The 144,179-nt window shown below is 45.8% G+C and overlaps 1 protein-coding gene across 1 annotated transcript; it reads right to left on the bottom strand.

Annotated features, from left to right (window-relative positions):
• Window positions 1–28,479: 28,479 nt before the first annotated feature.
• LOC145351586 (cytolytic toxin-alpha-like) lies at window positions 28,480–92,688 on the bottom strand. Its single transcript, XM_080201177.1, is given in 6 exon segments — window positions 28,480–29,467; window positions 29,469–30,667; window positions 39,015–39,131; window positions 49,617–49,682; window positions 53,460–53,516; window positions 92,256–92,688. Coding segments are annotated over 3 exon segments (2,187 nt in total). The 5' UTR covers window positions 39,115–39,131; window positions 49,617–49,682; window positions 53,460–53,516; window positions 92,256–92,688; the 3' UTR covers window positions 28,480–28,579.
• Window positions 92,689–144,179: the final 51,491 nt, after the last annotated feature.

The following is a 144,179-nucleotide window of genomic DNA, read 5'->3' as shown; positions in this document are numbered from 1 at the left end:
CTTGCTTGTGAGGCAAATCATTCATGTTGACACCTTTAAATATCGATCCCCCACTCTCTGTCTGTCTGTCTGTCTCTCCCTCTCTCTCACTGTCCCTCTCTCTCAGTAACTTCACTGCAGTGTTAATGTCAGCCTGACTTCTGACACTTAATAAACTTTAAAAACTCCCTCTCTGCCTCTCTCAGTTCAGGCACAGGTTGAGTGTTCGAGTGAGAGCGGGGGAGAGGTGAGTATTGAAGCCGGTGCAGGCAGCTGCCAACAAAGCTTTGAAGAAATGGCAGGCAGTGTTTGTAAAGATGCTGAGGGAATGGGAAAGTCAGTGTGTCAGCCAGATGGGGGAAGGGAGGCTTCCACTTGCGAGGGGAAAACATTAACCAGCTGCTGCTGCTGCGGTGTGGGCAATGGCAGTCCCCCTTTTATTGTACCCTCTGGACAAGCAGGGGCAAAACATGAACCAGTTGGACGTGGTGCCTGGAGCAGAAGGGAAAACATTAACCAGTTGGACTCTGGTCCCTGGAGTAGAAGGAAAAACATTAAACCAGTTGCACTGAGTCTCCAGAGAAGCAGGGTCAAAGCATTAACCAGTCGGGGAAAACATTAACCAGTGGGACTTGGGCCCTGGAGAAGCGAGGGGAAAACATTAACCAGTTGGACTTCGTCCCTGTAGAAGCAGAAGCAAAACATTAACCAGTCGGGGAAAACATTAACCAGGAAGCCAAAGCTGCTGGAGCATCGTGGAAGTCATTAACCAGTTGGACAGAGTCCCTGGAGAAGCGAGGGGAAAACATTAACCAGTTGGATCTGCTCCCTGGAGTAGAAGGGAAAACATTAAGCAGTCGCACTTAGTCTCCAGAGAAGCAGGGGCAAAGCATTAACCAGTCGGGGAAAACATTAACCAGTGGGACAGGCGCTGGCTGGAGTGGGCAAGACATTAACCAACCGTGGGGAAAGCAGTAACCAGTCAGACCTTGTCCCTGGAGAAGCCGGGGAAAGCTGAAACATTTGGACTTGGTGCCTGGAGCAGGAGGGAAAACATTAACCAGGCGGACAGAGTCCCTGGAGAAGTGAGGGGAAAATATGAACCAGTTGGGCACAGTCCCTGGAGAAGCAGGGGCACAACATTAACCAACTGTGGGGAAAACATTAACCAGTCGGGGAAAACATTTATCAACTGGGGAAAGCATTAACCAGTGGGACTTGGGCTCTGCCTGGATGGGCAAAACATTAAGCAACAGTGGGGAAAGTGTGAACCAACCATGGGGAAAACATTAAGCAGTCGGACATGGTCCCTGGAGGAGCTTGGGGAGAACATGAACCAGTCGGACAGAGCCCCTGGAGAAGCTTGGGGAAAACATCAACCATTTGGACACAGTCCCTGGAGAAGCAGGGATACAACATTAACCAACCGTGGGGAAAACATTAACCAGTGGGACTTAGGGTCTGGCTGGATGGGCAAAACATGAAACAACGGTGGGGAAAGCATGAACCAACCATGGGGAAATCACTAACCAGTGGGACTTGATCCCTGGAGAAGCAGGGGGAAAGCATTAACCAGTTGGGCTGGGTGCCTGGAGAAGCAGGGGGAAAACATTAACGAGTTGGCCTGGGTGCCTGGGGCAGAAGGGAAAGCATTAGCCAGTTGGGCTTGTCCCCTGGAGAACGAAGGGGAAAACATTAACCAGTTGGACATAGTCCCTGGAGAAGCAGGGGCAAAACATTAACCAACCGTGGGGAAAAATACCAAACGGGGAAAACATTAACCAGTGGGACGTAGGCTTTGGCTGGATGGGCAAAACATGAACCAACCGAGGGGAAAACATTAACCAACCGGGGAAAACATGAACCAGTTGGACTTGGTGCATGGAGAAGCGAGGAGAAAACATTAACCTGTCGGACCTGGTCCCTGGAGAACCGAGGGGAAAACATTAACCAGTTGGTCTTGGTCTCTGGAGAAGCAGGGGCAAAACATTAACCAACCAACGGCAAATCATTAACCATTCGGGGAAAACATTAAACTAACCGGGGAAAACATTAACCAGTAGTGGACAACATTAACAAGTTGGGGAAAACATGAACCAGTGGGACTTGGGCCCTGGAGAAGCAGGGGGAAAACATTAACCAACCATGAGCAAAAAATTAACCAGTCGGGGAAAACATTAACCAACCGGTGGAAACATTAACCAGTAGAACATAGAACATTACAGCGCAGAACAGGCCCTTCGGCCCACGATGTTGCGCCGACCAGTTAAAAAACAATGACCCTCTAACCTAAACCAATCCCTTTTCATCCATAAACCTATCCATGGATCTCTTAAACGCCCCCAAACTAGGCGCATTTACAACTGCAGCAGGCAGGGCATTCCAATCCCTCACCACCCTCTGGGTAAAGAACCTACCCCTGACATCCGTCCTATAACTACCCCCGCTTAATTTAAAGCTATGCCCCCTCGTGCTAGCTTTCTCCATCCGAGGAAAAAGGTTATCACTGTCCACCCTATCTAAACCTCTAATCATCTTATATGTTTCAATAAGGTCCCCTCTTAGCCACCTTCTTTCTAGCGAAAACAACCCCAAATCTCTCAGTCTCTCCTCATAGGACCTCCCCACCATACCAGGCAACATCCTGGTAAACCTCCTCTGCACCCTCTCCAAAGCCTCCACATCCTTCCTGTAATGTGGGGACAAGAACTGCACACAGTACTCCAAGTGCGGCCGCACCAGAGTTGTGTACAGTTGCATCATGACGCTGCGACTCCTAAATTCAATCCCCCTACCAATAAACGCCAAGACACCGTATGCCTTCTTAACAACCTTATCTACTTGATTCCCCACTTTCAGGGATCTATGTACACATATACCTAGATCCCTCTGTTCATCAACACTATTCAGAGTCCTCCCGTTAGCCCTATACTCGACACATCTGTTATTCCTACCAAAGTGAATTACCTCACACTTCTCCACGTTAAACTCCATCTGCCACCTCTCGGCCCAGCTCTGCAACCTGTCTAAGTCACCCTGCAAACTACGACACCCTTCCTTACAATCTACCACACCTCCGACTTTGGTGTCATCAGCAAATTTACTAATCCACCCAACTACACCCTCATCCAGATCATTAATAAAAATTACAAACAGCAGTGGCCCCAAAACAGATCCCTGAGGCACACCACTCGTAACTGAACTCCATGACGAATATTCACCATCAACCACCACCCTCTGTCTCCTATCTGCTAGCCAATTCCTGATCCAAGTACCTAGATTACCCTCAATCCCATACATCTGCATTTTCTGCAGAAGCCTACCATGGTGAACCTTATCAAACGCCTTACTAAAATCCATATATACCACGTCAACTGCCTTACCCCCATCCACCTCTTTGGTCACTTTCTCAAAAAACTCAATAAGGTTAGTAAGGCACGACCTACCCGCTACAAAACCATGCTGACTGTCTCCAATCAATTCATTACTCTCCAAATAACTATAAATACTATCCCTAATAATTTTTTCTAAAACCTTGCCCACAACAGAAGTAAGACTCACCGGTCTATAATTCCCGGGGAAGTCTCTGTTCCCCTTCTTAAACAATGGGACAACATTCGCTGTCCTCCAATCTTCTGGCACTATACCTGTGACCAACAACGACCTGAAGATCAGAGCCAGAGGCTCTGCAATCACCTCTCTTGCCTCCCAGAGAATCCTAGGGTAAATCCCGTCCGGACCAGAGGCCTTATCTATTTTCAAACCCTCAAGAATATCCAGCACATCCCCCTTATCAACTGCAATACTGTCTAGTTTACACCCCTGCAACCCAGTGTTCTCCTCAGCTACATTCATGTCCTCCTGCGTGAACACCGAAGAGAAATATTGGTTCAATGCCTCACCAATCTCTTCCGGTTCCACACACAACTTCCCTCTGCTGTCTGTAACTGGCCCTAATCTTGCCCTAACCAACCTTCTGCACTTAACATACCTATAGAACACCTTAGGATTCTCCTTAATCCTATCAGCCAAAGTCTTCTCATGTCCTCTTTTAGCCCTTCTTAGCTCACTCTTCAACTCCCTCCTAGCCAATCTAAAGTTTTCTAGTGCACTACCTGAGCCCTCAAGTCTCATCCGGACATGAGCCTCCTTTTTCTTTTTAACCAACGAACCAATTTTTTTAGTTCACCACGGTTCCCTAGCTCTACCAATTCCTCCTTGCCTGACAGGGACATACTTATCAAGGAATCGCAGTAGCTGCTCCTTGAAAAAACTTCACATTTCGGACGTTCCCAGTCCCTGTAGTTTCCTAGTCCGACCTATGCTTCCTAATTCTCTCCTAATAGCCTCATAATTACCCTTCCCCCAGCTATAACTACTGCCCCGAGGTTCATGCCTATCCCTTTCCATCACTAAGGTGAACGTAACCGAATTGTGGTCACTATCACCAAAATGCTCACCAACTTCCAAGCCTAACACCTGGTCTGGCTCATTTCCCAGCACCAAATCCAATATAGCCTCACCTCTAGTTGGCCTATCTACATACTGAGTCAAAAAACCTTCCTGCACGCTTTGTGTAAAAACTGACCCCTGTAATGAGCTAGAGCTATAGCTATTCCAATCAATATTAGTAAAGTTAAAGTCTCCTATAACAATTACCCTATTACTTTCACTCCTGTCCAGGATCGTCTCTGCAATCCTTTCCTCTACCTCTCTCAAACTTTTAGGAGGTCTATAAAAGACTCCCAACAGGGTGACCTCTCCTCTCCTATTTCTAATCTCAGCCCATACTACCTCAACAGACAAGTCCTCATCAAACTTCCTCTCTGACACTGTGATACAATCCTTGACTAATAATGCTACCCCTCCCCCCCCTCTACCTCCTTCTCTACTCCGACTGAAGCATTTGAACTCCGGAACCTGCAACAACCATTCCTGTCCCTGCTCTATCCATGTCTCTGAAATGGCCACAACATCAAAGTCCCAGGTACTGATCCACACTGCAAGTTCATCCACCTTATTGTGAATACTCCTCACATTAAAGTATACGCATTTCAAACCATGCTCTACTCCACCCCCACGATGCTGTGCTTTGCAGTCCTCATCTATGACCCCCTCAATTTCATCCCTGCTACTCAGGATCCCACCCCCACTCTGAATCAGTTTAAACCCCCCTGCATAGCCTTTGCAAATTTTCCCCCCAAGATATTGGTTCCCCTCTGATTCAGATGTAGACCATCACTCTTGTAGAGGTCCCACCTTCCCCAGAATGAGCCCCAATTGCTCAAGAACCTGAACCCCTCCCTCCTGCACCATCCCCTCAGCCACGAGTTCAAACTTTCCCTCTCTCTGTTCTTCTCTAAACTATCCCGAGGCACAGGCAAGAGTCCCGAGATAACCACTCTGTTTGATTTGGCCCTAAGTTTCCACCCCAACTCCATAAATTTCTGTTTAATATCCCCTTCCCTTATCCTCCCTATGTCAAGTGTCCCCACATGAACTATGACATGGGGCTGATTTCCCTCTCGCTTAAGAGTCCTGAACACCCACTCTGAAACATCCCGGACCCCAGCCCCTGGGAGGCAACACACCAGCCCTGAGTCCCTTCCATTCCTGTTGACTCTCCTATCCGTCCCTCTAACTATGGAGTCCCCAATCACCAGGCCCAATCTTTTACTTCCCCTACCCACCTGCACCTTCACAGCAGGCTCACCTCCAGAGACCTGCTCCCTTTGGCTATCTCCAGTTGATTCTTCCTCAACTGTAGCCTCCAGGACAGAAAACTTATTTTGGAGGGGAACAGCCCGAGGGGATTGTCTCCCCGATTGCTTCTTACCCCTCTTCCTAGCAGTTACCCAAGACTCATTTTTAGGAGTGACTATCTCTTTGTAACTCCTATCAATGTCCGCCTCAACCTCCCGAATTATCCGGAGTTCCTCCAATTCCAGCTCCAGCTCCTTAACACGATCCTCCAGAAGCTGCAAGTGTACACACTTCCTGCAGGTAAATTCAGCAGGAAGACTACTGGTGTCCCTCACCACATACATACCGCAGGAGGTGCAGCTTACTGCCTGAACCGCCATCTCTGAAACAATTTCCAGGAGGGGAGAAAAAAAACTTCCCACACACTTATTATTAGGTTAGAGGAGGGGGGAGGGTGGGATACTCTACCTGTGTAGAGGATCGGGTATCCTCCCTGTACCAATTTATAGGGTCAGAGGGACAAAAAAAAACTACAACTACCGGTAAGCCTCCTAATGACGACTTCCGGTTTCTAGCTAACTTAAAAAAAGAAAAAAAAAACACCGCTGCTTGCAACTTTAACTAGAAAGAAAAAGTTAAAATTTAAAAAAAATTTACCTTAATCGCGACCTCCACACACGCCCAAATCACTGCCTCTCCGTGCTGCTCCACAGGAACACTAGTTAATGTTTTCCCCAACTGGTTAATGCTTTGCCCCTGCTTCTCTGGAGACTAAGTGTAACTGGTTAATGTTTTCCCTTCTACTCCAGGGAGCAGATCCAACTGGTTAATGTTTTCCCCTCGCTTCTCCAGGGACTCTGTCCGACTGGTTAATGACTTCCATGATGCTGAAGCGGCTTTGGCTTCCTGGTTAATGTTTTCCCCGACTGGTTAATGTTTTGCCTCTACAGGAACCAAGTCCAACTGGTTAATGTTTTCCCCTTGGTTCTCCAAGGACTATTCCTGCCCGGTTAATGTTTTCCCCTCGGTTCTCCAGGGACTATTCCTGCCTGGTTAATGTTTTCCCCTCGCTTCTCCAGGGACTCTGTCCGACTGGTTAATGTTTTCCCCGACTGGTGAATGCTTTGCCCCTGTTTCTCTGGAGACTAAGTGCAACTGGTTTAATGTTTTCCCTTCTACTCCAGGGACCAGAGTCTAACTGGTTAATGTTTTCCCTTCTGCTCCAGGCACCACATCCAACTGGTTCATGTTTTGCCCCTGCTTGTCCAGAGGGTACAATAAAAGGGGGACTGCCATTGCCCACACCGCAGCAGCAGCAGCTGGTTAATGTTTTCCCCTGGCAAGTGGAAGCCTCCCTTCCCCCATCTGGCTGACACACTGACTTTCCCATTCCCTCAGCATCTTTACAAACACTGCCTGCCATTTCTTCAAAGCTTTGTTGACAGCTGCCTGCACCTGCTTCAACACTCACCTCTCCCTCGCTCTCACTCGAACACTCAACCTGTGCCTGAACTGAGACAGGCAGAGAGGGAGTTTTTAAAGTTTATTAAGTGTCCGAAGTCAGGCTGACATTAACACTGCAGTGAAGTTACTGAGAGAGAGGGACAGTGAGAGAGAGGGAGAGACAGACAGACAGACAGACAGAGTGGGGGATCGATATTTAAAGGTGTCAACTTGAATGGTCCGTACTCACAAGCAAGGCCTACATTCACACTGAATCAGCTTACTGGGACACAGAGATACAGAGGGAGAGGTGAAAGTTTTCCCCGACTGGTTAATGTTTTCTCCCCTGCGTCTCCAGGCTCCAAGTCCCACTGGTCAATGTTTTCCCCAGTTGGTTTATGTTTTCCCCACGGTTGGTTCATGTTTTGCCCATCCAGCCGGAGACTAAGCCCCCCTGGTAAATGTTTTCCCCCGTTGGTTAATGTTTTGCCCATGGTTGGTTAATGTGTTGCCCATCCAGCCAGAGCCCACGTCCCACTGGTTAATGTTTTGCCCGGTTGGTTAATGTTTTCCCTGGTTGGTTAATGTTTTGCCCACTTGGTTAATGTTTTGCCCCTGCTTCTACAGGGACTAAGTCCAACTGGTTAATGTTTTCCCCTCGGTTCTCCAGGGATTAGGTCCGACTGGTTATTATTTTCCCCTCACTTCTCCAGGGACCATCTCCAACTGGTTAATGTTTTCCCCTCAGTTCTCCAGGGACCAGGTCCGACCGGCTAATGTTTTCCCCTCGCTTCTCCAGGGACTATGCCCAACTGGTTCATGTTTTCCCCTTGCTTCTCCAGGGACAATGTTGAACTGGTTCATGTTTTCCCCAGCTGGTTAATGTTTTCCCCGGTTGGTTACAGTTTTCCCTGTTTGGTTAATGTTTTCCCCTACTGGTTAATGTTTTCCCCGACTGGTTAATGTTTTGCCCCTGCTTCTCCAGGGATTATGTGCAACTGGTTAATGTTTTCCCTTTGGTTCTCCAGGGACTATGTCCGACTGGTTAATGTTTTCCCCTCACCTCTCCAGGCTCCAAGTCCAACTGGTTAATGCTTTCCCCCTGCTTCTCCAGGGACCAAGTCCCACTGGTTAATGTTTTCCCCATGGTTGGTTCATGTTTTCCCCACGGTTGTTTCACGTTTTGCCCTTCCAGCCACAGACTAAGTCCGACTAGTTAATGTTTTCACCTACTGGTTAATGTTTTCCCCGACTGGTTAACGTTTTCACCGGTTAATGTTTTCCCTGGTTGGTTAATGTTTTCCCCGACTGGTTAATGTTTACCCCATGCTTGGTTCATGCTTTCCCCACCGTTGCTTAATGTTTAGCCCATCCAGGCAGAGCCCAAGTCCCACTGGTTAATGTTTTCCCGTTTGGTTAATGTTTTCCCCGCCTGGTTAATGTTTTCCCTTCTGCTCCAGGCACCAATTTGAAATGTTTCAGCTTTCCCCGGCTTCTCCAGGGACAAAGTCCGACTGGTTACTGCTTTCCCCGCGGTTGGTTAATGTTTTGTCCATCCAGCCAGTGCCTAAGTCCCGCTGGTTAATGTTTTCCCCGGTTGGTTAATGTTTTCCCCGGTTGGTTAATGTTGTGCCCCTGCTTCTCCAGGGAGTGTGACCAAGTGGTTCAGGTTTTCCCCTCGCTTCTTCAGGCACCCAGCCCGACTGGTTAATGTTTTCCCCCTGCTTCTCCAGGGACCAAGTCCCACTGGTTACTGTTTTCCCCACAGTTGGTTCATGCTTTCCCCCGGTTGGTTAATATTTTCCCCAGATGGTTAATGTTTTCCCCTGGTTGGTTAATGTTTTCCCCATGGTTTGTTAATGCTTTGCCCCTGCTTCTCCAGAGACTAAGTCCGACTGGTTAATGCTTTCCCCAAGCTTCTCCAGGCACCATGTCCCACTGGTTAATGTTTTCCCCCATATTCTCCAGGGCCCAAGTCCCACTGGTAAATGTTTTCCCCGTGGTTGGTTCATGCTTTCCCCCACGGTTGGTTAATGTTTTGCCCATCCAGCCAGAGCCTAAGACCCACTTGTTTATGTTTTCCCCGGTTGGTTAATGTTTTCCCTGGATGGTTAATGTTTTCCCTGGATGGTTAATGTTTCCCCCCCGGTTGGTTAATGTTGTGCCCCTGCTTCTCCAGGGACTATGTCCAACTGGATCATGTTTGCCCCTCACTTCTCCAGGCACCAAGTCCAAGTGGTTAATGTTTTCCCTTCTGCTCCAGGCACCCAGCCCAACTGGTTAATGTTTTCCCCCTGCGTCTCCAGGGACCATGTCCCACTGGTTAATGTTTTCCCCGGTTGGTTAATGTTTTGCCCACTCCAGCCAGAGACTAAGTCCCACTGGTGAATGTTTTGCCCCTGCTTCTCCAGGGACTGTGCCTGACTGGTCAATGTTGTCCCCTGGCTTCTCCTGGGACGATGTCCGACTGGTTAATGTTTTCCCCTCGCTTCTCCATGCCCCAAGTCCAACTGGTTAATGTTTTCTCTGCCTGGTTAATGTTTTGCCCCTGCTTCTCCGGAGACCACGTCCGACTGGTTAATGTTTTCCCCTCGCTTCTACAGGGACTCAGTACACCAGGTTCATGTCTTGCCCCTGCTTGTCCAGAGGGTACAATAAAAGGGGGACTGCCATTGCCCACACCGCAGCAGCAGCAGCTGGTTAATGTTTTCCCCTCGCAAGTGGAAGCCTCCCTTCCCCCATCTGGCTGACACACTGACTTTCCCATTCCCTCAGCATCTTTACAAACACTGCCTGCCATTTCTTCAAAGCTTTGTTGACAGCTGCCTGCACCGGCTTCAATACTCACCTCTCCCCCGCTCTCACTCGAACACTCAACCTGTGCCTGAACTGAGAGAGGCAGAGAGTGAGTTTTTAAAGTTTATTAAGTGTCCGAAGTCAGGCTGACATTAACACTGCAGTGAAGTTACTGAGAGAGAGGGACAGTGAGAGAGAGGGAGAGACTGACAGACAGACAGACAGAGAGAGGGGGGATCGATATTTAAAGGTGTTGACATGAATGATTCACCTCACAAGCAAGGCCTACATTCACACTGGATCAGTTTACTGGGACACAGAGATACAGAGGGAGAGGTGAAAGTTTTCCCCGACTGGTTAATGTTTTCCCCCGCTTCTCCAGGCACCAAGTCCCACTGGTTAATGTTTTCATAAGAACATAAGAAATAGGAGCAGGAGTAGGCCATCTAGCCCTTCGAGCCTGCCCCGCCATTCAATAAGATCATGGCTGATCTGTCGTGGCTCAGTTCCACATTCCCGCCCTCTCCCCATAACCCTTAATCCCCTCACTTATCAAAAACCCATCAACCCGCGTCTTAAAAATATTTAGCGAGGCAGCCTCCACCACTTCAACGGGCAGAGAATTCCAGAGATTCACAACCCTTTGAGTGAAGAAGTTCTTCCTCAACTCCGTTCTAAACCGTGCCCCCCTTTATCTTGAGGCTGTGCCCCCTAGTCCTACTGTCCTTTCTGAGCGGGAAGAGTCTCTCCACCTCTATCCTATCCATCCCATTCAACATCTTATACGTCTCAATGAGATCTCCCCTCATTCTACTGGTTCATGTGTTCCCCGGCTTCTCCAGGGACCAAGTCCCAATGGTTCCTGTTTTCCCCGACTGGTTCATGTTTTCCCCTACTGGTTAATGTTTTCCCCAGTTGGTTAATGTTTTCCCCGACTGATTAATGTTTTGCCCACGGTTGGTAAATGTTTTGCCCCTGCTTCTCCAGGCACCAAGCCCAACTGGTCAATGTTTTCCCCTCGGTTCTCCAGGGACCAGGTCCGACTGGTTAATGTTTTCCCCTCGCTTTTCCATGCACCAAGTCCAACTGGTTCATGTTTTCGCCGGTTGGTTAATGTTTTCCCCTCGGTTGGTTCATGTTTTGCCCATCCAGCTGGAGCCTACGTCCCACTGGTTAATGTTTTCCCCGGTTGGTTAATGTTTTCCCCGGTTAGTTAATGTTTTGCGCACGGTTGGTTAATGTTTTGCCCCTGTTTCTCCAGAGACCAAGTCTGACTGCTCAATGTTGTCCCCTGGCTTCTCCAGGGACGATGTCCGACTGGTTAATGTTTTCCCCTCGCTTCTCCATGCACCAAGTCCAACTGGTTAACGTTTTCTCCGACTGGTTAATGTTTTGCCCCTGCTTCTCCGGAGACCATGTCCGACTGGTTAATGTATTCCCCTCACTTCTACAGGGACTCAGTACACCTGGTTCATGTTTTGCCCCTGCTTGTCCAGAGGGTACAATAAAAGGGGGACTGCCATTGCCCACACCGCAGCAGCAGCAGCTGGTTAATGTTTTCCCCTCGCAAGTGGAAGCCTCCCTTCCCCCATCTGGCTGACACACTGACTTTCCCATTCCCTCAGCATCTTTACAAACACTGCCTGCCATTTCTTCAAAGCTTTGTTGACAGCTGCCTGCACCGGCTTCAATACTCACCTCTCCCCCGCTCTCACTCGAACACTCAACCTGTGCCTGAACTGAGAGACGCAGAGAGGGAGTTTTTAAAGTTTCTTAAGTGTCAGAAGTCAGGCTTACATTAACACTGCAGTGAAGTTACTGAGAGAGAGAGAGAGAGAGAGAGAGTGACAGTGAGAGAGCGAGAGACTGACAGACAGACAGGCAGAGAGAGGGGGGATCGATATTTAAAGTTGTCAACTTGAATGTTTCGTACTCACAAGCAAGGCCGACATTCACACTGAATCAGCTTAATGGGACACAGAGATACAGAGGGAGAGGTGAAAGTTTTCCCTGACTGGTTAATGATTTCCCCCCTGCTTCTCCAGCTCCAAGTCCCACTGGTTAATGGCTTCCCCGACTGGTTCATGTTTTCCCCACGGTTGGTTAAAGTTTTACATAAGAACGTAAGAACATAAGAAATAGGAGCAGGAGTAGGCCATCTAGCCCTTCGAGCCTGCCCCGCCATTCAATAAGATCATGGCTGATCTGTCGTGGCTCAGTTCCACATTCCCGCCCTCTCCCCATAACCCTTAATCCCCTCGCTTATCAAAAACCCATCAACCCGCGTCTTAAAAATATTTAGCGAGGCAGCCTCCTCCACTTCAACGGTCAGAGAATTCCAGAGATTCACAACCCTTTGAGTGAAGAAGTTCCTCCTCAACTCCGTTCTAAACCGCCCCCCCTTTATCTTGAGGCTGTGCCCCCTAGTCCTACTGTCCTTTCTGAGCGGGAAGAGTCTCTCCACCTCTATCCTATCCATCCCATTCATCATCTTATACGTCTCAATGAGATCTCCCCTCATTCTTCTAAACTCTAACGAGTACAAGCCTGGTTTAACAAAGAACAAAGAACAAAGAACAACCCAGCACGGGAAAGAGGCCCTTCGGCCCAACGAGCCCGCGCCGCCGCATCACCCTACACCTATTCTACCCTGCATGTCTACGAATGGGACCCTACTCAGTCAGATTCAGGGAAGAAATAGTGTCAATTTGGTGGAAACCGATTAGCCTAAGAGCACATCTTTGGGGTGTGGGAGGAAACCGGAGCGCCCGGAGGAAACCCACGCAACCACAGGGAGAATGCGCAAACTCCCACAGACACAGGCCCAAATCCATGTATCTGCACAGCTAGCAGTGCTCGTCACTGAGCTGTTGTGGCGCCCGTCTACTGGTCCAGGATCAAGCACACACACCGACACAAAGTACTAGGCCACTCCCGGAACCTCCAAGAGCAGCCCACGCACGACCCGCCGTGTGCATGCCCCTCGCTTGACACGAGGTGGACCTCCACCTGTGGAATAAAGACAAAAAATATTAATCATACAGCCTGCCCTTCCGGTGTCTCCCGAGGTTTAACCCTATTTAATAGCCCCTACCATATCCCTCCATTCTCGTTTCACTCATGTGCCTATCTAACTGCATCTTAAACGAGTCCAACGTTCCTGCCTCCACCACCCTACTCGGTAGCGCATTCCAGACCCCCACAACTCTCTGCGTAAAGAACCTTCCTCTTACCTCCAAATTATACCTCCCCCCCCTCACCCTTAAGTGATGACCTCTCGTGTTCGTACCCAGTCTAGGGAGCAGTCTCTCACTATTAACTCTATCTATTCCCTTCAGTATCTTATATACCTCTATCATGTCCCCTCTCAATCTCCGTCTTTCCAAGGAGAATAGCCCCAGTCTCTTCAATCTCTCCTCGTAACCCAGTCCCCCCATGCCAGGCAACATCCTGGTAAACCTCCTCTGCACCCTTTCCAGAGACTCCACGTCCTTCCGGTAATAAGGTGACCAGAACTGGACGCAGTACTCCAAATGCAGTCTAACCAACGTTCTGTACCACTGAAGCATTAGACGGCAGCTCCTATACTCTATACCCCTTCCTATAAAGGCTAGCATTCCATAAGCTTTCCTCACAACCTTCTCCACTTGTGTCGCAACCTTCATAGACTTGTGAACCTGCACTCCCAGGTCCCTCTGTATTTCTATACTCCTAATCGGTCTACCTTTTATCACGTAGCTCCTCTCTGCATTATTCCTTCCAAAATGCATCACCTCGCATTTGTCAAGATTAAATTCCATCTGCCACCTATCTGCCCAATGTACCAGCCTATTTATATTCTGCTGTATCACCTGACATTCCACCTCAGTATCCGCCAACCCTGCCATCTTGGTGTTATCCTCAAACTTGCTGATCACACCACGTACGCTCTCTTCCAAGTCGTTTATATATACTACAAAGAGGAGAGGTCCCAGTACTGAGCCCTGCGGCACACCACTGGTCACTGGCCTCCAGCCCGAAAAGGTCCCCTCAACAACTACCCTCTGTCTCCTATTGCCCAGCCAGTTCTCAATCCACCGAGCTACCGGTCCTTGTATCCCATGCGCCTTAACCTTTTCTACCAGCCTACCATGAGGGACTTTGTCAAACGCCTTACTGAAATCCATATCGATGACATCAACAGCTCTCCCATCGTCAACCGTTTTTGTCACCTCCTCAAAGAATTCTACCAGATTCGTAAGGCAAGACCTCCCTCTAACAAAGCCATGTTGCCTATCCCTAATCAGATCGCAACGCTCCAAATGCTCATACATCCTATCCCTAAGTACTTTTTCCATTAATTTCCCTACCACCGATGTCAAACTCACCGGTCTATAATTTCCAGGGTTATCCCGACTACCTTTTTTAAACAGCGGTACCATATTTGCTACCCTCCAGTCTTCTGGGACCTCACCTGTGTCCAGAAAAGAGACAAAGATTTGTGCCAGAGGCCCAGCAACTTCATCTTTCACCTCCCTAAGCAGCCTGGGATAAATACCATCAGGCCCCAGAGCTTTATCCGTCCTTACGCTACCTAAAAGCCCTAGCACTTCCTCCCTCTTAATAGATATTTCCTGCCACTGATCCACAGCTCCCTCCAGGACACCGCACGACACCGAACCCCTCTCCTTCGTGAATACCGACGCAAAGTATTCATTCAGGAGCTCCCCCATTCCCTCCGACTCAATACATAACTCCCCACTTTTGTCCCTAAGAGGACCAATTTTCCCTCTAACTACTCTCTTGCTCCTAATATAGGAATAAAATGCCTTTGGATTTTCCTTAATCCTATCAGCCAAAGCCATTTTATGCCCTCTCTTCGCCCTTCTAACTCCCCTTTTTAGCTCTCTCCTACTCTCTCTATATTCCTCCAGCGCACTCTCCGTACCCAGTTGTTTCGACCTAACATACGCATCCCTCTTCTTCCTCACCAAGTCTTCGATACTCCCTGTAATCCACGGGTCTCTAATCCTACCTTTCCCATCCTTCCGCTTAACCGGAACATGCCTCTCCTGCAACATTTTCAGTTTGCCCTTAAAAGCTTCCCACTTGCCGACCATGGACTTGCCAGCTAACGGTCCCTCCCAATCAGTGTCCTTCAGCTCCCTCCTAATCCGGCTATAGCTCGCCTTTCCCCAGTTCAGCACCCTCCCGTTCGGCCGGCACTCATCCCTTTCCATTTTTATCCTAAAGTAGACAGACTTGTGGTCACTGTTAGCCACATGTTCGCCTACCTCTACCTCAACCACCTGCCCCGGCTCATTACCCAACAGTAAATCCAGTATAGCCCCTTCCCTAGTCGGGCTAGTTACATACTGCTCTCGAGACCCTTCCAAAACACATTTTACAAACTCCTCTCCCTCCGTACCCCCAGCTCTAGGCCCCTTCCAATCCACTCCAGGAAGATTAAATTCACCCACTACAACCACCCTATTCTTCCTGCACCTATCCAAAATGCCCCTGCAAATGCCTTCCTCCACTGACCTCGGGCTGTTGGGTGGCCTATAGTATACCCCTAGCATCGTAATCTCTCCCTTTTTATTCCTCAACTCCACCCACAGCGACTCAATCCCTAACTCCTCCATATTGTCCTCCCTCTGCACTACTGTGATGTTTTCCTTTACTAACAGTGCCACCCCTCCACCTCTCTTTAACCCTCCTCTGTCACACCTATAACACTTATACTAGGAAGGTGTTTGTCTGGAGTAAGGGAAATACGAAGAAGTCAGGAAGTTACTTGGACAAATAAACTGGAAGGAGGCGTTCTTAGGGAAAAGTACCGAAGGAAGGTGGCGGATATTCAAGGAATGTTTGTCTGGAGCTCTGCATGACAACGTTCCGATGAGACAAGGGGGTTTTGGTAGGTCGCGGGAACCGTGGTGCACGAAGGCTGTGGTGAACCTAGTCAGGAGGAAAAGGAAGGTGTACAAAAGGTTCAGGGAGCTAGGAGATGTTAAGGATCTTGAGGAGTATAAGGATTGTAGAAAGGAGCTTAAAAGGGAAATTAGGAGAGCCAGAAGGGGTCATGAGAAGACCTTCGCGGGTAAGATTAAGGAGAATCCCAAGGCCTTCTATAAATATGTGAAAAGTAAAAGGATGAGAAGAGAAGGGATAGGACCTATAAAAGGTGAAGGGGGAAAGGTCTGTGTGGAACCAGAAGAAATGGCAGAGGTGCTTCATGAGTACTTTGCCTCAGTATTCACAGTGGAAACTGATCTGGGAGATTTTGCTATGGATTTGCAGCAGATGGAAAAGATTGAGTATGTGGATATTAAGGAGGAGGATGTGTTAGAACTTTTGAATACTATCAAGATAGATAAGTCGCCGGGACCAGATGGGATGAACCCCAGGATACTGTGGGAGGTGAGGGAAGTGATTGCAGAGCCCCTGGCGATGACCTTTGCGTCGTCAATGGAGACGGGAGAGGTTCCGGAGGATTGGAGGATTGCGGATGTGGTTCCTATTTTCAAGAAAGGGAACAGAGATAGCCCGGGAAATTACCGACCGGTGTGTCTGACCTCAGTGGTTGGTAAGCTAATGGAGAGGCTTCTGAGGGACAAGATTTACGAGCATTTGGAGAGGTTTAGCATGATCAGAAATAGTCAGCATGGTTTTGTCAAGGGCAGGTCGTGCCTTACGAGCCTAGTTGAGTTCTTCGAAAATGTGACTGAACACATTGACGAAGGAAGTGCAGTGGACGTGGTGTACATGGACTTCAGCAAGGCGTTTGATAAGGTCCCCCATGCAAGACTTCTTGAGAAGGTGAGAGGGCATGGGATCCAAGGGGCTTTGGCCTTGTGGATCCAGAACTGGCTTGCCTGCAGAAGGCAGAGAGTGGTTGTGGATGGGTCTTTTTCTGCATGGAGGTCAGTCACCAGTGGAGTGCCCCAGGGATCTGTTCTAGGACCCTTGCTGTTTGTCATTTTCATAAATGACCTAGATGAGGAAGTGGAGGGACGGGTTAGTAAGTTCGCCGATGACACGAAGGTCGGTGGTGTTGTGGATGGTCTGGAAGGATGTCAGAAGTTGCAGCAGGACATAAATACGATGCAGGACTGGGCGGAGAAGTGGCAGATGGACTTCAATGCGGATTAATGTGTAGTCGTTCATTTTGGCAGAACCAATGGGATGAACGAGTACACTATCAAGGGCAGGAGTCTTAGTAGTGTTGAAGAGCAGAAGGATCTTGGGGTCCGGGTCCACAGGACTCTTAAATCGGCCTCGCAGGTGGAGGATGTGGTCAAGAAGGCGTATGGTGTACTGGCCTTCATTAATCAAGGGATTGAGTTTAGGAATCGGGAGGTAATGCTGCAACTTTATAAGACCCTTGTCAGGCCTCACTTGGAGTATTGTGCGCAGTCCTGGTCGCCTCACTATAGGAAGGATGTAGAAGCTATTGAAAGGGTACAGAGGAGATCTACAAGGATGTTGCCTGGACTGGGAGGCATGCCTTATGAAGTTAGGTTGAGGGAGCTGGGACTCTTCTCCCTGGAGAGACGAAGGTTGAGAGGCGACCTGATAGAAGTTTATAAAATGTTGAGAGGAATAGATAGGGTGGATTCTCAGAGGCTATTTCCCTGGGTTGAAATGGTCGCTACGAGAGGACACAGATTTAAGGTGCGGGGAGGCAAGTACAGAAGTGATGTTAGGGGTAAGTTTTTCACTCAGAGGGTGGTGAGTGAATGGAATCGGCTGCCGTCAGTGGTGGTGGAGGCGAACTCGCTGGGGTCTTTTAAAAGACTTCTGGATGAGTATATGGGATTTAATGGGATTGGGGGTTATAGATAGGTCTATGGATTGGTAGGTGTTGATGTGATCAGCGCAACTCGTGGGCCGAAGGGCCTGTTTGTGCTGTAGTGTTCTATGTTCTATGTACTCCAGAAAAAGTTTTGAATTTATTTCAGAAATACTTCGCCCTCTTTCTGTATTACTATTCTCGGTGATATTAGATAACTGAAGTGTCACTGAATCTATAGTTGTTGAAACTCTACTACTTCTGTGCATCTGCATTACCTTATCTATTAGTGCTTGACCATTAGAATACATACAGCATAATATCTTCACTTTTAACATAGCCTCGAACAAATTTGCTGATATAAGGTTAATAATCCAAGAAATAAGTTTAGACGGCAAAGGGAATGGTTTTCAGGTTCATGTGGGAAAAATGGCCTCAGAATCTTTGGGCACTGATGTCACTATTTGGAAAAAGATGTGCGACATTTAAAAGTGATACAGCTTAATCAGAAATTAGGATATTTAATTTGAAGAAATGAACCACGGCAGTAAGAGGGACAAGTAGGCAAGGGCACATTGGAGATTTAAAGCTGTGCTGGTCAAGAACTATTTAATTTATCAATACATTGTGTGTAATAAATTTATATTTCTTTAAGCAACAAAAAGATTGTTAAAAGAAAACGTGAACCCATTACAGGCAAAACTGGAACATGTATGATTAGTAAAAAAGAAACGGTAAAGGAACTAAACAAATGGATTATGAGTCTTCTTGTGGAGAAAAATCGAAAAAAAAAACACTGAATATAGGATTGTAACGTGGCCACAATGGAAAGAATTCATTATTGGATTTAAAAAAGCACCCCAAGTGTCCCTTTGGACTTGCCATGTCCAAACATCTCACCACCCTTTTGTATATTTCCCCTTTATTGCTCATCATCCCAAAAGTACATCTTCTCTCACTTTTCACATTAAATTCCATTTTATAAGAACATAAGAAATAGGAGCAGGAGTAGGCCATCTAGCCCTTCGAGCCTGCCCCGCCATTCAATAAGATCATGGCTGATCTGTCGTGGCTCAGTTCCACTTTCCCGCCCTCTCCCCATCACCCTTAATCCCCTCTCTTATCAAGAACCCATCAACCCGCGTCTTAAAAATATTTAGCGAGGCAGCCTCCACCACTTCAACGGGCAGAGAATTCCAGAGATTCACCACCCTTTGAGTGAAGAAGTTCCTCCTCAACTCCGTTCTAAACCGCTCCCCCTTTATCTTGAGGCTGTGCCCCCTAGTCCTACTATCCTTTCTGAGCGGGAAGAGTCTCTCCACCTCTATCCTATCCATCCTATTCATCATCTTATACGTCTCAATGAGATCTCCCCTCATTCTTCTAAACTCTAACGAGTACAAGCCTAGTTTATTCAGCCTCTCCTCATAGCTCAACCCCCTCAACTCCGGTATCAGCCTAGTAAACCTCCTCTGCACTCCCTCCAAGGCCAAAATATCCTTGCGCAGGTGCGGCGCCCAAAACTGCACACAGTACTCCAGCTGCGGCCTCACCAACGCCCTATACAGCTGCAGCAAGACCTCCCTACTTTTATATTCAATCCCCCTCGCTATGAAGGCCAGCATCCCATTCGCCTTCCTGACCACCTGCTGCACCTGCAAGCTGGGTTTTTGCGACTCATGCTCAAGGACCCCGAGGTCCCTCTGCAGTTTTTCGCCACGTAAGTAATAGTCCTTCCTACCATTCTTTCTACCAAAGTGGACCACCTCACACTTGCCAACATTAAATTCCATTTGCCATTTCCTGGCCCATTCGCCCAGCCTATCTAGATCCTTCTGCAGACTCTCCACACCCTCCGCACAATTTGCCTTTCCCCCAATCTTGGTGTCATCAGCAAATTTCAACACCCTACACTCGGTTTTGTATTACTCTGTTGCACAAAATTGCTTAGTGGGCATCTGCTCAACATCAGTTGAGAATAATAGGTTGGAACTGTATCCTACACCCCAATGTTTGGGTAGTTCATATAATCGGTGACAGAACGGGCTCTAGCCCGTGAAACAGCAGAACGAACCTCCCTTCAGCCTGAACATCACTTTTAACCATTAAATTCTGAAACCACTGTTTCCTGACCTTTAAACAATTTGATATCCATCTTGTTACTGACCATTTTAACCACCATTTTTTTTCCCTCACAAGACTGTTGTGACAAATCGTGTTCAATGTCTTTTGGAATTTTATGCACACCTTACCCCAAAGAACCTTCCGTTATTTAATTTAAAAATATGCTCAAGCAATTTCGTTAACCTGATTGATCTTTAGAAAAGAAAAAAATCCCCGTTGGATGTCCATAATAAACTTGTATTTTACCAATTTTGTCTTGAGCATTTGCTTCCAAGAGATTCCAAATCGCGAGCTTTTCCTACTGTGTCCATAGATGCTAACGTTATTGTTTGAGCCTTCTCTGAACAAGGACAGTGCAATTATGATTCCCCCGTCATCTGTCACCACCCCTGAGTCAAAAGAGCAGGTTAAATTATGGTCCATTTTCACGACAATTTCGACATTTACTTCCATCTGTTGGATTAATCTCATCCAACAAATTGCATGTTAGAATTAAATGTCAGGTCAGTTTTTCACGTACCAAATTGTTGTGATCAAATATTCCATTCTGGTATTACTTCAGGTTTAACATTTGAGGCAGAACATATTTTATTGGCCGTAGCTTTCAGCCAATAATGTGTGGAAATCTGTTTTCTATAATGCTGCTGGGTAACACAATAAGGTTGAATATCATTCTTTATGCCATTCAGTTTCATAAAGTTTGAAAGTTTATTTATTAATCACACGTAAGACTTACATTAACACTAGAATGAAGTTGCTGTGAAATTTCCTAGTAGCACAGCCTTCTTCAGGTCAATGCACCTAACCATCACATCTTGCAGAATGTTGGAGGAAACCAGAGCACCTGGAGTGAACGCATGCATACATGGGGAGAACGTTCAAACAGACAGTGACCCAAGTCAGGAACCGAACCCGTGTCCCTGGTGCTGTGAAGCAGCAGTGCTACTATGCCACCCATGTAGCAGAGAAGTTGAAAATTCAAATCTATGCTACGGACTGGGCTAAAATAAATGCTAATGTTTCATCTGGAGCTGTAACTTGTACCTCCTTTATTATTGGCAAACTGCAGAATCAATGTGCAGGGAGAGTTCAACAACTTCTTCAGCTCCTCTCGGAATTGTCTCTGAGTCACTGCATAAATACACGTATTTGGACAGGAGCTCAAAAACTTCAACATTGTTCCAATTTCGGTGACGATATATTCAATATTTGAACGGTCACCCTGGTAAGAATTGATACTTACCAGTTTAGAAATTGCAAGGCCAATGACAGATGGCAACCACAAGAGCAGAAAGCTGCCCGACACAGTGAAGAGTAAGATGATGGTTTTCCTCCGCTTCTCTATCTCTGGATCAGACCCTTTCTCAGTTGTGTGATTCCCAAGTTTTTTTCGGGCTCTGCTGGCCACAATAATACGTCTGATCGTCAACGAATTGAAGAAGACAATTAAGGTAAAGGGAAGCCAAACAAGAGAAGATATGTGAAACCAGAAGAATGCAATGCTGAAAGGTGAAGATAAAAAATCCACACTTGGCTGACAACCCCACTGCACATTGTTAATCATTTGCTGATGCTCAAATCCAAAGAAATAAGGGATATCTTTTAAAAATATCAGAACAGAGAAAATTGTTATAACTACAACGACACTTCTCTTGGTGAAATGCTTGGCTTTGAACTTCCGGCTGCAGATAACCAGAAATCGATCAAATGTGAAGAAGACAGTAAACCAGACAGACAAATCAAGTGCGACGCCAGTCATGTAGAGCACAAACTTGCACACGGGAGTGAAGTGCAAAAATGAAAGTGTCAAATTATAACTGAATATATGATACATCATTACATTGATAATCATGACAAACAGATCTGCTGTCGCCATGGCTAACATGATTAAAGAGATGCGATCGGACAGACCACATTTTCCCCGGCAAAGAATCACAATGGTCACCAAGTTTGCTGAAAAAAGAAAAGAAAAGTGGATGTTTCTCCAGCATCTGGTTTATTGATACGTCGACTTAATTCATCCAAAAAGCTACAATACAATTTAGACAGCTAAGACAGTTTAAAAATCAACAATATGCAAAGGCTCACCAGGAACACCGAAAGCTGCAATAACTGGGTAGAAAATCTCTTTTGCCAACAAAATAACAGGTTTACCCATTTTGTGAGAATGGATGAATAATGTAATGTTTAAACTCTAATTGATATACTGTATTTATATCTACATCAATCCCCGAGGCAGTCAAAATGGTGAGTTCATCGTTATCATTACTTACGGTGATGTAACAAATAAACTTGGGTAACGTGCCTATTTTTGAGCTTGTTGTGTTTAATTAAGAGGACACTTCAACGTGTTCCATGTGCATTAAAAAAACAGTGAAGAGTTTTTTTAAAATTTTATTATCGTGTTAGATAAAGAAGGAAAGTCAACCTTTTCATTGTAGTTAAAATTGCACATTTGTTTTGAGAAGGAAATACACTTCACTCATAATATTTTTAGAAGTACCTCGTGAAGCATTGCAATATGGAAAGCGCAGCCAGTGCCACAAGAATCGAATTCTCTCCACATATCGTGAACAATCCTTGAGCGCATAAATAATAAGAATATAGGAACATAGAAACAGGAGTAGGGCCATTCAGCCCAGCAAGCCTTTTGCTCATTTACAGTGAGATAACATAGAACAGAACAGCATGATACAGGCCCTTCAGCCCTCGATATTGTGCCGAGCTTTGTCTGAAATCAAGCTATCCCATTCCCTATCATTCTGGTGTGCTCCATGTGCCTATCCAATAACCAATTGAAAGTTGCTAAAGTGTCCGACTCCACTATCACAGCAGGCAGTGCATTCCACATCCCAACCACTGTCTGAGTAAAGATCCTACCTTGGACATCCCTGTTATATCTCCCACCATTAACACTAGATTGAAGTTGCTGTGAAATTTCCTAGTAGCACAGCCTTTTTCAGTTCAATGCACCTAACCATCACATCTTGCGGAATGTTGGAGGAAACCGGAGCCCTGGAGTAAACGCATGCATACATGGGGAGAACGTTCAAACAGACAGTGACCCAAGTCAGGAACCGAACCCGTGTCCCTGGTGCTGTGAAGCAGCAGTGCTACTATGCCACCCATGTAGTAGAAAAGCTGAAAATTCAAATCTATGCTACGAACTGGGCTAAAATAAATGCTAATGTTTCATCTGGAGCTGTAACTTGTACCTCCTTTATTATTGGCAAACCGCAGAATCAATGTGCAGGGAGAGTTCAACAACTTCTTCAGCTCCTCTCGGAATTGTCTCTGAGTCACTGCATAAATACACGTATTTGGACAGGAGCTCAAAAACTTCAACATTGTTCCAATTTCGGTGACGATATATTCAATATTTGAACGGTCACCCTGGTAAGAATTGATACTTACCAGTTTAGAAATTGCAAGGCCAATGACAAATGGCAACCACAAGAGCAGAAAGCTGCCCGACACAGTGAAGAGTAAGATGATGGTTTTCCTCCGCTTCTCTATCTCTGGATCAGACCCTTTCTCAGTTGTGTGATTCCCAAGTTTTTTTCGGGCTCTGCTGGCCACAATAATACGTCTGATCATCAACGAATTGAAGAAGACAATTAAGGTAAAGGGAAGCCAAACAAGAGAAGGTATGTGAAACCAGAAGAATGCAATACTGAAAGGTGAAGATAAAAAATCTACACTTGGCTGACAACCCCACTGCACATTATTAATCATTTGCTGATGCTCAAATCCAAAGAAATATGGGATATCTTTTAAAAATATCAGAACAGAGAAAATTGTTATAACCACAACGACACTTCTCTTGGTGAAATGCTTGGCTTTGAACTTCCGGCTGCAGATAACCAGAAATCGATCAAATGTGAAGAAGACAGTAAACCATTATGCCCCCTGGTAACAGCTACATCCACCAGAGGAAATAGTCTCTGAACACCCACTATATCTATCCCCTTCATCATCTTATAAACCTCTATTAAGTCGCCCCTCATCCTCCTCCATTCTAAACGGAAAAAAAAACTAACTCCCTCAATCTTTCCTCATAAGACCTACTCTCCAAACCAGGCAGCATCCTGTAAATCTCATCTGCTCTCTCTCCATTGCTTCCACACCCTTCTTATAGTGAGGTGACCAGAACTGCACAAAATATTCCAAATGTGGTCTCACCAAGGTCCTGTATAGTTGCAGCATAACCCCACAGCTCTTAAACTCAAACCCCCTGTTAATAAACGCTAACACACTATAGGCCTTCTTCAGGGTCCTATCCAATTGAGTGGCAATGTTCAGAGATCTGTGGATATGAGCCCCAAGGGGTCTCTTCCTCCACATTCCTCAGAACCCTGCCGTTGACCCTGCAATCTGCGTTCAAACTTGTCCTACCAAAATGAATCACCTCACACTTATCAGTGTTAAACTCCATCTGCCATTTTTCGGCACAGCTTTGCATCCTATCAATGCCTTTTTGCAGCCGACAACAGCCCTCCACCTCATCCACAATTCCACCAATATTGGTGTTACCAACAGATTCACTGGCCCACTCTTCAGCCCTGTCCTCCAAGTCATTGATAAAAGATCACAAATAGCAGAGGAATCCAGCGCTGATCCCTGTGGTACACCGCTGGTAACTGGTCTCCAGTCTGAACATTTTCTATCCACTACCGCTCTCTGTCTTCTATGAGATAGCTAGTTATTTATCCAATTGGTCAAATTTCCCTCTATCCCACACCTCCTTACTTTTCTCTTGAGTCTACCATGGGGAATCTTATCAAATGCCTTACTAAAATCCATGTATACAACATCAACTGCTCTACCTTCATCTACACACTTACTTACCTCCTTAAATAATTCAATCAAATTTGAGGCAAGACTTACCCTTCACAAATTCATGCTGAATATCCTGGATTAAGCTGCATCTTTCCAAATGGCCATAAATCCTTTCCTTCAGGATCTTTTCCATTAACTTACCGACTACTGAAGTAAGACTGACCAAGCTATAATTACCGGGGTCATTCCTATTTCCCCTCTTGAACAGAGGAATAACATTCACCACTCTCCAGTCCTCTGGCACTATCCCCATGGACACTGAGGACCTAAAGATCAAAGCCAAAGGCTCTGCAATTTCATCCCTTGCCTCCTAAAGGAACTTAAGATATACCCCAACTGGCCCAGCGGACTTATCAGCACTCAGGTTCTTTGAAATTGCTAATACATCTTCTCTCAGAACATCTACCTCCTCCAGCCTATCAACCTGCATCACACTCTCATCCTCAAAAACATGACCCCTCTCCTTGGTGAACACTGAAGGAAAGTATATCTCCTATCTCTTCTGACCTCATACACAAGTTCCCACTACAATCCTTAACTGGTCCTAACCTCACCCTGGTCATTCTTTTATTTCTCACATCAGAGTAAAAAGCCTTGGTGTTTTCCTTGATCCTACCTGCCAAGAACTTCTTATGTCCCCCTTCTAGCTCTCCTAAGTCCTTTCTTTGAGCTCATTCCTTGCTACCTTGTAACCCTCCAGCAAACCAAATGAACCTTGCTTTTTTCATCCTTAAACACACTTCTTCTTTCCTCTTGACAAGAAATTCAACCTCTTTTGTGAACCATGATACCCTCACTCAGCCATTTCCTCCCTGCCTGACAGGGACAGATCTATCAAAGACACACAGTATTTGTTGAACTAGCTTGAACAAGTTCCACTTTTCATTTGTGTCTTTCCCTGACAGTTTCTGTTCCCATCTTATGCTCCCTAATTCTTGCCTAATGGCATCATAATTACCCCTCCCCCAATTATAAACCTTGCCCTGTCGTATGGCCCTATCCCTCTCCATTGCAATAGTGAAAGACAGAATTGTGGTCACTATCTCCAAAGTGCTCTCCCACAAACAAATCTAACACTTGGCCAGGTTCATTTCCCAATCCAATGTGGCCCCACTTCTTGTCAGCCTATCCACATATTGTATCAGGAAACCCACCTGCACACACTGTACAAAAACTGCCCCATCCAAACTATTCGACCTATAAAGGTTCCAATCAATATTTGGAGAGTTGAAGTCACCCATGATGACTACCATGTGACCTTCACACCTATCCATAATCTGCTTTACAATTTCTTCCTCCACATCTCTATTACTATTTGGGAGCCTATAGAAAACTCCTAACAGCGTGAGCGCTCTTTGCCTATTTCTAACTTCAGCCCATATTACCTCAGTAGGCAGATGCCCCTCAAACAATCTTTCTGCAGCCGTTAAACTATCCTTGATTAATAATACTATCCTTGATTAACAATATTACTCCTCTACCTCTTTTACCACCTTCCCTACTCTTATTGAAACATCTATACCCCAGGATTTCCAACAACCATTCCCAACATTGTTCTAACCATGTCTCTGTAATGGTCACAACATTGTACTCCCAAGTACCAATCCACGCTCCAGGTTCACCTACTTTATTCCAGATGCTCCTTGCATTGAAGTAGACGCACTTCAACACACCTTCCTGTCTGCCGGTACACTTCTGTGACCTTGATACCCTCCTCCGTACCTCACGACACTCAACACTGGCTTCTGGACTGATATGGCTCGTTTTCCCAACCCCCTGACAAATTAGTTTAAACACACCCCCTCCCTCCCGAAGAGCCATATTGAATTTCCCTCCCAGGATATTGGTGCCCCTCTGGTTCAGGTGCAAACAGTTCTGTTAGTACAGGTCCCCCACTTCCCCAGAATGTGCTCCAATTATCCATGTAACTGAAACCCTCCCTCCTACACCATCCTTGCAGCCACGTGTTTATCTGCACTCTCGCCCTGTTCCTCAACTTGATAGCAAGTGGCACTGGCAACAAACCTGAGATGACAACATGGTTTTTTTCCTGGCTCTCAGCTTCCATCCTAGCTCCCTAAATTCCTGTTTTAAATCCCCGTCTCTTCTCCTACAAATGTCATTGGTACCGATGTGTATCACCAATTGTGGCTGCCCCCCCCAACTCCCTTCCTCCCCCTAAGGATCCTGAAAATATGGTCCTAGACGTCACAGACCCAGGCACCCTGGAGGCAACATACCATTCGTGAGTCTGTTTTGCTGTCACAGAACCTCCTATCTGCCCCTAAAACTATCGAGTCCCCCATAACTATTGCTTTCCTGCTCTCCCGACAGGGACCGACTCAGTGCTGGAGATCCAGTCTCCGTGGCTTATCACTGGTAGGTCGTTCCCCCCCAACCCCATCCAAAGCAGCATACTTGTTGCTGAGGGGAACGACCACAAGGATCCCTGTATTGACTGCTCCTTCCCAGCGCCTCTCAGTGTCACCCATCTATCATCATTCTTCGGAGTAACTTCATCCCTGAAGTTTCTATCTATGATCACCTCTGCCTTGCGAATGATCCAAAGTTCATCCAACTCCTGCTCCAGTTCCCTAATGTGCTTTTTGAGGGACTGGAGATGGGTGCACTTCCCACAGGTGAAATCAGCAGGGACACTGACGGCACCCTTCACCTCAAACATTCTGCAGGAGGAACAATATTCAGCCAATGCTTATAAGAACCTAAGAAATAGGAGCAGGAGTAGGCCATCTAGCCCTTCGAGCCTGCCCCGCCATTCAATAAGATCATGGCTGATCTGTCGTGGCTCAGTTCCACATTCCCGCCCTCTCCCCATAACCCTTAATCCCCTCGCTTATCAAAAACCCATCAACCCGCGTCTTAAAAATATTTAGTGAGGCAGCCTCCACCACTTCAACGGGCAGAGAATTCCAGAGATTCACCACCCTTTGAGTGAAGAAGTTCCTCCTCAACTCCGTTCTAAACCGCCCCCCCTTTATCTTGAGGCTGTGCCCCCTAGTTCTACTGTCCTTTCTGAGCGGGAAGAGTCTCTCCACCTCTATCCTATCCATCCCATTCATCATCTTATACGTCTCAATGAGATCTCCCCTCATTCTTCTAAACTCTAACGAGTACAAGCCTAGTTTATTCAGCCTCTCCTCATAGCTCAACCCCCTCAACTCCGGTATCAGCCTAGTAAACCTCCTCTGCACTCCCTCCAAGGCCAAAATATTCTTGCATAAGTGCGGCGACCAAAACTGCACACAGTACTCCAGCTGCGGCCTCACCAATGCCCTATACAACCGCAGCAAGACCTCCCTACTTTTATAGTCAATCCCCCTCGCTATGAAGGCCATGGTACATTTAATTCCACAAGGAATTGTTGGAGGCTGTTGTTTGTCATGTTCCACAGGAGACCATTCAGATTTTCATGCCAATCTCTTTTCCCAACCTCACTGTCATCTGTCGCAGACTTCCCGGGACCCGGCTGGTTCCGCTCCGATCCACTCCCTTCCCCTTGATTACTAGAAAAGGAGCTGGAAGAGAACAAGCTTGAAAAGTTAAATTTGATGTGAATGGGAACACCCGCAGCATCTCTGCAGAAGTTAATTTCCGAGTTCTGAAGTGCCTGAAGTACAGCTGGTGTTTGACCATCACACGACGTGACCATGAGCTGGGGAATGAATCTGCTATCCTTAAAATAGGGTTTAATATAATTGAGGTTCACATTCTCCAGCAAAGAAACTGCTGACGATTTTGCCATTACACACAGACAAATAACGTTGTTTAATACTGGTGTGGTCTTCGAAAAGCATATCGGAGTAGTACAGTAATTCTTCATTGAATTCCACAATGGTGAGAGAGTTTGGAACTCGGAAACCCTCTTGGTGATTGATTTCATATTGAATCATTGAATACTTATTATTGCGGCCTGCACTCTGGTTGTTCTACAAATTGATTTGGGACCCTCTGTCTGGAAGTTACAATCACCTTCTCCTGACTTGAAGCACCTATGCCAGCTTTTCCACAAAGAGCGGACACCTGGACCCTGTAGGAAGTATCAGCGTCAAGGTTGCTCAATGTACATCTACAAACCGGACCTTTGTTTCTTTGCTCCGTCCATGAGTCCTGCTGACAATTCTGTTTCTGATATTTGATTAAGTAACATTCAATATTCACACCATCAGCGACCCGCGCTGGAGGGGCCCAGGTAATGGTTAGTGATGTTGGTTGAAAACTGAATGCAGAAACCTCAGTCGGCGGAGCAGCAGGAAGAGTGAGGGTACAGGCAGTGGGATCGCTGAGCAAACCTACCCATGCCTTATAAATATAGACCGGCCTGAACTGGTACCGATGGTATGGTTGCAAACCAGACACAGTAAAGGTCTCACTACAATCCGCCGTGTTCTCCACAGACCAATCCTCATCTTGTTCACACCTATATTCTACCCTAAACATTAGCACCAGCTCAGCATTACCTACAGGGGCCTTGAGATGTAGCGTGACAGTTGAATCGCTTGTCCCGACAATCTGTGGAATCTCAGATTTTTGTGGTTTAAACGCCTTATTTACCAACATTCCCTGTTCATACAGGAAAATTGATGCCCCAGTGCAATTTTTATCATCTATTGAAGTTATTGCGATCTTGCAGCTCTCAGTGCGCATATTTCCTCCACCAGACATGTTGGATTTGGCAAATTTCAGGAACAATCTCGCCAATGTCCTCATTTGTTGGGAGACTGAAATGACATCGAACCAATCCTCATTGGGCTGACGTGTCATCTTGCGTTGTGTGACCTGGCTCTTCTGAAGTTGGTGCGTCTTTCAAATAATTGCTTAAAACCTGTAGATATGTATCTTTATCATGCAGCGAAGTGAAGGTAAAACAGGCAACGTTTTCAACCATTGGATTCACCAAGAAACTGTCCAGCTGGCTCTTTGTCAGAATATCCACTCCTCCCAACATAGCCAGATATGCATTCACTGTGTTAATCTCCTTCTCTCTCTTCCCAATCCAAGTCGTCAGTGAATGGTTGCTGAATGGAGATCGCTCTTTCTTTGCCAATAGATCGGCCAGACTGCTTTCCTCCTGTCCTGTTCCACGGATGGCTGGCAGAATCTTTCCCAGATCTTTCTGAAATACAATTTTATATTTCATACACATCGCCTTGAAAGCTTGAATTTTTGTTTCTAACTCGGGGAATTCTTTGGCGGCTGTGCTCTTAATTAGATCATTGCATCTTATTTCTATGTCATGGAGCTGGTCCAGAAGCAGCTGGGAACGATTGACCAGGCCGATGCTGATCTCCCGCACTAGTTGGGCAGCTTTTGAATCTAGCTTCTTAAGAGGATACAACCATACCCTGAGAGGCACAGCATTCTCCCCGTTTTCGCCCAATAATTTGGGGAGTGATGTGTAAACACGGAAAGCATCTTCATAGCTCACCGGATTACTGTCGAGTAGAAAATCCCCATGAAATGTACAATTGAACTTCTCAACAATTTTCTTTTCATTATCCGATAGTTTCAAAGAACCCTTTCCCTCGATGCTGATGAGTGGGATTTTTTTAATCATCACCTCCAGATTGCCTTCAATTTCCTGCTTATTGTCGCTGGAAGAAAATTCTCGGTCGAAAATGAAGAAAGCCTGTGCGCCGTACATCACGGCCGTGACAACGTGAGTTGCTGAGCCCTGATCAAAGACATAGGGGTAAGTAATATTACTGGGTCCCAGTTGACTCATGGTTAACTGCTCGAAACGAGTTGTTGCTCGATAGTTGAGGGTGACTCGTGCTTGCTGCTTCGATTTCTTGCTATCATTCAGATATTTGGCAGAGCCGCTCACTTCCACCAGACCCCCTAGAAAACTGGCCTTCAGTGAGGCTTCTACATCTAAACAGGACGCTTTCTCGTCCAAGGCATCTGAACAGATTATGTTAAAGTTTGTGTTAGGTTTAGGCTGAATGTCGAGGTTCTTCTGGAGCTCATCCAAATCCCACAAGGTGACGCCTGAAACAATAGAAGAGAAAATAACAATAGAAATCTTACATTGGCTAAGAAGCATTACTAATGGACGGTACTATTGAATGGATTGTACTGAGTGAGTACTAAACTAGCCAGCAGATGACATTGAGAGGATTGTGTATTGAAAGTAGGCTCCTTCAGAGGGATTGATGAAGTATTAAAGGAACAGTGTTGAGGGTGTCATGCACTGGTCACTACTAGCAAAGGTATACACTGTCAGACCACAATAGTATTGTGTTGCAATGTTGCGAGGTTGTACACTGGATTATTAAAATGTCAGGGAATAATACTTGGATGATAGGGTATAGGTAGATAGATAGGGTAGAGGTAGAGAGATTCTTCCCGCTTCGAAAGGATAGCAGGTCTAGAGGGCACAACCTCAAAATAAGGGTGGGCAGTTTAGATCAGAGTTGAGGAGGAACTTCTTCACTCAAAGGGTGGAGAGTCTCTGGAATTCTCTGCATGTTGAAGTGGTAGAGGCTACCTCGCTGAATATATTTAAGTCACGGGTGGATAGGTTTCTGATAGGGGAATTAGGGGTTATGGGGAGAAATTGTTTGATAGAGCAGACACAGCACGGTTTCGTTAAGGGGAAGTCGTGTCTGACGAATTTATTGGAGTTCTATGAGGATGTGTCTCGGGCGGTGGATAGAGGAGAGCAGGTGGATGTGGTGTTTCTTGATTTTCAGAAGGCGTTTGATAAGGTGCCTCACAAGAGGTTATTACAGAAGGTCAGGGGGCATGGAGTTGGGGGTAGGGTGTTAGCGTGGATAGGGGATTGGCTGTCAAACAGGAGGCAGAGAGTGGGGGTCAATGGGTGCTATTCGGATTGGCGGCTGGTGACTAGTGTAGTGCAGTAAAAAGTCTGACAACACCAGGTTTTAGTCCAACCTATTTATTTGATAATATACTCACAAGCTTTCGGGTTAGTCCCTTCGTCAGGTGAATGGAGAGTTCTGGCCTCAGACAGAGCATATAAAGCACAGACAGTTTAGAGATTACTGATTAGAATGCGAATCCTTACACCTAACCTGCTGTTCAAGACCTGAAGTGGCTGATAATGTGAGTGGAAGGAGCACGGCCTTCACGACACACGACAGCGCAGAGTCGCTGAGCAGAGACTGATAGCCAAGTTCCGCACACATGAGGACGGTCTCAACAGGGATCTTGGGTTCATGTCGCACTATCTGTAACCCCCATGACTTGCCTGGGTTTGCAAAACCTCACTTACTGTACTGTCTGGAGACAATACACATCTCTTTAAACTGTGATCAGTGCTCCTTCCACTCACATTATCAGCCACTTCAGGTCTTGAACAGCAGGTTAGGTGTAAGGATTCGCATTTTAATCAGTAATCTCTAAACTGTCTGTGCTTTATATGCTCTGTCTGAGGCCAGAACTCTCCATTCACCTGACGAAGGGACTAACCCGAAAGCTTGTGAGTATATTATCAAATAAATAGGTTGGACTAAAACCTGGTGTTGTCAGACTTTTTACTGTGTTTACGCCAGTCCAACGCCGGCATACCCACATCATGACTAGTGTAGTGCCCCAGGGGTCGGTGCTGGGGCCTCAGCTATTTACCATTTATATAGATGGTCTGGAGGAGGGAACCGAGTGTATGGTGTCGAAATTTGCTGATGACACCAAGATTGGTGGAATGGCAAATTGTGTGGAGGGTGTGGAGAGTCTGCAGAAGGATCTAGATAGGCTGGGCGAATGGGCCAGGAACTGGCAAATGGAATTTAATGTTGGCAAGTGTGAAGTTGTCCACTTTGGTAGGAATAATGGTAGGAAGGACTATTACTTACATGGTGAAAAACTGCAGCATGCGACGGTGCAGAGGGACCTCGGGGTCCTTGTGCATGAGTCGCAAAAACCCAGCCTGCTGGTGCAGCAGGTGGTCAGGAAGGCAAATGGGATGCTGGCCTTCATAGCGAGGGGGATTGAATATAAAAGTAGGGAGGTCTTGCTGCAACTTTACAGGGCACTGGTGAGGCTGCAGCTGGAGTACTGTGTGCAGTTTTGGTTGCCGCACTTATGCAAGGATATTTTGGCCTTGGAAGGAGTGCAGAGGAGGTTTACTAGGCTGATACCGGAGTTGAGGGGGTTGAACTATGAGGAGAGGCGGAATAAACTAGGCTTGTACTTGTTAGAGTTTAGAAGAATGAGGGGAGATCTCATTGAGACATATAAGATGATGAATGGGATGGATAGGATAGAGGTGGAGAGGGTCTTCCCGCTCAGAAAGGACAGTAGAACCAGAGGGCACAGCCTCAAGATAAAGGGGGGGCGGTTTAGAACAGAGTTGAGGAGGAACTTCTTCACTCAAAGGGTGGTGAATCTCTGGAATTCTCTGCCCGTTGAAGTGGTGGAGGCTGCCTCGCTAAATATATTTAAGACGCGGGTTGATAGGTTTTTGATAGGCAAGGGGATTAAGGGTTATGGGGAGAGGGCGGGAATGTGGAACTGAGACACGACAGATCAGCCATGATCTTATTGAATGGCGGGGCAGGCTCGAGGGGCTAGATGGCCTACTTCTGCTCCTATTTCTTATGTTCTTATGTTCTAAAGCGGGAAAGTGGAATTGATCCACTTCAGATCAGCCATGATCTTATCAAATGGTGGGGCAGGCTCGAAGGGCTAGATGGCCTACTCCTGCTCCTGTTTTTTTATGTTCGTATGTTCTTATGATCTGAACTGGCTACTGTCAATAGTCAGAAGTGCAGCACTTGGAGTGAAATTATTGAGGGAGTGCAATTTTTCATTCTTGTGGATAACATTTCCTGGATGATAGTAACTGATATTTTTTAGTTTATTTATGTCTTCATAAATGATAAACATGTTCAAAGCGAGAAACAGTTACAGCTAAACAATCATGACACCAAATGGAAGTATCTCCCCAGAAAATAGGATTGAAATTTCTGCTATTAGATGGGTAAGAGCAGATGGGTAAGCAGACACATAAAGGAAGTCTTATAAAATACTGCAGCTGAATGAAGTACTTAAGACTGGGGATTGGTAAGTGAAGTAGATTAAAGATTGATTTATTTCTAAAATCGAGTCTAATTTGTATTTAGCATTAAAACTAACTTTAACAGTTAATTGTAGTTTCCACAACCCCCGCCCCCTGCCAAATTTCCCCAATTTTCAGAGAGCAGTGATTGATTCAGTTTAATGGAATTTAAGTGATTAGAGATATAGGAGGTGCAGCAGGTACAAAAACAAATTGCACAAAGCTGACAGTTTAATAGTGCCTGCAACAAATGCATAACTCTGGAAATGTCCTAGGAGGTGCAGTGGGGATGGAGTCTGTCATGACATTTCTCAAAGTAAGAGCGACCCAAGAGATGGAGTGAAAGCAAATTATGTGCAACAGCTAATACCCAGAGACAATAATTCGGTGAAAATTAATGGCTTAGTGAGATTTATATTTACTTTCTCTGAAACCTTAGGCATTATTTCAAACTGGTGTTGGAGTGGTTAAAGCACTGTATGAAATTTATGACATGTCTAGTTAAACGCCACAATATTATTATGGAAAATCTTTGACTGAAATTTCTAAAATAAGATCATAATTAATTAAGTGAAACGTATTAAGGATGGCTGGCAGGTGATACGTTGCAGCCACAGCTTGCATTTTGAGAGAGTGTAATTCAGTGCTACACGATTTTGCAGTTAATGGAAATCAACTCAGAACTGATGGAATGCAGGATAAATAGTAGACAGTGCGATGCATCATGGAGTGGCAAAGCTACCTGAATACTTCGTTCCTGGAGCAGTTACAACCCTTATGTCATGTAAATCAGATTATTCTGTGGTACTGGAGAGTGCGGCTTCGTAGAATCATATATCTAGATTGAAAAATTAGAAATCGATAATCTCCAGGCCTTGCAATTGTTGGAGATGATTGGATTTCTTGCAGTTTACAGGATGAGAGAAGGACCCATAGGGAGAAGCAAACTGACCTCAGTACCATTGACAGGGCTCTATTCAAGTATGGAAGTTACATTAAATGTAGCTGTGTTCGGGCACAGGAGTGTAATTGGGGGGATTGCTATTGTTCTCTGCAAGAACAAATGAGTTGGCTGTGTTTGTCCGGTGTCAGCGTTAAAGGCTGGAAACGAAGCTGGGATGGGAAAAGACTCATCCAGTTTTTGCGGTCCACGTGACCATCAATAACATAAGTATAACTAATCAAGGGATACTACTGCTCGAATATGGGCAGCTTGGGAATAAATTAGAAGTCACACTCATAAAGGTAAAATCTCTGGATTACAACCTTATCCAAAAGCAAATTGCCATAGGATTAAAGAATGTAATCCATGGCCCAGCCCTTGCTGTGGGAGAAATGGATTTTGATTCAGAGTGCACTGGCACAAATATTGCTGACTGAAGAATCTGCCCAGTTATATCGACCTTCATCCAAACCATGCTAAGAACAACGACCTTGCAAATAATGCCATGGGCACTATAGAGAATTATAAACTAAATGGTAAAATAGGAGTAGGTTTTTATAAAGGAAAGTTTGAAAGTTTAGAGAACAAGGACAAACCATAGCGCAGGACTGAGATAGGTGGGATGACAACGAAAGCAAGGGAAGGCGTGAAGATTTTAAAACATTGACAATATACAAGCACATAATTTCAGAACGTTATTAGGTGATAAAATGAAACAGAATATAGTGTTTTTTGTAATTTATACACCATTTGTAACAATGTTGATGAGTTGATAGACAAATAGAAACAAATTAATAAGAATGAATAACCACGAGAGACATGGTTGAAAAGTAACCATGCCTAGAACTTGAATATTCAAGGATATTTAACATTTCTGCTCAGTAGGCAGAAAGTAAAATGAACCGGTATAGCTACTATATCACAAATTAAATCAGTATCATCATGAGAAGTGGTCATAGCTCAAAGGGTGTAGAACTGCTACGAATGTAGAAATAGTTTGGGTGGAGATAAGAAATAATGAGGGAGAATGCTCACTGATGCTACCAGTTTCTGGTCCCCTTGGCAGTAACTGCACTGCAGTACAGAATATAATGGAATGATGTGATCTTGAAAGAAATGTGCTGTATAATCACAATGAATTCAAACATTCATGTACCATAGACAAGTCTCATTGAGAAAGTTAGCTTGAAGGATGAATTTATTAAATGCATCTATGATCGTTTCACCTTAGAAAAACACATTATCAACTCAATTGGAGAACAATCTATTTTAGTTCTGTGCAATGAGACAGAGTTAATTAACGACCTCATAGAAAAATACGTCGTCGACGTAAAAGTGATAATAATATGATCGAATTGTACATCCAACTGTCAAAGGAGGCTTGGTAACGTATCTCCTGACCCTTTCCAAAACACCCCACACCCATTCCCAAAGAGTGTCCACAATCAACAAGGCACAAGTTAAGAGTATAATGTGATGTTCTTCAATTCTCTAGATGACTTCAGCTCCATCTAAATTCAAGAAAGTTTGGCACTATTCAAGACAATGCAGCCCGTTTGATCAGCAGCCCGCCAACTAGTTTCAACATTCAGTCCTTCCATCTCTGACGGCAGGGTGTACTATTTAAATATACACAGCAGGAACTCACCAAGACATTGCCATGAGTGATCATCGCCCACTATTTACATATTCAACCGATTAACAGAGTGGGAAATCCACCAGCACTTCATTTCAGCTCTATTCAAAATCTAATGGAAAGCAGGTCTGGCAATAACAAATCGAACAAAGACCGTACGGACATACACATACTGATCCCCGAGTAGAGAAATACACCGACTGAAGGAACGGGAAGTAGGCCAGGCCACAATTTAGTATCGCCCTGCGCCCAAACTTCTCTTCCAATAGCAAAAAACAAACCTGAAGCATGAGGTAACTATAAATGCGATTGCATATCTCAAGGTGAAAGACCAGAAAGCTAACATTTCACTCTGATGAGACTGGCAAACTATTTCCAGTGGTAAGCATTGCAAAGCGAGAAACGATACAACCTTTATGCTCTCACCTAAATCTGCCTATGTGGCAATCTGGGACTTTCATGGAAGAACTGTCATCCCATTTCTACAGTTCTACAAGCAAATATACTGGCATAATATTTGGTGTCTACAGATAACGAAAAAAAAACTGTTCTCTCTCAATGGGCGGCTGAACAGGACAATGGATCTCATCAGTTGCACATAATACAGAACAACTTTCACTCCAAAAGGTCCAATTGTTCCCAACAATTGAAATGAAACAACAGAAGAATGCAAGCCAAAAACTAGAGGCATGCGAATGATACTCTCCGGATAGAACTCTCCGGATAGAAAATATTACCCACTCAATGGGGCGACACAGGGCACAGTGGTTAGTACTGCTGCCTCACAACAACAGGAACACAGTTTTGATTCCCAGCCTGGGTCACTTTCTGTGCAGAGTCCGCACATTCTCCCCATGTCTGCACGAGATTCCTCCTGTGTTTCGGTTTCTTTCCACAGCCCGAAGACGTGCTGCTTAGATGGATTAGCCATTTTAAATTCTCCCTCAGTGTATCCGAACAGACACCTGAGTGTAGCGACTGGGGCACTTTCACAGTAAATTCATTGCAATGTTAATGTCAGCCTACTTGTGACACCAATGTATCAACTTTAAACTTAAAAAAAACACAGTAAATAAAAATCCACAGAAGTATCATTCAGAGATTGATGGATTTAACGACATTGTATGCAAAGCATGTGCAGGAACTGACGAGAATAAGAAACAGTTTGGAAAGCATGGGGCTAGTGGAGCAATAGGGGGTATAATCTGGTTACATATGATAGCGCATTTAAATATGCCTTATGTACATTGTGATGAAATAGTTTGGGATTGAAATACAGAGAAGTAGTAACATTTATGCCCGGTTTGCCGTAGTCATGTGACCTCTATCATGTGGCGAGAGCCCGGGGTTGGCTCTGTTATAAGCAGTTCGACCCAGTACATTTTTTACTGGAAGCACAACATTCTTTGAGCTCGTAGCAGGGATGGATAAGGGAAATTACGGAGAATAGTTCATGGTGGATGTGCAAAGAGGACAGTTTGGGGAAGGCGATAGATGAAATGAGGGGGTATTAGGCTAAAAGGGGCAGATGAACTGGGAGCTACGGTTATGGGAACATGTGGGGTGAAGGTGAGGGGGGGCGGTGGGGAGGGAAGTAGCAATGTAGAAAGTTTTAAAGTTTATTATTAGTGTAGGTTTACATTAACACAACAATGAAGTTTCTGTAAGAATCTGCGAGTCGCCACACTTGGTGCCTGTTTGGGTACATGACGGAGAATTTAGCATGGACAAAACACCTGGCAACACGTCTGTCAGAGTCTGGGAGCAAACCGGAGCATCTGGAGGAAACCCACACAGGTACGTGTAAACTGTGCAGACTCCGCACAGACAGTGGCCTAAGCCAGGAATTCAACCTGGTCCTGCTATCAGCAAGCAGTGCTAATCTCTAATGAGTGAAACACTCGTTGAGAAAGGGTGAAGTGAAAGAGAATCATCTTTTCCAAGAGTGGAGGGAGCGGGGAGAAGCGGCCGTTGTGGAATGGATGGACTGAGTCTAATTTACTATTGTCAAGCTTCGGAGTTCATATCTGTTTTGATTTTTGTGCGCAATTGAACAGCACCATGTTTGTTATAGGTAGCTGCGTGTTATGTCAGGAGCAGTGGGGTCGGCGCTCACACTGGCGCAGCACTCACTGCATTTGCGAGTGGGTGAGTGCTCCGCTATCTAGTGGTTTCCTTGCCAACCAGCGCTGAATTCCAATTTTCTCTTCTGATTCTCACAAGCCACTGATCTAATTCTCATTGGCTGTTGGTTGCACTTACTCCCTCGTCTCTTCTCATCTTCACATTTCCACCCTTAATGTCAATTTCCATTCTTTTGAGTTCCCTGCTCTGTCTCTCATTTCCATCCATTCTCCAGAAAACCTCAGCTCCTGTTCTTTTACATAATAACAACATTACCAATTATTCACAAATCCTCCGAAGCTGCCCTGAAGCCAGAAGTAACGATGGGATATCCCAGTATGTTCTGGACTTCATTGGAGTTAAATCATGTCTGATGTTGGTATCATTTCTTGGATGGATGGTGTCGTCTGGAATTATATTTGTTTTACATCTTGGGCAATTATTGTCGTTATGACATGTACGGAAATAACATTTACTAGTGGATGACATTGGCTTTATATTTTGGGCAATATTTAAGATATACCGCGAAGACGTTTTGTGATATATCTTCAGTGGTATTGGGATTATTTGCTGAATTATGTTGAGGTTATTTCCTGTTTGACCTTAGCATTACCTGGGATGAAAGTGTCACTCCGTCGATCATATAACATCCCTATGCGAAGGGGCCTTCCAAGAGTTGGCATTTCGAATATGTCATTGCTTCCTTCAGCCATTGTAGCAGAGCTGTTCACTGAAATGAAGAAAAAATATTGACTCTCATCCTTACAATTCAATGACTGTATAAAAAAAAACATCAGTTGTGAGGTGTATGATTGCTCTGAATTAACTAAAACAAATATTACCATGCTGTTGAACCATCACAGACACACAAAACTGTTACGCTGCAAAGGAGACCATTTGGCCCGTTGTATCTTCACTGGTCCTCTAAACGAACAGCATGACTTCATGTGATCCCCTGCCTTTCACACTACCTGTGCACATTGTTTCAAATAATCATCTCATGTGCTCTTGAATATCTCGATGGCACCTGCTTCACACAGTCGTCCAGGCCGTGTACTCCAGAAAAGGTCCACACATTGTGTGAAAATGGTTTTCTTTTCTCCCACCACATTTGCTTCTTTTGAGTGTATGAAGGCTTGTTTCTTTGAGCAACATGCCATGAAGCCAACCACAGAATTGGCTATTTTAGATTTAGCATTACGCGGCGTGGAAGGATTGATAAATACTCTGGTAGACAATGTTCCTCTTGGAAAGAGTGATCATTACATCCCAGAGTTTCAGTCTATGATAGAAAGAGTGAAGATAGCGACGCATGCTAGAACTTTAGCATGGGGCAAAGGTACAGCTCTGAGGCAGGAGTTGGCCATCATGGACTAAGCAAGAATATTAAAGGGCAGGACAATGGCCAGGGACAATGGGCACAACATCAATTTAAATGTCTTTACATACCACACCATATCAGTAGTGAATTCAGCAAGCAGTTTACTCCTCCCTTAAATTTCCACCGCTCCCCCCCCCCACCAATTCCCACGGAGATGTCGTTTAAAGCTGCTACATAAAAGTCTGCCCTTGATGTGCCAGTAGTGAAATGGACTGAGGAATGAATTTCCATCGAGCTTCAGTCCATGGAGTGTGGGAAGGGGAGAGTGGGAAAACTGGAGATACCTAAACACTGAAAGTTGCTGGGTGAGTTGGTGGACTTGCATGGACACTGCATTTTTTTTTGGGCTGGGGGCAGGAGGAGGGGCCATGTTGCTCTCAGACTCTGCGGGTGGTGGTTGCCACTCGCACCAGATTCATGGTGAGTGCACAGTCCTGGCAGCAGATAGGACGCTGAGAGTGCGACTGAGTTCCATCAATAACCTCATGACAAATGATGAACTTCTGTGTTACCGTCTTCTGGAACTATACAGTGGCTGACTCCAGATATTAGATCCCAGCCCCCATTGACTGCAATGTGCAGCAGCAGTGTTGCATAATCAAATGAGTTCACCAGGTGTAAAAACAGATCCTCTTACTGCATTGACCCTACGGTGCTGCCTTTGTTGGGTACCTGTCTCCTGACAGTCAAGAGCTTACCCTTCTCCTGAGTCTGAACTACAACTCGTACCTGCAAGGCAATGCGATGTTTGCACCATACCCATGCCTCAAGTGTCCGCATTGAGCATCCCTGCATAGTTACACATACACTGCCTCTGCGTGTGGTGGCCAGTATGTCAACAATAGAGAAACCATTCAGATGATGCATGGCATTCACGATGGCATTGGGTTGGCAGCATCCGCTCAACTTTGGACACTGGAAACGAGTGGGCAGCCCGGGATGTTCAGCCATAGGAAATGTTTCTCTCCACTTCCCTAACCCTGCCATCCCCACCCCCTTCCCCCCACTGGTGATACGGATTTAGGATTGTTAGTCAATGTGACAGCCGTCGTTGTGGAGGTCACTGAGGAGGAGGGAGTCATCCGGCCACTGCAAGGCAGGGCAGTGCTCAATGCCAAATCAGAAGGGTAGGGAACTGACAGCAAGGATCAAGGTGAGATCGTGGCAGTGAATCCTTCCAAGTGGTGAGAGGCAGGGGAAGTAAGAGGCAGAGACTAATGGTCTACAGAATACAAGATTATTGGATGCATGACAGAAGCTATGTGCCAGCGTAGGCTCTGGGTAAGTAAGGAGACAACGACACACCTGTGCCAGCCCTCCCAGACCTGGCACCTCGAGTACTGTTGGACAAACGCTCCCAGTGGAGTTGAAGGTGAAGGCCACCGGCTCTTACAAAACATGTAGTGAGGAAATCCGTGGCATATCGCAAGTACCTACGCACAGATGTATCTGTCAGGTTACGGATGCCCTTTATGGCCAGGTCGGCCATTACAGACAGTCTGACGTGTCCCAGTCCTAACTGGAAGGCCTGGCTACAGGCTTTGACGCTATTGTTGACTTGCCCTGTGTTCAGGCTGTTATAGATGGCACACACCTCACCCTGTGTCCCCGCTCAGTCAGAGGGTGTAGATTATTAATAGGAAAGTGTTCCACTCTCTGTGCCGATTACGTGCGACTGCACACTTTGCACGTGTGTGTACACCATCCGGGTCGGGGGTGGGGGTGCGAGGGGAGGGGGGTCTGGGTGCGTATTCTCCGAGTTCATATTTACTTGTGGTCTTTGGGAACCAGCCCAGGCTGTTGGGTGGGGGGATGAGGGATACCCACTGAGGGCTTGGCTGATGACACCTGTGCAGAGGCCAGAGTCCGAAGCAGAGACCCACTGCAATAATACCCACGTTGCCACCCAGTCCATCATGGAGCAGTGCGTCAGGCTTCTGAAGATAGGGTTCCTGGAACTCTCTAGGTGCTCTCAAATACAGCCCTATGCCAGTCTCCAGCATCACTGTGCGGCGGAATCAACAACAGAGCTGTGGAGTGCAACAAAATTTAAGAAGTGACAATTTTCAAACTGATAACTTACAAAACCCACCTTGTGCTGGTGGGCATGTAGCAATAGCCGTAAATGGCACCAGTTCATGGGCTCCCCAGAAAATTGGCCGCTTTATGATTTCGCGGAGTCTGTGGGTCATGTCTATGTACAATGTAATAGGCTGCGCTCCTTTTTTTGTTATCTCAAAACCCTTTTCCATGTTCTGTTTGGACTTCAGTCCAATGCTCCTTATTAATGGGTACTTGGTGAGGAATGGGATGGGAAAGGCAGAGGACCAATTTGTGAATCTGCTCCTGGATCCAGTAGTTCAAACGAACTACAAACAGATCCATCAGCGGGCGACCGAAGGGGGAATATGGGTAGTCGTCCGACCCGGCTATCTATATTCACGGCCGAGTGTCATTGAAGAGGGAGCCTGTATGGTCTGAAGGCACAATCAGGTCTGCGGTGCTGGGTGGGCACTTCAGGGACTGGGCTGTGCTGTCGACACCCTTAATCATATGTTGAGTGAGTGTTTTAAGTTTGCTTTTTATTTTGTCTTTTGCTTTGGGCGGTTCCCTTTTTGGCGGTGCCCTTCTTGATTTTTTGATGAGCTTATTTAATATAGTTTCTTCGGTCGGCAAAAAGAAATGCCGTTTTGCTGCATGAGGAAATTGGAAACACCTGAACCCTGTTGATCGCTGCAGTTTGCGACTGAAACTTGAGTAGTTTGCTGTTTTTGTTTGCAGCTGTTCTGCTGCTGTGAGATTGTTTGTTTGCCTTTGCCACTGCTGCTGTGGGAGTTTGGAGCATTTTGCTGTTGCTGGAGTTTTCCATTCAATAAATATTGGAGATAGAGAGGAGCTGAAAATGCTACGTGTGTGGAAGAGAGGGAGATAGTGAGGGGGAGGGGCGGATAGCACAGGCCGAGGTTGTGGAGGCTAAAAGGATTGAAATACCTACAGGAGGGAGGAAAGAACAGAGACTTTGGACTGTGTGTTGTGCTTGCCTCCCCATCGAATAAAGGTTGGTCTCAGTTGCTGCGGTGTACGGGGCTGGGGAGCGGGGGTCTGGAGCCTGCTTGTGTAACAACAACTACAGAGGAGGGAGGTGGAAAACATATCTGGATTTGTAGCCAGGCACCTCCTGGGCCGCAAATTCCAAATTACCCACTATCTGTTGACGAAAGAACACGGTCCAGGTCACCCCAACACACCTCACCTCCTGATCTGGAGCAGTCACCCACGGAGGTGCCCCATTCCTCATTTTCTCTTGTGCCTCTCTCTCTTTCTTCGCCACAACGAGCTTCCACCAGGCTATAGCACCTCCGCTCCATTTACTCCCTATTTCCCTAAAACACGTACAAGGGAAAACTTGGGGTGGGTGCAGCACAACCCAATGGTGAAGACAACATTTTTTTGCCAGTCGCAGGGCACCCCAAGGCCGCCTATGTGGGATTGGCGGCATCTTTAACGTCCGCGACTCCCACAGTATTGCTACCTTTCATGGCTATTAACCAAGCGCCTCCTGTGGGCGGCACTGTAGCACAGTGGTTGGCACTGCTGCTTCACAGCTCCAGGGTCCTGGGTTCGATTCCCGGCTCCGGTTACTGTCTGTGTGGGGTCTGCACATTCTCCTCGTGTCTGCGTGAGTTTCCTCCGGGTACTCTGGTTTCCTCCCACAGTCCAAAGGTGTGTGGGTTAGGTTGATTGGCCACGCTTAAAAAATTGCCCCTTAGTGTCTAGGGATGCGTAGGTCAGAGGGATTAATGGGTATAATATTTGGGGGTAGGGCCTGGGTGGGATTGTGCTCGGTGCAGACTCAGTGCATCATTCTGCACTGTAGGGTTCTATGATTCTATGGTGATGTTCTACACTAACCCCCATCATGACCATTGAGTCTGTAAAGGTCATGGCCGTGCAAACGTCTTTGGTGCGCGTACAGCGTGCAGTGCCTGTAAAGAGGAAGGACGTGTACTGAGGTATTGCCCCAGCTTCAAGGCCATGATACAATTGTGCAGCCGCAGTTCGCACCGCCGCCCCCACTTCCCCCACAACACTCGATCTGCTTACCCACAAGGGGGGAACTTGCCAGTGGCAACTACAACACTGATTACCATGAGGAGGGTAGAGGGTGAGGGGGGAGAAGTTCGGTGTTCGCATAGCTGAATGGTGCGTCCAAAGCAAAAGGGGACACTGACACTCCCAATCGAAAATCCCCATTCACGGCAATTGCTTTACACTGCATTGCTCGCTGAACTCGCTGGAAAAAAAGGCTGACTGAACCTTCTAAGTGTTCATGGCCGTTTGACACTTGCATTTACGAGGGAAAGTTCTGCCCACATTTTCTAAATTTATTGCTAACGCCAAATTGTGCGGCTGGAGGAGGGGCAGATCTAGAGTAAAGCGGTCTGCAACAATTGGCAGGAGGACATTAACAAATTTGCAGAAGGAGCAGCTGATTTTCAAGATCAGTACAGTCAGATGGATCTAAAATGATACATTTTGGTGTTATAAGCTGGCATACAACTAATTGGGTGGCACAGTGGCTAGCATCACAGCGCAAGGGACCTGGGTTCGCTTCGAGCCTCTGAGTTTGCACATTCTCCCCGTGTCTGTGTTGGTTTCCTTTGGGTGTGCTGGTTTCCTCCCACAGTCCAACCATGTGCAGGTTGGGATCACCAGCCATGGTAAACTGTCTATTAGTGTCTCAAGATGGCTAGGTTAGCTGGATTAGCCACGCTCAGTGTGTGGCGTTATGGAGATAGGGTGGGGGAGAGGGCTTTGGTAAGATTTTTGTCAGAGCAACAGTGCAGAATTAAAGGGCTGACTGAGGAAGTGACAAATATGATTGAGGGTAGGACAGTGGATATTGTCTACATGGACTTTAGTAAGACCTTTGATAAGGTCCTTCATGGAAGACTTTTGCAGCAGGTGACGTTACATGGGTTTAGAGGTGAGCTGGCACGGTGAATACAGAACTGGCTCAGTCTTCAAAGACATGGGGTAGCATTGGAAGGGTGTGTTTCTGAATGGAGGATGTGACAGGTGGCGTTCCTCAGGAATCAGTGCTAGGACCTTTACTGTATATAAATACTAGAAGAAAATGTAACAGGTTTGATTAGTAAGTTTGCAGATGACACAGCCTTTGGTGGATTTGCTGATAGCGATGAGGACCATCACAGGATACAGCAGGATATATAGATCAGTTGGACGTTTGGGTGGAGAGATGGCAGATGGCGTTTAATCCAGACAATTGTGACGTAATGCATTTTGGAAGGTCTAATACAGATAGGAAATATACAGTAAATGGCAGAACACAAGAGTATTGATAGGCAGAGGAATCTATGGGTGCAGGTACATAGGTCAATGAAAGTGGTAATGCAGGTGGAGAGGGTAGTCAAGAAGACATACGACATGCTTGTCTTCCTTGGCCGGAGCACGGAGTTCAAAAATCGGCAAGTCATGTTCCAGATTTACGGCATTTAGTTAGGTTGCACTTGGAATATAGTGTTCAATTCTGGTCGCCACATACCAGGAAGATGTGGAGGCTTTGGGCAGGGTACAACAATGTTATTGTCCAGGATATTGTCTGGTGTGGAAGTCATTAGCTATGAAGAGTGTTGGGCACACTTGGTATGTTGTCACTCGAATGATGGAGGCTGAGGTGTAACCTGATAGAAGTCTACAAAATTATGAGGAGCTTTGACAGAGTGGATAGTCAGAAGATTTTTCTTTTCCCAGGGTGGAAGAACCAAATTCTAGGGGGCATGAGTTACAAAGCAGATGTACGAGGGAACTTTTTACACCGAGGGTGGTGGGGGCATGGGGAGGTAGTGGAAGCAGATACACCAGTGAGTTATCAGGGTTGTCTGGACAAATACATGAATTGGATGGGAATAGAGAGATATGGTCCCTGGAAGGGTAGAGGGTTTTAGTTAGTCGGGCAACATGGTCGGTGGAGGTTTGGAGGGCCGAAGGGCCTATTCCTTTGCTGTAATTTTCTTTGTTTTTTTGTTCTTTGACTGGCCTCCTTCTGCTGTGCCTGGAGTCTGTGAATTAGACAGACGGTTTATGTCTAGTTTGGGCAGGGGAATATAGAAATTGTAGTGGTCTATTTAAATCATTTACGTCATATATGAAGGGGATTTGAGGAACGGTGATTATTGGGGAAAGGGAGTGATAGGGAGCAATGAGGACCAGCAATACATTCCAGCGATGGACATCATAGGATCGAGGAGGTAAAATGTTGAAAGTAAACAATTATAAATGCAGCTGGACATAGTGTTTAATCTGAGGTTGCATGACCTGGTTGATATTGGATGTTGTTCCCTCGAAGCTCCAGCTCCAAGCTATCTCCTTTACCCCCACCATCTCCCTAGATGTTCCTCGGCAGATAATTCCTTAATTTTATTCTGACTCATCTGATCAAAATGAGTGGTATGCTTTCTGCTCTCACAGAATCCATTTTCCCTGGGATACAGTGTCCATTTCATTGGTTCTACCTCAGCTGCTTACACACACCTACTTTCAATGGCTCCATTCTTCCCGAGATACGCGTAGCCCGATCCCACTGGCGCCATCCTGCCGGGCTATACTGATCTCACTGGCTCTATCCTTCCCAGGATAGCAAAGAAGAAAATATAAAGAGAAGGAGGCTCTTAGAGCCTGCTCCGCCATTCATTATGATCGTGGCTGATCAACCACTTCAATAGCCGGATCCCACCTTCCCCCCCACATATCCTTTAACCCCCTGTGCCCCAAGAGCAATATCTAACTGCTTCTTGAAAACATAATGTTTTGGCCTTAACTACTACATTTGGTAGCAAATTCCACATGCTGACCTCTCCCTGGGTGAAGACTTTTTTCTCTTCATCTCTATCCTGAATGGTGTAACCTGTATCCTCAGACTGTGGCCCCTGTTTTATGCGTCCCCCTCAGCGGGAACATCATTCTTGTCTTTTCCCTGCCTCGTCCTGTTAGAATTGCATAGTTTTCTTTTGAGATTCCTCCTCATTCTTATGATTTGACTCAACATAACCGCACTGACACAATCTCCAGGCATATGTCAGACCTGCCATCCCAGCAATCAATCTGGTTAACCTTCTCTTCCCCACCACACCCCCGCCCCCCCACCCCTCCCCATAGTAAGGACATTCTTCCTCAGATATGGAGACTAATGGACACATTATTCCAGATGTGCCCTCACCAAGGCACTCTATAATTGCAGCAAGACACCCTTCTTCTGTGCTCGAATCCTTTTCGTAATGAAAGTCAACGTAACATTTGTCTTTTTTTACAGCCTGCCGCACTTACATGCTTACCTTAGTGACTGCTGGACAAGGACATAACAAGTTTCGTTGTACGATCCCCTTTCCTAATGCCCATTCTGCCTTTCCGTTTTTGCTTTGAAACGAGATCACTTCACATTTATCCAAATTGTACTGCATCTCTCATTAATTTGCCCAATAATTTAACTTGTCCAAATTGTATTGCACCCTTGACATAACTCACCCTCTCAGTTTTATCCATCTCAAAACACTACCTCCAATTCCATGCACTTTAATTTTACACGCTTATGTGGGATTTTGTTGAAAGCCTTCTGAAAGTATAATAAACCACATTATTGCCTCATCCTTATTAACTCTTCTAGTTACATCTTCGAAGAATTTCAGTTCATACATGAAGCATGATTTCCCTTTCGTAAACCTATGCTGTGTTCAAACGAACCCTTGTTTTCAAAATGTTTTGCTCAAAATTTGATAATGGGATAATGACCAGAAATGACCAATGATGGTCTCAGTGGCTCAGTCTACTTCAAGTACTCAGGGATGTAAGTTATCTGTCCCTTAAAAAAAAATCTTCAAAAACATAAGGTTCCCCAAAAACTTTTCTCCACGATCTCCTTCAGCTGTTCCCTCTCCCTAAGCTCTGTGCTGGCCACAATTCTGATATATTATTTGTCCTCCGCTGTGAAGACAGAACCAACGCGTGTATTCAGCTGATCAGCATGTCTCTTTGTTGTCAATTAAAAATCCCCCCCTTATCTGACAATAAGGGTCCTTCATTTGTTTTCAGCAGACTTTGTTTCTATACATATGTGAGAAGAATAATCAGTTTCTACGGTCTCCCCAAACTTACTCACGTACTCTCCATCCCCCTTACTAAGCAGTTCCTTGGCCCTCTTTTGCTGAATTCAAAGCTGTTCCCAATCGTGATTTTTTTTTTAAGTATGCATTGTGTATGCCTCTTCCTTGGATTTAATATTTTATAAAATTTCCCTTGGAAACCATGGTTTTGATATCCATGCATAAGACAGGAATAAATAATTCTTGCAGTTCAACCACTAGCCTTGACTGTTAGCAACTGCCTATACAGCACCATCCTTTTAAGCAACATTTCCTGACTTTTCTGGCTCCATCCTCCCTGGTTATAGCTGTCCAATCTCACTGGTTCCATCATTCTGGGGATAGACTGTCTGATCTCACAGGCTCCATGCTCACTGGGTTAAACACTGGTTGGTCTCATTGGCTCCATCCTCCCTGGGATATGCACTGTGATGATTTCAATAGCTCCAACCTCCCTGCATTGCACACTATGTAATCTTACAGCCTCCCTACTCACTGGCTGACATACTAGTGCCCTGTTGGTGTGCTTTGTGTCTGGATCTGTCCCCAAAACTGAGCACATGCATTTATGGTGAAACACAATTACAGATTGCAATTTTAAACCAAACTGCAATGAATGTTTAGCTTTGGATTGCATTGAATATATGCATGCGAGAAGATTATTTAAATAATATTTTCAAAGGACAATTGGACAAATACAGTAAAGTGAAATAGTTGCATATGGTAGAAGTGAGGAAAGGATGAACTAAGATTGCTCTCATAGCGACCCAGCAAAGATTTGACAAGCTGAATGCCCGCCTTTATTCCTGCAAATGTTCTAAGAACATAGAACATAAGAAATAGGAGCAGGAGTAGGCCATCTAGCCCTTCGAGCCTGCCCCGCCATTCAATAAGATCATGGCTGATCTGTCGTATCTCAGTTCCACATTCCTGCCCTCTCCCCATAACCCTTAATCCCCTCTCTTATCAAAAACCCATCAAACCGCGTCTTAAAAATATTTAGCGAGGCAGCCTCCACCACTTCAACGGGCAGAGAATTCCAGAGATTCACCACCCTTTGAGTGAAGAAGTTCCTCCTCAACTCTGTTCTAAACCTTTATTTTGAGGCTGTGCCCCCTTGTCCTACCGTCCTTTCTGAGCGGGAAGAGCCTCTCCACCTTTATCCTATCCATCCCATTCATCATCTTATATGTCTCAATGAGATCTCCCCTCATTCTTCTATACTCTAACGAGTACAAGCCTAGTTTATTCAGCCTCTCCTCATAGCTCAACCCCCTCAACTCCGGTATCAGCCTAGTAAACCTCCTCTGCACTCCCTCCAAGGCCAAAATATCCTTGCGTAAATGCGGCGACCAAAACTGCACACAGTACTCCAGCTGCAGCCTCACCAGTGCCCTATACAGCCGCAGCATTCAATCCCCCTCACTCTGAAGGCCAGCATCCCATTCGCCTTCCTGACCACCTGCTGCACCTGCAGGCTGGGTTTTTGCGACTCATGCACAAGGACCCCGAGGTCCCTCTGCACCGTCGCCTGCTGCAGTTTTTCGCCATGTAAGTAATAGATATAATTCTATGATATAATTCTTTCAATATTACTTTACTACATACAATCTAAGACTGGTCTGTTAGCAGTATTAAAACATGGTAACAGTGGTCACTATCTTCTAGGTCCTACCTTATATTTGTGCACCAGATTCCGAGAGAAGGGATAGTGTTGATTCTGTAGTTTATGGAACACACCCTATGTAAAGTTCAATTACACATCAGAATCATTATGGTGACCTTTAATTGAACAGTACAACTCGCTCAACCCTATTCTCTGGTACAGAGGTTGATGCGAATGAGACATAGCATTCTTTATGTTGAAATTTTCTGATTGCTGATATTTTTGACACACCAATTAATCCCGTGTGCGGTAAATCTCCTTCTCTTCAAATTCTGGTTCAGTAGGCCTTGTAGAGAAATCATGCCCTGTGTGCAGGTATGGCCTAAAACCTTAGTTTCATTGAATGTTACTATGTTCTTGGTTATCTCATTAAACTGGAATGCTTGGAGGGTGTTTAAATTAATAGCCAAGCAATAACCTGAAACACCAACTGTTCACTCTCCACAGAAGCTGTCTGACCTGTTGAGTAATTCCAGCATTTTATTTTCATTGCCAAGGACAGTACTTGCTTATTGGGTTCAGATACAATAGGAAATACAAAAAAAAAGTCTAATATGTCTCATTCATTGCCTCATCCTTATTAATTCTGCTAGTTACATCTTCGAAGAATTTCAGTTCATACGTGAAGCATGATTTCCCTTCCATAAACCTATGCAGACTGAGTTCAAACCAACCACTGTTTTCAAAATGTTTTGCTCTAAAATTTTTGATAATGTGCTCTAGAATTTTCTGCACCACTGAATTTTCAATATCAGGTTTACTAGATTATATTCCCCTTCTTTCTCTCTACCACCCTTTTTAATTAATGGGTTTAGATAACCTCACCTCCAATCTGTAGGAACTGTCCCAGACCTCGTAGAATCTTGCAAGATGACCAGAAATGACCAGTGATGATCTCAGTGGCTCGGGCTGCTTCCTTAAATACTCGGGATGTAAGTTATCCTTCCCTAAAAAAAAAGTCAATCTGCAAACTCAAGAGGTTCCCCAAAAACACTTCTCTACTGATACTGATCTCCTTCAGCTCTTCCCTTTCTCTAAGCCCTGTGCTGGCCCACAATTCTGATATGCTATTTGTGTCCCCCGCTGTGAAGATGGAACCAACACGTGTAATCAGTTGGTCAGCACATTTCTTTGTTGTTAATTAAAAATTACCCTTTTTCTGACAGTAAGTGTCCTTCATTTGTTTTCAGCAGACTGTTTCTATGTGTATGTGAAAAGAAATAATCAGTTTTTATGTTTCCCCCCCTCCCAAACTTACTCACGTACTCTCTTTTCCCCTTACTAAGCAGTTCCCTGTCCCTCTTTTGCTGAATTCGAAACTGTTCCCAATCGTGATTTTTTTCAGTGTGCATTGTTTATGCCTGTCCCTTGGATCTAATATTTTATAAAATTTCCCTTGGAAGCCATGGTTTTGATATTCTTGCATAAGACAGGAATAAATAATTCTTGCAGTTCAACCATGAACCTTGACTGTTAGCAATTGCCTATACAGCGTCACCATTTTAAGGAACATTTCCTGACTTTTCTGGCTCCATCCTCCCTGATGATACGCTATTTGATCTCACTGGTTCCTTCATTTTGGGGATAGACTGTCTGGTCTCACAGGCTCCATGCTCCCTAGGTTAAACACTGGTTGGTCTCATTGGCACAATCTCCCTGGGATACGCACTATGATCATTTCAATAGCTCCAACCTCCCTGCATTGCACAATATGTAATCTTATAGCCTCCATACACATTGGCTTACACATTAGTGCATTCTTGTTTGGCTTTGGATCTGGATCTGTCCTCAAAAACGAGGACATATATTTATGGTGAAATAAAATTACGGATTAAGATTTTAAACCAAACTGCAATGAATGTGTAGCTTTGGATTTCATTGAATATGAGCCTGCTAGAAGTTTATTTAAATAATGTTTTCAAAAGAGAATTGGAAAGATACAGGAAAGGGAAATAATTGCATATAGTAGAAGTGAGGGAGAGATGAAATAGGATTGCTCTCATGGAGACTCAGCAAAGATTTGACAAGCTGAATGGCTGTCTTTATTCCTGCAAATGTTCAATGATATATTTCTTTCAATATTACTTAACTACTACATACAATCTAAGACTGGTCTGTTTACAATATTAAAACATGGTAACAGTGGTCACTATTTTGTAGGTCTTACCTTATTCCTATGCACCAAATTCTGAGAGAACGGATCATGTTGTAGATTCTGTAGTTTATGGAACAAACCCCGTGTGACCTTTTAATTGAACAGTACAATGCTCTCAACCCTATTCCTTGGTACAAAGGTTAATCTGATTGAGATACAGCATTATTTATGTTGAACGTTTCTGATAGATTGTTGATTTTTTTGACACCACCAATTAATCCCATGTGTGGTACATCCCCTTTTCTTCAACCTGTGGTTCAGTGGACCTTGTAGAGAAATCATGTCCTGTGTTCAGGTATGGCTATAATACCTTAGTTACACTAAATGTAACTATGTAACCTGATTATTATCTAAATACAAAAAAAAACATATCATGATATCAACAATCGATAACAAACTATCACAGATGCTAGAAACTGAAAACAGAGGAGGCTGGAAATGCTCACAACGTGTTCGGCAGTATCTGCGGTGAAAGGGCATAATGAGTTCTGATGAAAGATGATCGAGGTTGTTGACAGAGAAAGAACGAATGCCAGAATGATTTTAACAACAATAATGGCCATATTGGCTTTAAAAGGGCTATTCTGGCGAGGACTGAGCTCACTGAAATTTTTGGTGAAATTAAAGTTAAGACCAATTGCAGTTTGTAAATTTGCTGTGAAGTATGATTTGGCCTGGGAACTGTGATCCTGTGTTGACCTAGTATGGAAAGTTGTGTATTTTAGGGTAGACTGGTGACAGGGAGTTTTATGGGTTTACATGTAATCTGAACCAAGCATAATAGTGTCATTTCAAGTAATTTGATTGTCTGTCCAAGTCATATAATCAGTTTCCGCTTACACAGTTGGTTGAATGCATGTGAAATAATCTGTAGATAAATAACTAGTGCAGCCTTTGTCTTCAGCAATATCTCCATGACGATCACCATCATAAGAAATGTGCCCTAAAGGAACTTCTTTAGAGAAGACTACGAAGATAAGTTTTCTATATCAGAAATGGCCTTGACCAATATATGTTATAAACCTAAAACTGGTAGAATCTATGTTCAGTTTAGTTATTAGAGTTAATATTCACTTAAATGTTAAAGTTTAGTAAGACAGTCAAACGTATTGAAGCTGTTTGAATTGATGACTAAAGTGTTGAAAAAAACAGAGCTTACTGAGCAAATTTAGGGTGTTCTTGTTTATCTACTTAAACTGGAATGCTTGGAGGTGTTTAAAATAATAGCCAAGCAATAGCCTGAAACACCAACTTCACTTTCCGCAGAAGCTGCTTGACCTGCTCAGCATTTCCAGCATTTTGTTTTCATTGCCAAGAACAGTATTTGTTTATTGGGTTCAGATACAAAAGGAAATATTGTGTTCAGATAGAAAGTGGAAGAGTACAATGAACTCTGAGTTCAAAAGTCTTCGATCTTGATCATCAGCTTTTTTTTCGGTGTCTTAATTCTAACTCTGTGATGACTTAACAGCTTTTGGGCATAACTCTATTAGTTTCAGTTTCTTGATTACTTTGCCTTAAATTTGGATAATTTGCATCATTAGTTATTTCCCCGTTGGTAACAGAACATTGATAATCTCCGACATTGATGTTTAGTTAATGAGTATCAATCTAGTCTGCACTAGAATGTACTCACCCTTAAAAAGTTGCAAAATTGAGAAAGTTAATGAAATTAGAAAATGTTGAAAATACTTAACTCAGCAACATGTAACTTCTGCGACAGTCTTCTGTTCGTTGTGTCCAGGTTTCAATTCCTGGAATTGAATTAGACAATAGGTTATGAAAGAAGGAACTGGCTTGTTTCTAATTTGTTAACTTTCTGTCCTGCTAAAGCATTTCATCTTGCAGTGTAACCTTTCTCTTCACAGTTTGTCAGTAGATTCAAGTTATTGAAAGAAATTCTGAGCATGAAACATTGGCAATTTGGTCACTCAAAGTCTATCTGTATGGCCCTATTCACTCATATTCTTGTACATACCAATCAGAAGTTCGTTAATATCCACTGCTGTAATGAAAATTGATGTTTCTATGTCCATCGTCTATCATTCTCCCAATATTTCACAACATCACAGTGCAGTGAGGTTTATTGATTTTCTGTGCCCTTCTTATCATTACGCTCCTCATACGGTGGAAGCCATGAAATGAAAATGTTACAATTCCTGAAAATTTATACAGTTCCATTGGCTATTAAACCCTCATTTTTATATTCCATCATTAATATTGGGTTCTCATTAGATTTTCATGTCCATTTGAACTCAAATGCTGCTTTGGAATCTTACAGAACAATATACTTAATCTTGTTTGCCATTATCACTGATCCCGGTGCAGAATGGCAGCAGGATCTCCCTCCACCGCCAGCGATTCCCCTTCTTGCCCAGAGGCCCTGACTCCTATAGATTCTGATCCTGTTCGGAATGCCCATTGGGCAGTGCCAGGGGTCAGGCTGACACTGCCAAGCTGGCAATGCCCAGGGGGCACCTCCTTACTCCAGTTCGGGGCCTGCTAATGCAATGGAAAGACTAATTTAAATAATTTATTCAGCTTTGTGCTGATTTCTGGTGCAGAGCTGATGACTCCGGAAATCTTGCAGCCGGAGACACACAGAGCCTGTTGTGCCCTGTAGGCAGTCTGCTCAAGTCTCCCGCCCCTCCACCCCAAGTGTTTATAGTGTCAGTGTTTCCTTCTAGGAAGGGGTCAGTTGGTTACTGGCAGCCTCCTGGCTGTCCCAGTCTCCCATGTCTTTAGACTGTCTTCCGCCTAAGAGAGGGGACATTTCCTGCATTCTTGGTGCCCACTCATCATTGGACACCTGGAAGGTGATGATGAAATGAGCACTCAGCCTAACCCCTTGGAGCTGAGGTCACTCATTTTGTAAACCAGTGTTGGCCCATAATTTACTGAGGGGACAGTAAGCCAATGGAATGCTTCACAAATCAGAAGCTAACACAGTTAATAACATATAAAAACTTTAACATTCCTGATGTTTTTGGGTGGGAAACTTGGTATGTCACAGCTGAGGGGCACGGAAAATTGTGAAATGGGATCTCGCCGGTGAGCATTCTGTTCCCTGATTCAGATTTTGCAGCTTTCTCATTTTTAAGCTAATGTCTAACGTGGGCTCAGAATTCCATCTGTGGAAAAATTTCCATGAACTAATAGAAAATTAGCCATTGTTTCCAGTTAACAAATTCAGATCTTACTAATAAACTTACTAATAAATGCCATAAATATTATTATCTTACAGATAAGAGGAAAATCATAGAATCTACGGTGCAGAAGGAGGTGATTTTGCTCATTGAGTCTGCACAGTCCACAATCCCACCCAGGCCCTGTCCTGTAACTCCTGCTATTTACCCTGCTAATCCCCCTGACACTAAAGGGCAATTTAGCATGGTCAATCAGCATAACCGGCAGCATCACACTGGCTCCATCGTTCCTGGGTTACACACTGTATGATCTTACTGGCTCAATCCGCCCCGGATTACACACAGTCTGATCTCACTAGATCCATCAACACCAGTTTACATGCTGTATGATCTCACTGGCACCATTCTCCCAGGGTTACACAGTCTAGATCACTGGCTCAATTCTACCTGGGTCATACACTGTTTGAAATCAAAGGCTCTATCCTCCCCAGGATAAGCAATATCTAGCTCCAATTTCCCTGGGTTACATACTATCTAATCTTACTGGCTCAATCCACATTGGCTTCCACCCTGACTACTTCAATCCTCCATGGACCTGCTCTTGGGAAAGGAGGTTCATTGGTTTTTTGGTCTTGGTCTGGCTCCAAAAATAAGAACATCCATTTATGATTAACCATGCATTGCAGGTTGAACTATTTAAACTGAACTGCAATGAGAGGTTAGATTTTGGACTACAGTGCCATGATTCTGTTGGAAACTGGTTTGTTATCTTCAAATTGGATAACAAAGGAAAGGAAGTAACTGTGTTATGACGAATGGGAGTAGGAATGGAAGTATGAGCATTGTTGTCTTAGAAAGCCAGCACAGATTTGATAAGCCGAGTGGCTGTTTTTTTTTCTCTCTCTGGAAACATTCCAGTATTCGAAAATTGGAAAATATTCCCTAACTAATACAGCAAAACCATAACGGATCTGTTTGAAATACTAAAAATGGTAATACTGGTCACAATTTTCTAGCTCCCTACGTTACGCTGTTTCTTCTGAGTCTGAGAAAATGGGTAGTGTTATGGATTCTGTAGTACCCTGGGAAAAATCAACTAAACGTCATAATCATACAGATAACTTTCAATTGTGGAGTACAATCGTTTTCACCTTGTTCTCTGGTGTAAAGCTCGATCTGAATTGCAAGTATTGTTTATTCTGAACTGTTTGGATACATTAATGATATTTTCAGAAAAAAAACACATTAGTCCTGTATGTGGTACCAGTGATATTACATCTTTCCCTTCAATTTGCAGTTCAGAGGACCCAATAGAGAAATCAAGTCTAGTGGGCAAGTGTGGTTGTGTAACCTCGGTTTAGTTTTAAAGTAATCTGATTTATATCAAAATAAAAAAAGACACCAGGAGGTAACGATTACCAATCAAAAGCAAAAATAATGCAGATAATGGAAACCTGAAATAGAAACGGAGAATATTGTAAATACTGACAACAGGTCAGGCAGCATCTGTAAAGAGGGAACACAATGAATTTTGATGAAAAATCATCCACCCGAAGCATTAACTCCACTCTCCAAAGAAGCTGCTTGACCTACTCAGCACTTTTTTTTTATTGCAAAGATCAATGTTTGTTTGTTGGGTTCAGACATAATCAGAAACAGTAGTGAGTTCTGAGTTCAGAGAGAGATGTCTTTGAACTTGGATCACTACCTGTTCTCACCTTTCTTAATATTAACTCTGTGCTAACATAATAGTTTTGAACATTTGTTTATTCATCTCAGGAGCCAGATTCCTGTGCCTTGAATTTGGATAACTTCCATCATTGGTTATTTTCCAATTGGCAGGAGATCACTGATTATAGTCTCCTTGATTAATCCTTAGTTAGTGTTTAGCTGCCTGGGCTGAACTAGAATGTTCGCATCAATGAACTAGTTGAAAAACTATAGAAATCTAATGGAATTAGAAAATGCTGGAAATATTCAAGTCAGCAATTTGCAACGTCTGCAGCATTTTGCAATTGTGTTCTTTCTTGGTCCCACTTCCTGGAACTGAACTAGAAAATAGGTTATGCGAATAAGGGGCGTGTTTTTGTTCCCAGTTTGTTCATTTTCAGTCTGTTAACGTTTCTCCCACTATTATGCAATCTTTTTCTTCACAGCCTGTCACTGGATTCAAATTGGGCAGCATGGTAGCACAGTGGTTAGCACTGCTGCTGCACAGCTCTAGGGACCTGGGTTCGAATCCTGGCTTGGGACACTGTCTGTGTGGAGATTGCACATTCTCCCTGTGTCTGCGTGGGTTTCCTCAGGGTTCTCCAGTTTCCTCCCACAGTCCAGAGATGTATGGGCTAGGTTGGTTGGCCATGCTAAATTGTCCCTTAGTGTGCCCTGTGATGCATAGGTTAGAGAGACTGAGTTCGGAGAGTGTGTAATTCGGGGGCATGGAGCCAGTGAGATCAGATGGTGTGTAACCCGGAGGGTAAATATGTAGGGATATGGGGATAGGCCTGGGTGGGATTCTGGTTGGTGCTGAATGGCCAGGAACCCTGTGAAGATCGACATTGTTCAATTGAGTTGCATGTTGATCCATTTGATTTGGGCAGCTGGGCACCATCCACTTTTTTTTATTATTAATTCATAAGATGTAGTGCTTGCTGCCTTAGCCAGCATTTATTGTCCAATTCCATGTGATTGCGGTGGTGATCTTCCTTTTTGAACTGCTGCAGTCCATGTAATATATGTAAACACACTGTGTTGTTTGGGAAAGAGTTCCAGGATTCCTCTCTAATGGCAATGAAGGAATGGCAATGTGTTTCCTGATCAGTATGTTGAGTGGCTTCAAGGAAAATTTCCAGGCGGTGATTTTCCCATGTGTCAACTGCCTTTTTCTTTCTAGATGACAGTGGTTGTGGGTTTGGAATTTGCTACTTCAGAAGGCTTGATTGGTGCGAGGTTTAAAGACTCGTTGACCGTAGGGCGGTCCGGTCTCCTGCGGTCTCGTACCAGTGTCCTCAGCTACCAATGCGCATTGATGATGGAGGGAGTGGATATTTTTTGATGAGATGCCAATCAAATGGGTTACTATGTCCTGGACGGCATAACGTGAGCATTGTTGAAGCTGTACTCATCCCGAAAGAAATAACAGAGTACTCCATCAAATGCCCGATTCCTTGGCTTTCGAAAGTCAGGAGATGAGATTTTGCCATCAATTATTTCTAATCATGGGATCTGAGCATCGTTGGCTGGGCCAGCATTTATTGTTCCTCTCCCATTTCCGTTGAACTGAATGGCTTGTTAGGTTATTTCAGAAGGCATTTTCAGAGACAACAATATTGTTTTTAGTCTGAGGTTACATAAAGGCCAGCCCAGGCAAGGATCATAGATTTACTTGAGTAAAGGACATCAGTGAACCAGATGGGTTTTCACAACAATTGACAACGGTTTCATAGGGTTTGAACACAGGTCTTCAGTTCAACAGCCTGGCCCTATGTCTTTGGATTATTGCACTGATTACAATACGACTGTATACTACCTCCCCTCCCATCTGACTTGCTGTTGGAGCAATAGTATGCATATGAGTAATCCAGTTCAGTTTCAGGCCAACAGTAAACCCCAGGGTGTCGGTAACGGACAATTCGGCGATGGTAATGCAATTGAATTTCAAAGGAGGAATGATCAGATTTTCTCTTATTGGAGATTGTCATTGCCTGACACTTGTGTGGCGCTAACACTACTTGTCATTTGTCAACCCAAAAGTGGATATTGTCTATTTCTTACTACATTTGAACATGGTCGACTTCAGTATCTGTGGGTTTGCGAATGGTGTTGTGCATTGTTCAATTATTAGTGAATGTCCCCACTTCTGACAGTATTTTGGAAGAATAGCTCAAGGCGGGTAGGCCTCAGAAACACACATGAGAAACTCCAGCAGTAGTGGCATGGAACGGAGATGGCTGACCTCCAACAATTACATGTGCTCGCAAAAACAGAGGTCCTGAGGGTGTTGGCATGAGATCCCAATGAGGAAGGAACCAGTTTACAGAGGAGTGTTTTGGAGGTTTCCTCTGAAGTCCTGAGGCGGTGATGCTTTTAGCCAAGGGTTCTATCAAGAAATACATCTGGGTGAACAAGTTTGGGGCCTTGATACTGTTGTGACCACCAGGGTGATATCCAATTCCATCTTGGCGCTGGTAGCGTGAAGGTGAAATATATTGTTGACTGCTTTCCTGGGTTCCTATATGTGAAGACATGTCTCGTGACTGGCAGGCAGCTCTTCAATATCTAAGCCTGCACGCTAATGTAGATGATGACATCTGTGTCGATAAATCTACCAGGACCAAGTTGAAAGTCGTAATGTGACGTACAAGTGAAGATGTGTGGGGTAAATCCGAGGTAAATATTCTGTGAAGGATCTGGTTTTGTCACCCAGAAGTACCGTGAAACATCTGGACAGCAATTCAATGGTTGAGGAAAGAAAAAAACTCTTGACTGTGACAAACAGATTTAACCTGCCAGGATGTACAGCAGCGTTCAGTAAAGGAAAGGAATTGTATCCCCGACTTCCAGTTCTTTTGAAAGCCATTTTTCAGCCAATGTGAGTGTTATTAGGAGCTGAGCACCAATTGCTAATTCTTCCTTGTTTAAAGTCTGCTCCATCCACACTGATGAGAACCTTTCACTGGGGTCAAGACAGCACCCTGATGAGAAGGACCTTCCTATTGGCTGGGAGCAGGTGATTGATAGCCGCTACAACAAATGGGGAGAGGGTGTAGATTGCAGCCCCGCCCTCTTCATTCTCCAGGCAGCGGCGCGCTCGGGTTGTAACCGCCTGTGCGCGAGACGGACAGCACGGAAGGAACTCCAAGACTCGCGCACTGCGCAGGCCCTTTGTGAGTTGTGATCTGGGGAGGGGGGGAAGGGGGGAGAGGGGGAAGGAAGACGCAGTTCTCCGTATGCGCATGCGCCGGGCACTTTGAGCGCGTGCAGTTTTACATCACAAACAACGACGCGCAGTCGCAGAGTTGCTTCTTTCCAGAAGTTTCGGCGGTAGAAAGTCCGGGTGAGAAAGCGATGCAAATATTTATACTCGGTTCTGAGCAGGGAGGATTTTCAGCTTTTTTAATCGTGTTTAAGAAGCGGCCTGGTTCCTGGACCAATTCTGGGGAGAAAATGGCGAATTCCGACTTTCCCAGAAAGCAAAGAGAGTGAAGATGGAGATAGTGAAATCAGAGAGTGTAATCCCAGGGAGATAGAGATAGTGAGATCAGAGAGAGTAATCCCAGGGAGATAGAGATAGTGAGATCAGAGAGAGTAATCCCAGGGAGATAGAGATAGTGAGATCAGAGAGAGTAATCCCCGGGAGATAGAGATAGTGAAATCAGAGAGAGTAATCCCAGGGAGATAGAGACAGTGAGATCAGACAGTGTAATCCCAGGGAGATAGAGACAGTGAAATCAGAGAGAGTAATCCCAGGGAGATAGAGATAGTGAGATCAGAGAGAGTAATCCCAGGGAGATAGAGATAGTGAGATCAGAGAGAGTAATCCCCGGGAGATAGAGATAGTGAGATCAGAGAGTGTAATCCCAGGGAGATAGAGATAGTGAAATCAGAGAGAGTAATCCCAGGGAGATAGAGATAGTGAGATCAGAGAGAGTAATCCCAGGGAGATAGAGATAGTGAGATCAGAGAGAGTAATCCCAGGGAGATAGAGATAGTGAGATCAGAGAGAGTAATCCCAGGGAGATAGAGATAGTGAGATCAGAGAGAGTAATCCCCGGGAGATAGAGATAGTGAGATCAGAGAGTGTAATCCCAGGGAGATAGAGATAGTGAGATCAGAGAGAGTAATCCCAGGGAGATAGAGATAGTGAAATCAGAGAGTGTAATCCCAGGGAGATAGAGATAGTGAAATCAGAGAGTGTAATCCCAGGGAGATAGAGATAGTGAGATCAGAGAGAGTAATCCCAGGGAGATAGAGATAGTGAAATCAGAGAGTGTAATCCCAGGGAGATAGAGATAGTGAAATCAGAGAGAGTAATCCCAGGGAGATAGAGATAGTGAGATCAGAGAGAGTAATCCCAGGGAGATAGAGATAGTGAGATCCGACAGTGTAATCCCAGGGAGATAGAGATAGTGAGATCCGACAGCGTAATCCCAGAGAGGTAGAGCTAGCGAAATCCGACAGCGTAATCCCAGGGAGATAGAGCTAGCGAAATCAGACAGCGTAATCCCAGGGAGATAGAGCTAGCGAAATCAGACAGTGTAATCCCAGGGAGATAGAGATAGTGAGATCAGATAATGTGTAATGGGGGGAGGGTGGGAATGGAGGCAGTGAGATCTGTCTGTAAACACAAGAGGATGGTACCAATATGAACAGACAGTGTCCAATCCAGGCAGGATGGAGACATGGCGATCAGACAGTGTGTAAACTGGAGAAAACGGAGGCAGCGAGTTCAGACAGTGCGTAACCCGGGAAGGATGGAGACTGAGTTCGGGGGCATGGAGCCAGTGAGATCAGACGGTGTGTAACCCGGAAGGGATGGCCGCAGTGTGTAGCCTGGGGAGGATGGAGGGTGATGCTAACGGGTAAGGCCATAAGAACATAAGAAATAGGAGCAGGAGTAGGCCATCTAGCCCTTCCAGCCTGCCCCGCCATTCAATAAGATCATGGCTGATCTGAAGTGGCTCAGTTCCACTTTCCCGCTTTCTCCCCATAACCCTTAATTCCCTTGTCTATCAGAAATCTATCTACCCGTGTTTTAAAAGTATTTAGCGAGGTAGCCTCAACCACTTCAACCGGCAGAGAATTCCAGAGATTCACCACCCTTTGAGTGAAGAAGTTCCTCCTCAACTCCATTCTAAACCGCGCCCCCCCCCGCTATGTTGAGGCTGTGCCCTCTAGTCCTGCTGTCCTTTCTGAGCAGGAAGAATCTCTCTACTTCTTACCCTATCCATCCCTTTCATTATCTTGTACATCTCTATAAGATCCCCCCTCATCGTTCTAAACTCCAACGAGTACAGACCCAGTCTATTTAGTCTCCCTTCATAGTCTAACCCCCTCATCTCCAGTATCAGCATAGTGAACCTCCTCTGCACTCCCTCCAAGGCCAAAATATCCTTGCGCAAGTACGGCAACCAAAACTTCACACAGTACTCCAGCTGCAGCCTCACCAATGCCCTGTACAGTTGCAGCAAGACCTCCCTACTTTTATATTCTATCCCCCTCGCTATAAAGGCCAGCATCCCATTCGCCTTCTTGATCACCTGCTGCACCTGCAGACTGGGTTTTAGCGACTCATGCACAAGGACCCCCAGGTCCCTCTGCACCGGAGCATGCTGCAGCTTTTCGCCCTTTAAATAGTAATCCCTCCTACTATTATTTCTGCCAAAGTGGATAACCTCACACTTGCTAACATTGTACTCCATCTGCCAGGTCCTCGCCCACTCGCTCAGCCTATCCAGATCCCTCTGCAGACTTTCCACACCCTCCACACAATTTGCTTTTCCACTCATCTTCGTGTCACCAGCAAATGTCGTCAGCCTAAACTCAGCCCCCTCCTCCAGATCATCTGTATAAATGGTAAATAGCTGAGGCCCCAGCACTGATCCCTGTGGCACTCCACAAGTCACCAACCGCCAATCAGAATAGCACCCATCGATACCAACTCTCTGCCTCCTATTGGACAACCAATCCTCTATCCACACTAACACCTTACCCCCAACTCCATTTTTAGTCATTTATTTTTCATCAAATTGATTTTCCCCAGCTACATTTGCACTTTTCATGTGTGACACTTCCCTTCCTTTTCTGGAATTCTCCATCTGAATATCAGCGAATAGACATGGATGAACACTTACAATAAACCAGAATTCCAGAGTGAGATTGACCGTACTTCCTCTGAGCCTTTGAATAATGTTCCCTTAACCTGTGTATTTGTTCGGATGATGCAACGTCTGAGCACCTGACATTGTTTTCTCAACTTCAGAAGTTGACTACCCGCACTATAGTTTGAAAAAATTATGCCGTTTTGCTGCATTTCCCAAAATAATGTCTTCATTCGTTGGCGCCCAGAAAGGAATCTAGCATTTCACTCATTCGTTCCTTCAAACGAGGGTAGAAGTGTTAGGGCTTTTCGAGGGCATTAAAACCAATAAATCTCCGGGGCCTGATTGCATTTATCCTAGGCTGCTTAGAGAGGCGAGGGATGAGATTGCTGGGCCTCTGGCGCAAATCTTTGTCTCTTCTTTGGACACAGGTGAGGTCCCAGAGGACTGGAGGATAGCGAACGTGGTACTGTTGTTTAAAAAGGGTAGGAGGGATACCCAGGTAACTATAGGCCAGTGAGCTTAACATCAGTGGTGGGTAAGTTGATGGAGAGGATTCTTTGGGATAGGATGTACGCGCACTTGGAGCATTGCGATCTGATTAAGGATACGCAGCATGGCTTTGTCAAGGGGAAGTCTTGCCTTACGAATCTGGTAGAATTCTTTGAGGAGGTGACAAAAACGGTTGACGAAGGACGAGCCGTTGATGTCGTCTATATGGATTTCAGTAAGGCGTTTGACAAAGTCCCTCATGGTAGGTTGGTACAGAAGATTAAAGCTCATGGGATTTGTGGTCAGGTATCTAGATGGGTAGAGAACTGGCTTGCAAAGAGGAGTCAGAGGAGTTGTGGAGGGGTCTTTTTCTAGGTGGAGGTCTGTCACTAGTGGTGTGCCGTAGGGCTCGGTACTGGGACCCCTTCTCTTTGTAGTGTAGAGAAGTGATTTGGAAGGGGGAGTCGGTGGTGTGATCAGCAAATTTGCTGATGACACCAAGATGGCTGGATTGGCGGGCAGTGAGGAGCAGTGTCTGGCAACACAGCGGGATATTGATCGGCTGGTTGATTGGGCAGATACGTGGCAAATGGAGTTTAATCCGGATACATGTGAGGCGATGCATTTTGGCCGGAATAATGTAGGGGGAAGTTTTATGAAAAAGGGTAAGCCTATAAGGAGTATAGAGTCGAAGCGAGACCTGGGGGTGCAAGTGCACAAGCCTTTGAAGGTGGCAGTGCAAGTGGAGAGTGTGGTGAAGAAAGCCTATGGTATGTTAGCCTTTATAGGAAGGGGTATAGAATATAAGAGCTGGAGTCTAATGTTGCAGATGTATAGAACGTTGGTTAGGCTGCATTTGGAGTACTGCGTACAGTTCTGGTCGCCTTACTACCAGAAGGACGTGGAGACTCTGGAGAGAGTGCAGAGGAGATTTACCAGGATGTTGCCTGGTATGGAAGGACTGGGGTATGAGGAAAGATTGAAGAAATTGGGGCGCTTTTCCCATGAACGACGCCGACTGAGGGGGGGATCTAATAGAGGTATATAAGATTATGAAGGGTATAGATAGAGTAAACAGAGGTAGGCTATTTCCTATAATAGAGTCACGTAGGACAAGGGGCCATGGACTTAAGGTGAGGGGGGAGAGGTACAACACAGATATTAGAGGGAGGTTTTTCACTCAGAGGGTAGTGGGTGTATGGAATGCTCTGCCAAGTAAGGTGGTGGAGGCAAACATGCTAAGAGTCCTTTAAGAGTAACTTAGACAGGCACATGACTGAGCTGGAGATGGGTGGATATAGGAGAACCTTTAATTAAGGGTCATTAGCATTGGGGTGTCCCTAGAAATGTAAATGGGTATAGTATGATAATAATGTTTTTCTCTGTTTTCATTCACAGGTTTGAAGTCGGTCCACCTCGTGTCCAACGAGGGGCATACACGCGATGGGTCGTACTGGGGCTGCTCTTGGTTGTTCGAGATTGGCCTAGTGCTTCATGTCGTTAGTGTGTGCCTAAACTGGACAAGATACTGGGCAAGACGACAGCTCAGTGACTATCGCTGATTGCTGTGCAGACACATGGATTTGGGCCGGTGTCTGTGGGAGTTTGCGCATTCTCCCCGTGCTTGCGTGGGTTTTCTCCGGGTGCTCCGGTTTCCTCCCACACCCCAAAGATGTGGTGTTAGGCTGATTGGCAGGAATAAATTGTCCCGAAATCAGTTTTTCCTCAATCTGGATGGCCATAAAACATTAGATAGGGGTCATGGGTAGAGAGGTGGAGTTGAGGTGGCAGCGTGGGCTCGTTGGGCCGAAGGACCTGTTTCCCAGGCTGATTTTGTTCTTTGTTCTTTGACTGGTTAATGTTTGCCCCGACTGGTCAATGTTTTCCCCTCGGTTGGTTAATGTTGTGCCCCTGCTTCTCCAGGGACTGTGCCCGAGTGGTTAATGTTTTCCCCTCACTTCTCCAGGCACCAAGTCCAGCTGGTTAATGTTTTCCCCGACTGGTTAATGCTTTGCCCCTGCTTCTCTGGAGACTAAGTGCAACTGGTTCATGTTTTCCCTTCTACTCCAGGGAGCAGATCCAACTGGTTAATGTTTTCCCCTCGCTTCTCCAGAGACTTTGTCCGACTGGTTAATGACTTCCACAATGCTCCAGTGGCTTTGGCTTTCTGATTAATGTTTTCCCCGACTGGTTAATGTTTTGCCCGACTGGATAATGTTTTGCCTCTGCTTCTACAGGGACGAAGTCCAACTGGTTAATGTTTTCCCCTCGCTTCTCCAGGGATTCAGTACACCTGGTTCATGTTTTGCCCCTGCTTGTCCAGAGGGTACAATAAAAGGGGGACTGCCATTGCCCACACCGCAGCAGCAGCAGCTGGTTAATGTTTTCCCCTCGCAAGTGGAAGCCTCCCTTCCCCCATCTGGCTGACACACTGACTTTCCCATTCCCTCAGCATCTTTACAAACACTGCCTGCCATTTCTTCAAAGCTTTGTTGACAGCTGCCTGCACCGGCTTCAATACTCACCTCTCCCCCGCTCTCACTCGAACACTCAACCTGTGCCTGAACTGAGAGAGGCAGGGAGTGAGTTTTTAAAGTTTATTAAGTGTCCGAAGTCAGGCTGACATTAACACTGCAGTGAAGTTACTGAGAGAGAGAGAGAGAGGGACAGTGAGAGAGAGACAGACAGACAGAGAGAGGGGGGATCGATATTTAAAGGTGTCACCTTGAATGGTTCGTACTGACAAGCAAGGCCTACATTCACACTGAATCAGCTTACTGGGACACAGAGATACAGAGGGAGAGGTGAAAGTTTTCCCCGACTGGTTAATGTTTTCCCCCCTGCTTCTCCAGGTTCCAACTCCCACTGGATAATGTTTTCCCCGGTTGGTTAATGTTTTCCCCACGGTTGCTTAATGTTTTGCCCATCCAGCCGGAGACTAAGGCCCACTGGTTAATGTTTTCCCCAGTTGGTTAATGTTTTGCCCGACTGGTTAATGTTTTCCCCACGGTTGGTTAATGTGTTCCCATTCAGCCAGAGCCCAAGGCCCACTGGTTAATGTTTTCCCCAGTTGATTCATGTTTTCCCCACGGTTGGTTTATGTTTTGCCCATCCATCCAGAGCCCCAATCCCACTGGTTGATGTTTTGCCCGGTTGGTTAATGTTTTGCCCCTGCTTTCTCAGGGACCAAGTCCAACTGGTTAATGTTTTCCCCTCAGTTCTCCAGGGGTTAGGTCCGACTGGTTCATGTTTTCCCCAACAGGTTAATTATTTCCCCGACTGGTTAACGTTTTCCCCGGTTGGTTAATGTTTTCCCCGACTGGTTCATGTTTTCCCCACGGTAGGTTAATGCTGTGCCTCTGCTTCTCCAGGGACTATATCCAACTGGTTCATGGTCTCCCCAAGCTCCTCCTGGGACTATGTCCGACTGGTTAATGTTTCCCCTTCTGCTTCTCCAGGGACTAAGTCCCACTGGTTAATGTTTTCCCCATGGTTGGTTCATGCTTTCCCCACCGTTGCTTAATGTTTTGCCCATCCAGGCAGAGCCTAAGTCCCACTGGTTAATGTTTTGCCCGACTGGTTAATGTTTTCCCCACGGTTGGTTAATGTTGTGCCCCTCCTTCTCCGGGGACAATGTCCAACTGGTTAATGTTCTCCCCTTGCTTCTCCAGGGACTCTGTCCGCCTGGTTAGTGTTTTCCCTTCTGCTCCAGGCACCCAGTCCAAATGTTTCAGCTTTCCCCGGCTTCTTCAGGGACAAGGTCGGACTAGTTACTGATTTCCCCACGGTTGGTGAATGTTTTGCCCACTCCAGCCAGTGCCTAAGTCCCACTGGTTAATGTTTTCCCCGACTGGTTAATGTTTTCCCCACGGTTTGTTAATGCTTTGCCCCTGCTTCTCCAGAGACTAAGTCCGACTGGTTGATGCTTTCGCCAAGGTTCTCCAGGCACCATGTCCCACTGGTTAATGCTTTCCCTTCTGCTCCAGGCACCCAGCCCAACTGGTTAATGTTTTCCCCCTGCTTCTCCAGGGCCCAAGTCCCACTGGTAAATGTTTTCCCCGTGGTTGGTTCTTGCTTTCCACACGGTTGGTTAATGTTTTGCCCATCCAGCCAGAGCCGAAGTCCCACTGGTTAATGTTTTCCCCGGTTGGTTAATATTTTCCCCAACCCCACGGTTGGTTATTGTTGTGCCTCTGCTTCTCCAGGGTCTATGCCCAACTGGTTCATGTTTTCCCTCGCTTCTCCAGGCACCCAGCCCAACTGGTTAATTTTTTCCCCCTGCGTCTCCAGGGACCATGTCCCACTGGTTAATGTTTTCCCTGCGGTTGGTTAATGTTTTGCCCACTCCAGCCAGAGACTAAGTCCCACTGGTGGATGTTTTCCCTGGTTGATTAATATTTTCCCCAACTGGTTAATGTTTTGCCCGACTGGTTAATGTTTTCCCCACGGTTATCCAGGGACCAGGTCCCACGGTTCATGTTTTCACCCTGCTTCTCCAGGCACCCAGCCCGACTGGTTAATGTTTTCCCCCTGCTTCTCCAGGAACCAAGTCCCACTGGTTAATGTTTTCCCCATGGTTGGTTCATGCTTTCCCCCGGTTGGTTAATGTTTTCCCCGGTTGGTTAATCTTTTCCCCACGGTTTGTTAATGCTTTGCCCCTGCTTCTCCTGAGACTAAGTCCGACTGGTTTATGCTCTCTGCAAGCTTCTCCAGGCACCATGTCCAACTGGTTAATGTTTTCCCCCTGCTTCTCCAGGGCCCAAGTCCCACTGGTAAATGTTTTCCCCATGGTTGGTTCATGCTTTCTCCTTGGTTGGTTAATGTTTTGCCCATCCAGCCAGGGCTTAAGTCCCACTGGTTAATGTTTTCCCCGACTGGTTAATGTTTTCCCCGACTGGTTAATGTTTTCCCTGACTGGTTAATGTTTTCCCCCCCGGTTGGTTAATGTTGTGCCCCTGCTTCTCGAGGGAGTATGACCAACTGGTTCATATTTTCCCCTCGCTTCTCCAGGCACCATGTCCCACTGGTTAATGTTTTCCCTTCTGCTCCAGGCACCCAGCCCAACTGGTTAATGTTTTCCCCCTGCGTCTCCAGGGACCCATGTCCCACTGGTTAATGTTTTCCCCGCAGTTGATTAATGTTTTGCCCACTCCAGCCAGAGACTAAGTCCCACTGGTGAATGCTTTCCCCGACTGGTGAATGCTTTCACCGACTGGTGAATGCTTTCCCCACGGTTGGTTAATGTTGTGCCCCTGCTTCTCTGGGGAGTACGTCCGACTGGTTAATGTTTTCCCCTCAGTTCTCCAGGCACCAAGTCCGACTGGTTCATGTTTTTCCCTCGCTTCTCCAGGCACCCAGCCCGACTGGTTCATGTTTTCCCCCTGCTTCTCCAGGCACCCAGCCCGACTGGTTAATGTTTTCCCCTCGCTTCTCCAGGCACCCAGCCCGACTGGTTCATGTTTTCCCCCTGCTTCTCCAGGCACCCAGCCCGACTGGTTAATGTTTTCCCCCTGCTTCTCCAGGCACCCAGCCCGACTGGTTAATGTTTTCCCCCTGCTTCTCCAGGCACCCAGCCCGACTGGTTAATATTTTCCCCCTGCTTCTCCAGGCATCCAGCCCGTCTGGTTAATGATTTCCCCCTACTTCTCCAGGGACCAAGTCCCACTGGTTAATGTTTTCCCCATGGTTGGTTCATGCTTTTCCCACGGTTGGTTAATGTTTTGCCCATCCAGCCAGAGGCCAAGTCCCACTGGTTAATGTTTTCCCTGACTGGTTAATGTTTTCCCCGACTGGTTAATGTTTTGCCCAACTGCTGAATGTTTTCCCTGACTGGTTAATGGTTTCCCCACGGTTGGTTAATGTTGTGTCCCTGCTTCTCCAGGGACTATGTCCAACTGGTTAATGTTTTCCCCAAGCTTCTCCAGGGGCTCTGTCCGACTGGTTCATGTTCTCCCCAAGCTCCTCCAGGGACCATGTCCGACTGCTTAATGTTTTCCCTTCTACTTCTCCAGGGACAAAGTCCCACTGGTTAATGTTTTGCCCGACTGGTTAATGTTTTCCCCACAGTTGGTTAATGTTGTGCCGCTGCTTCTCCAGGGACCAGGTCCGACTGGTTCATGTTTTCCCCTCGCTTCTCCAGGCACCAAGTCCAACTGGTTAATGTTTTCCCCCTGCTTCTCCAGGGACCAAGTCCCACTGGTTAATGTTTTCCCCGACTGGTTAATGCTTTGCCCCTGCTTCTCTGGAGACTCAGTGCAACTGGTTTAATGTTTTCCCTTCTACTCCAGGGACCAGAGTCTAACTGGTTAATGTTTTCCCTTCTGCTCCAGGCGCCACGTCCAACTGGTTCATGTTTTGCCCCTGCTTGTCCAGAGGGTACAATAAAAGGGGGACTGTCATTGCCCACACTGCAGCAGCAGCAGCTGGTTAATGTTTTCCCCTCGCAAGTGGAAGCCTCTCTTCCCCCATCTGGCTGACACACTGACTTTCCCATTCCCTCAGCATCTTTACAAACACTGCCTGCCATTTCTTCAAAGCTTTGTTGACAGCTGCCTGCACCGGCTTCAACACTCACCTCTCCCTCGCTCTCACTCGAACACTCAACCTGTGCCTGAACTAAGAGAGGCAGAGAGTGAGTTTTTAAAGTTTATTAAGTGTCAGAAGTCAGGCTGACATTAACACTGCAGTGAAGTTACTGAGAGAGAGGGACAGTGAGAGAGAGGGAGAGACAGACAGACAGAGAGTGGGGGATCGATATTTAAAGGTGTCAACTTGAATGGTTCGTCCTGACAAGCAAGGCCTACATGCACACTGGATCAGCTTACTGGGACACAGAGATACAGAGGGAGAGGTGAAAGTTTTCCCCGGTTGGTTAATGTTTTCCCCCCTGCTTCTCCAGGCTCCAAGTCCCACTGGTTAATGTTTTCCCCGGTTGGTTAGTATTTTCCCCACGGTTGGTTCATGTTTTGCCCATCCAGCCATAGCCTAAGGACCAGTGGTTCATGTTTTGCCCGGTTGGTTCATGTTTTGCCCAGTTGGTTAATGTTTTGCCCCTGCTTCTATAGGTACGAAGTCCAACTGGTTAATGTTTTCCCCTCGGTTCTCCAGGGATTAGGTCCGACTGATTAATGTTTTCCCCTCGCTTCTCCAGGGACCATCTCCAACTGGTTAATTATTTTCCCCTCGCTTCTCCAGGGACTATGCCCAACTGGTTAATGTTTTCCCCCTGTTTCTCCAGGCACCAAGTACGACTGGTTCATGTTTTCCCCCGCTTCTCCTGGGACCAAGTGCCACTGGTTCCTGTTTCCCCCGACTGGTTAGTGTTTCCCCCGACTGGTTAATGATTTGCCCACGGTTGGTTAATGTTTTGCCCCTGCTTCTTCAGAGACCAAGACCAACTGGTTAATGGTTTCCCCCTGCTTCTCCATGCACCAAGTCCAACTGGTTCATGCTTTCCCCGGTTGGTTAATGTTTTCCCCTCGGTTGGTTCATGTTTTGCCCATCCAGCCAGAGCCGACGTCGCACTGGTTAATGTTTTCCCCGACTGGTTAATGTTTTCCCCGACTGGTTAATGTTTTCCCCGGTTGGTTAATGTTTTCTCCCTGCTTCTCCAGGGACAAGGTCCGACTGGTTAATGTTTTGCCCCTGCTTCTCCAGTCACCATGTCCAACTGGCTAATGCTTTCCCTTCTGCTCCAGGCACCCAGGCCAACTCGTTAATGTTTTCCCCCTGCTTCTCCCGGCACCCAGCCCAACTGGTTAATGTTTTCCCCCTGCTTCTTCAGGGATCAAGTCCCACTGGTTAGTGATTTCCCCATGGTTGGTTCATGCTTTCCCCACCATTGTTTCATGTTTTGCCCATCCAGCCAGACCCTAAGTCCCACTGGTTAATCTTTTCCCCAGTTGGTTAATGTTTTGCCCATCCAGCCATAGCCTAAGGACCAGTGGTTCATGTTTTCCCCACGGTTGGTTAATGTTGTGCCCCTGCTTCTCCAGGGATTATGTCCAACTGGTTCATATTTTCCCCTTGCTTCTCCAGGCACCAAGTCCAAGTGGTTAATGTTTTCCCCAAGCTTCTCCTGGCACCATATCCCACTGGTTAATGTTTTCCCTTCTGCTTCAGGCACCCAGCCCAGCTGGTTAATGTTTTCCCCCTGCTTCTCCAGGGCCCAAGTCCCACTGGTAAATGTTTTCCCCGTGGTTGGTTCATGCTTTCCCCACGGTTGGTTAATCTTTTGCCCATCCAACCAGAGCCTAAGACCCACTTGTTTATGTTTTCCCCGGTTGGTTAATGTTGGTGCCTGGAGAAGCAGGGTCAAAGTATTAACCAACCGTGGGCAAAACATTAACCAGCCGGGGAAAACATTAACCAACCGGGGAAAACATTAACCAATCGGGGAAAACATTAACCGATCGGGAAAAACATTAACCAGTGGGACTTGGTCTCTGGAGAAGCAGGGGGAAAACATTAACCAGTCGCACTTGGCGCCTGGAGAAGCAGGGGCAAAACTTTAACCAACTGTGAACAAAACATTAACCAGTTGGGGAAAACATGAACCAACCGGTGAAAACATGAACCAGTAGGGGAAAACATTAACCAAACGGGCAAAACATTAACCAGTGGGACTTGGTCTCTGGAGAAGCAGGGGGAAAGCATTGTACAGTTGGACTTGAAGCCTGGAGAAGCAAGGGGAAAACATTAACCAGTTGCACATAATCCCTGCAGAAGCAGGGGCAATACATGAACCAGTCGGGGAAAACATTAACCAACGGGGGAAAACATTAACCGGGGGAATTAGTCTGTGGCTGGATGGGCAAAACATGAACCAACCGGGGAAAACATTAACCAGTGGGTCTTGGAGCTTGGAGAAGCAGGGGAGAAAACATTAACCAGTCAGGGAAAACTTTCACCTCTCCCTCTGTATCTCTGTGTCCCAGTAAGCTGATCCAGTGTGAATGGAGGCCTTGCTTGTCAGTACGAACCATTCAAGTTGACAACTTTAAATATCGATCCCCCACTCTCTGTCTGTCTCTCCCTCTCTCTCACTGTCCCTCTCTCTCAGTAACTTCACTGCAGTGTTAACGTCAGCCTGACTTCTGACACTTAAGAAACTTTAAAAACTCATTCTCTGCCTCTCTCTGTTCAGGCAAACAACTGCAACATTAGACTCCAGCTGTTATTATCAATACCCCTTCCTATAAAGTCTAACAAACCATTGGCTTTCTTCACAACCTTCTCCACTTGTACTGCTACCTTCAAAGACTTGTGCACTTGCACCCCCAGGTCTCACTGTGTTTCTATACTCTTTATAGGCTTACCCTTTGTCATATAACTGCCCCCTACATTATTCCAGCCAAAATACATCACCTCACATTTATCCGGATTAAACTCCATTTGCCATATATCTGCCCAATATCCCAGCCTATCAATATCCCGCTGTATTGCCAGACACTGCTCCTCACTGCCCGCCAATCCAGCCATCTTGGTGTCATCAGCAAATTTGCTGATCACACCACCGACTCCCTCTTCCAAGTCATTTATATACACTACAAAGAGAAGGGGTCCCAGTACCGAGCCCTGCGGGACACCACTAGTGACAGACCTCCAGCTAGAAAAGGACCCCTCCACAACTCCTCTCTGACTCCTCTTAGCAAGCCAGTTCTCTACCCATCGAGATACCTGGCCTTGTATCCCATGAGCCTTAATCTTTTCCACCAACCTACCATGAGGGACTTTGTCAAACGCCTCACTGAAATCCTTGGTCGGAGTCGAGTTGTAGTGGGACTCCCCACCTCAGGATGATTCCGTATGCTGGGATGGGGCTCCGGTGGTGTCTTCGCAATCCCGAGTTGGGAATGCTTCCACCCAGCGGGTGAATTGATCGATTCAGACTAAACAATACTTCTTCCCTCGGCGAGTGGGTAGGAGGCCTCTGAAGTCGATCTGCAGGTTTTCCCAGGATCCCTTTGGTCAGGGTTGGTGGGCCAGTTTGACTCTCAGGGGTGGGCCCGGGTTGTGCTGGGCGCGTATGATACAGCGCTGGCAATGTTTGGCTCCACCCCGTCCCATCCCTGGCAACCACCAATCAGCTGATAGTGGGGCCAGGGTCCCATCCCGGCCGGAGTGGTGGGGCTCGTGGTGGACTCGGAGTAGTTCGGTGGGTAGAAATGAGGGGGCGACGACTTGGTGCCCTCTGCGCCACACTCCATCTTTGTCCCTGGACGCCCCTGCCTGTTCCCACTGTGCCACCTCATGTGGGCTGGTGTTACCCTGCAGCTTATAAAGATCCACTTCCTCCAAGGGTGCTGTTGTGGTGGGGGCTGTGTGCGGGAGGGCTTCCCCAGCTACAGCCTTGGCTGCAGTGTCTGCTAGTTGGTTCCCTTTCTGTTCCGCTGTCTTTACCCTTTGGTGGGCTTTTATCTTCATTACGGCTGCTTCTGAGGGCAGCCTGGCTGCAGCTACCAGGTCTTGGGTTATATTTTCATGCCTTATGCACCCTCCAACTCCCCCCCCCACCCCCAACCGTGCTGATAAACCTGCGCCTTTTCCAGGTCATCATGTAATCGTGGACCGCCCCAAATGCATATTGGCTGTCAGTATACACATTTACTCGCTTTTCCCTTCCTGTCTGGAGGGCTTCCGTGAGGGCTATGAGTTTGGCCATTTGGGCTGAGGTCTCCCCACTCATAGTGTCCTTTGCTCCCAGTGTCCCTTCCTGGTCTACTATTGCCCAGCTTGTGTGGTATTGTCCCTCTACTTGTCTTCGGGACCCATCTACATACAGTATGAGGTGGGGGTTATCTAGGGGTTGGTCATTAATGCCTCCCTCCGCTTCAGTGTCTGGGTTAATCGGGCAGTAATGCGGACTTCCCTCTGATAGGAGTCCCTCAGCGGGGTTCTTCCCAGTGTCCCGCACTATCTGGACTGACCAGTCTCGGGGGAGGAGTACCGCTTCCCAATTGGCCCTTCGGGCGTCCGAAACAGTCCGGAGTCGGCCTGTATTCAGGAGCTCAGCGATGGTGTGTTTCGTGTGTGAAATGATTTGTCCTGACACAGTGATCGGTTCGCGTACCCTGACTGCCCAGGAGGGGCAATCTAGAGCTGCCACACACTTGTGCAGTCCCTGGGCTCCCGGGGATTGTCGGGTGGAATAATATGCCACCGGTCGCATGGTCCCCCCGTATTCTTGGGTTACCACGGAGCGATAAAATCCCTCTTCTGAGTCATAGAAGAGGTGGAAGGGTTTGATTATATTCGGTGGGCGTAGGGCTGGAGCTGCTAATAGTTCTGATTTTAGGCGGGTGAATGCTACCTCCTGTTCGGGTCCCCACTCGATCGTTCCTGCTCATGGCTTTCCCCCTTTGACCAGCCGCTGAATTGGTTCAGACAGAGATGCGAACTGGTCAATGCAATCCCGGCAGTCGTGAAATAGTCCCATAACTCTACGCACCCCTTTAACTGTGTTTGGACAGGGCATGTTTATAATCCCGGTCTTCCGATCGGAGGAGAGGGCTGTCTTTCCTTGACTTATGTTGTTTCCCAAATCCCGGAGCTCCTGTTGTGCAATCTGTGCCTTGGTTGGGTTGATTTTAAACCCCGCAGCCTGCGAGGCGCGTAGGATTGTGGACAGGGCTCCGATATGTGCTGTGCGGTTGGTGGAGGCAATGAAAATGTGGTCCACATATTGGAGGAAGGTGCTTCCATATGGGGACAGGTCGCAGTCCTCAAGGGCCTCACTCATAACTGGGTGGAAAATGTTGGGAATGTTGTGGAGCCCTTGGGGGAGGCGTGTCCATGTGTACTGTTTCCCTCCACAGGGAAAGGCCAACCTTTCCTGGGAGTCCGTGTGAAGCGGGATGGACGAGAATCCGTTTGCTGTATCTAACACAGAGAAAATACCATGTTCAGATCCGAGTCCGTTAAAAATAGTGGATGGACTCGTGACTATGGGGTGTTCTTTCGGTGTTATTTTGTTGAGGGCAGTGTAGTCTATGGCCAGTCGGTAACTTCCGTCTGGCTTACGGACTGGCTGTATCGGGGAGTTGGTGTTAGACACTGTAGGTCTTCAAATACCCTGGGCAACCAAAGCCTGAATGGTTTTCTCAGTGGCCTGTAGTGCCTGGGGCTTTATGGGGTATTGTATGTGAGGGGTTTGGATGGGCCCGTGTATGTGTAGGGGAGGGGTTTTTACCAGGCCGCAGTCTTGTTTCCCTGCTGCCCAGACTTGGGGTAATGATGGACATAGAAGCCCTACTATCCCTTCCCTTCTCCAATCTCGGGCTGTGGGTGTGTGGTCTCCTGCCTGGATTGCATCCACGTTTGTGTTCGGGACCCAATATCCCCGAATCCCACTTTTGTGTTCCTTTCTCGCAGTCCACAGCAGGCGCTTGTTAAAGGCACCCACCACCGCCCCCGAACTCCCCCCCCCCAGGAGGTCTATTCCCAAGATTGTTCCCTCCAGATTCGGGCAGACCCAGAAGTGTGCTGGGAGTAAGATGTCCTCAATCTCTAGTAGGACTGCCTGGCTCTGGTAAGCTGTAGTTCTATTTCCCCCGACCCCCCCACTACTACGATGGAACGGTGGGTTGTAGGAAGTGCCGTGTTGGTGAGGGATATCGCGGCCCCCCCCCCCCCCCCATATCTATTAATATTTTGCATCGCCGGTCCCCCCTAACGATGCATTAACCCAGATGCGGGGGTGGGCTCCCGGGTGGGGTGGGGGCCGACGCGATTCATGCGGTCTTTCGCTCCGCCAGAGTCTGGATAATATCCAGCAGCTGCTGGTGGCTGAGGTGTGCGGGATTGGGAATGACTTCATTCCCTTTCAGCTCAGGGGGGCTTGCCGGGGTTTGGTCGTACCTGGGGGGGGCTCTCTCTCTCTCTCTCTCTCCTTGGGAACCTCCTGCTTCAGCAAGCTGAATCGCTGTGTCCAGTCCTGCTGCAATTGGGGCAAATGTGGGAGGGTTGGGACGCCTGGGCTGGGCCGTCCTTTCTATAATGACCACGTTTCCCACACTTGTAGCAGCTCCCTCCGTCAGTTCCCAGGGAAGATCCCCCTGCCCTAGCGCTTTGGATCTTTCTCTGTTGGTTGTCTACAGTAATAGCCCAGTTCTCTCGCTCGTCAAAGGTGTTAAAGTTTCCCAACCCGGTCTTTAGGATTGCTCGGTGCGCTGGGCTCAGCCCGTCCTTATATAGCTGGAGGAACGCGGGGTTCTGTCTATCGGCATCGGGCATTCCCCCGTGGGCCCAAAAAGGCATCAAATTTCGATCGCCCGTATTCCTGGGCTTTCTCCTCCTTCCCCTGCACTAACCCTACGATTGCGTTCCAGCTCACGGGGACTCGCCCCATGGTTTGGGTAATATCATCTTTAAAATCCCTCAGAGCTCGGTCTTGCTCTGGGCGGCTCTGGTTCAGGTTCGTGCACCAGGTCCCGTTCTGGTGCTCTCCCTGAAGCCGGGTCCAATAATTCCCCGGCATTTTGGCTGTTAGGAGCCCTGCTATCTCCCGATGATATAAATTGGGACACATTTGCATCTCTTTAAGTGTTTTTGCCAGAAGATCGCGTTACTGTGTGTGGGCTGGAGGGTCGGGAGTTTGTCCAGCAGTTTCACGGTGTCCCCCCCCACCCCGGGGTAAGGGATACACGGGTCATCTTTCTCTGAGCCTGGGCAGATCGCCCCCGTCCCCCCCCCCCCCCGGGGACACACTCAATTTTAACGGGGGGGCCGCCATAACGCTCTGGGATGGGGGGGTCGGTGGGAGGTGGAATGCTCCTTCCTGTTGGGGCTAATGGACCCGTCTCATCCACTAAACATTCCCAGTCGGGACACTCCTCACTGGGAGGTTGGTGTGAGAAGTCGGACAGCGCTGGCAGCACAGGGTTAGTGTCCATCACAGCGGCGTGTTGTCCCTGTGCAGCTTGTTCCTGCTTGCCTTGTACATATTTATGAACTCGTCCTGCAAGGGTGAGATCAGCCTTTAATATTAGCATCCAAGCCTTCTCATCCTTGCTCCTTTTCTCTTTCGCCCACCACTCCCGTTGTGTTTCGAGAGGGTCGTGGGGTTTCCACCCTGCCTTCATCGTGCTTTTAATTAGATTCTTGTTTTTTTTCTCTGCTCGATAGCGGGTGAGGGACCCTTCTGGTCCCCATTCAAAGGTGGTACTGTTGCTCTCCGTGTTAGTTTCCTTTACTGGGGTCAGTAGTGTAACTAACCCTGGCTCTAATGCTTTCACAGATACTTGTGTGTGTATCTGATTGGGTTACGGTCTCGTGTTCCCACTGTTAGTACGTTTGTCCCTTCAGTGACAATCCGCAGAGCCCGACCTGCGTGTAGCGGGGAGATTGCCGCTCTCAGAGGCAGGTGAGCTCTGTACAGCCTCTCCGCAGGGGCCGCAGCGTACGGAGAGACTCCCGACTACAGTGACCGGGGCCACTAGCTCCTACCCAAACTCCTATCGCTAAATCGACTCTCAGAGGGCAGCCGTTTCCCGATCTCCCAGGGAGTCACCCGGAGCTGGGTGCAGACTGGCGTGTAGTCGACCGCGGGTCGGAGTTCCCCCGATGTGTAGTGGTTTTTTCACGCTACCAGAGGTCTCCTGCTTGTAGTGGTGGAGACACTCACAGAGGCTCCAGACTTAGGAGCGCCCGGACATGGAGCAAATTCCTGGGGGATTTTGTCCCCAGTGGCCCGATCTCTCGCGCCTGCAGAGGTCCTCACTGACTTGCAGCTTCCGGACGTGTCCCGAACTCCGTGAGTCCGATCCCAGTGGCCCGAAACCTTGGACGTCCTCCTTAACCTTAAATCCCAGGGTGCTGTCCCTGAACCATAAATCCCAGAGGAATATCCCTACTCTGTAAGACCTGTTCTGTCGGCTCCCCTAGTGGGCAGTCAGTCTGTGGTCGGGGGGGTCAGCGGGAATGTAAAAATAACACGATCCCAGCCCCCCGCCCAAAAAGAAACTTAAACCCACGTTCCCGCTGTGCAGCTACTGAACGGACCCTGTTCACAAGTACAGATCGAGGCAGCCATGAAACACCACTCTGACACTGGGACGCTCATATTCCGCGGGTTTGATGAAATGAGTAAAGATACTCACCCAGTGCAGGGAGACGGCGTTCCAGCGACGGTCGCGATCCCGGACGAGCCCCCAGTTGTTAGCGCCAGTGGGCGAAACGACCACGACGGACTCAGGGTGAAGTTCAATAACGGCACAGCTTTATTTTCATTTACGTCGACGGAGAAGCACAGTCAGGACATCCAATCGGACTGTCCCGAAAGCACTCTGCCCGTCCCTGGCAGCAGGCTATAGTTATACCTGAACTTCGGGGCAGTGTGCGATTCAAATGCTAATACTTTATTTACAGTATTCGACCTTAGCCATCCTGTCTCGATGTTTCCAAGTGTTGAGGAAATTGTTTCCGGTGTGTGTTAATTGTTTTGTCTGATTGGTTATTTAATAGTCTCGAATCTCCGGGGTTTGAACCATAGGTGTGTCATTGATCTCAAAAGAGGTTTTGAGGGGCCAGGAATGTTTCCTTAACAATGCTAATTTTAGGTGTCTCCATGGGTTGGTTGACTGTTTTAAAGGTGCTGATTTTGACGGGGTGGAGATTTAGTTCCTGTCGGTGCCATCCTGTCCAGCTTCCCTTATGTGCCAGCCCTCACCTGCATTCTAAAAGCATGCTCTTGCCCACAGATCGGTGTCTGTTACTTTGTGATTCTTGGTGGAGGGGCTCTGAGGGGAGCTTTAGTTTGCTTCCATTTTGTGAGCCCAATTTCATAAAATTTGTTGTCCCATAACACTTCCCCCCGTGTGGGTCGGGAGCGGGCTTGTTCCACCTCCCTCAGACCGATTTCCTTCACAAATGCTATGTCCGGTGCTCCCTGCATTTGCACGCTGCAGTCGTACAGTTTAGGGGAGCCCCGGGTTTGTCAAATTAGGTGTATGCGGGAGAAGTCTTCCCGAGATGTTCATTGTCCCATGTTGCCAATCATTCCGATTAGTTCCCTCCTAGTTTTATTTTTCTTGTGCTAGTGGGATGTATAGCACATTATGACCCCCCCAGGATATCGCCAGTATGAGTTGGATGGTAACCGGTATGTGCAAGACTATCCGGATCCAGGGGTGAATGTCCACACTTAGACCCCAGTCCCACACCCTCCGAACCCATGTCTGGCTCTGTAAGGCTGACTCTGTGTCATGCTCTAGGGTTTTGATATGTGATTGGAACTGGTGGTATAATCGAACAGAGTGTCCCACTTAGAGACGTAACACTCTCAGTACTTCTGCTAAGTGTGGGATGGGGACCTGTTCTGGCCCTCGGTAATATTCGAGGTCGTCTCACAAAAGGGAGGTTGGGGTAAAATCAGTCCTCTCAGGGACAGACGTGGGGAATTGTGCTTAGAGGCAGAGGGAATGGGGGAGATCCTGAATGAATACTTTGCGTCGGTATTCACGAAGGAGAGGGGCTTGATGTCTAGTACGGTCATTGAGGGAGCGGTAGACCGATTGAAAGATCTATTGATTACGAGGGAAGAAGTGTTCGGGCTTTTAAAGGGCATTAAGACCGATAAATCTCCGGGGCCTGATTGCATTTATCCTCGGCTGCTTAGAGAGGCGAGGGATGAGATTGCTGGGCCTCTGACACATGTCATTTCTTCAAAGCTTTGTTGACAGCTGCCTGCACCGGCTTCAATACTCACCTCTCCCCCGCTCTCACTCGAACACTCAACCTGTGCCTGAACTGAGAGAGGCAGAGAGGGAGTTTTTAAAGTTTATTAAGTGTCCTAGTCAGGCTGACATTAACACTGCAGTGAATTTACTGAGAGAGAGGGACAGTGAGAGAGAGGGAGAGACAGACAGACAGGCAGAGAGGGGGGATCGATATTTAAAGGTGTCAGCATGAATGATTTGCCTCACAAGCAAGGCCTCCATTCACACTGAATCAGCTTACTGGGACACAGAGATACAGAGGGAGAGGTGAAAGTTTTCCCCGACTGGTTACTGTTTTCCCCCTGCTTCTCCAGGCTCCAAGTCCCACTGGTTCATATTTTCCCCGGTTGCTTAATGTTTACCCCATGCTTGGTTCGTGCTTTCCCCACCGTTGCTGAATGTTTGGCCCATCCAGGCAGAGCCCAAGTCCCACTGGTTAATGTTTTCCCTGACCTGGTTAATGATTTCCCCCTGCTTCTCCATGCACCAAGTCCCACTGGTTAATGTTTTCCCCACGGTTGGTTCATGTTTTACCCACAGTTGTTTCACGTTTTACCCTTTCAGCCACAGACTAAGTCCCACTGGTTAATGTTATCCCCGAGTGGTTAATGTTTTCCCCGACTGGTTAATGTTTTGCCCACGGTTGGTTAATGTTTTGCCCCTGCTTCTCCAGTGACCAAAACCAATCGGTTAATGTTTTCTCCATGCTTCTCCAAGCACCAAGTGCGACTGGTTAATGTTTTTGCCTTGGTTCTTCAGGCACCAAGCCCAACTGGTTAATGTTTTCCCCTTGGTTCTCCAGGTACCAGGTCCGACAGGTTAATGTTTTCTCCTCGCTTCTCCATGCACCAAGTCCAACTGGTTCATGTTTTCCCCTTGGTTGGTTCATGTTTTCCCCACGGTTGGTTAATGTTTTGCCCCTGCTTCTCCAGGGGCCAAGTCCAACTGGTTAATGTTTTCCCCCTGCTTCTCCGGGCACCCAGCCCAACTGGTTAATGTTTTCGCTCTGCTTCTCCAGGGATCAAGTCCCACTGGTTAGTGATTTCCCCATGGTTGGTTCATGCTTTCCCCACAGTTGTTTCATGTTTTGCCCATCCAGCTAGACCCTAAGTCCCACTGGTTAATGTTTTCCTCAGTTGGTTAATGTTTTGCTCACATTTGGTTAATGTTTTGATACTGCTTCTCCAGAGACCAAGACCAACTGGTTAATGTTTTCCCCCTGCTTCTCCAGGCACCAAGTACAACTGGTTAATGTTTTCCCTTCTGCTCCAGGCACCAAGTACGACTGGTTCATGTTTTCCCCCTGCTTCTCCAGGGACCAAGTCCCACTGGTTCAAGTTTTCCCCGACTGGTTAATGTTTTCCGATACTGGTTCATGTTTTCCCCTATGGTTTAATGTTTTCCCCGGTTGGTTAATGTTTTCCCCGACTGGTTAATGTTTTGCCCCTGCTTCTCCAGAGACCAAGCCCAACTGGTTAATGTTTTCCCCTGGGTTCTCCAGGGACCAGGTCCGACTGGTTAATGTTTTCCCCTCGCTTCTCCTTGCATCAAGTCCAACTGGTTCATGTTTTCCCCTCGGTTGATTCATGTTTTGCCCATCCAGCCGGAGCCTACGTCCCACTGGTTAATGTTTTCCCCGGTTGATTAATGTTTTCCCCGGTTGATTAATGTTTTCCCCAGTTGGTTAATGTTTCCCCTAACTGGTTAATGTTTTCCCCGGCTGGTTAATGTTTTCCCTATGGTTGGTTAATGTTTTGCCCCTGCTTGTCCAGGGACTACTGGTTAATGTTTTGCCCCTCGGTTCTCCAGGGACAAGGTCCAACTGGTTAATGTTTTGCCCCTGCTCCTCCAGGGGTTATGTCCAACTGGTTAATGTTTTCCCTTCGGTTGTCCAGGGGCCAAGACCAACTGGTTAATGTTTTCCCCCTGCTTCCCCAGGCACAATGTCCAACTGGCTAATGCTTTCCCTTCTGCCCCAGGCACCAAGGCCAACTCGTTAATATTTTCCCCCTGCTTCTCCAGGCACCCCACCCAACTGGTTAATGTTTTCCCCCTGCTTCTCCAGGGATCAAGTCCCACTGGTTAGTGATTTCCCCATGGTTTTCCCCTGTTGGTTCATGCTTTCCCCAACTGGTTAATGTTTTGCCCTACTGGTTAATGTTTTCCCCACCGTTGTTTCATGTTGTGCCCCTGCTTCTCCAGGGACTCTGTCCGCCTGCTTAATGTTTTCCCTCCTGCTCCAGGCAACAAGTCCAAATGTTTCAGCTTTCCCCGGCTTCTCCAGGGACAAGGTCCGACTGGTTACTGCTTTCCCCACGGTTGGTTAATGTTTTGCCCACTCCAGCTAGCGCCGAAGACCCACTGGTTAATGTTTTCCCCCGTTCTTAATGTTTTCTTGGTTCGTTAATGTTTTCCCCATGGTTTGTTAATGCTTTGCCTCTGCTTCTCCAGAGACTAAGTCCGACTGGTTGATGCTTTCCCCAAGCTTCTCCAGGCACCCAGCCCAACTGGTTAATGTTTTCCCCCTGCTTCTCCAGGGCCCAAGTCCCACTGGTAAATGTTTTCCCCGACTGGTTAATGTTTTCCCCACGGTTGGTTAACGATGTGCCCCTGCTTCTCCAGGGAGTATGTCCAATTGGTTCATTTATCCCCTCGCTTCTCCAGGGACTCTGGCCGCCTGGTTAATGTTTTCCCTTCTGCTCCAGGCACCAAGTCCAAATGTTTCAGCTTTCCCCGGCTTCTCCAGGGACAAGGTCCGACTGGTTACTGCTTTCCCCACGGTTGGTTAATGTTTTGCCCACTCCAGCCAGCGCTTAAGTCCCTCTGGTTAATGTTTCCCCGGTTGGTTAATGTTTTCCCCCACTGGTTAATGTTTTCCACATAGTTTGTTACTGCTTTGCCCCTGCTTCTCCAGGCACCAAGTCCGACCGGTTAATGCTTTCCCTTCTGCTCCAGGCACCCAGCCCAACTGGTTAATGTTTTCCCCCTGCTTCTCCAGGGCCCAAGTCCCACTGGTAAAAGTTTTCCCCATGGTTGGTTCATGCTTTCCCCACGGTTAGTTAATGTTTTGCCCATCCAGCCAGAGCCTAAGTCCCACTGGTTCATGTTTTCCCCGGTTGGTTCATGTTTTCCCCGACTGGTTAATTTTGTGCCACTGCTTCTCCAGGGAGTATGTCCAACTGGTTCATGTATTCCCCTCGCTTCTGCAGGCACCAAGTCCCACTGGTTAATGTTTTCCCCAGTTGGTTAATGTTTTCCCCGATTGGTTTATGTTTTGCTGTACTGGTTCATGTTTTCCCCTCGGTTGGTTCATGTTTTGCCCACTCCAGCCAGAGCCTATGACCCACTGGTTAATGTTTTCCCCGACTGGTTAATGTTTTCCCCACGGTTGGTTAATGCTGTGCCCCTGCTTCTCCAGGGACAATGTCCAACTGGTTCATGTTCTCCCCAAGCTCCTCCTGGGACTATGTCCGACTGCTTAATGTTTTCCCTTCTGCTTCTCCAGGGACCAAGTCCCACTGGTTAATGTTTTCCCCATGGTTGGTTCATGTTTTCCCCACCGTTGTTTAATGTTTTGCCCATCCAGGCAGAGCCTAAGTCCCACTGGTTAATGTTTTCCCCGACTGGTTAATGTTTTGCCCTACTGGTTAATGATTTCCCCACGGTTGGTTAATGTTGTGCCCCTGCTTCCCCAGGGACTCTGTCCGACTGGTTAACGTTTTCCCTTCTGCTCCAGGCACCAAGTCCAAATGTTTCAGCTTTCCCCGGCTTCTCCAGGGACAAGGTCCGACTGGTTACTGCTTTCCCCACGGTTGGTAAATGTTTTGCCCACTCCAGCCAGTGCCTAAGTCCCACTGGTGAATGTTTTCCCCGACTGGTTAATGTTTTCCCCACGGTTGGTTAATGTTGTGCCCCTGCTTCTCCAGGCACCCAGCCCAACTGGTTCATGTTTTCCCCCTGCTTCTCCAGGGACCAAGTCCCACTGGTTAATGTTAACCGTGGGGAGATCTCATTGAGACGTATAAGATGATGAATGGGATGGATAGGATAGAGGTGGAGAGACTCTTCCCGCTCAGAAAGGACAGTAGGACTAGGGGGCACAGCCTCAAGATAAAGGGGGGGTGGTTTAGAACGGAGTTGAGGAGGAACTTCTTCACTCAAAGGGTGGTGAATCTCTGGAATTCTCTGCCCATTGAAGTGGTGGAGGCTACCTCGCTAAATATTTTTAAGGCGCAGGTTGATGGGTTTTTGATAAGCGAGGGGATTAAGGGTTATGGGGAGAGGGCGGGAATGTGGAACTGAGCCACGACAGATCAGCCATGATCTTATTGAATGGCGGGGCAGGCTCGAAGGGCTGGATGGCCTACTCCTGCTCCTATTTCTTATGTTCTTACATTCTTTTGTAAAACATTAACCAACCGTGGGGAAAACATGAACCAGTGGTCCGTAGGCTCTGGCTGGATGGGCAAATCATGAACCAACCGAGGGGAAAACATTAACCAGTCGCACTTGGTGCCTGGAGAAGCAGGGGGAAAACATTAACCAGTTGGTCTTGGTCTCTGGAGAAGCAAGAGCAAAACATTAACCAACCATGAGCAAAACATTAACCAGTCGGGGAAAACATTAACCAACCGGTGAAAACATTTACCAGCAGGGGAAAACATTAACCAAACGGGGAAAACATTAACCAGTGGGACTTAGTCTGTGGTTGGAAGGGCAAAATGTGAAACAACGGTGGGGAAAACATGAACCAACCATGGGGAAAACATTAATCAGTGGGACTTGGTCCCTGGAGAAGCAGGGGGAAAACATTAACCAGTGGGACTTGGTGCATAGAGAAGTGAGGGGAAAACATAAACCAGTCGGTCATAGTCCCTGGAGAAGCGAGGGGAAAACATTAACCAGTCGGAACTAATCCCTGGAGAACTGAGGGGAGAACATTAACCAGTTGGACTTGGTCCCTGTAGTGTCCGAAGTCAGGCTGACATTAACACTGCAGTGAAGTTACTGAGAGAGAGGGACAGTGAGAGAGAGGGAGAGACAGACAGACAGAGAGTGGGGGATCGATATTTAAAGGTGTCAACTTGAATGGTTCGTACTGACAAGCAAGGCCTACATTCACACTGGATCAGCTTACTGGGACACAGAGATACAGAGGGAGAGGTGAAAGTTTTCCCCAACTGGTTAATGTTTTCCCCCCTGAGTCTCCAGGCTCCAAGTCCCACTGGTTAATGTTTTCCCCGGTTGGTTAATGTTTTCCCCATGGTTGGTTCATGTTTTGCCCATCCAGCCGGAAACTAAGTCCCCCTGGTTAATGATTTCCCCCCGTTGGTTAATGTTTTGCCCATCCAGCAAGAGCCCAAGGCCCACTGCTTAATGTTTTGCCTGGTTGGTTAATGTTTTGCCCGGTTGGTTAACGTTTTGCCCCTGCTTCTATAGGTACCAAGACCAACTGGTTAATGTTTTCCCCTTGCTTCTCCAGGGACAATGTCCGACTGGTTAACGTTTTCCCCTCGCTTCTCCATGCACCAAGTCCAACTGGTTAATCTTTTCCCCTTGCTTCTCCAGGGACCATCTCCAACTGGTTAATTATTTTCCCCTCACGTCTCCAGGGACGATGCCCAACTGGTTAATGTTTTCCCCTCGGTTCTCCAGGGACCAGGTCCGACTGGCTAATGTTTTCCCCTCGCTTCCCCAGGGATTATGCCCAACTGGTTCATGTTTTCCCCTCGCTTCTCCAGGGACAATGTCCAACTGGTTAATGTTTTCCCCGGCTGGTTAATGTTTTCCCCGGTTGGTTAATGTTTTGCCCCTGCTTCTCCAGGGATTATGTGCAACTGGTTAAAGTTTCCCCCTCAGTTCTCCAGGGACTATGTCTGACCGGTTAATGTTTTCCCCTCGATTCTCCATGCACCAAGTCCAACTGGTTAATGGTTTCCCCCTGCTTCTCCAGGTACCAAGTCCCACTGGTTAATGTTTTCCCCGACTGGTTAATGTTTTGCCCTACTGGTTAATGTTTTCCCCACGATTGGTTAACGATGTGCCCCTGCTTCTCCAGGGACTACGTCCCACTGGTTCATGTTTTCCCCTCACTTCTCCAGGCACCAAGTCCAAGTGGTTTATGTTTTGCCCATCCAGCCAGAGCCTAAGTCCCACTGGTTAATGTTTTCCCCGACTGGTTAATGTTTTCCCCGACTGGTTAATGTTTTCCCCGACTGGTTATTGTTTTCCCCACGGTTGGTTAATTTTGTGCCTCTGCTTCTCCAGGGACTATGCCCAACTGGTTGATGTTTTCCCCTCGCTTCTCCAGGCACCATGTCCCACTGGTTAATGTTTTCAAAGAACAAAGAACAAACAAAGAACAAAGAACAACCCAGCATGGGAAACATGCCCTTCGGCCCAACGAGCCCGCGCCGCCGCATCCTCCTACACCTACCCTGCCCTGCGTGTATGCGAGTGGAACCCCTAACTTAGCCAGATTCAGGGGCGAATACTGTCAATTTGGTAAACCAATCAGCCTAAGAGCATATCTTTGGGGTGTGGGAGGAAACCGGAGCGCCCGGAGGAAACCCACGCAACCACAGGGAGAATGTGCAAACTCCCACAGACACAGGCCCAAATCCATGTATCTGCACAGCTAGCAGTGCTCGTCACTGAGCTGTTGCGGCGCCCGTCTACTGGTCCAGGATCAAGCACACACACCGACACAAAGTACGAGGCCACTCCCGGAACCTCCAAGAGCAGCCACGCACGACCCACCGTGTGCATGCCCCTCGTTTGACAACAAGGTGGACCTCCACCTGCGGAATAAAAGGCAAAAACGTTAACATATAAGTCTGCATTTCCGAGGCTCTGACCTTATTTAATAGCCCCTACTATAACCCTCCATCCTTGTTTCGCTCATGTGTCTATCTAAGTAAACCTTAAACAAGTCCAACGTGCCTGCCTCCACCACCCTACTCGGCAGCGCGTTCCATACCCCCATGACCCTCTGCGTGAAGAACCTTCCTCTCACATCCAAATTATACTTCTCCCCCCTCACCCTTAGATCATGACCTCTCGTAATTGTCCCCAATCTAGGGAGCAGCCTCTCACTATTGACTCCATCTATTCCCTTCAGTATCTTATATACCTCTATCATGTCTCCCCTCAATCTCTGTCTTTCCAAGGAGAAAAGTCCCAGTTTCTCCAACCTTTCCTCGTAACTCAGTCCTTCCATGCCAGGCAACATCCTGGTAAACCTCCTCTGCACCCTCTCCAGAGTCTCCACGCCCTTCCGGTAGTAAGGTGACCAGAACTGGACGCAGTACTCCAAACGCGGTCTAACCAACGTTCTGTACAACTGAAGCATTAGACGGCAACTCCTATACTCTATACCCCTTCCTATAAAGGCTAGCATTCCATAAGCTTTCCTCACAACCTTCTCCACTTGTGTCGCAACCTTCATAGACTTGTGAACCTGCACTCCCAGGTCCCTCTGTATTTCTATACTCGTAATCGGTCTACCTTTTATCACGTAGTTCCTCTCTGCATTATGCCTTCCAAAATGCATCACCTCGCATTTGTCAGGATTAAATTCCATCTGCCACCTATCTGCCCAATGTACCAACCTATCTATATCCTGCTGTATCACCTGACATTCCACCTCAGTATCCGCCAATCCTGCCATCTTGGTGTCATCCTCAAACTTGCTGATCACACCACGTACGCTCTCTTCCAAGTCGTTTATATATACTACAAAGAGGAGCGGTCCCAGTACTGAGCCCTGCGGCACACCACTGGTCACTGGCCTCCAGCCCGAAAAGGTCCCCTCAACAACTACCCTCTGTCTCCTATTGCCCAGCCAGTTCTCAATCCACCTAGCTAACTGTCCTTGTATCCCATGCGCCTTCGGGGAATTATAGGCCGGTTAGTTTAACGTCTGTGGTAGGTAAAATGTTAGAATCCGTCATTAAGGAGGAAATTGCGAGGCATCTTGAAGGGAATTGCTTGATAGGGCGGACGCAACACGGTTTCATTAAAGGGAAGTCGTGTCTGACAAATTTACTGGAGTTCTATGAGGATGTGTCTAGGGCAGTGGATAGAGGAGAGCCAGTGGATGTGGTCTTTCTGGATTTTCAGAAGGCGTTTGACAAGGTACCTCACAAGAGGTTATTGCAGAAGGTCAGGGGACATGGAGTTGGGGGTAGGGTGTTAGCGTGGATAGAGGATTGGTTGTCAAATAGGAGGCAGAGAGTGGGGGTCAATGGGTGCTATTCAGATTGGCGGTTGGTGACTAGTGGGGTGCCCCAGGGGTCGGTGCTGGGGCCTCAGCTATTTACCATTTATATAGATGATCTGGAGGAGGGAACCGAGTGCAGGGTGTCGAAATTTGCTGATGACACCAAGATTGGGGGAAAGGCAAATTGTGCGGAGGGTGTGGAGAGTCTGCAGAAGGATCTAGATAGGCTGGGCGAATGGGCCAGGAAATGGCAAATGGAATTTAATGTTGGCAAGTGTGAGGTGGTCCACTTTGGTAGGAAGAATGGTAGGAAGGACTATTACTTACGTGGCAAAAAACTGCAGCAGGCGACGGTGCAGAGGGACCTCGGGGTCCTTGTGCATGAGTCGCAAAAACCCAGCTTGCAGGTGCAGCAGGTGGTCAGGAAGGCAAATGGGATGCTGGCCTTCATAGCGAGGGGGATTGAATATAAAAGTAGGGAGGTCTTGCTGCAGCTGTATAGGGCATTGGTGAGGCCGCAGCTGGAGTACTGTGTGCAGTTTTGGGCGCCGCACCTGCGCAAGGATATTTTGGCCCTGGAGGGAGTGCAGAGGAGGTTTACTAGGCTGATACCGGAGTTGAGGGGATTGAGCTATGAGGAGAGGCTGAATAAACTAGGCTTGTACTCGTTAGAGTTTAGAAGAATGAGGGGAGATCTCATTGAGACGTATAAGATGATGAATGGGATGGATAGGATAGAGGTGGAGAGACTCTTCCTGCTCAAAAAAGACAGTAGGACTAGGGGGCACAGCCTCAAGATAAAGGGGAGGCGGTTTAGAACGGAGTTGAGGAGGAACTTCTTCACTCAAAGGGTGAATCTCTGGAATTCTCTGCCCGTTGAAGTGGTGGAGGCTGCCTCGCTAAATATTTTTAAGAAGCGGGTTGATGGGTTCTTGATAAGAGAGGGGATTAAGGGTTATGGGGAGAGGGCGGGAAAGTGGAACTGAGCCACAACAGATCAGCCATGATCTTATTGAATGGCGGGGCAGGCTCGAAGGGCTAGATGGCCTACTCCTGCTCCTATTTCTTATGTTCTTATGTTCTTATGTACCAGCCTACCATGAGGGACTTTGTCAAACGCCTTACTGAAATCCATGTAGATGACATCAACAGCTCTCCCATCGTCAACCGTTTTTGTCACCTCCTCAAAGAATTCTACCAGATTCGTAAGGCAAGACCTCCCTCTAACAAAGCCATGTTGCGTATTCCTAATCAGATCGCAGTGTTCCAAATGCTCATACATCCTACCCCTAAGTATTTTTTCCATTAATTTCCCTACCACTGATGTCAAACTCACCGGTCTATAATTTCCAGGGTTATCCCTACTACCTTTTTTAAAAAGCGGTACCACATTAGCTACCCTCCAGTCTTCTGGGACCTCACCTGTGTCCAAAGAAGAGACAAAGATTTGCGTCAGAGGCCCAGCAATTTCATCTTTCACCTCCCTAAGCAGCCTGGGATGAATGCCATCAGGCTCCGGAGCTTTATCCGTCCTTACGCTACCTAAAAGCCCTAGCACTTCCTCCCTCGTAATAGATATTTCCTGCCACTGATCCACAGCTCCCTCCAGGACACCGCACGACACCGAACCCCTCTCCTTCGTGAATACCGACGCAAAGTATTCATTCAGGAGCTCTCCCATTCCCTCCGACTCAATACATAACTCCCCACCTTTGTCCCTAAGAGGACCAATTTTCCCTCTAACTACTCTCTTGCTCCTAATATAGGAATAAAATGCCTTTGGATTTTCCTTAATCCTATCAGCCAAAGCCATTTCATGCCCTCTCTTCGCCCTTCTAACTCCCCTTTTTAGCTCCCTCCTACTCTCTCTATATACCTCCAGCGCACTCTCCGTACCCAGTTGTTTCGACCTAACATACGCCTCCCTCTCCTTCCTTACCAAGTCTTCGATGCCCCCTGTAATCCACGGCTCTCTAATCCTACCTTTCCCATCCTTCTGCTTAACCGGAACATGCCTTTCCTGCAACATTTTCAGTTTGCCCTTAAAAGCCTCCCACTTGCCAACCGTGGACATGCCAGCTAACAGTCCCTCCCAATCAGTGTCCTGCAGCTCCCTCCTAATCCGGCTATAGCGCGCCTTCCCCCAGTTCAGCACTCTCCCGTTCGGCCGGCACTCATCCCTTTCCATTTTTATCCTAAAGTAGACGGACTTGTGGTCACTGTTAGCCACATGTTCGCCTACCTCTACCTCAACCACCTGCCCCGGCTCATTACCCAACACTAAATCCAGTATAGCCCCTTCCCTACTCGGGCTAGTTACATACTGCTCTAGGGACCCTTCCAAAACACATTTTACAAACTCCTCACCCTCCGTACCCCCAGCTCTAGGCCCCCTTCCAATCCACTCCAGGAAGATTAAAGTCACCCACTACAACCACCCTATTCTTCCTGCACCTATCCAAAATGCCCCTGCAAATGCCTTCCTCCAATGACCTTGGGCTGTTGGGTGGCCTATAGTATACCCCTCGCATCGTAATCACTCCCTTTTTATTCCTCAACTCCACCCACAGCGACTCAATCCCTAACTCCTCCACATTGTCCTCCCTCTGCACTACTGTGATGTTTTCCTTTACTAACAGTGCCACCCCTCCACCTCTCTTCAACCCTCCTCTGTCACACCTATAACACTTATACCCAGGAACATTCAGCTGCCAGTCCTGCCCTTCCCGTAACCACGTCTCCGTTACAGCCACCACATCTAACTGCCTCACAAACATCAAGGCCCTAAGCTCATCCGTTTTTCCTGTCACACTCCTTGCATTGAAACAGACACAGTTCAACCCACCAGTGTCCCTCGGAACCTCCTTCTCCCTGATAATTTTCCTTTCACCCAACTCTCTCCCAGCCACATCCCCAGCCCCCCCCATTAGTTTAAACCATTCCTAAACACACCAGCTAACCTCCCCGCTAAGACACTTGTCCCCCTCCCATTCAAATTCTCTCCATCCCTCCTGTACAGTTGCCCTTCTCTCATAAATACCTCCCAGTGGTCTACAAAAGTAAAGCCCTCTACCCTACACCAATCCCTCAACCATGCATTCAGCTGCATGATCTCGTCATTCCTAGCCCTGCTGGTACTAGGCAGCAACCCAGAGAGTGCCACCCTGGAGGTCCTGCTCCTCAGTTTGGACCCCAACTCCCTAAATTGCCTACGGACATCTACCTTACTCCTCCTTCCTATGTCCCCCTCCCCTACGTGTATTATTACCTCTGCCTGGGTCCCCTCCCCTTTCAAAATTCCCTCTACCCTTTCCGTTACGTCCTGTACCCCTGCTCCAGGGAGGCAGACCACCATCCTGGAGTCACGCCTCTGCCCACAGAACCTCCTATCAATACCTTGGACCCTCCCATCCCCTACCACTATCACCTTGCCAGCCCCCTTCTGTCCCTCTAAGTCTTTCTGGCCCTCCTGCCTATCCTTTTGTGCCCCTGTCGATGAATCTTGGGGGGCCACCGGGGAGGCCGGGGGACCATGACTACTCTTCTTCTTCCTCTTTTTCCGCCTAACAGTCGTCCACCCATCCTGCTCTTCAGCCCTTGGGACCTCTTCCTGCTCATGGTTCCCAGCCATTATCTCCTCGTTTTTCCTGACCAGAAACGCATCCTCCAAACGCCCCTCGAGTTGCCTGACCCGTGCCCTCAAGCGCTGCAACTCTAAACATTTAGCACAGATGTGGACCTTGGGGAGACGTGACGCCACCAAGAACTCCCACATGCGGCACCTAACACAGCTTATGTTCCTCCCTATAGCCCCTGCCATGTCCCAACCTCCTGTATGTGGCAAAAGGTAGAAATCTGCAACTCCCTTCTCTAAGCCTGCTCTCGCCTAAGCCCAGCGAGCCAAAGCCCTTCTCACTCAGCTCCCACTCACTCTGTTGCGCACTCCCGACGCTGCCCGCTGTATGCCGCTACCTCCTTTTTTTATACCCCCCGCTCCCCCTTCCTGACAATCCCCTCGCCTAACCTCCGGTACACTCTCACAAACCCCGCGAACCGAAAGTACAGTCACAAAGCGATTCCAAGTAAATCAGGTACTCACCACAGCCACAGCCACCAAGTACACTGCTCCGGAGAACAATGAGAACAATCGGACAACAACTTTTATGAAATTGGGCACACAGTATGGAAGCAGACTAAAGTTACACTCAGACCTCTCCACCAAAAATCACAAAGTAACAGACACAGATTAGCAGGCAAGAGCATGCTTTTAGAATGCAAATGAGGGCGAGCAGACAAGGGAAGCTGGACAGGATGGCATCTACAGGAACTAAATTAAAAAAAACACATCCCCACCCCATCAAAATCAGCACTTCTAAAACAGTCAAACAACCCATGGAGACACCTAAAATTAGCATCGTTAAGGAAACGTCCCTGGTCCCACAAACCTCTTTTGAGATCAATGGCGCACCTATGGTTCAAACCTCAGAGGTTCTAGACCATTAATAAGCAATCAGACAAAAATGATTAACACACACTTAAAACAATTTCCCCAACACTTGGAAACATCGAGACAGGGTGGCTAAGGTCGAATACTGTAAATAAAGTATTAGCATTTGAATCTCACACTGCCCCGAAGTTCAGGTATAACTATAGCCTGCTGCCAGGGACGGGCAGAACGCTTTCGGGACAGTCCAATTGGATGTCCTGACTGTGCTTCTCCGTCGACGGAAATGAAAATAAAGCCGTGCCGTTATTGAACTTCACCCTGAGTCTGTAGTGGTTGTTTCGCCCACTCGCGCTAACAAGGGTATTCAAGGGAGTAGCTCTAGAAATAGTGTACACATTCGTGATCATTTCTGAGCATTCATAAGAACATAAGAAATAGGAGCAGGAGTAGGCCATCTAGCCCTTCGAGCCTGCCCTGCCATTCAATAAGATCATGGCTGATCTGTCGTGGCTCAGTTCCACATTCTCGTCCTCTCCCCATAACCCTTAATCCCCTCGCTTATCAAAAACCCATCAACCCCCGTCTTAAAAATATTTAGCAAGGCAGCCTCCACCACTTCAACGAGCAGAGAATTCCAGAGATTCACCACCCTTTGAGTGAAGAAGTTCCTCCTCAACTCCATTCTAAACCACCCCCCCTTTATCTTGAGGCTGTGCCCCCGAGTCCTACTGTCCTTTCTGAGCGGGAAGAGTCTCTCCACCTCTATCCTATCCATCCCGTTCATCATCTTATATGTCTCAATGAGATCTCCCCTCATTCTTCTATACTCTAATGAGTACAAGCCTAGTTTATTCAGCCTCTCCTCATAGCTCAACCCCCTCAACTCCGGCATCAGCCGAGTAAACCTCCTCTGCACTCCCTCTAAGGCCAAAATATCCTTGTGTAAGTGCGGCGACCAAAACTGCACACAGTACTCCAGCTGCGGCCTCACCAGTGCCCTATACAGCCGCAGCAAGACCTCCCTACTTTGATATTCAATCCCCCTCGCTATGAAGGCCAGCATCCCATTCGCCTTCCTGACCACCTGCTGCACCTGCAGGCTGGGTTTTTGCGACTCATGCACAAGGACCCCGAGGTCCCTCTGCACCGTCGCCTGCTGCAGTTTTTCGCCACGTAAATAATAATCCTTCCTACCATTATTCCTACCAAAGTGGACCACCTTGCACTTGCCAACATTAAATTCCATTTGCCAGTTCCTGGCCCATTCGCCCATCCTTCTGCAGACTCTCCACACCCTCCGTGCAATTTGCTGTTCCACCAATCTTGGTGTCATCAGCAAATTTCGACACCATACACTCAGTTCCCTCCTCCAGATCATCTATATAAATGGTAAATAGCTGAAGCCCCAGCACCGACCCCTGGGGCACTCCACTAGTCACCAACCGCCAATCCGAATAGCACCCATTGACCCCCACTCTCTGCCTCCTGTTTGACAACCAATCCTCTATCCACGCTAACACCCTACCCCAACTCCGCTACATCTTTAACATCCGCAACTCCCGCAGTGCTGCTACCTTTCATGGCTATTAACCAAGCGCCTCCTGGTTTCGTTCTACATGAACCCCATCATGACCTTTGAGTCCGTAAAGGCCATGGCCGTGCTAGCGTCTTTTGATGCGCATACAGCGTGCACTGCCTGCAAAGAGGAAGGGCACGTACGGAGGTATTGCCCCACCTTCAAGGCCATGATACAATTGTGCAGCCGCAGCTGGCACCACCGCCCCCTCATCCTCCACAACACTCGAACTGCCTCCCCACAAGGGAAGAAGTTGCCAATAGCAACTACAACCTCAACTGCCGGGGGTGGGGGGTAGGTGGACAGGAGTGGGTATTCAGTATTCGCATAGCTGAATGGTGCATCCAAAAGAAAAGGAGGCACTGACACATCCATTCAAAAACCTCAGACACAACAATTGCTTTACACTGCAGTGCATAGTAACATAAATTAACGTGACTCAACTAGCTCAAAAAACCGTTGACGAAACCTTCTGTGTTCATGCCCATTTGACACGTGCATTTATGAGGGAAAATTCTGCCCACAATTTCTGAATTTATTGCTGACGCCAAATTGTGCAACAATTGACAGGAGGACGTTAACAAATTTGCACAATGAACCGCTGATTTTCAAGATCAGAAGTCAGATGTATCTAAAATGATACATTTTCGTGTTAAGAACTGGCACGCGACTAATTGAGTGGCACAGTGGCTAGCATCACAGCTCCAGGAACCTGGGTTCGATTCTAGCCTCTAGTGAGTTTGCACATTGTCCCCATGTCTGTGTTGGTTTCCTTTGGGTGTACTGGTTTCCTCCCACAGTACAACGATGTGCAGGCTGGGAACATAGGCCGTGGTACATTGTCTAGTATTGTCTCAAGATGGGTAGGTTAGCTGGATTAGCCACGGGTTATGGAGGTAAGGCGGGGAGAGGTCTTTGGTAAGATGTTTGTCAGAGTATCCGTGCAGATTTAATGGGCTGAATGAGGAAGTGACGATTATGGTTGATGAGGGTAGGACAGTGGTTGTTCTCTACATAGACTTCAGTAAGGCCTTTGACAAGGTCCCTCACGGCAAACTGGTGCAGAAGGTGAAGTTGCATGGGTTCAGAGGTGAGCTGGCAAGGTGGATACAGAACTGGTTTGGACTTCGAAGACATAGGATAGCAATAAAATGGTGTGTTTCTGAATGGAGGGTTGTGACAAGTAGCATTCCTCAGTAATCAGTGCTGGGACCTTTGCTGATTCTGGTCGCCACACTACCAGGAAGATGTGGAGGCTTTCGAGAGGGTACAACAATGATTTACCAGGATATTGCCTAGCATGGAAGTCATTAGCTATGAAGGGGGGTTGGAGAATCTTGGTATGTTCTCAATGGAACAACAGTGGTTTGAGGTGTAACTTGATAGCAGTCTACAACATTATGAGGGACATGGACAGAGTGAATAGTCAGAAGTTTTTTTTTCCCCCAGGGTGGAAGTATCAATTTCTAGCAGGCATAAGTTTTAAAGGAGATGTATGAGGCAAGCTTTTACACCGAGGGTGGTGGGGACCTGGGGAGTTAGTAGAAGCAGAATGACAGTGAGTTATAAGGTTTGTCTGGACAAATGCATGAATAGAATGCATTCCATAGAGAGATGTGGTCCCCGGAAGGGTAGGGGGTTTTAGTTAGTCAAGCAGCAGGTTTGGAGGGCCGAAGAGCCTGTTCCTGTGCTGTAATTTTTGTTATTCTTTGTTTTTTTTCTGACCTCCTTCTGCTGTGCCTGGGTTCTGTGAATTAAATGGACAGTTTACGTCCAGTTTGGGCAGGGAAATATAGAAATCGTGGTGGTCTATTTAAATCATTTGCACATTTGATGGGGATTTGAGGAACGGTGATTATTGGGGAAAGGGAGTGGTGGGGAGCAATGAGGACCAGCAATACATTCCAAGGCTGGATATTATAGGATTGAGGAGGCAAAATGTTGGATGTACATAATTTTAAATGTAGTTGGACATAGTCTTCAATCTGAGCTTGCACGACCTAGTTCATATTGGATGTTGTTTCCTTGAAGCTCCAGCTCCAAGTTGTCTCCTTTATCCCCAGCATCTCCCCAGTCACGTTCCTCAGCAGATAATTCCTTAATTTTATTCTGACTGATCTGGTCAAAATGAGTGGCATGCTGTCCGATCTCATAGATTCCATCTTCCCGGGATACAGTGTCCATTTTATTGGTTGTACCTTACACACATCCAATTTCAATGGTTCCATTCTTCCCAGAATATGCACAGTTCGATCCCACTGGTGCCATCCTGTCAGGCTACACACTGACTGATCTCACTGGCTCTATCCTTCCCGGGATAAATAATGCCATAACAAAGGATAAAATATAAAGAGGAGGAAGTTCTTAGAGCCTGCTCTGCCATTCACTATGATCACGGCTGAGCAACCAGCCGTGAGTCGATCAACCACATCAATAGCCTTATCCTGCCTTTCCACCAAATAATTTAATCCCCTGCACCCCAAGCGCAATATCTAACTGCTTCTTGAAAACATATAAATGTTTTGGCCTTAACTACTACATTTGGTAGCAAATTCCATGTGCTGACCACTCCCTGCGTGAAGACTTTTCTCTTCATCTCTATCCTGAATGGTGTAACCTGTATCCTTAGACTGTGACCCCTGTTTTTATGCATCCCCATCAGTGGGAATATCATTATTGTCTTTTCCCTGCCCAGTCCTGTTAGAATTGCATAGTTTTCTTTGAGATTCTTCCTCATTCTTATGATCTCAACTCAACACAATCCCACTGACACAATCTCCAGTCATATGTCAGATCTGCCATCCCAGCAATCAATCTGGTTAACGTTCTCTACCCCCTCTATAGTATGGACATCCTTCCTCAGATAAGAAGACCAAAATTGCACACATTATTCCAGATGTGGCCTCACCAAGGCACTCTATAATTGCAGCAAGACACCCTGCCCCTGTGCTCAAATCCTCTCGCTATGAAAGTCAGCATAACATTTGCCTTTTTGACAGCCTGCAGCACTTACATGCTTACCTTCAGTAACTGGTGCACAAGGACATACAAGTCGCGCTGTATGATCTCCTTTCCTAATGGCCATTCTGCCCTTCCCATTTTGCTTTGAAACTACACATCACATTTATCCAAATTGTACTGCATCTGTCACTAATTTGCCCAATAATTTAACTTGTCCAAATGATATTGCACCCCCATCATAACTCACCCTCCCATCCAATTTTATCCATCTCAAAACACTACCTCCAATTCCAATCACTTTAATTTTAGACGCTAATCTGTTACATGGAAGTTTTTTTTCAAAAGTCTTCTGAAAGTCTAATAAACCACACTCATTGCCTCATCCTTATGAACCTTGCTAGTTACATCTTCGAAGAATTTCAGTTCATACGTGAAGCATGATATCGCTTTCATAAATTTGTGCTGATTGTGTTCGATCCAACCCCTATTTTCAAAATGTTTTGCTCTAAAAATTTTGATAGTGGGTTCTAGAATTTTCTGCAAAACTGAAATTTCCACATTAGGTTTACTAGATTATACTCTCCTGCTTTCTCTCTACCTCCCTTTTAATTCATGTGTTTACAAAACCTCACCTCCAATCTGTAGGAACTATTTCAGACCTCACTGAATCTTGCAAGATGACCAGAAATGATCAGTGATGTTCTCAGTGGCTCGGACTACTTCCTGAAGTACTCAGAGATGTAAGTTATCCAGCACTAAAAATAAAATCAATCTTCAAACACACGAGGTTCCGCAAAGACATTTTTCTAGTCATACTGATCTCCTTCAGCTCTTCCTTTTCTCTCAGCCCTGTGCTGGCCCACAATTCTGATATGTTATTTGTGTCCCCCGCTGTGAAGACGGAACCAAAGCATGTATTCAGTTGGTCAGCAAATTTCTTTGTTATCAATTAAAAATACCCCCTTTTCTGACAGTAAGGATCCTTCATTTGTTTTCAGCAGACTTTTTCTTCTCACATACATATAGAAACAATCAGTCTTTATGTTCCCCCCAAACTTACTCACATACTACCTTTACTAAGCAGTTCCTTGGCCCTTTTTGCTGAATTCGAAACTGTTCCCAATCGTGTCTTTTTTCTCGTGTGCATTTTGTATGCCTCTCCCTTGGATCTAATACTTTACAAAAATTTCCCTTGGAAGCCATGGTTTCAATATCCTTGTATAAGACAGGAATAAATAATTCTTGCAGTTCAACCATGAACCTTGACCGTTAGCAATTGCCTATACAGTGTCATCCCTTTAAGCAACATTTCCTGACTTTTCTGGCTCCATCCTCCCTGGTTATAGCTGTCCAATCTCACTGGTTCCATCATTTTGGGGATAGACTGTCTGATCTCACAGGCTCCATGCGCTCTGGGTTACAAACTGTTTGGTCTCATTGACTCCATCCTCCCTGGGATACACAAAGTGATTACATCACTAGCTCCAACCTTCCTGCATTGTACACTCTGTAAGCTTACAGCCTCCATACACACTGGCTTGCATACTAATGCCTTGTTTGGTTTTGCGTCTGGATCTGTCCCCAAAAATGAGGACATATATTTACAGTGAAACAAAATGTCAGGTTAAAATTTTAAACCAAACTGCAATGAATGGTTTGCTTTGTATTGCATTGAATATGAGCGTGCCAGAAGTTTATTTAAATAATATTTTCAAAAGAGAATTGGATAAATACAGGAAAGGGAAACAATATCATATGGTAGAAGTGAGGGAGAGATAAGAACATAAGAACATAAAAAATAGGAGGAGTAGGCCATCTAGCCCTTCGAGCCTGCCCCGCCATTCAATAAGATCATGGCTGATCTGTCGTGGCTCAGTTCCACTTTCCCGCCCTCTCCCCATAACCCTTAATCCCCTCTCTTATCAAAAACCCATCAACCCGCTTCTTAAAAATATTTAGCGAGGCAGCCTCCACCACCTCAACGGGCAGAGAATTCCAGAGATTCACCACCCTTTGAGTGAAGAAGTTCCTCCTCAACTCCGTTCTAAACCGCCTCCCCTTTATCTTGAGGCTGTGCCCCCTAGTCCTACTGTCTTTTTTGAGCGGGAAGAGTCTCTCCACCTCTATCCTATCCATCCCATTCATCATCTTATACGTCTCAATGAGATCTCCCCTCATTCTTCTAAACTCTAACGAGTACAAGCCTAGTTTATTCAGCCTCTCCTCATAGCTCAATCCCCTCAACTCCGGTATCAGCCTATTAAACCTCCTCTGCACTCCCTCCAAGGCCAAAATATCCTTGCGCAGGTGCGGCGCCCAAAACTGCACACAGTACTCCAGCTGCGGCCTCACCAATGCCCTATACAGCTGCTGCAAGACCTCCCTACTTTTATATTCAATCCCCCTCGCTATGAAGGCCAGCATCCCATTCGCCTTCCTGACCACCTGCTGCACCTGCAAGCTGGGTTTTTGCGACTCATGCACAAGGACCGATGAAGTGGGATTGCTCTCATAGAGAGCCAGCAAAGATCTGACAATCTGAATGTCCGCCTTTATTCCTGCAAATGTTCTATGATATATTTCTTTCAAATGTTACTTAACTACTACATACAATCTAAGACTGGTCTGTTTGCAATATTGAAATGTGCTAACAGTGGTCACTGTTTTCAACTTACGCGTATGCACCAAATTCCGAGAGAACTGATAGTGTTGTTGATTTTGTATTTTATAGAATACACCCTGTGTGAAGTTCAATTATATATCATAATCATAATGTGACTTTTACTTAAATAGTACAATGCTCCCAATCCTATTATCTGGTACAAAAGTTGATCTGAATGAGACACAACATTCTTTATGCTGAACTTTTTCTGATAGATTGCTGATATTCTTTGACACATCAATTAATCCTGTGTGTGGTAAATCTCCTTCTCTTCAAACTGTGGTTCAGTGGACCTTGTAGAGAAATCATGTCCTGTGTGCAGATATGGCCGTAAAACATTTTCATTTAATGTAACTATGTAACCTCATTATTATCGAAATACAAAAAAAACGACAGGTAGCAGATCACCAATCGAAAACGAACAATCACAGATGCTGGAAATCAGAATTGAAAACATGTCACAACAAATGCTCACAACATGTCAGACAGCATCTGCGGGGAGGGGGCATGAGTTCCGATGAAAGATGATCAACATTGTTGACAGAGAAAGAACGAATGCAACAATGATTTTAAGAACAATAATGACAATATTGGCCTTAAAAGGGCTATTCTGGCTGGAAATGAGCGTGCTGAATTTTTTGGTGAAATTAAAGTTAAGACCAGTTGCAGTTTGTAAAGTTGCTGTGAAGCATGATTTGGCCTGCGAACTGTGATCTGAAACGTCCTGTGTTGACCTAGTTATGTACTTTTGGGTCGACTGGGGACAGTGATTTTTATGGGGGTTACATGTAATCTGAACCAATCATAATGGTGTTAGTTCAAGTAACTTCATTGCCTGTTCAAGTCACATAATGGGTTTCCGCTTGCACAGTTTGCTGGATGCATGTGAAATAATTTGTAGATAAATGACTTGTGCAGCCTTTGTCTTCAGCAATATCTCCATGGCGATCACCATCAGAAGTGTGCCCGACAGGAACTTCTTTAAAGAAGTCTACAAAGATAAATTTTCCAAATCAGAAATGGACTTGGCCAATGTATATTTTAAACATAAAACTCGAAGCGTCTATTTTCAGTTTAATTATGATGTAATATAATTTAGATGTAATATTCACTTCGGTGTTAATGTTCAGTAAAAGAGTCAAACGTACTGAAGCTGTTTGAATTGATAATTAAAATGTTGAAAAAAGGGAGATTATTAAATGAAATTAAGGTTGGTTCTGGAACTTGTTTATCTAATTAAACTGGAATGTTTGGAGGCTGTTTAAATTAATAGCCAAGCAATAACCTGAAACACCAATTGTTCACTCTCCACAGAAGCTGCTTGACATGCTGAGGATTTCCAACGTTTTAGTTTCATTGCCAAGAACAGTGTTTGTTTATAGGGTTCCGATACGAAAGGAAATATTGAGTTCAGATAGAAAGTGGAAGAGTACAATGAAATCTGAGTTCAAAATTTTTCGAACTTGATCACCAGCTGCTTTTTTCGTGTCTTAATTTGAACTCTGTGATAACATTATAGTTTTTGAACATGACTCTGTTAGTCTCATTTTCTTGATTACCTTGCCTTAAATTTGGATAATTTCCATCATTAGTTATTTCCCCATTGGTAACAGAACATTGATTATAATCTCCGACATTGAAATTTAGTTAATGAGTATCAATCTAGTCTGCACTAGAACACACTTACCCTGAACATGTTGCAAAATTGAGCAAGTTAATGGAATTAGGTAATGTTGGAAATACTCAACTCGCAACTTCTGCAACAGTCTTCTGCTTGTTGTGTCCAGGTTTCACTTCCTGGAATTGAATTAGAAAATAGGTTACAAAAGAAGGAGCCGGCTTGTTCCTAATTTGTTAACTTTCTGTCCTGCCAAAGCATTTCATCTTGCAATTCAATCTTTCTCTTCAGTTTGTCAGTAGATTCAAATAATAGAGAAAAAGAGAAATTCCAAACATGAAACATTTGGGCAATTTGATTAATTAAAGTCTATCTGTACTGTCCCATTCACTCGTGTTCGTGTATATACAAATCAGAAACTCGATAATATCCACTGCTGTAATGAAGAATTGTTGTTTCTACGTCTATATTTCTCCCAATACTCCACAGCATCACAGTGTAGCGAGTTTGTAAATTTTCTGTGCCCTTCTTATCATTACTCTCCTCATAAGGTGGAAGTCATGATACGCAAATGTAACAATTTCTGAAAATGCATACAATTCCATTGGCTGTTAAGCCCTCATTTTATATTTCATCATTAATATTAGGGTCCCATTAGATGTTCATGTCATTTGAGTTCAAATACTACTTTAGAATCATACAAACCAATATACTCAACATCGTTTGGCATTAACTGACAGCATCACACCAGTTCCATCCTTCCTGGATTACACACTATATGATCTCACTGGCTCAATCCACCACAGGTTACATGCAGTCTGATCTCACTGGCTCCATCCACACCAGTTTACATACTGTATGATCTCACTGGCTCCATCCTCCCAGGATTACACAGTCTAGATCATTGGCTCAATTCGACCTGGGCCATACACTGTTTGATATCACAGACTCTATCCTCCTCAGGATATGCAATGTCTGGCTCCAAATTCCCTGGGTTACATACTATCTAATCTTACTGGCTCTATCCACACTGGCTTACACACTGACTACTTCAATCCTCCAGGGACCTGCTCTTGGGAAAGGAGGTTCATTGGACTTTTGGCCTTGTTCTGTCTCCAAAAATAAGAACATCCATTTATGATTAACCATGGATTGCAGGTTGAACTATTTAAACTGAACTGCAATGAGCGGTTAGGTTTTCGACTGCACTGCCATGATTCTGTTGAAAACTGGTTTAATTGTTATTTTCAAATTGTATAATAAAGGAAAGGAAATAACTGTGCCATGATGAAAGGGAGCGGGAATGGAAATATCAGCATTGCTGTCTGAGAAAGCCAGCACAGATTTGATTAGCTGAGTGGCCGCTTATTATTTCCCCCCCGGAAACATTCCAATATTGGAAATTTGGAAAATTGGAAGATATTGCCTAACTAATACTGCAAAACCATAATGGATCTGTTCGCAAAACTAAAAATTATAATAGTGCTCACAATTTTCTAGCTCCCTAAGGTACGCTGTTTTTTCTGATTCTGAGAAAATGGGTCGTGTTATGGATCCGATAGTACCCTGGGTAAAGATCATCATACAGATATCTTTCAATCGAGCAGTGCAATCGTCTTTATCCTGTTCTCTGGTACAAAGCTGAATCTGAATTGCAAGAAGTATTTTGTTTATTTTGAACTGTTTTCATATATTAGTGATATTTTCAGAAAAAAAAAGAAAATGTTATTCCTGTATGTGGTACCATCTCTTTCTCTTCAATTTGATGCTCAGAGGACCCTGTATAGAAATCATGTCCTGTGGGCAGTTATGGTTGTGTAACCTTAGGTTAGTTTTTAAGTTATCTGATTCTTATCAAAATGAAAAAAAAATCAGGAGGCAACGATTACCAGTCAAAAGCAAAAATAATGCAGATAATGGAAAACATGAAATAAGAATACAGAATATTGTAAATACTGACAGCAGGTCAGGCAGCATCTGTAAGGAGGGAACAAAATGAATTTTGATGAAAAATCATCGACCTGAAACATTAACTGTTAACTATCCAAAGAAGCTGCTTCACCTGCTCAACATTTTTTTATTGCAAAGATCAATGTTTATTTGTTGGGTTCAGGCACAATCAGAAACAGTACACTGAGATATCAGAGTTCAGAGAGAGATGCCTTTGAACTTGGATCACTATCTGTTCTCGTCTGTCTTATATTAACTCTGTGATAAAATAATAGTTTTGAACATTTCTTTATTCATCTCAGGAGCCAGATTCCTGTGCCTTGAATTTGGATAACTTCTATCATTGGTTATTTTCCAATTGGCAGGAGATCACTGATTATAGTCTCCTTGATTAATCCTTAGTTAATGTTTAGCTGTCTGGGCTGCACTAGAATGTTCGCATCAATGAACTAGTTGAAAAACTATAGAAATCTAATGGAATTAGAAAATGCTGGAAATATTCAAGTCAGCAATTTGCAACGACTGCAGCATTTTGCAATTGTGTTCTTTCTTGTTTCCACTTCCTGGATTTCAATTTAAAAAATAGGTTATGCAAATAAGGGGCATTTTTTTTCCCCAGTTTGTTCATTTTCAGTCTGATAACGTTTCTCCCACTATTATGCAATCTTTTTCTTCACAGCCTGTCACTGGATTCAAATTGGGCTGCACAGTAGCACAGCGGTTAGCACTGCTGCTTCACAGCTCTAGGGACCTGGATTTGAATCCCAGGGTCACAGTCTGTGTGGAGTTTGCACATTCTCCCTGTGTCTGCGTGGGTTTCTTCCTGGTTCTCCAGTTTCCTCCTACACTCCAAAGATGTACGGGCTAGGCTGATTGGCCATTCTAAATTCTCCCTTAGTGTCCCCTGTGATGCATAGGTTAGAGAAATTAGTGGGTAAATATGTAGGGATATGGGGATAGGCATGGGTGGGATTCTGGTTGGTGCTGATTCGATGGGCCAAATGGCCTCTTTCTGAACTGTATGATTCTGCGTAGAGACAGATAAATTTATTTGGCAATTTGGTTAATCAGAGCCCGTCTATCCTTTCCCATTCAACCACATTCTTAAATATATCAATCAGATTACTCAATAATATCCACTGCTGTAATAGTAGATTTTTGTTTCTATGTCTATTATGTATTTTTCTCAGTGCAGCTGAATTTATAGATTTTCTATAACCTTAGTATCCTGATTATATCATGGAATATAAACATTAATAAAAATATACTCTGTTTCATTTTTATTCTTTTTCTCATTTTATATTTGATCTTTAATGCTGTGATCCCATTAGATTTTCAGATATTTTCAATTCAAGATACTATTTTAATATCCTACAGAAATATACTCCCAATGTGGTTTTCACATTTCTCTAAACAGAACTAGAGGGCACAGCCTCAAAATAAGGGGTGGGGGGCACTTCAGAACAGAGTTGAGGAGGAACTTCTTCACTCGAAGGGTAGTGAATCTCTGGAATGCTCTACCCCTCTCTCCTCTGTCCTTTTTGTGTGTTGCATTGAATCCTTTGCCAAGGCCCTCAGAAGCGACCCAGGCAAAGGAGTTACAATCCCAGGCAGCAGAGTCACGCAGGTCAAAGCTTGCCTGTACAGGGATGAGGTGGAGGAACTTCTTCACTCAAAGGGTGGTGAATCTCTGGAATTCTCTACCCATTGAAGTGGTGGAGGCTGCCTCGTTGAATATACTTAAGTTACGGGTCGATAGATTTCTGATAGACAAGGGAATTAAGGGTTATGGGGGAGAAAGCGGGAAAGTGGAACTAATCCACTTCAGATCAGCCATGATCTTATTGAATGGCGGGGCAGGCTGGAATGGCTAGATGGCCTACTCCTGCTCCTATTTCTTAAGTTCTTATAGCTTTACCCGTTAGCATCACGCTCCATCCTCCCCAGGCGACACACTGCGGCGACCCCCTCCGGGTGACACACCGTCTGATCTCACTGGCTCCATGCCCCCGAACTCAGTCTCCATCCTTCCCGGGTTACGCACTGTCTGAACTCGTTGCCTCCGTTTTCTCCAGTTTACACACTGTCTGATCGCCATGTCTCCATCCTGCCCGGATTGGACACTGTCTGTTCATATTGGTACCATCCTCTTGTGTTTACAGACAGATCTCACTGCCTCCATTCCCCCCCTCCCTCCATTACACATTATCTTATCTCACTATCTCTATCTCCCTGGGATTACTCTCTCTGATTTCACTATCTCTATCTCCCTGGGATTACTCTCTCTGATCTCACTATCTCTATCGCCCTGGGATTACACTGTCTGATCTCACTATCTCTATCTCCCTGGGATTACTCTCTCTGATTTCACTATCTCTATCTCCCTGGGATTACACTGTCTGATGTCACGATCTCGATCTCCCTGGGATTACTCTCTCTGATCTCACTATCTCTATCTCCCTGGGATTACACTCTCTGATCTCACTATCTCTATCTCCCTGGGATTACACTGTCTGATCTCACAATCTCTATCTCCCTGGGATTACACTCTCTGATCTCACTATCTCTATCTCCCTGGGATTACACTCTCTGATTTCACTATCTCTATCTCCCTGGGATTACTCTCTCTGATCTCACTATCTCTATCTCCCTGGGATTACTCTCTCTGATCTCACTATCTCTATCTCCCTGGGATTACTCTCTCTGATCTCACTATCTCTATCTCCCTGGGATTACTCTCTCTGATCTCACTATCTCTATCTCCCTGGGATTACACTCTCTGATTTCACTATCTCTATCTCCCTGGGATTACTCTCTCTGATTTCACTATCTCTATCTCCCTGGGATTACTCTCTCTGATCTCACTATCTCTATCTCCCTGGGATTACTCTCTCTGATCTCACTATCTCTATCTCCCTGGGATTACTCTCTCTGATCTCACTATCTCTATCTCCCTGGGATTACACTCTCTGATCTCACTATCTCTATCTCCCTGGGATTACTCTCTCTGATTTCACTATCTCTATCTCCCTGGGATTACTCTCTCTGATTTCACTATCTCTATCTCCCTGGGATTACTCTCTCTGATCTCACTATCTCTATCTCCCTGGGATTACTCTCTCTGATTTCACTATCTCTATCTCCCTGGGATTACTCTCTCTGATCTCACTATCTCTATCTCCCTGGGATTACACTCTCTGATTTCACTATCTCTATCTCCCTGGGATTACACTCTCTGATTTCACTATCTCTATCTCCCTGGGATTACTCTCTCTGATCTCACTATCTCTATCTCCCTGGGATTACACTCTCTGATTTCACTATCTCTATCTCCCTGGGATCACTCTCTCTGATTTCACTATCTCCATCTTCACTCTCTTTGCTTTCTGGGAAAGTCGGAATTCGCCATTTTCTCCCCAGAATTGGTCCAGGAACCAGGCCGCTTCTTAAACACGATTAAAAAAGCTGAAAATCCTCCCTGCTCAGAACCGAGTATAAATATTTGCATCGCTTTCTCACCCGGACTTTCTACCGCCGAAACTTCTGGAAAGAAGCAACTCTGCGACTGCGCGTCGTTGTTTGTGAAGTCAAACTGCACGCGCTCAAAGAGCCCGGCGCATGCGCATACGGAGAACTGCTTCTTCGTCCGCCCTCCAACGCCCCCCGGTCACAGACAAAGGGCCTGCGCAGTGCGCGAGTCTTGGAGTTCCTTCCCTGCTGTCCGTCTCGCGCACAGGCGGTTACAACCCGAGCGCGCTGCTGCCTGGAGAATGAAGAGGGCGGGGCTGCAATCTACACCCTCTCCCCATTTGTTGTAGCGGCTATCAATGACCTGCTCCCAGCCAATAGGAAGGTCCTTCTCATCAGTGTGCTGTCTTGACCCCAGTGAAAGGTTCTCATCAGTGTGGATGGAGCAGACTTTAAACAAGGAAGAATTAGCAATTGGTGCTCAGCTCCTAATAACACTCACATTGGCTGAAAAATGGCTTTCAAAAGAACTGGAAGTCGGGGATACAATTCCTTTCCTTTACTGAACGCTGCTGTCCATCCTGGCAGGTTAAATCTGTTTGTCACAGTCAAGAGTTTTTTTCTTTCCTCAACCATTGAATTGCTGTCCAGATGTTTCACGGTACTTCTGGGTGACAAAACCAGATCCTTCACAGAATATTTACCTCGGATTTACCCCACACATCTTCACTTGTACATCACATTACGACTTTCAACTTGGTCCTGGCAGATTGATCAACACAGATGTCATCATCTACATTAGCATGCAGGCTTAGATATTGAAGAGCTGCCTGCCAGTCACGAGACATGTCTTCACATATAGGAACCCAGGAAAGCAGTCAACAATATATTTCACCTTCACACTACCAGCGCCAAGATGGAATTGGATATCACCCTGGTTGTCACAACAGTATCAAGGCCCCAATCTTGTTCACCCAGATGTATTTCTTGATAGAACCCTTGGCTAAAAGCATCACCTCCTCAGGCCTGTAGAGGAAACCTCCAAAATACTCCTCTGAAAACCCGTTCCTCCCTCATTGGGATCACACGCCAACACCCTCAGGACCTCTGTTTTTGCGAGCACATGTAATTGTTGGAGGTCAGCCATCTCCGTTCCATGGCACTACTGCTGGAGCTTTTCATGTGCGTTTCTGAGGCCTACCCGCCTTTAGCTATTCTTCCAAAATACCTTCAGAAGTGGGGACATTCACTAATAATTGAACAATGCACAATACCATTCGCAAACCCTCAGATACTGAAGTCGACCATGTTCAAATGTAGTAAGAAATAGACAATATCCAGTTTTGGGTTGACAAATGACAAGTAGTGTTAGCGCCACACAAGTGTCAGGCAATGACTATCTCCAAAAAGAGAAAATCTGATCACTCCTCCTTTGATATTCAATTGCATTACCATCGCTGAATTGTCCGTTACCGACACCCTGGGGTTTACTGTTGGCCTGAAACTGAACTGGATTACTCATATGCATACTATTGCTCCAACAGCAGGTCAGGTGGGAGGGGAGGTAGTATACAGTCGTATTGTCATCAGTACAATAATCCAAAGACATAGGGCCAGGCTGTTGAACTGAAGACCCGTGTTCAAACCCTATGAAACCGTTGTCAATTGTTGTGAAAACCCATCTGGTTCACTGATGTCCTTTACTCAAGTAAATCTATGATCCTTGCCTGGGCTGGCCGTTATGTAACCTCAGACTAAAAACAATATTGTTGTCTCTGAAAATGACTTCTGAAATAACCTAACAAGCCATTCAGTTCAATGGAAATGGGAGCGGAACAATAAATGTTGGCCCAGCCAACGATGCTCAAATCCCATGATTAGAAATAACCAATGGCAAAATCTCATCTCCTGACTTTTGAAAGCCAAGGAATCAGGTGTTTGATGGAGTACTCTGTTATTTCTTTTGGGATGAGTACAGCTTCAACAATGCTCAAGACACGTTATGCCGTCCAGGACATAGTAACCCATTTGATTGGCACCTCATCAAAAAAAATCCACTCCCTCCATCATCAATGCGCATTGGTAGCAGTATGTGCAATCTAACAGTTGCACTACAGAATCTTATCAAGCCTTCTGAAGTAGCAAATTCCAAACCCACAACCACTGTCATCTAGAAAGAAAAAGGCAGTTGACACATGGAAAAATCACTGCCTGGAAATTTTCCTCGAAGCCACTCAACATACTGATCGGGAAATACATTGCCATTCCTTCACTGCCATTAGAGAGGAATCCTGGAACTGTTTCCCAAACAACACAGTGTGTTTACATATGTTACATGGACTGCAGCAGTTCAAAAAGGAAGATCACCACCACCATCCCATGGAATTGGACAATAAATGCTGGCTAAGGCAACAAGCACTACATCTTATGAATTGATAATAATAAAAAAAAGTGGATGTTGCCCAGCTGCCCAAATCAAATGGATCAACATGCAACTCAACTGAACAATGTCGAACTTCACAGGGTTCCTGGCCATTCAGCACCAACCAGAATCCCACCCAGGCCTATCCCCATATCCCTACATATTTACCCTCCGGGTTACACACCACCTGATCTCACTGGCTCCTTGCCCCTGAATTACACACTCTCCGAACTCACAGTCTCTCTAACCTATGCATCGCAGGAGACACTAAGGGACAATTTAGAATGGCCAACCAACCTAGCCCGTACATCTTTGGACTGTGGGAGGAAACTGGAGAACCCTGAGGAAACCCACGCAGACACAGGGAGAAGGTGCAATCTCCACACAGACAGTGACCCAAGCCAGGATTCGAACCCAGGTCCCTGGAGCTGTGCAGCAGCAGTGCTAACCACTGTGCTACCGTGCTGCCCAATTTGAATCCAGTGACAGGCTGTGAAGAAAAAGATTGCATAATAGTGGGAGAAACGTTAACAGACTGAAAATGAACAAACTGGGAACAAAAAAAGTGCCCCTTATTCGCATAACTTATTTTCTAGTTCAGTTCCAGGAAGTGGAACCAAGAAAGAACACAATTGCAAAATGCTGCAGACGTTGCAAATTGCTGACTTGAATATTTCCAGCATTTTCTAATTCCATTAGATTTCTATACTTTTTCAACTAGTTCATTGATGCGAACATTCTAGTTCAGCCCAGGCAGCTAAACATTAACTAAGGATTAATCAAGGAGACTATAATCGGTGATCTCCTGCCAATTGGAAAATAACCAATGATGGAAGTTATCCAAATTCAAGGCACAGGAATCTGGCTCCTGAGATGAATAAAGAAATGTTCAAAACTATTATGGTAGCACAGAGTTAATATTAAGAAAGTTGAGAACAGGTAGTGATCCAAGTTCAAAGACATCTCTCTCTGAACTCAGAACTCACTACTGTTTCTGATTATGTCTGAACCCAACAAACAAACATTGATCTTTGCAATCAAAAAATGCTGAGCAGGTCAAGCAGCTTCTTTGGAGAGTGGAGTTAATGCTTCAGGTGGATGATTTTTCATCAAAGTTCATTGTGTTCCCTCTTCACAGATGCTGCCTGACTTGTTGTCAGTATTTACTATATTCTCTGTTTCTAATTCAGGTTTCCATTATCTGCATTATTTTTGCTTTTGATTGGTAATCGTTACCTCCTGGTGTCTTTTCTTTGATAAAAATCAGATTACTTTAAAACTAAACTGAGGTTACACAACCACACTTGCCCACTAGACTTGATTTCTCTATTGGGTCCTCTGAACTGCAAATTGAAGGGAAAGAGATGTAATATCACTGGTACCACATACAGGACTAATGGTTTTTTTTTCCCGAAAATATCATTAATGTATCCAAACAGTTCAGAATAAACAATACTTGCAATTCAGATTGAGCTTTACACCAGAGGACAAGGTGAAAACGATTGTACTCCACAATTGAAAGTTATCTGTATGATTATGACGTTTAGTTGATCTTTTCCCAGGGTACTACAGAATCCATAATACTTCCCATTTTCTCAGAATCAGAAGAAACAGCATAACGTAGGGAGCTAGAAAATTGTGACCACTATTACCATTTTTAGTATTTCAAACAGATCCATTATGGTTTTGCTGTATTAGTTAGGGAATATTTTCCAAATTTCGAATACTGGAATGTTTCCAAAGACAAAAAGAAAACAGCCACTCGGCTTATCAAATCTGTGCTGGCTTTCTAAGACAGCAATGCTAATATTTCCATTCCTACTCCCATTCGTCATAACACAGTTACTTCCTTTGTTATCCAATTTGAAGATAACATTTAAACCAGTTTCCAACAGAGTCATGGCAGCATAGTCCAAAATCTAACCTCTCATTGCAGTTCAGATTAAATAGTGGATGTTCTTATTTTTGGAGACAGACCAAGACCAAAAAGCCAATGAACCTCCTGTCCCAAGAACAGGTCCATGGAGGATTGAAGTAGTCAGGGTGTAAGCCAATGTGGATTGAGCCAGTAAGATTAGATAGTATGTAACCCAGGGAAATTGGAGCTAGATATTGCTTATCCTGGGGAGGATAGAGCCTTTGATTTCAAACAGTGTATGACCCAGGTAGAATTGAGCCAGTGATCTAGACTGTGTAACCCTGGGAGAATGGTGCCAGTGAGATCATACAGCGTGTAAACTGGTGTTGATGGATCTAGTGAGATCAGACTGTGTGTAATCCGGGGCGAATTGAGCCAGTAAGATCATACAGTGTGTAACCCAGGAACAATGGAGCCAGTGTGATGCTGCCGGTTACGCTGATTGACCATGCTAAATTGCCCTTTAGTGTCAGGGGGATTAGCAGGGTAAATAGCAGGGGATATGTAAGGAAATTTGTACTCAATATGTAAGCATGTTAGTACTTAGAGAATTTGTACTGAATAATTGTACCTAAACTGGATATGAAATACGGAATCACGGATAGTATTAGAGTGTCTTCCTTGAAGTAGAATTAGGATGGGTAATCAAGTATAGCTGATTTGTAACCTAATATAATCAAGTGTAGCAAATGTGATCAAAGCAGGAGACCCAGAGAAGTAGTATAGCAGTTACTTATTAGCAAATGCAACCAATAGTCCCTTGGGGGGACAATGGACACAACCCAGCTGTCCAGCTTGAGATTGACCGTAATAAAAAGGAAGTAATAAAGTGAGCATGTTTTTCTTCACATTCGGCCTAAGTCAGCTAAACCACTATTAGTGTACAAGCAGAGTCGTAAAGATAAAAGCAAGGGATGTAACCACCATGGTTTCAAGAAGAAAAGAGAGGAAACAGGGAGTGACCAATCTCAAGCAAAACAGATAAAGGGTCAGTGGGTCGTAAAAGCGAGATAAGGATCTTGAGGTATGGAGCTGAAATGTGCTTAAAAAGACTGTAAGCCGATGGCTCGTTGGAGTGTTCCGGACCTCCCGGCTTTATTCTCTTGTACTGGAAAATAAAGTCTACTGCTTGGAAGATTACAACTCAGACTCTCTGTTTCAATCGGGTTAAATAAGTTGTCGTCTTGGGGACCCACGACAGTTACAGGACAGGACCTGGGTGGGATTGTGGACTGTGCAGACTCAATGAGCAAAATCACCTCCTTCTGCGCCGTAGATTCTATGATTTTCCTCTTATCTGTAAGATAATAATATTTATGGCATTTATTAGTAAGTTTATTAGTAAGATCTGAATTTGCAAACTGGAAACAATGACTAATTTTCTATTAGTTCATGGAAATTTTTCCACAGATGGAATTCTGAGCCCACGTTAGACATTAGCTTAAAAATGAGAAAGCTGCAAAATCTGAATCAGGGAACAGAATGCTCACCGGCGAGATCCCATTTCACAATTTTCCGTGTCCCTCAGCTGTGACATACCAAGTTTCCCACCCAAAAACATCAGGAATGTTAAAGTTTTTATATGTTATTAACTGCGTTAGCTTCTGATTTATGAAGCATTCCACTGGCTTACTGTCCCCTCAGTAAATTATGGGCCAACACTGATTTACAAAATGAGACCCCAGTGACCTCAGCTCCAAGGGGTTAGGCTGAGTGCTCATTTCATCATCACCTTCCAGGTGTCCAATGATGAGTGGGCACCAAGAACGCAGGAAATGTCCCCTCTCTTAGGCGGAAGACAGTCTAAAGACATGGGAGACTGGGACAGCCAGGAGGCTGCCAATAACCAACCGACCCCTTCCTAGAGCAGTATGTAACTAGCCCGACTAGGGGAGGGGCTATACTGGATTTAGTGTTGGGTAATGAGCCAGGGCAGGTGGTTGAGGTAGAGGTAGGCGAACATGTGGCTAACAGTGACCACAAGTCCGTCTACTTTAGGATAAAAATGGAAAGGGACGAGTGCTGGCCGAACGGGAGTGTGCTGAACTGGGGAAAGGCGAGCTATAGCAGGATTAGGAGGGAGCTGCAGGACACTGATTCGGAGGGACTGTTAGCTGGCAAGTCCACGGTTGGCAAGTGGGAGGCTTTTAAGGGCAAAATGAAATGGTTGCAGGGGAGGTATGTTCCGGTTAAGCGGAAGGATGGGAAAGGTAGGATTAGAGAGCCGTGGATTACAGGGGGTATTGAAGACTTGGTCAGGAAGAAGAGGGAGGCGTATGTTAGGTCGAAACAACTGGGTACGGAGAGTGCGCTGGAGGAATATAGAGAGAGTAGGAGGGAGCTAAAAAGGGGAATTAGAAGGGCGAAGAGAGGGCATGAAATGGCTTTCGCTGGTAGGATTAAGGAAAATCCAAAGGCATTTTATTCCTATATTAGGAGCAAGAGAGTAGTTAGAGGGAAAATTGGTCCCCTTAGGGACAAAAGTGGGGAGTTATGTATTGAGTCGGAGGGAATGGGGGAGCTCCTGAATGAATACTTTGCGTCGGTATTCACGAAGGAGAGGGGTTCAGAAGCGTGCGGTCTCTTGGAGGGAGCTGAGGATCAGTTGCAGGAAATATCTGTAACGAGGGAGGAAATGCTAGGGCTTTTAGGTAGCGTAAGGACGGATAAAGCTCTGGGGCCTGATGGTATTTATCCCAGGCTGCTTAGGGAGGTGAAAGATGAAATTGCTGGGCCTCTGGCGCGAATCTTTGTCTCTTCTTTGGACACAGGTGAGGTCCCAGAAGACTGGAGGGTAGCTAATGTGGTACCGCTGTTCAAAAAAGGTAGTAGGGATAACCCTGGAAATTATAGACCGGTGAGTTTGACATCGGTGGTAGGGAAATTAATGGAAAAATTACTTAGGGGGAGGATGTATGAGCATCTGGAACATTGCGATCTGATTAGGGATACGCAACATGGCTTTGTTAGAGGGAGGTCTTGCCTTACGAATCTTGTGGAATTCTTTGAGGAGGTGACAAAAACGGTTGACAATGGGAGAGCCATTGATGTCATCTATATGGATTTCAGTAAGGCGTTTGACAAAGTCCCTCATAATAGGCTGGTAGAAAAGGTTAAGGCGCATGGGATACGAGGTCAGGTAGCTAGGTGGATTGAGAACTGGTTGGGTAACAGGAGACAGAGTGTAGTTGTAGAGGGGACCTTTTCAGGCTGGAGGCCAGTGACCAGTGGTGTGCCGCAGGGCTCAGTACTGGGACCTCTCCTCTTTGTAGTATACATAAATGACTTGGAAGAGAGCGTAGGTGGTGTGATCAGCAAGTTTGCGGATGACACCAAGATGGCAGGGTTGGCGGGTACTGAAGTGGATTGTCAGGTGATACAACAGGAGATAGATAGGTTGGTACATTGGGCAGATAGGTGGCAGATGGAATTTAATCCTGACAAATGCGAGGTGATGCATTTTGGAAGGAATAATGCAGAGAGGAGCTATGTGATAAAAGGTCGACAGATTAGGAGTATAGAAATACAGAGGGACCTGGGAGTGCAGGTTCACAAATCCATGAAGGTTGCGACACAAGTGGAGAAGGTTGTTAGGAAGGCTTATGGAATGCTAGCCTTTATAGGAAGGGGTATAGAGTATAAAAGCTGCCATCTAATGCTTCAGTTGTATAGAACATTGGTTAGACCGCATTTGGAATACTGCGTCCAGTTCTGGTCACCTTAGTACCGGAAGGACGTGGAGTCTCTGGAAAGGGTGCAGAGGAGGTTTACCAGGATGTTGCCTGGCATGGAGGGGCTGGGTTACGAGGAAAGGTTGGAGAAACTGGGACTTTTCTCCTTGGAAAGACGGAGGTTGAGGGGGGACATGATAGAGGTATATAAGATACTGAAGGGAATAGACAGAGTCAATAGTGAGAGACTGCTCCCTAGACTGGGTACAAATACGAGAGGTCATGATTTAAGGGTGAGGGGGGAGAGGTATAATTTGGATGTGAGAGGAAGGTTCTTTACGCAGAGAGTTGTCGGGGTATGGAACGCGCTACCGAGTAGGGTGGTGGAGGCAGGAATGTTGGACTTGTTTAAGGTTCAGTTAGATAGACACATGAGTGAAACGAGGACAGAGGGTTATGGTAGGGGCTATTAAATAAGGTCAGAGCCTTGGGAGACACCGGAAAAGCAGACTTGTAAGATTAACGTTTTTGTCTTTTTATTCAGCAGGTGGAGGTCCACCTCGTTGTCAAACAAGGGGCATGCACACAGTGGGTCGTGCGTGGGCTGCTCTTGGAGGTTCCGGGAGTGGTCTAGTACTTCGTGTCGGTTTGTGTACTTGATCCTGGACCGGTAGACGGGCGCCGCAACAGCTCGGTGACTAGCACTGCTAGCTGTGCAGATACATGGATTTGGGCCTGTGTCTGTGGGAGTTTGCACATTCTCCCTGTGGTTGTGTGGGTTTCCTCCGGGCGCTCCGGTTTCCTCCCACACCCCAAAGATGTGCTCTTAGGCTGATTGGTTTTACCAAATTGACAGTATTCTCCCCTGAATCTGGCTACGTTAGGGGTTCCATTCGTAGACACGCAGGGTAGAATAGGTGTAGGGTGATGCGGCGGCGCGGGCTCGTTGGGCCGAAGGGCCTGTTTCCCGTGCTGGGTTGTTCTTTGTTCTAGAAGGAAACACTGACACTATAAACACTTGGGGTGGAGGCGGGAGACTTGAGCAGACTGCCTACTGGGCACAACAGGCTCTGTGTGTCTCCGGCTGCAAGATTTCCGGAGTCATCAGCTCTGCACCAGAAATCAGCACAAAGCTGAATAAATTATTTAAATTAGTGTTTCCATTGCATTAGCAGGCCCCGAACTGGAGTAAGGAGGTGCCCCCTGGGCATTGCCAGGTTGGCAGTGTCAGCCTGACCCCTGGCACTGCCCAATGGGCATTCCGAACAGGATCAGAATCTATAGGGGTCAGGGCCTCTGGGCAAGAAGGGGAATCGCTGGCAGTGGAGGGAGATCCAGCTGCCATTCTGCACCGGGATCAGTGATAATGGCAAACAAGATTAAGTATATTGTTCTGTAAGATTCCAAAGCAGCATTTGAGTTCAAATGGACATGAAAATCTAATGAGAACCCAACATAAACAATGGAATATAAAATGAGGGTTTAATAGCCAATAGAACTGTATAAATTTTCAGGAATTTGTAACATTTGCATATCATGGCTTCCACCTTATAATGAGGGTAATGATAAGAAGGGCACAGAAAATCAATAAACCTCGCTGCACTGTGATGTTGTGAAATATTGGGAGAATGATAGACGATAGACATAGAAACATCAATTTTCATTACAGCAGTGGATATTAACGAACTTCTGATTGGCATGTACTAGAATACGAGTGAATAGGGCCATACAGATAGACTTTGAGTGACCAAATTGCCAATGTTTCATGCTCAGAATTTCTTTCAATAACTTGAATCTACTAACAAACTGTGAAGAGAAAGGTTACACTGCAAGATGAAATGCTTTAGCAGGACAGAAAGTTAACAAATTAGAAACAAGCCAGTTCCTTTTTTCATAACCTATTTTCTAACTCAATTCCAGGAATTGAAACCTGGACACAACGAACAGAAGACTGTTGCAGAAGTTACATGTTGCTGAGTTAAGTATTTTCAATATTTTCTAATTTCATTAACTTTCTCAATTTTGCAACTTGAGGGTGAGTACATTCTAGTGCAGACTAGATTGATATTTAGTTAATGAGTATCAATGTCGGAGATTATCAATGTTCTGTTACCAACGGGGAAATAACTAATGATGCAAATTATCCAAATTTAAAGCAAAGTAATCAAGAAACTGAGACTAATAGAGTTATGCCCAAAAGCTGTAATGTCATCACAGAGTTAGAGTTAAGACACCGAAAAAAACAGCTGGTGATCAAGATCAAAGACTTTTGAACTCGGAGAGTTCATTGTACTCTTCCACTTTCTATCTGAACCCAATATTTCCTTTTGTATCTGAACCCAATAAACAAATACTGTTCTTGGCAATGAAAACAAAATGCTGGAAATGCTGAGCAGGTCAAGCAGCTTCTGCAGAAAGTGAAGTTGGTGTTTCAGGCTATTGCTTGGCTATTATTTTAAACACCTCCAAGCATTCCAGTTTAAGTAGATAAACAAGAACACCCTAAATTTGCTCAGTAATCTCCCTTTTTTTCAACACTTTAGTCATCAATTCAAACAGCTTCAATACGTTTGACTGTCTTACTAAACATTAACATTTAAGTGAATATTAACTCTAATAATTAAACTGAACATAGACGCTACCAGTTTTAGGTTTATAACATACATTGGTCAAGGCCATTTCTGATATAGAAAACTTATCTTCGTAGGCTTCTCTAAAGAAGTTCCTTTAGGGCACATTTCTTATGATGGTAATCATCATGGAGATATTGCTGAAGACAAAGGCTGCACTAGTTATTTATCTACAGATTATTTCACATGCATTCAGCCAACTGTGTAAGCGGAAACCGATTACATGACTTGGACAATCAAATTACTTGAAATGACATCATTATGCTTGGTTCAAATTACATTTAACCCCCATAAAACTCCCTGTCACCAGTCTACCCCAAAATACACAACTTTCCATACGAGGTCAACACAGGACGTTTCAGATCACAGTTCCCAGGCCAAATCATACTTCACAGCAAATTTACAAACTGCAATTGGTCTTAACTTTAATTTCACCAAACATTTCAGTGAGCTCAGTCCTTGCCAGAATAGCCCTTTTAAAGCCAATACGGCCATTATTGTTGTTAAAATCATTCAGGCATTCGTTCTTTCTCTGTCAACAACCTCGATCATCTTTCATCAGAACTCATTATGCCCTTTCACCGCAGATACTGCCGAACACGTTGTGAGCATTTCCAGCCTCCTCTGTTTTCAGTTTCTAGCATCTGTGATAGTTTGTTATCGATTGTTGATATCATGATATCTTTTTTTTTGTATTTAGATAATAATCAGGTTACATAGTTACATTTAATGTAACTAAGGTATTATAGCCATACCTGCACACAGGACATGATTTCTCTACAAGGTCCACTGAACCACAGGTTGAAGAAAAGGGGATGTACCACACATGGGACTAATTGGTGGTGTCAAAAAATGTCAACAATCAGAAACGTTCAACATAAATAATGCTGTATCTCAATCAGATTAACCTTTGTACCAGGGAATAGGGTTGAGAGCATTGTACTGTTCAATGAAGAGGTCACACGGGGTTTGTTCCATAAACTACAGAATCTACAACATGATCCGTTCTGTCAGAATTTGGTGCATAGGAATAAGGTAAGACCTACAAAATAGTGACCACTGTTACCATGTTTTAATATTGTAAACAGACCAGTCTTAGATTGTATGTAGTAGTTAAGTAATATTGAAAGAAATATATCTTGGAACATTTGCAGGAATAAAGACAGCCATTCAGCTTGTCAAATCTTTGCTGAGTCTCCATGAGAGCAATCCTATTTCATCTCTCCCTCACTTCTACTATATGCAATTATTTCCCTTTCCTGTATCTTTCCAATTCTCTTTTGAAAACATTATTGAAATAAACTTCTAGCAGGCTCATATTCAATGAAATCCAAAGCTATACATTCATTGCAGTTCGGTTTAAAATCTTAATCCGTAATTTTGTTTCACCATAAATATATGTCGTCGTTTTTGAGGACAGATCCAGAACCAAAGCCAAACAACAATGCACTAATATGTAAGCCAATGTGTATGGAGGCTATAAGATTACATATTGTGCAATGCAGGGAGGTTGGGGCTATTGAAATGATCATAGTGCGTATCCCAGGGAGATTGTGCCAATGAGACCAACCAGTGTTTAACCCAGGGAGCATGGAGCCTGTGAGACCAGACAGTCTATCCCCAAAATGAAGGAACCAGTGAGATCAAATAGCGTATAACCAGGGAGGATGGAGCCAGAAAAGTCAGGAAATGTTCCTTAAAATGGTGACGTTGTATAGGCAATTGCTAACGGTCAAGGTTCATGGTTGAACTGCAAGGATTATTTATTCCTGTCTTATGCAAGAATATCAAAACCATGGCTTCCAAGGGAAATTTTATAAAATATTAGATCCAAGGGACAGGCATAAACAATGCACACTGAAAAAAATCACGATTGGGAACAGTTTCGAATTCAGCAAAAGAGGGACAGGGAACTGCTTAGTAAGGAGAAAAGAGAGTATGTGAGTAAGTTTTGGGGGAACATAAAAACTGATTGTTTCTATGTGTATGTGAAAAGAAATAGTCTGCTGAATACAAATGAAGGACACTTACTGTCAGAAAAAGGGTAATTTTTAATTAACAACAAAGAAATGTGCCGACCAACTGAACACATATGTTGGTTCCATCTTCACAGCGGGGGACACAAATAGCATATCAGAATTGTGGGCCAGCACAGGGCTTAGAGAAAGGGAATAGCTGAAGGAGATCAGTATCAGTAGAGAAGTGTTTTTGGGGAACCTCATGAGTTTGAAGATTGATTTTTTTTTAGGGAAGGATAACTTACATCCCGAGTATTTAAGGAAGCAGCCCGAGCCACTGAGATCATCACTGGTCATTTCTGGTCATCTTGCAAGATTCTACGAGGTCTGGGACAGTTCCTATGGATTGGAAGTGAGGTTATCTAAACCCATTAATTAAAAAGGTGGTAGAGAGAAAGAAGGGGAATATAATCTAGTAAACCTGATGTCGAAAATTCAGTGGTGCAGAAAATTCTAGAACCCTTATCAAAACTTTTAGAGCAAAACATTTTGAAAACAGTGGTTGGTTTGAACTCAGTCTGCATAGGTTTATGAAAGGGAAATCATGCTTCACGTATGAACTGAAATTCTTCGAAGATGTAACTAGCAGAGTTAATAAGGACGAGACAATGAATGAGACATATTAGACTTTTTTTTGGTATTTCCTATTGTATCTGAACCCAATAAACAAGTACGGTCCTTGGCAATGAAAATAAAATGCTGGAATTACTCAACAGGTCAGACAGCTTCTGTGGAGAGTGAACAGTTGGTGTTTCAGGTTATTGCTTGGCTATTAATTTAAACACCCTCCAAGCATTCCAGTTTAATGAGATAATCAAGAACAGGAGTCGACCTTAAATTTGTTCAATAATCTCCCTTTTCTCAACACTTTAGTTATCAATTCAAACAGCTTTGATATGTTTGGCTCTTTGACAGAACATTAACACTTAGGTGAATATAAGAACATAAGAACATAAGAAATAGGAGCAGGAGTAGGCCAACTAGCCCTTCGAGCCTGCCCCGCCATTCAATAAGATCATGGCTCATCTGTCTTGGCTCAGTTCCACATTCCCGCCCTCTCCCCATAACCCTTAATCCCCTCTCTTATCAAAAACCCATCAACCCGCGTCTTAAAAATATTTAGCGAGGTAGCCTCCACCACTTCAACGGGCAGAGAATTCCAGAGATTCACCACCCTTTGAGTGAAGAAGTTCCTCCTCAACTCCGTTCTAAACCGCCCCCCCTTTATCTTGAGGCTGTGCCCCCTAGTCCTACTGTCCTTTCTGAGCGGGAAGAGTCGCTCCACCTCTATCCTATCCGTCCCATTCATCACCTTATACGTCTCAATGAGATCTCCCCTCATTCTTCTAAACTCTAACGAGTACAAGCCTAATTTATTCAGCCTCTCCTCATAGCTCAACCCCCTCAACTCCGGCATCAGCCTAGTAAACCTCCTCTGCACTCCCTCCAAGGCCAAAATATCCTTGCGTAAGTACGGCGCCCAAAACTGCACACAGTACTCCAGCTGCGGCCTCACCAATGCCCTATACAGCCGCAGCAAGACCTCCCTACTTTTATATTCAATCCCCCTCGCGATGAAGGCCAGCATCCCATTCACCTTCCTGACCACCTGCTGCACCTGCAAGCTGGGTTTTTGTGACTCATGCACAAGGACCCCGAGGTCCCTCTGCACCGTCGCCTGCTGCAGTTTTTCGCCACGTAAGTAATAGTCCTTCCTACCACTATTCCTACCAAAGTGGACCACCTCGCACTTGCCAACATTAAATTCCATTTGCCATTTCCTGGCCCATTCGCCCAGCCTGTCTAGATCCTTCTGTAGACTCTCCACACCCTCCACACAATTTGCCTTTCCACCAATTTTGGTGTCATCAGCAAATTTCGACACCCTACACTCGGTTCCCTCCTCCAGATCATCTATATAAATGGTAAATAGCTGAGGCCCCAGCACCGACCCCTGGGACACTCCACTAGTCACCATCCGCCAATCCGAATAGCACCCATTTACCCCCACTCTCTGCCTCCTATTTGACAACCAGTCCTCTATCCATGCTAACACCCTACCCCCAACTCCATGCCCCCCGACCTTCTGCAATAACCTCTTGTGAGGTACCTTGTCAAACGCCTTCTGAAAATCAAGAAAGACCACATCCACCTGCTCTCCTCTATCCACCGCCCTAGACACATCCTCATAGAACTCCAGTAAATTTGTCAGACACGACTTCCCTTTAACAAAACCGTGCTGCGTCTGCTCTATCAAGCAGTTCCCCTCAAGATGCCTCGCTATTTCCTCCTTGATGACAGATTCTAACATTTTACCTACAACAGACGTTAAACTAACAGGCCTATAATTCCCCGCCTTTTGCCTGGCACCCTTCTTAAACAACATTAGCCATTTTCCAATCTTCTGGCACTTCCCCGGAATCCAGCGATGTCTGGAAAATAACCACCAAGGCATCCACTATCACCTCCGCCATTTCTTTCAGGACCCTCGGATGCATTCCATCTGGTCCTGGGGACTTGTCCACAATCAGCCCCTCCAGTCTGCCGAGCACCGCCTCTCTAGTAACAGTAATGTCATTAAGACCCTCCAGTCCTACCACCTTTCCATCGCTAACACCCGGCAAATTATTCACGTCCTCCTCCGTGAAGACCGAAACAAAAAAGTTATTCAAGACCTCAGCCATTTCCCCATCCCCTACCACTAAGTCCCCCTTCTCATCCTCTAAGGGACCAACGTTCACCCTAGCCAGCCTCTTCCTTTTTATATATTTATAAAAACTCTTGCTATCCTTTTTTATATTAAGCGCTAGCCCAGCTTCATAGTTTCTCCTACCCTTCTTTATCAACTTCTTTGTCAATCTTTGTTGACATTTAAACGTCTCCCAATCCTCTTCTCGCCCACTACTCTTAGCTACTCTAAACGCCTCCACTTTTAATTTAACACTTTCCTTCACCTCCTTCGTTATCCACGGTTTATTACCAAAGAATAATTAAACTGAAAATAGACGCTGCCAGTTTTAGGTATAAAAGATACACTGGTCAAGTCCATTTCTGATATAGAAAATTTATCTTTGTAGTCTTCTCTAAAGAAGTTCCCTTAGGGCACACTTCTTATGATGGTGATCATCATGGAAATATTGCTGAAGACAAAAGCAATTTCATTTCTGGTCATTATCCCATTATCAAATTTTTCGAGCAAAACATTTTGAAAACAAGGGTTGGATCGAACACAGCATAGATTTATGAAAGGGAAATCGTGCTTCACGTATGAACTGAAATTCTTCGAAAATGTAACTAGAAGAGTTAATAAGGATGAGACAATTAACGTGGTTTATTATACTTTCAGAAGGCTTTCGACAAAATCCCACATAAGCGTGTAAAATTAAAGTGCGTGGAATTGGAGGTAGTGTTTTTAGATGGATAAAACTGAGTGAGAGGGTGAGTTATGTTGAGGGTGCAATATCATTTGGACACGTTAAATTATTGGGCAAATTAATGAGAGATGCAGTACAATTTGGATAAATGTGAAGTGATCTAGTTTCAAAGCAAAAACGGAAAGGCAGAATGGGCATTAGGAAAGGGGATCATACAACGAAATGTGTATGTCCTTGTCCAGCAGTCACTAAAGGTAAGCATGTAAGTGCAGCAGGCAGAAAAAAACAGGCAAATGTTATGTTGACTTTCATAGTGAGAAGATTCGAGTGCAGGAGAAGGGTGTCTTGCTGCAATTATAGAATGCCTTTGTGAGGGCACATCTGGAATAATGTGTGCTTTGGTCTCCTTATCTGAGGAAGGATATCCTTACTATGGGGAGGCGGGCGGGGGGGGGGGGGGGGGGGGGCGCGGTGGTGGGTGCAGTGCGGCGGTGCAGGTAGAGAAGGTTAACCAGATTGATTGCTGGGATGGCAGGTCTGACATATGCCTAGAGATTGTGTCAGTGGGGTTATGTTGAGTTGAGTTCATAAGAATGAGGAGGAATCTCAAAGAAGACTATGAAATTCTAACAGGACTAGGCAGGGAAAAGACAAGAATGATGTTCCCACTGAGGGGAACGCATAAAACAGGAGCCACAGTCCGAGGATACAGGTTACACCATTCAGGATAGAGATGAAGAGAAAAGTCTTCACCCAGGGAGTGGTCAGCATGTGGAATTTGCGACCAAATGTAGTAGTTAAGGCCAAAACATTATATGTTTTCAAGAAGCAGTTAGATATTGCTCTTGGGGCACAGGGGGTTAAAGGATATGGGGGGGAAGGTGGGATCCGGCTGTTGAAGTGGTTGATCAGCCATAATCATAATGAATGGTGGAGCAGGCTTTAAGAGCCTCCTTCTCTTTATATTTTCTTCTTTGCTATCCCAGGAAGGATAGAGCCAGTGAGATCAGAATAGCCCAGCAGGATGGTGCCAGTGGGATCGGACTGTGCATATCCCAGGAAGAATGAAGCCACTGAAATTAGATGTGTGTAAGCAGCTGAGGTAGAACCAATGAAATGGACACTGTATCCCGGGGAAGATGGCTTCTGTGAGAGTGGACAGCATACCACTCATTTTGACCAGATCAGTCAGAATAAAATTAAGGAATTATCTGCCGAGGAACGTCTAGGGAGATGGTGGGGGTAAAGGAGATAGCTCCAGCTCCAAGCTTCGAGGGAACAACATCCAATATCAACCAGGTCATGCAACCTCAGATTAAAGACTATTTCCAGCTGCATGTAAAATTGTTTATTTTCAACATTTTGCCTCCTCAATCCTATAATGTCCATCGCTGGAATGTACTGCTGGTCCTCACTGCTCCCCATCACTCCCTTTCCCCAATAATCACTGTTACTCAAATCCCCTTCATATATGATGTAAATGATTTAAATAGACCACTACAATTTCTATATTCCCCTGCCCAAACTAGACATAAACTGTCCATCTAATTCACAGACTCCAGACACAGCAGAAGGAGGTCAGTCAAAGAACAAAAAACAAAGAAACTTACAGCACAGGAATAGGCCCTTCGGCCCTCCAAACCTGCGCCGACCACGCTGCCCAACTAACTATAACCCTCGAGCTTCCCGGGGACCATATCTCTCCATACCCATCCTATTCATGTATTCGTCCAGACAACCCTGATAACTCACTGTTGTATCTGCTCCCACTACCTCCCCATGCCCCCACCACCCTCAGGGTAAAAAGTTCCCTCGTACATCTGCTTTGTAACTCATGCCTCCTAGTATTTGATTCTTCCACCCTGGGAAAAGAAAAATCTTCTGACTATCCACTCTGTCAATGCTCCTCATAATTTTGTAGACTTCTATCAGGTTCCACCTCAACCTCCATCATTTGAGTGAGAGCATACCAAGTTTCCCCAACACTCTTCATAGCTAATGGTTTCCATACCAGAAAATATCCTGGTAAATCATTGTTGTACCCTGCCCAAAGCCTCCACATCTTCCTGGTATGTGGCGACCAGAATTCAACACTATATTCCAAGTGTGACCTAACTAAGGTTCTATAAACCTGGAACATGACTTGCCGATTTTTGAACTCCGTGCTCCGGCCAAGGAAGACAAGCATGTCGTCGTATGTCTTCTTGACTACCCTCTCCACCTGCATTACCACTTTCAGTGACCTGTGTACCTGCACCCATAGATTCCTCTGCCTATCAATACTCTTGTGTTCTGCCATTTACTGTATATTTCCTATTTGTATTAGACCTTCCAAAATGCATTACATCACAATTGTCTGGATTAAACGCCATCTGCCATCTCTCCACCCAAACGTCCAACTGATCTATATATCCTGCTGTATCCTTTGATGGTCCTCATCGCTATCAGCAAATCCACCAAAGGCTGTGCCATCTGCAAATTTACTAATCAATATACAGCAAAGGTCCTAGCATTGATTCCTGAGGAACAGCATTTGTCACACCCTCCATTCAGGAACACACCCTTCCATTGCTACCCCATGTCTTTGAAGACCGAGCCAGTTCTGTATTCACCGTGCCAGCTCACCTCTAAACCCATGCAACGTCACCTGCTGCAAAGGTCCATGAACGTCCTTATCAAAGGTCTTACTAAAGTCCATGTAGACAATTTCCACTGTCCTACGCTCATCAATTATATTCATCACTTCCTCAGTCAGCCATTTAATTCTGCACTGATGCTCTGACAAACATCTTAAAAGCCCTCTCCCCCACCCTGTCTCCATAAACCCACACACTGAGCGTGGCTAATCCAGCTGACCTATCCATCTTGAGACACTAATAGACAATTTACCATGGCTGGTGATCCCAACCTGCGCATGGTTGGGCTGTGGGAGCCCACCTAACAGCCTGGGCTGGTTCCCAAAGACCACAAGTAAATCTGAACTTGGAGAATACGCACCCCACCTCCCATGCCCCCCCGGATGGTGTGCAGTCGCACACAATCGGCACATTCAGAGAGTGGAACACTTCCCTATTAATAATCTACACCCTCTGACTGAGCGGGGACACAGGGTGAGGTGTGTGCCATCTATAACAGCCTGCACATAAAGCAAGTCAACAATAGCGCCAAAGCCTGTAGCCAGGCCTTCCAGTTGGGACTGGGCCATGTCAGACTGTCTGTAATGGCCGACTTGGCCATAAAGGGCATCCGTAACCTGACAGATACATCTGTGCGTCGGTACTTGTGATATGCCACGGATTTCCTCACTACATGTTTTGAAACAGGCGGTGGTGTAGAATTTGAGGGCTGCCTTCACCTTCAACTCCACTGGGAGCGTTTGTCCAACAGTACTTGAGGTGCCAGGTCTGGGAGGGCTGGCACGGGTGCGTTGTTGTCTCCTTACTTACCCAGAGCCTACACTGGCACATAGCTTCTGTAATGCAACCAATAATCTTGTATTCTGTAGACCATTAGTCTCTGCCTCTTACTTCCCCTGCCTCTCACCGCGTGGAAGGATTCACTGCCACGATCTCACCCTGATCCTTGCTGTCAGTTCCCTACCCTTCTGATTTGGCATTGAGCACTGCCCTGCCTTGCAGTGGCCGGACGACTCCCTCCTCCTCAGGGCATGGAAAAATGTTGAGGATGTCCCAATAATAAAGGGAGTAGGGGGCATGAGAAAGGTTAGTAGTGTTCCTTCAAATAAGGTCCGGATAAAGGCTGGTATAAAGACACTTTGACTGAATGCACGAAGCATTCGGAACAAAGAGAATGAGCTGATGGCGCAGATCAGCACAAATGTATATGATCTGATGGCCATTACGGAAATGTGGTTGCAGGGTGACAGGGACTGGGAGCTGAAAGTCCAGGGGTATCAGGTGTTTAGGAAGGATAGATGGAAGGAAAAAGGGGGTGGGGTAGCTCTGATAATTAAGGATAATATCAGGGTGGTAGTTAGGGAAGATATAGGCTCCAAAGAGCAAAACGTTGAATCGTTGTGGGTGCAGATAAGGAATAGTAAGGGGAGGAAGACGCTGGTGGGTGTGGTCTATAGGCCCCCAAACAATAACTTAGAGGTGGGGCTGGCTATAAACAAGCAAATAAATGATGCGTGCAGAAATGGAATGGCGATAATTATGGGGGATTTTAATCTGCATATTGATTGACCCAAGTCGGACACGGTGGGCTCGAGGAAGAGTTCTTGGAATGCTGTCGGGATAGTTTCCTTGAACAGTGTGTGATGGAACCTACAAGGGAGCAAGCTATCTTAGATCTGGTGTTGTGTAATGAGGCAGGTAGAATTAGGGATCTTCTTGTGAGGGATCCTCTTGGGACGAGCAGTCATTGTATGGTTGAGTTTTTGATGCAGGTGGAGGATGAGAAAGGAGGGTCCCGAACCTGTGTCCTCTGTTTGAACAGAGGGGAGTACGGTAGGATGAGAGAGGAATTGGCAAATATAGACTGGGGGCGCAGATTGGTTGGTCGGATGTCTGAGGAACAGTGGAGGATTTTTAAGGAGATCTTTTTCGGTACTCAGCAGAAATATAAAGAAGGAATGTAGGAGAAGGGATAACCAGCTGTGGTTATCGAAGGGAATAAAGGAGAGTATTAAATTAAAAGCTGATGCATTCAGAGTGGCTAAAAGTAGTGGGAGATTAGAAGATTGGGAAAAGGTTTAAAAATCAACAAAGAATGACTAAGAAGTTGATAAAGAAAGGAAGGATAGACTATGAAGCTAACCTAGCACTAATTATGAAAAAGGACAGTAAGAGTTTTTACAAATACAGAAAGAAGACGAGGCTGGCTGGAGCGAATGTTGGACCCTTAGAGGATGAGAGGGGGGATTTAGTGGTGGGAGATGAGGAAATGGCTGAGGCCTTAAATAAGTTTTTTGCCTCGGTCTTCACGGAGGAGGACATGAATAGTTTGCCGGATATTAAAGATAGAAGGATGGTAGGAGTTGAGGGCCTGAATGCGATTACTGTCACTAGAAAGGTAGTGCTTGATAGACGAATGGGACTGAAGGTGGACAAGTCCCCAGGACCGGATGGAATGCATCCCAGGGTTCTGAAGGAAATGGCAGAGGTGATAGCGGATGCCTTAGTAATTATTTACCAAAATTCACTGGATTCCGGGGAAATGCCAGAAGATTGGAAAACGGCTAATGTTACGCCACTGTTTGAAAAAGGTAGCAGACAAAAGGCAGGGAATTATAGGCCGGTTAGTTTAACGTCTGTTGTTGGAAAAAAGGAATGGTTTGATACAGCAGATGCAGCATGGATTTGTTAAGGGGAAGTTGTGTTTGTTGAATTTATTGGATTTCTATGAGGATGCGACTAGTGCGGTAAACAGAGGGGAACCGGTGGATGTGGTGTTTTTAGATTTTCAAAAGGCATTTGATAAGGTGCCTCATAAAAGGTTGCTACAGAAGGTTAGGGTGCACAGAGTTGGGGGTAAGGTGTTAGCGTGGATAGAGGATTGGTTGTCTAATAGGAAGCAGAGAGTTGGTATCGATGGGTGCTATTCTGATTGGCAGTTGGTGGCTAGTGGAGTGCTGCAGGGATTGGTGCTGGGGCCTCAGCTATTTACCATTTATATAGATGATCTGGAGGAGGGGGCTGAGTTTAGGGTGATGAAATTTGCTGATGACACGAAGATGAGTGGAAAAGCAAATTGCGTGGAGGGTGTGGAAAGTCTGCAGAGGGATCTGGATAGGCGAGCGAGTGGGTGAGGACCTGGCAGATGGAGTGCAATGTTAGCAAGTGTGAGGTTATCCACTTTGGCAGAAATAATAGTCGGAGGGATTACTATTTAAAGGGTGAAAAGCTGCAGTGTGCTTCGGTGCAAAGGGACCTGGGGGTCCTTGTGCATGAGTCGCAAAAACCCAGTCTGCAGGTGCAGCAGGTGATCAAGAAGGCGAATGGGATGCTAGCCTTTATAGCGAGGGGGCAGGGCACTGGTGAGGCTGCAGCTGGAGTACTCTGTGCAGTTTCGGTCGTTGCACTTGCGCAAGGATATTTTGGCCTTGGGGAGAGTGCAGAGGAGGTTCACTCGGCTGATACCGGAGATGAGGGGGTTGGACTATGAAGAGAGACTAAATAGACTGGGTCTGTACTCGTTGGAGTTTAGAAGGATGAGGGGGAATCTTATAGAGATGTATAAGATAATGAAAGGGATGGATAGGCTAGAAGCAGAGAGATTTTTCCTGCTTAGAAAGGACAGCAGGACTATAGGGCACAGCCTCAAGATTGGTGGGGCGGGGGGGTGGTGCGGGAGGGGGGTCAGTTTAGATTGGAGTTGAGGAGGAACTTCTTCACTCAAAGGGTGGTGAATCTCTGGAATTCTCTGCCCGTTGAAGTGGTGGAGGCTACCTCGCTGAATATATTTAAATCACGGGTAGATAGGTTTCTGATAGACAAGGGAATTAAGGGTTATGGGGAGAAAGAGGGAAAGTGGAACTGATCCACTTCAGATCAGCCATGATCTTATTGAATGGCGGGGCAGGCTCGAAGGGCTAGATGGCCTACTCCTGCTCCTATTTCTTATGCTCTTGTGTTCTTAGCCAATTAAACAATATTTCGTTTATCACTTTGCTAGAGCAAAATAATATATTCTGTTGCAAGAAATTTGGAAACGTTGACAATTTGGAAATTGTTCGGTGAAATGTCATGTTGCAGCTGCTGGCACCATCTGTTAAGTTAAACATTAACATGATATCAAAGTTTTGTGTTTATAACATATTGGCTAATCAATGTGTTGCATTAAACATTACAAAATTCTGAAATGTTTCATTGAAATGTTTCATTGTTCCGTGGGAACACTGAAGAGAGGCTGCGATTTGCGAGTGGAGAGCTTGTGGGTGAGTACAGCGACTTTTTTTCTTTTTTTAAAACTAACTTTGTATTAGTTTTTTTTTTGCTGCTTTCTTTAAGTTTTGCACCGGAAGCAGTTACTAGGGCACTCGGGTAGAGTTTTGTTTCTACCTTACTATAAATTAGACCGGAGAGGATTCCCGATACTCTACATAGGTAGAGTATCCCAGCCCTCCCCCCTCCTCTAACGTCAAAAAGAGAGAGAGAGGGGCTCTGACTGAGAGCAGGTCAGTCTGTTTTTGTTTTTGAGTGTGCTGTAGGGGCTTTGGCTCACAGGGCCAAAGAGATAAGGGTGAGGCAAGTTAAGCTATAAGTTTTTTTTTACTTTTTCCTCTGGGTTACTAAAAAGGGGCAAGTATGGGTGTGAGGCCAGTATGTTGTTGCCAGTGCAACATGTGGGAGGTCTTAGAAGCTTCTGGTCTACCAGATGTCCACACCTGTGCTCGGTGTGTGGAGCTGCAGACCCTATGGAACCAGGTTAAGGAGCTGCAAATGCAGCTCGAGGACCTTCGGCTCATAGAGAGAGTGAGGAGATAATTGACAGGAGCTATCAGCAAGTAGTCACACCAGGGCAACGGGAAGAAGGCACGTGGGTAACTATTAGGAAGGGGAAACCTCAGGTGATGGAGAGCACGCCGGTGGATGTCCCCCTTCAAAATAAGTCCTCCTGCCTGAGTACTACTGGGGGGGACAGCTCATCCGAGGGAGGCAGCAGTGGCCAGGTCTCTGGAGCTGAGCCAGTATGTCAAAAAATTAAAAAAGAGAGCAGAAAGGTAGTATTAATAGGGGACTCCACAATGAGGGGGGCGGACAGGCGTTTTTGTGGACGTAGACGTGAGTCGCGGATGGTGGTTTGTCTCCCTGGGGCTGGGATCCAGGATGTCTCTGGGCATGTCCCAGACATCCTGAAGGGGGTGGGTGAGGAACCAGAGGTTGTAGTGCATATAGGTACTACTGGCATAGGCAAGAAGAGGGAGGCAGTCGTGAAAAGGGATTATAGGGAACTGGGTAGGCAGCTGAGGAAAAGAAAAGCGAAGGTAGTAATCTCAGGATTGCTGCCTGTGCCACAGGAGAATGAGGGCAGGAATGGAATGAGGTGGAGGCTGAATGCGTGGCTGAGGGACTGGAGCAGAGGGCAGGGATTTCGGTTCCTAGATCATTGGGACCTCTTTAGGGGCAGGTGTGACCTGTACAGTAAAGACGGGTGGCACTTGAATCCCAGGGGGACTAATATCTTGGTGGGAAGACTGGCTAAGGCTACTGGGGGGACTTTAAACTAGAAAGGATGGGGGGAGGGAATTGTGATGGGGAGACTGGGACCGAGGAGGTTAGCTCCCAGCTAGGGAAGGACTGCAGGCAGTATGAGAGGGAGGTTAGACAGGGGGTGGAGAAGGGAAATGCCCAGACTGAGGGGCTGAAGTGTATCTATTTTAACGCCAGGAGTGTAGTGAATAAGATAGATGAGCTTAGGGCGTGGATTGCTGCTTGGGAATGTGATGTGGTGGCCATTACGGAGACTTGGATGTCTCAGGGACAGGACTGGGTACTCCAGGTGCCAGGATTCAGATGCTTCAGGAAGGACAGGGAGGGAGGCAAAAGAGGTGGTGGAGTGGCTCTGTTGATCAGGGACAGTGTCATGGCTGCAGAGAAGGAGGATGCCGTGGAGGGACTATCTACAGAGTCTCTGTGGGTGGAAGTTAGCAACAGCAAAGGGTCGAAAACTTTGCTGGGTGTATTCTATAGGCCGCCCAATAGTGACAGGGAAGTTGAGGTGCAGATAGGGAAACAGATTCTAGAGAGATGTAGTAATAACAGAGTTGTCGTGATGGGAGACTTCAATTTCCCAAACATCGATTGGAATATCCCAAGGGTAAGGGGTTTGGATGGGGAGGAGTTTGTTAGGTGTGTTCAGGAAGGTTTCCTGACACAGTACGTGGATAAGCCTATGAGAGGAGAGGCTGTACTTGACCTGGTACTGGCAAATGAACCAAGACAGGTGATGGATCTCTCGGTAGGAGAGCATCTTGGGAATGGTGATCATAATTCTATCTCCTTCACAATTGCATTGGAACGAGATAGGATCAGGCAGGCTAGAACAAAGAGCAAAGAACAACCCAGCACGGGACACAGGCCCCTCGGCCCAACGAGCCCGTGCCGCCGCATCTTCCTACACCTATTCTACCCTACACCTATTCTACGAGTGGAACCCCTAACTTAGCCAGATTCAGGGGAGAATACTGTCAATTTGGTAAACCAATCAGCCTAAGAGCACATCTTTGGGATGTGGGAGGAAACCGGAGCGCCCGGAGGAAACCCACACAACCACAGGGAGAATGCACAAACTCCCACAGACACAAGCCCAAATCCATGTATCTGCACAGCTAGCAGTGATAGTCACTGAGCTGTTGCGGCGCCCGTCTACCGGTCCAGGATCAAGCACACACACTGACACAAAGTACTAGGCCACTCCCGGAACCTCCAAGAGCAGCCCATGCACGACCCACCGTGTGCATGCCCCTCGTTTGACAACAAGGTGGACCTCCACCTGCGGAATAAAAAGACAAAAACGTTAACATATAAGTCTGCATTTCCGGTGTCTCCCGAGGCTCTGACCCTATTTAATACCCCCTACTATAACCCTCCATCCTCATTTCGCTCATGTGTCTATCTAAGTAAACCTTAAACGAGTCCAACGTTCCTGCCTCCACCACCCTACTCAGTAGCGCGTTCCACACCCCCACGACCCTCTGCGTGAAGAACCTTCCTCTCACATCCAAATTATACTTCTCCCCCCTCACCCTTAGATCATGACCTCTCGTAATTGTACCCAGTCTAGGGAGCAGTCTCTCACTATTGACTCTATCTATTCCCTTCAGTATCTTATATACCTCTATCATGTCTCCCCTCAATCTCCGTCTTTCCAAGGAGAAAAGTCCCAGTTTCTCCAACCTTTCCTCGTAACTCAGTCCCTCCATGCCAGGCAACATCCTGGTAAACCTCCTCTGCACCCTCTCCAGAGTCTCCACGCCCTTCCGGTAGTAAGGTGACCAGAACTGGACGCAGTACTCCAAACGCGGTCTAACCAACGTTCTGTACAACTGAAGCATTAGACGGCAGCTCCTATACTCTATACCCCTTCCTATAAAGGCTAGCATTCCATAAGCTTTCCTCACAACCTTCTCCACTTGTGTTACAACCTTCATAGACTTGTGAACCTGCACTCCCAGGTCCCTCTGTATTTCTATACTCCTAATCGGTCTACCTTTTATCACGTAGTTCCTCTCTGCATTATTCCTTCCAAAATGCATCACCTCGCATTTGTCAGGAGTAAATTCCATCTGCCACCTATCTGCCCAATGTACCAACCTATCTATATCCTGTTGTATAACCTGGCATTCCACTTCAGTATCCGCCAACCCTGCCATCTTGGTGTCATCCGCAAACTTGCTGATCACACCACTTACGCTCTCTTCCAAATCGTTTATGTATACTACAAAGAGGAGGTCCCAGTACTGAGCCCTGTGGCACACCACTGGTCACTGGCCTCCAGCCCGAAAAGGTCCCCTCAACAACTACCCTCTGTCTCCTATTGCCCAGCCAGTTCTCAATCCACCCAGCTACCTGTCCTTGTATCCCATGTGCCTTAACCTTTTCTACCAGCCTACCATGAGGGACTTTGTCAAACGCCTTACTGAAATCCATATAGATGACATCAACGGCTCTCCCATTGTCAACCGTTTTTGTCACCTCCTTAAAGAATTCTACCAGATTCGTAAGGTAAGACCTCCCTCTAACAAAGCCATGTTGCGTATCCCTAATCAGATCGCAACGCTCCAAATGCTCATACATCCTACCCCGAAGTATTTTTTCCATTAATTTCCGTACCACCGATGTCAAACTCACTGGTCTATAATTACCAGGGTTATCCCTACTACCTTTTTTAAACAGTGGTACCACATTAGCTACCCTCCAGTCTTCAGGGACCTCACCTGTGTCCAAAGAAGAGACAAAGATTCGCGCCAGAGGCCCAGCAATTTCATCTTTCACCTCCCTAAGCAGCCTGGGATAAATACCATCAGGCCCCAGAGCTTTATCCGTCCTTATGCTACCTAAAAGCCCTAGCACTTCCTCCCTCGTAATAGATATTTCCTGCCACTGATCCACAGCTCCCTCCAAGACACTGCACGACACCGAACCCCTCTCCTTCGTGAATACCGACGCAAAGTATTCATTCAGGAGCTCCCCCATTCCCTCCGACTCAATACATAACTCCCCACATTTGTCCCTAAGAGAACCAATTTTCCCTCTAACTACTCTCTTGCTCCTAATATAGGAATAAAATGCCTTTGGATTTTCCTTAATCCTATCAGCAAAAGCCATTTCATGCCCTCTCTTCGCCCTTCTAACTCCCCTTTTTAGCTCCCTCCTACTCTCTCTATATTCCTCCAGCGCACTCTCCGTACCCAGTTGTTTCGACCTAACATACCTATCCCTCTTCTTCCTCACCAAGTCTTCGATACCCCCTGTAATCCACGGGTCTCTAATCCTACCTTTCCCATCCTTCCGCTTAACCGGAACATGCCTCTCCTGCAACATTTTCAGTTTGCCCTTAAAAGCTTCCCACTTGCCGACCATGGACTTGCCAGCTAACAATCCCTCCCAATCAGTGTCCTTCAGCTCCCTCCTAATCCGACTGTAGTGCGCCTTCCCCCAGTTCAGCACCCTCCCGTTCAGCCGGCACTCATCCCTTTCCATTTTTATCCGAAAGTAGACGGACTTGTGGTCACTGTTAGCCACATGTTCGCCTACCTCAACCTCAACCACCTGCCCCGGCTCATTACCCAACACTAAATCCAGTATAGCCCCTTCCCTAGTCGGGTTAGTTACATACTGCTCTAGGAACCCTTCCAAAACACATTTTACAAACTCCTCTCCCTCCGTACCCCCAGCTCTAGGCCCCTTCCAATCCACTCCAGGAAGATTAAAGTCACCCACTACAACCACCCTATTCTTCCTGCACCTATCCAAAATGCCCCTGCAAATGCCTTCCTCCACTGACCTCGGGCTGTTGGGTGGCCTATAGCATACCCCTAGCATCGTAATCTCTCCCTTTTTATTTCTCAACTCCACCCACAGCGACTCAATCCCTAACTCCTCCATATTGTCCTCCCTCTGCACTACTGTGATGTTCTCCTTTACTAACAGTGCTACCCCTCCACCTCTCTTTAACCCTCCTCTGTCACACCTATAACACTTATACTAGGAAGGTGTTTGTCTGGAGTAAGGGGAAATACGAAGGAGTCAAGAAGTTACTTGGACAAATAAACTGGAAGGAGGCGTTCTTAGGGAAAAGTACCGAAGGAAGGTGGCGGATATTCAAGGAATGTTTGTCTGGAGCTCTGCATGACAACGTTCCGATGAGACAAGGGGGTTTTGGTAGGTCGCGGGAACCGTGGTGCACGAAGGCTGTGGTGAACCTAGTCAGGAGGAAAAGGAAGGTGTACAAAAGGTTCAGGGAGCTAGGAGATGTTAAGGATCTAGAGGAGTATAAGGATTGTAGAAAGGAGCTTAAAAGGGAAATTAGGACAGCCAGAAGGGGTCATGAGAAGACCTTGGCGGGTAAGATTAAGGAGAATCCCAAGGCCTTCTATAAATATGTGAAAAGTAAAAGGATGAGAAGAGAAGGGATAGGACCTATAAAAGGTGAAGGGGGAAAGGTCTGTGTGGAACCAGAAGAAATGGCAGAGGTGCTTAACGAGTACTTTGCCTCAGTATTCACAGTGGAAACTGATCTGGGAGATTTTGCTACAGATTTGCAGCAGATGGAAAAGATTGAGTATGTGGATATTAAGGAGGAGGATGTGTTAGAACTTTTGAATTCTCTCAAGATAGATAAGTCGCCAGGACCAGATGGGATGTACCCCAGGATACTGTGGGAGGTGAGGGAAGTGATTGCAGAGCCCCTGGCGATGATCTTTGCGTCGTCAATGGAGACGGGAGAGGTTCCGGAAGATTGGAGGATTGCGGATGTGGTTTCTATTTTCAAGAAAGGGAACAGAGATAGCCCGGGAAATTACCGACCGGTGAGTCTGACCTCAGTGGTTGGTAAGCTGATGGAGAGGCTTCTGAGGGACAAGATTTACGAGCATTTGGAGAGGTTTGACATGATCAGAAATAGTCAGCATGGTTTTGTCAAGGGCAGGTCGTGCCTTACGAGCCTAGTTGAGTTCTTTGAAAATGTGACTGAACACATTGACGAAGGAAGTGCAGTGGACGTGGTGTACATGGACTTCAGCAAGGCGTTTGATAAGGTCCCCCATGCAAGACTTCCTGAGAAGGTGAGAGGGCATGGGATCCAAGGGGCTTTGGCCTTGTGGATCCAGAACTGGCTTGCCTGCAGAAGGCAGAGAGTGGTTGTGGATGGGTCTTTTTCTGCATGGAGGTCAGTCACCAGTGGAGTGCCCGAGGGATCTGTTCTAGGACCCTTGCTGTTTGTCATTTTCATAAATGACCTAGATGAGGAAGTGGAGGGATGGGTTAGTAAGTTCGCTGATGACACGAAGATCGGTGGTGTTGTGGATGGTCTGGAAGGATGTCAGAAGTTGCAGCAGGACATAAATAGGATGCAGGACTGGGCGGAGAAGTGGCAGATGGACTTCAACGCGGATAAATGTGTAGTCGTCCATTTTGGCAGAACCAATGGGATGAACGAGTACACTATCAAGGGCAGGAGTCTTAGTAGTGTTGAAGAGCAGAAGGATCTTGGGGTCCGGGTCCACAGGACTCTTAAATCGGCCTCGCAGGTGGAGGATGTGGTCAAGAAGGCGTATGGTGTACTGGCCTTCATTAATCAAGGGATTGAGTTTAGGAATCGGGAGGTAATGCTGCAACTTTATAAGACCCTTGTCAGGCCTCACTTGGAGTACTGTGCGCAGTCCTGGTCGCCTCACTATAGGAAGGACGTAGGAGCTATTGAAAGGGTACTGAAGAGATTTACAAGGATGTTGCCTGGACTGGGAGGCATGCCTTATGAAGTTAGGTTGAGTGAGCTGGGACTCTTTTCCCTGGAGAGACGAAGGTTGAGAGGCGACCTGATAGAAGTTTATAAAATGTTGAGAGGAATAGATAGGGTGGATTCTCAGAGGCTATTTCCCCGGGTTGAAATGGTCGCTACGAGAGGACACAGATTTAAGGTGCGTGGAGGAAAGTACAGAAGTGATGTTCGGGGTAAGTTTTTCACTCAGAGGGTGGTGAGTGAATGGAATCGGCTGCCGTCAGTGGTGGTGGAGGCGAACTCGCTGGGGTCTTTTAAAAGACTTCTGGATGAGTATATGGGATTTAATGGGATTGGGGGTTATAGATAGGTCTATGGATTGGTAGGTGTTGATGTGATCGGCGCAACTCGTGGGCCGAAGGGCCTGTTTGTGCTGTAGTGTTCTATGTTCTATGAAATATCAGAATATATATTTAAAATATGAAATTCTGCAGAAGTCTCACTGAGACATCAAAACCATGCTTAATTGGAGAGAATAACTGAACAACATTCAATGGGCTGAATGGCCTTCTATGATTGTGCACTGTAATGATTCAATGATTAAAGTGAATTCCACAGATTCGTAACATTTGAGAGAAGTATTTTCTTCTCATCTGTTTTAAATCAGCTACCTTCCATCCTAAAGTTATGACCTCTCATTCTAAATTGCCCCAAAAGAGGAAATGTCCATTTTTCGCTTATTTTGTCAAAACTTTTTCTTATCTTACTTGCAAAAGGTAAATTCGTCATAGTCCCAGCTAAATATAAGTTGTGACTGATGGTGATTTAACCCAATGATCACCAACCGTCAGGAATATTTGAGAAGGTGGGACTTAATGAATAATTTTAGTCAGTACGGGAATTAAATCTACGTTTTTGGTATCACTTTTTAAAATCGCTATCCAGCAGTCCAGCCAACTGAGATAAGTCAAATGGCTTATTCAGTAAGACATCTGATTATCCTGTAATCGTACTATAATCAGAATATTGCAGTTTCCATTTCTGTGGCGATAATTTTACAGACAAATCAGGTCCAAATTAATTAAACCAAATATTCTTTATCATATTGTATACTTCATCTCCACTCATGATTCTCAATTCTAAAGAGTATCAGCCTAAACTTCTCAACTTATCTTCGTAAAAGAACTCCTTGTCTCTGGAATCAATGCAGTGAATTGCCTCTGAACTGACTCTAATGTCTCTGCATCCTTCTTCAAATAAGAGAAACAAAACTTTGCATAGTATTCTGACTTGGTCTCACCAATGCCCCATGCAGTAGCAGCAACACTTTGTTATTTTTATACTCAATTCTTTCAGCTATAAATGCCAAAGTTCCATTTGCTGTCCTTATTATCTTCTATACCAGCATACTAGTTGCCCGCAAATTGCGCACAACGATACCCAGATCCCACTGCATTTCAACTGAGAAAGAGAAATGCTACCTTTCTACTTTTCTGGTCAAAATAGATAAGCTTACACATATCCACGTAAAACTCTATCTGCCACATTTTGGCACACTCACCTAGCCTAGTTACATCCATCTTTTAAGTTTCATATTCCCTCACTGCAAATTAGTATCCCATCTACTTTTGTGTCATCTGCAGACTTGGCTATAATACCTTCTATCCCTGTATCTAAGACATTATATATATTGCAAATAGTTTAGGTTCACTGTTTGGGAGCTCACGATATTAATCATGGGAACATGACAACATATTTTCCCATCTAAACAAATTGGTAAGGCCGATATCATGAAAGTTATTTTACCTTGACAAGAATCAGCTGAAGTAACAAACAAACTTTAATTAGTGGGATCGTCCCACAGGTAATTGATAATGTCGAGTGGTCAGGGAACAATGACGGGTCGTACGAGGGCTGCTGTTAGTTGTTTCGAGAATAGTCTAGTATTTCACGTCGTTAGTGTACGCTTAACCTGAACCAGATGATGGGCAACGCGACAGATCAGTGACTATCACTGCTGTGCAGATACATGGATTTGGGCCAGTGTCTGCAGGAGTTTGCACATTCTCCTCGTGCTTGCGTCAGTTTTCTCCTGGTGCTCCGGTTTCCTCTCACACCCCAAAGATGTGCTGTTAGGCTGATTGGTGTAACAAATTGTCCCTAAATTAGTCTTCCCTCAATCTGGAATGCCATAAGCATAGACAAGGGTCATGGGTGGAGAGGGGACTCAATGTTAAAATGGCGGTGCGGGCTCGTTGGGCCGAAGGGCCTGTTTCCCGTGCTTTTTTCTTTGACTGTCATCAAAACTTGACCATCACTCTTGAGGAACCAGTTTGAACCTCGTCATGCCCACCTACCCAATCACAGACCCATAACCGTTAAGACAATAATCTTCCAATCTAATATGACCTTCCCCAAAACTATGGACTTCGGAAAACTAAAAGCAATGCATCAATCATTTCACCAGCAACTTCATTTAAGACTTAAGAATGATGCTTCTCAGGAGGAAACATATGCCAGCCCGTAGCTGCAACATTTTTTTCTTAAGTAGCACCTTCCTGATGCAATTTTGCTGATTTCCTCCCTGCCTTCCATTCCTAGTTCATGACTGCTTCTGATATGCTACTTATGTCCTCTATAATGATTCATGTTGCAAAATGAATTTCAACTTAATTCAGTTTAAGGGAAACTGCTGATGAGAATTTGAAGCCAGGTAGCTGGGTTGGAGTAGACATCCACTTTCTGGATGCAATTACCTTACTGATGTCATGGAGGGAGTTGGCAATATTGATTAGGACTGGAAGCAAAAGAAAGTGGCCAGGAACCCTGTGAAGATCGACATTGTTCAATTGAGTTGCATGTTGATCCATTTGATTTGGGCAGCTGGGCACCATCCACTTTTTTTTATTATTATTAATTCATAAGATGTAGTGCTTGCTGCCTTAGCCAGCATTTATTGTCCAATTCCATGAGATGGCGGTGGTGATCTTCCTTTTTGAACTGCTGCAGTCCATGTAATATATGTAAACACACTGTGTTGTTTGGGAAACAGTTCCAGGATTCCTCTCTAATGGCAGTGAAGGAATGGCAATGTATTTCCTGATCAGTATGTTGAGTGACTTTGAGGAAAATTTCCAGGCGTAACCCGGGAAGGATGGAGACTGTGAGTTCGGAGAGTGTGTAATTCGGGGGCATGGAGCCAGTGAGATCAGATGGTGTGTAACCCGGAGGGGATGGCCGCAGTGTGTAGCCTGGGGAGGATGGAACGTGATGCTAACAGGTAAAGCCATAAGAACATAAGAAATAGGAGCAGGAGTAGGCCATCTCGCCCTTCGAGCCTGCCCCGCCATTCATTAAGATCATGGCTGATCTGAAGTGGATCAGTTCCACTTTCCCGCATTCTCCCCAAAACCCTTAATCCCCTTGTCTATCAGAAATCTATCTACCCGTGACTTAAATATATTCAACGAAGTAGCCTCCACCACTTCAATGGGTAGAGAATTCCAGAGATTCACTGCCCTTTGAATGAAGAAGTTCCTCCTCGGCTCTATTCTAAACTGACCCCCCTCTTATTTTGAGGCTGTGCCCTCTAGTTCTGTTTAAGAACATAAGAAATAGGAGCAGGAGTAGGCCATCTAGCCCTTCAAGCCTGCCCCGCCATTCAACAAGATCATGGCTGATCTGAATTGGCTCAGTTCCACTTTCCCGCTTTCTCCCCATAACCCTTAATTCCCTTGTCTGCCAAAAACCTATCTACCCGTGTTTTAAATATACTTAGTGAGGTAGCCTCAACCACTTCAACGGGCAGAGAATTCCAGAGATTCACCACCCTTTGAGTGAAGAAGTTCCTCCTCAACTCCATTCTAAACTGCGCCCCCCCCCCCCCCCCCACCTTATCTTCAGGCTGTGCCCTCTAGTCCTGCTGTCCTTTCTGAGCGGGAAGAATCTCTCTACTTCTACCCTATCCATCCCTTTCATTATCTTATACATCTCTATAAGATCCCCCCCTCATCGTTCTTAACTCCAACGAGTACAGACCCAATCTATTTAGTCTCCCTTCATAGTCTAACCCCCTCATCTCCAGTATCAGCATAGTGAACCTCCTCTGCACTCCCTCCAAGGCCAAAATATCCTTGCGCAAGTACGGCGACCAAAACTTCACACAGTACTCCAGCTGCAGCCTCACCAATGCCCTGTACAGTTGCAGCAAGACCTCCCTACTTTTATATTCTATCCCCCTCGTTATAAAAGCCAGCATCCCATTCGCCTTCTTGATCACCTGCTGCACCTGCAGACTGGGTTTTAGCGACTCATGCACAAGGATCCCCAGGTCCCTCTGCACCGTAGCATGCTGCAGCTTTTCACCCTTTAAATAGTAATCCCTCCGACTATTATTTCTGCCAAAGTGGATAACCTCACACTTGCTAATATGATATTCCATCTGCCAGGTCCTCGCCCACTCGCTCAGCCTATCCAGATCCCTCTGCAGACTTTCCACACCCTCCGCACAATTTGCTTTTCCACTCATCTTCATGTCATCAGCAAATTTCGTCACTCTACACTCAGTCCTCTCCTCCAGATCGTTTATATAAATAGTAAATAGCTGAGGCCCCAGCACCAATCCCTGCGGCACTCCACTAGTTACCTACCGCCAATCAGAATAGCACCCATTGATACCAACTCTCTGCCTCCTATTAGACAACCAATCCTCTATCCATACTAACACCTTACCCCCAACTCCATTCCCCCTAACCTTCTGAAGCAACCTTTTGTGCGGCACCTTATCAAACGCCTTTTGAAAATCGAGAAACGCCACATTCACCGGTTCCCCTCTGTCTACCGCCCTCGTCACATCCTCATAGAATTCCAATAAATTCGTCAAACACGACTTCTCCTTAACGAATCCATGCTGCATCTGCTCTATCAAACAATTCTTTTCTAGGTGCCTCGCTATTTCTTCTTTGATGATGGATTCAAGCATTTTTCCAACAACAGACGTTAAACTAACTGGCCTATAATTCCCTGCCTTTTGCCTGCTACCTTTTTTAAACAGCGGCGTAACGTTAGCCGTTTTCCAATCTTCCAGCACTTCCCCGGAATCCAGCGAAGTTTGGTAAATAATCACTAAGGCATCTACTACCACCTCTGCCATTTCCTTCAGAACCCTGGGATGCAGGGTTCTGGGGATTTGTCCACCATCAGTCCCGCTAGTCGATCAAGCACTACCTCTCTAGTGACAGTAATCGCATTCAGGCCCTCAACTCCTACCATCCTTCTATCTTTAATATCCGGCAAACTATTCGCGTCCTCCTCCATGAAGACCAAGGCAAAAAACTTATTTAAAGCCTCAGCAATTTCCTCATCTCCCACCACTAAATCCCCCCCTCTCATCCTCTAAGGGTCCAACATTCACGCTAGCCAGCCTCCTCCTCTTTATATATTTGTAAAAATTCTTACTGTCCTTTTTTATATTTAGTGCTAGTTTAGCTTCATAGTCTATCCTTCCTTTATCAACTTCTTATTCATTCTTTGTTGATTTTTAAACCTCTCCCAATCTTCTACTCGTCCACTACTTTTAGCCACTCTAAAAGTATCAGCTTTTAATTTAATACTCTCCTTTATTTCCTTCAATAACCACGGCTGATTATCCCTTCTCCTACATTCCTTCTTTACCATAGGAATATATTTCTGCTGAGCACCAAAAAAGATCTCCTTAAAGTTCAATATTCCTGCAATTAGAGAAATATAAAAACCATATTGGGAGTATATTTCTGTAGGATATTAAAATAGCATCTTGAATTGAAAATACCTGAAAATCTAATGGGATCCCAGCGTTAATGATGAAATCTGAAATGAAAAAAAAAGAAACAGAATGTAATGTTACTAATGTTTATATTCCATGTTATAATCAGGATACTAAGGTTATAGAAAATCTATAAATTCAACTGCACTGAGAAAAATACGTAATAGACATAGAAACAAAAATCTACTATTACAGCAGTGGATATTATCGAGTAATCTGATTGATATGTTTAAGAATGTGGTTGAATGGGAAAGGTTAGACGGGCTCTGATTAACCAAATTGCCAAATAAATTTATTTATCTCTACACAGAATCATGCAGTGTAGAAAGAAGCCATTCGGCCCATCGAATCAGCACCAACCAGAATCCCACCCATGCCTATCCCCATATCCTCACATATTTACCCACTAATCTCGCTAACCTATGCATCACAGGGCACACTAAGGGACAATTTAGAATGGCCAACCAACCTAGCCCATACATCTCTGGACTGTGGGAGGAAACTGGAGAACCCTGAGGAAACCCACGCAGACACAGGGAGAAGGTGCAATCTCCACACAGACAGTGACCCAAGCCAGGATTCGAACCCAGGTCCCTGGAGCTTTGCAGCAGCAGTGCTAACCACTGTGCTACCGTGCTGCCCAATTTGAATCCAGTGACAGGCTGTGAAGAAAAAGATTGCATAATAGTGGGAGAAACGTTAACAGACTGAAAATGAACAAACTGGGAACAAAAAAAATGCCCCTTATTCGCATAACTTATTTTCTAGTTCAGTTCCAGGAAGTGGAACCAAGAAAGAACACAATTGCAAAATGCTGCAGACGTTGCAAATTGCTGACTTGAATATTTCCAGCATTTTCTAATTCCATTAGATTTCTATACTTTTTCAACTAGTTCATTGATGCAAACATTCTAGTTCAGCCCAGGCAGCTAAACATTAACTAAGGATTAATCAAGGAGACTATAATCAGTGATCTCCTGCCAATTGGAAAATAACCAATGATGGAAGTTATCCAAATTCAAGGCACAGGAATCTGGCTCCTGAGATGAATAAACAAATGTTCAAAACTATTATGTTAGCACGGAGTTAATATTAAGAAAGTTGAGAACAGGTAGTGATCCAAGTTCAAAGACATCTCTCTCTGAACTCAGAACTCACTACTGTTTCTGATTATGTCTGAACCCAACAAACAAACATTGATCTTTGCAATAAAAAAGTGCTGAGCAGGTCAAGCAGCTTCTTTGGAGAGTGGAGTTAATGCTTCAGGTGGATGATTTTTCATCAAAATTCATTGTGTTCTTTCCTTACAGATGCTGCCTGACCTGTTGTCAATATTTACAATATTCTCTGTTTCTATTTCATGTTTCCATTATCTGCATTATTTTTGCTTTTGATTGGTAATCGTTGCCTCCTGGTGTCTGTTTTTTTTTTATTTTGATAAAAATCAGATTACTTTAAAACTAAGCTGAGGTTACACAACCACACTTGCCCACTAGACTTGATTTCTCTACTGGGTCCTCTGAACTGCAAATTCAAGGGAAAGAGATGTAATATCTCTGGTACCACATACAGGACTAATGTGTTTTTTTTCTGAAAATAT

This window comes from Carcharhinus amblyrhynchos, chromosome 13, assembly GCF_965287045.1.
Source record: "Carcharhinus amblyrhynchos chromosome 13, sCarAmb.v2.hapA, whole genome shotgun sequence".
Taxonomy (NCBI): domain Eukaryota; kingdom Metazoa; phylum Chordata; class Chondrichthyes; order Carcharhiniformes; family Carcharhinidae; genus Carcharhinus; species Carcharhinus amblyrhynchos.
This window is presented reverse-complemented; position numbering and strand designations above follow the sequence as displayed.